Source organism: Vidua macroura, chromosome 11 (genome assembly GCF_024509145.1).
Source record: "Vidua macroura isolate BioBank_ID:100142 chromosome 11, ASM2450914v1, whole genome shotgun sequence".
NCBI classification, from domain to species: Eukaryota; Metazoa; Chordata; class Aves; order Passeriformes; family Viduidae; genus Vidua; species Vidua macroura.
The window spans coordinates 13,993,351-14,119,356 of record NC_071581.1 but is presented as its reverse complement, the minus strand read 5'-3'; the positions used below and the strand labels follow the sequence as shown (position 1 = coordinate 14,119,356).

The following is a 126,006-nucleotide window of genomic DNA, read 5'->3' as shown; positions in this document are numbered from 1 at the left end:
CCGGCCATCCACAGGGATAACAGTTACCAAAGCTGCTCCTGTTTCCTCTGAGCAGCAGCTTCAGCTTTAGCAAAGTGAAAGGAATATCATAAAGAAGCCACGAGGCAGCAAGAGCCTCCCCTACTCTGCTTTCCTGGTCACCATGATACGTCATTCTTGTGAGTAAAAATTCTTCCTTTTTTCCTAATGGTGTGATCATATTTACAGACCCACATTTTTAGATCCATTTTCCTAATGAACAGAAACCCTGCAGCTGCTGATGAGGTCTGTGAATTTCACTTTTCAAAACTGCACTTTTAAGATGCTTAACTTTAGTCTGTCATCTCTTTCAGACTTTTCTGGAATATATAGGTTGCTGTTCATGAAACAATTGTTTTAGTTTTGATACATGGCCTAACCCACAGAAAGTATGGTAGCAAATCTGATATGTGCTGTACATAATGCAGTTGTAAAGGGAACAGTAATATGGCCAAGCCTTTAAAATAGTAGAGCCTTGGCCCTTTATGTTTTTTTAAAAAGGCACAGGCACAGTTGTGCAAGGCTGAAAAAGGCTGGTATTGTACAGCTGCTCTTCTCCTGCCTGTGTCCTGTAACTCCTTTGTCTGGCCTGACACAGAAGGCATGAGCTGCTGTTCTTGTTCTGCAATAGGAATAGCTTCTGAAAAGGCATTTAACTGCACAAGTCATTCTGGATCCAGCAAAAGAGTACAGTGTTCCATCAGGAACACAAAACTAATAGCAATATATTGGAATTTATATGTTTAAAAAAATAAGATAGGAAAAAGCCACAACCAAATTCACAGTATTTTATTGTGTAGTATTAATGTTCTCAAAGATAACTATATGGATGTGCCCGAGTTGTACTTCCTAATTAAAAATAAAACATAAATTTGTTAAAATGCCAAAGGGAAGAAATCCACACTGATGGGAATTTGTATTTTGTTATTAGTGTTACATACATGTTGAAATTACATGGTCCCTGCAGTGGATATTAGGGATGGTGACTGAGGGGCATTCTTGTTAAACCCTTTTTGTTTTATGAGACCTGGGGTAGAGGTACTCAGGGGTGGCTGCAGTGAAAGGGAAGGGCAGAGGCTGGATGCAGTAGCAGCCATCTGCAGAACTGTGTTCCCAGGGCTGTGCATATAAGGAAGAACATCATAAATTTCAGTGCACCTGGAGCAGAAATTGCACTGCTGCTATCCAAAAAAACCCACCACTGGAAGGATGGAATGTTGAACATATTTTAGCACCTGTGGGTTTTTTAGAAGAGCAAAATCTGATGCATATGCTCAAGAAACCTTGTGCATGTTCTAATTCACTGTGAATGTTACCAACATCACTAATGCTTGCTGGTTTGGCTTGTGCATTTAGACAGGCACTGCAAGTGCTTCAAGGATTTAAAATTAAAATTGTTAAAATTGCTGGGGGCTGTTGACGCAAACCCTTACCACAAGTGAGTGTAGTGAGGACTATTTATTGTACTTATCAGTCTTTCTTGACTTAGGTGAATTCTTCAGGTTGGGCTTAAAAACTTAATGTGATCTGTAAATTGTGTGGAAAACAGCTGCTTACAGAGGGACACTGGCCATTTCTTATATATATGTGCAAGAACAAAATACGAGACTGCTTCTATCTCTGTCCTCTTCCATGGGGCATTTTACTACAGGCATGCACTTGGGGGAGGAAAGCCACTTTATCAAACAAGCACATTACCCAGGAGCAGCAGTCAGCCTCCCATTTGTTCCCAGAGCTGACAGAAGCATTGCAGTGATGTTCAGAGCTGGAAGAGCTGCTGGTTATGGGCATCTTAATAAGCAGAGCAAGAATCCTGTTTTCTCTTGGAAGGAATTTATTTGGTGCTGCCACCACAGGCAATTTTTTTTCTAAATGACAATGGCTTTGATCCTGACTAGGCCTGCAGGCAGAGATGCACGTTCTAACAGAAACAGGGTCTTCTGCTAGCACTGAAGTGACAGTATTACAGTTCAGATATTGCAGTAGAGCCACTGTATAGCTGGGCAGCTTTTTGAATGCTGACACAGGTTTTAGTCTGGTGTTACAAGTCATAATAAACCACCAAGTGTTGCCATTCACATTTAACTTCCCAGTTTTGGCTTTACTGCAGAAGTAACTGTTCTGTAGTTCTGAATTGCAATGAAATTTTACTAAGGTGTGGTGGTTACCACAGCACAGCTCCACGAGAGGGTGCTGAGAACCCACTTCTAAATTTCTAGCACATTATAAATCAGGAAAATGCAGCTGTCTCATGCAAATCACAATTGTGGTGTTATGAGATACACTGTACATACATGCATGGAAATAGAAAACTAATGCAAAAAGTGGCAGATGGTATTAAATCTAACCCAGACCTGCATCTACTGTTAAGGCAGGCAGGCAACAAACTGTTTCATGCTGAATACAGAGTGAATAGTACTTCTTGGACAGTGAGGTTGTCATGGCTCTAATGAAGGACAAGTCTTGCATTTTAAAGGATGTTTTCTAAATCATAGCAGGTGCAAGATTTGTTCCTTTATTTGCAGAACTGGTACCTTTTGTCTGAAAGCTGGGCAGTTCAAGGATTGAGATCCTGGAGCTTGCTTTTCTCCTTCATTAGTCCCTTTGAAAGTGCTCTGTGTGGGCTTCCTGCATTTAACAAGATAGAGGATGCAGTTCAGGACTTAATTCATTTAGTCACTCATCTTTTGTATTCTATTTGTAGTTACAGATGGTTGTTAGGGAGGGAAGAGACTAATAGAGCTTCCTAGAGTTGGATTTTTCCAGTGATGATTGTGAGCTGAATACAATGGGTGCTTGTGTTGTCATTCTACCTTATTGACTCTGATAGCATTGCAAAATGTTAATTTGGCTTGGTACTTAATAATTGTAATAATTCACATTTCCAAGCATTTAATGCATATTAGTGATTAAGATGCTTCTCAGAGAGGTATGTGTTGTCATCTCTATTTTTTGGATGAGAAAAAAACTAAGTGTGGTTTGTGTGGGTGTGTGTTTCATCTGCCCCAGGCTCACTATAAGATTAGAGCCTCAGAGCTAAAAATGACTTGCTCAAGGCCATGCAGAATAGACTAATCCCCTGACTCCCTAGCTCTGCTTTAATCATTTGTTTTCTTAGCGCAGTGTGATTTCAGATGCAGCCTTACGAGGTTTGACCGAGATGCAGCAGATAAAGACTCAGAGGCAGTAAATCCTTGGATAGCTCAGTAATTAAAACCACCTGGGTTTTAACGCACTTGTAAAATATATTTATATTATATAGAAGTTACATATTTAATATAAATATATGTATGTATAATATATATATTTACAAAGCTATAGAACATTGGTTTTATTTTCAAAAGCTGTCATAAAGATGACCCACTTTTTCCCACAGCAGGATTCTATCTAGGATTTGAGAGCCCCGAAGATGCCTCTTTTGTGGACAAGGGCACTAATGAATGAATGAGAGCTGATGATCTTCCTGTGTGCCAAGGGAAAGCCCTGCAGTTGCAGGTCTGGCTGCTCTGCACAGAGGTGTGGGTGCAGTCCCAGGGTATCTTGGCCTTAAGTTGCACAAGACTGGCTGTGTACCCTCTGGTGCTTCCTCAGGGTTTTGCTGAATTGCAGCTGCACGATGAGCTGCAGCAGCCCCTTTGCTGTGGACTGCCTCTCACCCCTGTCATTTTCCACAGCCTGTGCTCTCTCTTGCCTTGCACACCACTCCCTTGGGGAAGTGATGAACTTGGGCTTTGGGAGGAGTGGGTGCTGCGTGTTGCTGAGTGTGCTGCTGCTTCTGCAGGGTGGTGGATCCTGCTGTGTCTGTCCTCACATAAGGCACCTTCTGGCTTCCTGTTAGGGTATCTAAGAAACCAATTACTCACACTCCTGACAATCAGCAAATAAGCTGCGGTGATGAATGAGGTGGGAGGGAGAGACAAGCAGCCTTCGCTGCAGCACTCCAAGATGCCCTATCCCTGCTGCTGCACTGTTTCTAGGAATGCTGGAGGCACTGTGCAATACATCTGCGTGTCTCATCTCGTGTCTGCCTGACAGGCAGCAGCAAAGTCACTTGTGCCCAGGGGCTGATGATAGAGGATGAGGCACCCTCATGTGGGGTGGAAAGGCTGGGAGTGCATCCAAACTGGGAATGAAGGATCTGTACCCGGGGCACGCTGGGCCAGGGATGTCCCCGAGCTTCCATCGTGCCCTTCCCGCCGGGCTCCTGTGGGGCTGAGCTGCAGGGGGGGATGGACACGCTCTCCTTACCCTCCCTGTGCATCCCAGTGCCCTGGGCTGTCTCCTACCCAAAATAAGATGTGTCAGCTCCTGCTGCCAGCCCACAGGGAGAGAGCAGCTGGCCAAGAGGCTTGCTGTGTTTTGTGAGCAACTGTGGGACTTGAGAAACCAAAGTTCATGTGTTAAGTATGTATCTGTGTGACTTCCAGCCTGAGGGAACCAAGAACACACAGGGGTAATGAACTGGTGTGAAGAGAATATTCAGACCATGTAATTTTGCTGGCTGTTTTGCCACGTGTGTGTCCTGGCATGCTGGGACATGGTACTGAGGGCCAAGGCAGTGGCTTTAATATTGGCTGCTCATGTTCCTGCTGATTTAAATCAGCACTGGTCTTTTGTGTCTCTTACCTCCTGAGTTGATGCTGTTTAAGGGTTTCCCATAATGCTTCTCATTGCCTGTTTCTATTGAGTAGCAATCGTCTTTGGACTCCAGCTCAAGTAGTTTCATTCTGTCAGTGGAGTTTAGGTGATGGGCTCATGAATGGCCTTGCTGGCATTGCTTCTTCTTGAGCCTTGGCCTTGCTTGAAATCAGTGCCCACCTCTCCTTCCTGCAACTCCTGTGTCCCTGTTGGCCAGGCTGGTCCTCAGAGCAGAGCTGTCAGAGGCCAGTGGGAAAACAAACCAGGAAGTCTCCCAGAATTAGGGACTTGAACCTCTCATGAGCAAAAGCTCTTTCTGCCCAGAAGTACATTTCATCTAAAGTTCATGCTTCTGGAACTGATGCACAAACTCAAAGCTTTATCTGAATGCACTGAAGAGGCCTTAGCTGTGGGAAGGTGTGGTACAGCAGTTGCAGCAGTTCTCTCATGCAGCCTGTGTATCACTGGAGTGTGCTAATGCTGAGTGTCCAGGACTGCTGCGTGCCACAGGAGGGAGGGTTTGCTGGAGGCAGTGTGTTAATACCTTATGGCCCTGTGATGAAAACTGTGCTGGCATACTGCATGATGGTTTAGTATGTGTTTCTCTTTTGTATGAAACTGTCAGGGAAGCTGCATCTCTTCTCCTTCATGCATGAAATAAATTTCTTTTTAGATTTCAGGGGCTTAGATTCCTGCCTTGCCTTAGCCCTTCATTTTTTTTGCTAATACTGACTAGTGCTCAACAAAAACTAGCAGTTCCTTCTGTGTTGCACTGCAGAATAAATGAACTATGAAGTCAACTTCTGTGTTAAATGTTAGGTTTTTACCTTTTCTTGCATTATCTTGACATGTACCCTGCAATATGCATGAAAAAAAGTCTTCAAAAAGGGAAGAAGGAAGAGAAATAGCTAGGAAATACTGTGTCTTCTTATTTCAATACAAAACAGTCTTTATGTCTGTTGTAGCAGGGTGCTCTGTCTGTGGAGACAGGTTTCATGGGTCTGTAGTGACAAAACATTTAAATTTTGTGTTTTCTTTTGTGCTTGTCACAGACACGAGGCACTTCAAGGCCAGTCTCATCCGTGTGTGGGGTTGCGAGGCTGAGGGGTTTGTTTCATGCTCACAGCTGACATAAATGTAGCAGCAGAGTAGAGGCATAAGCAGCATTTCCTTTCCAAGAGAGCACCTCAGACCATCCCAGCAGTGCTTCCCAATCCAGGTTAGTGCCCAGGCTGGGGTCCTGGTGCCCCATTGTGGATGTGTTAATGTACAGAAATGGTTGGCAGTGTTTTCCTTGTTCCAGAGCAGCAGTGGGAGGTTTTGGTGAGGATGTGATGTGGCCCTTTCAGGTGCTGTTTATCCCACTCTCTTTGAGGGCACCCTCGATGGCAGATGTGTCCCCATTTAGAATGGTGCCATTTTTGTTGTGTCCCTGTGCCAGTCAGGCAGGCCCTGAATAAATACTGGGATTTTCTCACAGGAGATCATCTGTTCAGATCGATGCAGTGCCTTACATCCAGTGCCAGCTTCCTGCTGCTTTCTTGGATGCTGCTGCCCATATCCTTTTGCTTGCAGGGAGAATATTCCACTTGTGTCCCTGCCTCTAGCTGGGAATGAGATACACTGCTCCATTGTTTACCTCCCCTAGAAGCTGAGAGCTGTGACTCTCTTTTTGAGACAGTCTGTATTTGCATTCCCTGGGTTGGCTGGGCAACAGCTAATCAAATAATTATATATAAAATAAGATTTAACAAAAAAAAGCATGTCTAAAAATAAAGGCAAGGTGTAGTCATGCTTGTCACCAACAGAACTAGTCAGCAGTGTGTGTTCTGGGGAATGTTTCCTGAGCAATTAAGGGCCATTTAATCTTTCTTAATGTACTTAACTTTATTTGTTGCATTTTAAAAATATTTTTAGATGTTCTCCTATCTTTGCAGTATGTCTGCAGATCCAGTATCATCTCCCATTCCTTGTCCTTCCATTCCCCCCTGCTCCCTTTGCTTTCAGTACAGTCTTCTCACACAGAGCCTTGACAGGCAGCTATTCATACTTCAAGAGTTTCTGCTTGTAAGCTCCGGTTCTGTCCACGTTTAAAACATGAGTAAAAATAGCAATTTTGGTTTTTTTTGAATAATAAACTGACGGTCCCATACAGATAATTATGCTTCCCTTATAAATAAGCATAACCCAGAAGCAGAAGAAATACTGTACTTTCCCCCTGTCCTCAAACCAAAGCTGGGACTGAGTGGGACCTTCTGGGTTGTTCTGTATCACCCTTTCCTGCAGCTCAGATCAAGCACAGACTGTCTGTAAATATACATTCAGCTCTGTTTTAAAAGCATTGGGGTTTCAGAGAGGATTTTTTTTAGTTTATTACATTCCACTGTGGTCATTTGGAAGCTAGTTTTGAACTTTTCCTGGTCGTGTGGTCAGAAACCTTCTAATTGTCAGCCCAGGAATCCAGGCCTGGACAAGGACCTGTTATACTGGGTGTGGAGCCCCTGCCCAGCCCTTGACCAGACCCAGTGTTTCTTTCTGCCAGTGTATGATAAATGCTGCATTTACAGCTTCTAATTTGCTCTGACTTTGGAACAGAGCTGCAGCATGGTGAGGTTTCTGCAGCGAGGTGAAAGGACACTCGAGGTCAGCTGTGGGCAAAAGGATCTCACTGTGAGTTCAAAAGTGGCACAGAGTTTCAGGAATACTTATAATGAAGTGGCTGCAGCATGAAGTCCTTCTTATGTGTTTATTGTGGCACACAAGACAAGTTTGGTTAAAAGTCTTGAGTTTGCTGTGGCTATAAAAAACTCCGTTAGCAAATGTGGAGGAGAGGAATTAAATGTAACCAAGGAATAACAGAAAATAGAGTTTAAAATACCTGTTTCATAACAGTCTGATTTTGGGGCTGAGATAATGGACCAGGTTACATACAGAGAATTACTTTGTCTTGTGTGATACACCTTTCATTAGAAATATATTTAGGATAATGCTTAGCACCATGCTAGGCCCAGGATTTTTGTTTGGTTGGTGCCCTGCAGACCTTGCAGCTGCCTTCTGTTCCTTGATACCCTGATGTCCTTACTAAGCAATATAAAACATTCTGTGTTGGCTTTGCTGGAGCTGGTGGTAGTGTGGCAGTTGACCTCTGGAGAAGTGTTTTAAATATAAGGATCCAGCTGGATTTTGCTGGGTATTCAAAATTATGAATTGGCATTTAGAAGGTATTTAAGAACCTGTTACAAAGAATGTAGGTCTGAAAAGGTAGTTGAGGACATTACCCAAAGTGTAGTGGGGCTGGGTATTCAAACTCAGAATCCTCTGCTCATTTAGAAGTTCACAAACCTCTTTAATGAGAAGAAAGGGACCTCGTTACTTTTGATGTGGGAAGATGTCATCTGAATGCTGTGTGAATCATCCTGCTCAGCATCTGGGGGTCCCAGGTCCCCAGACTCTGTCCCCCCTGCCCTGCAGACTCTGTCCTGTGCACACAGCTCTGGCTCCCTGGTCTGACACCGCAGTGTCTTGGCCACCATCCTGTTTGGTCTCATTAAGGCAGAAGGATTTCTCAGTGAGTGGCTAATACAGTGTTTAATGTGTGTATCTGTGAGGCAAATTCCATTCCAGGCGGGTGGAGGCGGGCAGGGATATCAATATTCCGGGGCCTGATGGCAGCCCAGCCTTCGGGAGCACATCGAGGTCCCTACTGAGCTCAGCGTGCTGACGCATCTTCTTGCTGGGATTTGGAAGGGTCAAATCATTTGCAAATAGGAATGGGACTTTTGAGGCTTTTGGTTGCTTTGGACACAAACTGCTGTGGCTTGAGGAGCTTCAGCAGAACTTTGCACAAACCCAGGTGTATCAGCTGTAGTGTAACAGTGAAAGCTGTATGGAGCTTTAGGCTTTTGTTACAGTATTTACAGAGGATATTCTGACACACCTGGCTACCAAATACTGTGGTATTGGTAGCACTTTGAAGTTATTCTGCTTGGTTTGGCTTTGGAGACATCAAAGGTTTACTTACAGAAGGGGAAAAGAGGGTTTGGCAGTGGTGGGAACTCTGAATTGGTGAGATGCTCCCACAGGAGCATCAGAAGGTGAAGCATCAGCTTACAGACACTTCCAGAGAGGCAGAGTAAGCTGGTGCCATTTTCTAGGAATTCCGCCATTTACAGACAGGGGAGCCAGCTTAAAGCTGGTGTGTTAATAGGAGCATGTGGAAAATGCCCCTTTATTTTGTGGTTATATTCAATTATCTCATCCTTTAAAGCACACAGGAAAGATGTAGCATTTTTCTACTCTAGTTCATCTCCTTTTCTGATTAGTTGTCCATTCAGATGTGATTCTTGTTACCACAGGGGAGGTATCAGTGGCTGAGCACAACCTCAGGAGCTCATGTGATCTACAATAGTATGAAATGTTTATCAGACTCAGGAAGGAGTTTTGAGGGTGTTTGGGAAGGAGGCATATACAGCCTGAGTTGAATGTTGATGGAGATTCCATCTTTTTGTGTAACTATTCTCAGATTTTTTTTTCTCCTCCCATTTTCTTCTAATCTTTCCTTCAATTAATGTATATTTCTTCCTGTCCACATTTAATGGTTGTAAGGAGCAGTGGTTAAATCTACCATTATGTAAAATGTGAGAAATGGGATTGTTGTTCTTCTGCCAGTCTTTCTAGCAAGCCCCACACACTGATTTCAAAAGTGGCTTCTTGGAGGCTTCCCTAAATGTCAGGGGAAGTATGGAAGAAAATGGGCATACAAGTTTAGTAGTAGTAGATGGGAAATCTGGAATAATCTTCTGAAAGGTCACGAAAATGTAGATGAGCTACTTCAATCAGATGCAACAAGGAGAATTGCCACACCAAAGTATTAAAAATAGTCAAAGAAAAGGGCTACAAGAATAATGGTTTTAGCAGCATTCTGAGCATGAATTTCAGTGGGATAGGGAGGTTTGTGTTTCAGTAATTGTGCTTGGCCAAGAGAGTCTGTAAAATAGCCAAGGAGGCAGATGGCAGTGCTGTTCCAGTGCTGACACGCAGGCAGCTGTGGGCAGGAGTTCATCACTGCAACTCCTGCCACAGGGAGCAGGAAGGAGCTGCAGTTTTCTGTACTTGTTCTTGTAACTATCTGCAATATGCAAATATCCAAGAAATTACTGTGTTTTTAACTTGTAGTTCCTTAGCACTTCATAGAAGGGAACCCACTCATGAGCTGCTCACATAATAACCAACTGCAGCAATAGGAAAATAGGTCAGGTATTGCAGGAGAGGCAGTCTAGGAATCTACCACTAGAAAATCAAGTCTGTCAAAGTATAATGCAGTGGTAGCATCAGAATGCAGACATAAATCGTCTGTGCAGCAGTGGAGAAAGCTGCAGAAACCATCTCTAATGTCCTGTCTCACAGGATGGGGTGGTGCCTTCCTGAGGCAATGACAAGAAACTTGTGCACTGTCCTTTTTCTTACTCATTTGCATGAAATCCACTGATTCCATCCTTTTTGCTTGAGGACAAAATAAATTCTTCAAGGAGGGGTTCCCTACTGGCTTTTATGGCACTGTTTGGGAAGACTAAACCAGTTAAGTGGATTCTTTTCTCTTGACATTGTTTTGTTAAATCAACAACTGCACATGGGGTGTGATGTGTGGTTTTTATCTTCGACTGGGCAGCACAGAGATGAAAACCTGCTCTCCCTGAGCTCAGGGGCCAGATCACTGTTGTGGTGCCCAGCTGTGCTCCTGCAGCCTGCCCTGTTCAGCAGGGACATGGTGTGAGATGCACAGGGAATGCTCTGCAGGAAGGCTGCACCCCTGAAAACTGCTCAGGGTGTCTGTGCAGGGGCTGTTGGGGCAGTGGAGGGGGAGTTAAAAGGACTCATTTCTTTCATCCTGTGTTTTCTGCAAGTTCACTACAACAGGTGTACCACAGTGAGCTGTACTTGACCCACCCACCAGACTGTGATTTGGAGTCAGATCTGTGTTGGTGACATCAGACTCCACATCATAAAATCAGAGAAAGTGACAGCACAGAATCTTTTGAGCCTTGAAATTTTATTATCTTGTTTGCATCAACCAGTTATTCCTTTCAGCACCAATAAAAGACAAAAACCCCTCCATATTGTTTAAAATACCTTGTTTTTATCAGGTCTGTGATTGTGGTTTTCTTGCAGGTAAAGAAACCAATGAAAATATTTAATTTTTTCCTTTTTTTAAATACATTTATAACAAAATGTCAGAAGGTGTGTGCTTACCATATAAAAACATTAGGTTCCAGAAGGATACAATACCGAAAAATCATTGAAATAAAAAAAGGTTATTCTTATTACAGGACTTCTAAACCTCAGCAATAATACAAGTCTTTAAAAGCATCAAGATTATATTTAAAACAAAATGGCATGGAAAAGTGAGACCTTCAGTAACAATTTGACCCTTGTAATGGATAAAATTGGGAGGTTTTCAAAGTGCTTGAATTGTATTTCTGTCCTCATCCTGTAGTGCCAGGAGGAGGCAAAACTGTTTATTTCTGAGCTGATGATATGTGCTGACACTGCTGTGCTGCTGTGTGATCCAGGGTAGGTCACACACCAAACTGGGGACAGTCAGATTGGCTTCATCTGACCACCAAACAAAGGCCATTAAAAAAAAAGTAAATCCTTATTGGATTTGTATGTTCCTTAAATCTTACTGTCTTACCCAACAAGTAGGCCTGAGGGTCTAGCCAGACTAACTGAGAGTGTTTCTGGGATAAAACTTTGTCATGATTCTGGCACAAGGCAGCAGGACACACCTTCTCGGGCTGCAGGCTTCTCCCGGAGCCAGGCTCTGGTAGTTTTTGTTTGGGTGCTTTAGGCAGCTTCTGTCAAGTGTCCAGGCTGGGATGGAGTAAAACTGAGCACCACTAGAAAGAGCCAAGTGCCTTTTCCCCCAGCATGAAGCTGGGTGTACCTCCCTGGGCTCAGTTGCTCCAGCTCTAGGGTGCGTTTTTGAAGTGATCTAAAATTACCAACTTTGTCAGGACCTGACATCTTCAAAACTCCTGGAAATGCTTTGTTTTCAACTGCCCTCTTTGGGCCTTTGGTTCACTTGTTCTAGAAGTGCTGTTGTAAAATGCAAACTGAACATGAGAAACAGAAGATGTTATCTAGCTTTTATAAAAAGATGACACTTATCTGTAGTATCCCTGGTGAGGGGCAGGTAATAAACCAAGCATAGTCTTACCAGTCACTTCTTGAAGCTGCCTGAAATCCCAGAACAAAGTGGAATAAACATAGTAGAGTAAGTTTAACTTGATTTCTTATAATATTCTACTTACAAATTGGGTCATGCTATCCATAAGCAAAGTAGGATTGACATCTGAAAAAGCTTTCCAGGGTTTGTTCTCCTGGCATGGTCTCTTTACCCCCAGCCCTGCCCCCTTTTTTTTTTTAAATGCAAATATTTTATTCTATAGTGTCTGCCTAAGGCCTGTGATGAGTGATATTGTGCCAGTACAGGCATTGTCTGAGTGGATTCTCTGTGGGGTGTTGGGTGGAACTGTGGTGGCTGGAGTGGTGTAGGCAAAACTCATTTTTCTCCTGGAGGTCACTGTCATGGAAGGGGAAGCCTGTTCATTCCAGCTCACTGCTACAGACACTCTCTGACCCCTGCAAGCTTTGCGAGGCAGCAGAAGGCACAGGATCAATGCAAAAACCAAGGAGCATCTGTACAGTGGTGCCACAATGCTGAAGCTCCCAGCATCACTCCCTTGCAAAGCCACATCCCTAAAACAGTAAATTAGAACTACTTACACTGGTTAAATGTGTGTGTATTGTATAAGAGAACATTTTACAAGTAGCCAGTTCTTGAGCACTGAGGAACTAGGAACATCAAAATCTAAAACAGTTTACTTCAAATTTGAAAAAACATTTCTCAGCATATCTCAAAAAGTTGATGAAAGTGGCTGATTTTTTAGTCAGCACAGAGCCACAGAACAAATTTTAAAGTAATTTAGACCATGGTACTTTTACTGTAAATAATGTAACATTGTTTGGCAGTAGTTTTATGTCTGTATCCCACACAGTGTCAAATTCAGCTCCTGAAACTGATACTTGGTGAAGTTGATATCAAATTTTAATTTACATTGTTAGGAAAACTATTAAAAATACCGTACCTTGTAGTTAGTTTTACTACTGAGAAATATCTGCTGGACAGCACACAAATTGCTACTGGTACTGTTTGGGTTTTTTAAAAAAGATTAATAAAATACAAGCAAGGTAGAAAACAGGATTAAAAAGCATTGGTTTGGGTACAAGTTTTTCTGAATTGACTGGAGCAATAAGAAACCCGAAAAACACATTGCACATATGTGCACCCTCTGTATAAAGACAGACATACAAAGTGGGAAACTGGTGGTGCACTGGGGTAGTACACTAAAGTCTCTGATTCTGTAAACTTGAATTCCTAATTTTATAAAAAGGGAAACTGAGTCTGGTTCCATTTTTGAGTCCGCATGGGTTACACTTCAGACTACCCCACGGTTTGGCACAGTACACTTTTAAGAGGCAGTCTCTGCTGAAGGAACCCCAGGACTGGAAAACGAGGCATAAAATGTGTCAAGACCAGGTGCAGAGGGAGAGTGTGAGCAGTGGCCTTGCTGCCTCCTTGGAATTAGCCAATACTGTTAGTCCTGCACTCTCATGACTATTACCAGTTTCACTATTTGCAAAATCAGACCTAAGTACAAGTTCTGTTGTTTACTGTAGCTAACTAAGCAAGTACCAGAAGCTGTGCAGACTGAGATTTCTAATTTTGATCTATTCTGATTTAGCTCAAGCTGATTCACAGCAAGTGTAAACTAAACCAAAACAAGAGCATCCTCAGGAGTTTGTGGGCAGCATAACTAAAACAGGTTACTTAATGGAGTACATCTAATACTGGGTTAACTCTTCTTAACACAGGGAATTTGTAATGCAAGAGGAAATAAAACTAAACTAGAACAGGAAATAGGCAGAAGAAACTATGTGAGGGTTAAAACAGAAGGGGTCTCATTGTTCTCCCAACAACAGAAACCCTGTGAAATTAAATCCCAAAAAAAATGGCAAGTCTCATTATGGACCTGATTCTCAGGTTTTCATTATTTTTGTTAAGGTTACAGAGGCTGGGTCATGGGGACAAGATGGCAGAGGGGAGCCCCACAATTGAAGAGTTTTAATAGAAAGAACTATGATTCAGATGGCAAGACCCCCATTCAAGTCTGTGGGTGGATAACAAATGAAGAATCGTGTCTCACAGACATGAAAACAGCCTCTGTTCCTGGGAAGCAGTTACCTAAGGCCAAGAGTCACAGTTCTATTCTCTACTCTCCTTCTGGCCACATTCCACTTCCCCTTTAAGTGTACTGATTCCTTTAGAAAATTGTCAGGTTATTCTGCCTTATCAATCATAATCTGTTCTACACCTTTTTCCCCCCAAATGTCACTTATGTTTATTTTTACTCTATATCTAGCATGCATTTTACAATTCATTTCCCACTTACCCTTTCTAGCTAAGGCAGAATGTTGGCTCTGGTGTTACCAATGGTACTACAGGAATCTATTCACTCTACAGTAACATACATATCCCATACCATAATTCAGAACTGTCCCACACATGGGAAAGAAAAAAACTTTACAGGGAAACTATTTCTTCTTAAGGGAATAAGTTGCATTTAGAAAGCTGAAGGCCTGATTCTGGAGTCATCATTCAGACAAAACAGTTCATAATTTCAGTGGGAACACAGCTGGAATGAGGGTGGGACTGTGTTCTTGAAGTCTCAATTCCAAATCTTTTAATTATCCTTAAATCGGACAGGAAGATACTGGTCTGCAAATTGAAGAGAGTTGTTTGGTTTAAGGTCTACCTGTACTGACAGAAGGGTTTCCAGTCCCAGGAGGCTTTGGCTGGGGCTGGTTTGTGCCCTCCCTTCCCTGCTGCCAGGTTTCTCTGCCCGGTTTCTCTCCGGTGCATGCAGTGCGGGCGCATGCGGCTGCTGCAAGCACGAACTACAACTGTCACAGGCTAAAGAAAGAGAAAAAGCTGCGGCTTCGTAGTTAGACAAAGAAATGATGCAAAAAACCATTGAGCGGCACTAACTCACGGACTAAGTACAAACTAAATTGTGCTATATATTAGTATAAAAACATGTTTTAGTAAGAATGGCACTGGTTCAGAAGGAATTAGGACTTCCATCTTTGTTCCGTTCAGTCCACAGTGAAAGCATTGTAGTACAGGCCTGCCCTGTTGCCTGAGCCACTTGTGACAGTGGCTTTTGGCCACAGCCCCTTCCATTTCTTCCCTTTTTAGATCCACATTGTTGGTACTTTCTGGGAGTAGCCCAGGTCAGGTCTGGTCATCTTTCCTAACGTGGCACCAGAATAGTTCATTCTTATCCTCTGATATTTTTGAAATATCATTTATGTTTCCCTCTTTTAATCTCTCAGAGCTGGTCAGTTTTAGGGGTCATCCTCTCCCGTAGACACCATGAGACGCATTGCTACTGGAAGGTGATCTGTCAGGCCTGCCAGCTGGGTAATAAAGCTGAACTCTTCCACTTCCTGCAGAAGGAGAACAAAAGTAAGATAAGGAGCTGAAAAATCAGTCTGTCATTCCACACATCAGAACTCAGCCTCGTTGAACTACCTTAGTGTATTGTAGAGGTGTGGGCCAGCCTGGTTTGGCTGGGCTAATGGAGAACTGCCACTCTGGGCATGGCAGTGTGCTGCAGAGGATGAGGTGAGCCACTGGTAGCATGCAGCTGAGTTGGTCTGGAGGAAATCTGTTGCACCTTCTCTTTCCATTTACAGTAACATCTCTGTTGTTCCAGACAGACTCATCTGCAGTGCTGCAGCAGGTGATCCATGTGCAGGGTATGGCAAATAGAGATGTGAATGAGCTCCTTGTTTTCATCATGGAGCTCTGTACAAGGCAAGGCCCTACATTAGGAAGCAGACTGCACCCTATAAATTTTCTCTCTGGGTACTCCCTCATGTTAGTTTCTGCCTACATACAGCAGAGTTGTAACTTATGTAGGTTTATATAGCATAAAAGAACATCCAGACACTTGGAAACATTAAAAAATATTCAGACTGCAGGCACAGGAAAAGCATCAGGCAAAACAGCTAGGCAAATGTTTAAAAGGAGTGAAATCAAGGTTGGTTGGTTGTTTTAGAAGAGCAGTACGTCTATCAGTGCTGCTGCTGGAATCCTTAAACTCAACTTTGTTATGTAGTGGCTTTACAAACATAGTACCTGCACACAGAAGTGGAAAATTGCAAAGCAGCAGGTCCTCCCAGAGTATGGGTGTTAATCCAAGCAGAACAGACTGCAGTGCCATTCAGAGAAGTGTGTTGTGTAAGTTACAGCTTTTTGGCAACTCTGAAACTCACCACTTTCCATTCCAGGTAGAGACCTTCTTCTGTATAGAGCATATAGTCAATCCTCCTCCCATTTCCTTTCAGTGATGCCTTCCTCCCCTTCTGACTGGAACCATGGTTCTTGCTGGTGGGATAGACTAAGTATCCTTTCCTTCCTTCTTCACTTTCCAGCACCCTATTTCATTAAAAAAACAAACAAAGCAAGTTTTAATGTTTAAATGTTTGCTCATCCTGGCAATTTACACATTACCCAGGGTTCTCTCCAAATCGCTGGTAAGAATAATCCCAGTCCCAAAGGACTGTTAAACCTGTAAAGCACATCTTTTCCCAAATGTGATTTCCAGTGTGAGGCTGCTCTAACTGCTGACAATGCTCTTAAAGCCTCATGGCAGGCTTGGTATCACCAGTGCTGTCCTAGAGCTCCCTTGAAGCAGGAGAACAAACCTGAGAGGGGAACCTGCTGTCAGTGCTGTAAGGCAGCTCAGAGCCCTTCTGCTGATTTCCAGTGTTGCTGAAACTGGCAGAGGAGGAAGTTGTTTCCTGGATTGTATTAGTACAAACCTGAGCATTTTGATACAAACCTCTCCTGATTAGACCAACTCCTGAAATTACAACATCCAGCCTTACAGACAGGGTATGGGTGAGCAGTGGTTTGCAGGAACACACATCTGGGCACATGGTGGGTGGTTTTGAGCAGGTTTCAGCATCAGATTACTGTGTCTTAGACCCCAAGCCCTTTCTTCACTAGAAATGACAGCCTAATTTACTTGATTCCTGTCTGTGACACTGCAAACTCCTCCACATGGAGAAGTTACTCAGCAAGTGTGTTAGCACTGCCCCCACCTTGCAAGGAGATTACCCAGCCCAAGGCCACAAACAGAAGCACTCAAAACTGAGAATTTGTTTTCTAGGTACCAATCGTGTTCAAGGAAATAAGATGCTGCTCTCCCATTAAAATACTTATTTTGGGTGCTTAAACATTACCTGTAGGTTTTAAGCAGAAGACTGTTAAGGCCCTGAGCAACTCAATCTAACTTTGAACTGAGCCCAGCTTCGAATATGACCTTGGACCAGGTACCCCACAAGGGTCCCTGTCACTCTGTTCTTACAGTAATCCTGTGCTGTTCTGTCCTGTTTTGCTGTTGTGTTGGATTTTGGGGGAAACTTGTTTTACCCCGCTGTGTTCTATTTAAAAGCTCTGCCAAAGGAGCACCGAGGGGAGCAGCCCCAGCCGTGTGAGCCAAAGCTGGACTGGGAGCCGCCCGTGCTGGGTTTGTGCCCAGGGTGACATCAAGTCCAGCACAGGTGAGTGGCACAGCCCACACAGACAGGGGCTGCTCAGGCTGTGGTTTTGCTGTATCTGCCTTAAAACACTAACTTTCAAAACCACCTCCTAAAAAATCTCCTTCCTTTACTCACCTGTCAAAACCTGAGCCCACGGTTCTGTGATTTCCCTTGCAAAAGTTGATTATCCCATTAAGCTGCATCAACTGTTACAGGAGGAACACTGAGCCATGAACTTGGGTCCTAGCAGGCACTAAGCCTTTAATTTTACCTTGGAAAAAAATAAGATCTTTTTGATCACCCAGTTTTTAAGACTAGACTTGGGTGGGTTTTATGGGGCTGGGTTCAGGAATTTTTTTAATGTATACATGTGAGAATACAGAAAGGAGGAAAAACAAGGGACAAGCACTCGTGATATGCTTTAATGTGTGAGACTCAGATGGTTGCTTTGTCAGATTTTGGGATTTTGGAGGGACCTGAATGGTGGCAGAGGGGACTCAGCATTGGCTACAGCTGATTAGGTCTCAGTAGTGTTACAATCTCTACGTTTGGGTCAATTGGTATGTTTGAGGTGCACTTGATGTTCTGCAGCAGATAACAATGACAAAACTGACCGTGTAGTCATTTGATCTGAACTTTTCTTAACCCCCCCTTTGGACTTAGGGAGGTATTGAAGGTTCTTAGAGCTTATTGTAATCAGTTTATGAAAGTAAACTTTCTTTTATGTGTTGCTTTGTTTTAATAATAACTCGTATTAAATTAACTTATTGTCTGCACCCCATTTTGATTCTCCAAAGAGCTCTTGCAAATGATTCACTTCCTTAGATTGTTTTTCTAGGTTCAAGGAAGCAAGTCCTTTGATGGTACTGACCTCTTTCAAAAATTGTAGTTATATTTGGCAAAGATAATTAAGTAACAAAATAGAAGAAACTGCTGATTAGCTCTGCAGCACTACTGCAAAAAATATCTTATTTGCATTCATTTAAGACATGAATTTGTTTCAACTTCAGTTATGTCTTTTAAAAAGTCTGTGAGTGCTGGGTCTTAACTGCACAAGTGCTGATTGAAGGGAAATATTAATTTCAAATACATGAGGGAAGCAAATTGTAAATGTGCATGCATGTGCTGCTGCTGAGAACTTGCACCTCTCTGTGCACAGGGGTTTGCTGTTTGTCTCTCCAGGAAGTCGACACAAGATCAGGACAGGTGGCTCAGCCGTGCTGGCAGTTAAACCCTGACAATTTGAGGGAACATTTCTAATCATGACTGAGCACAACTAAACCAATTTTATCAGAATAACTGTCTTGATTCATAGGATACAAAGAAAAGGAGAACGAAATAATTGGAACTTTGTTTTTCCCTGACAGGGTTTCAGTCCCAAATGCCCCAGAGCTGGAGTGTGAAAGCCCCATCCCTGTGTTGGTTGCTTCTGTGCTGCCGACCCAGCTGCAGTGAAGGAGCACCAAGAGCACTGACTGCAAGGGAGCCATAAAGCAAAACTCCCTCATCCCAAACCTCAAGGGACCAGCTCTCATTCCAGCCAGGAGCACCAGAGCTAAGGAAGACTTTTCTCACTGGTATTGAAGCTTTTAGAAGTGCGAGCCCCTGTCCAGCGGAAGAGACTGGGGAAAATTGCATTTAAATTTTTTCTCTAGCTGTGCTGGAACGTGCTCTCCTAGGCCTGCCTCTGGTCAGGGTTCAGAGATAAAACTGGCTTATTCCATGGCTTAACTCAAAGATGACAATCATCTCTGTGAGATGGGATTATTTGTGTGCATTTCTTGAAGCCTTTCTGAGCAGAAGCTTGTGTGGCTTCCAGGACTGTGTGGCAGGGCCCAGGTTGCTACATCTAGCTAATTAATTGTTTGATAATTGTAAATGACTTGCTCATTATTTGTACCAAGTCTGTTGTTCTAGTTTGATGTTTTAAGTACACTGTGCTTAACACAAAAGACATAGTTAAGAACGAGTTGTTCTAGTGCTTTTATGGCCTATTTATTTTAGTAATGTGAAATACTTAATTTTATTTATAAACCAGAGAAGAGTGCTGATGAAGAAATAATTCTCAGGATAGCTGACATTGCCAATTTAAATGTCTGTAAAGCTTTATCAAGGTTTATTACCAAAAAAATTGAGAATGGATCAATTCTAGGCGGTACTCTGCTTTGCTGCGTATATGAACAATATTTGTTAGATAGACAGTGCCCCACAGCCACTGTGCTATTTAACATTTAAAGGTCTTTAAAGCCCAGATTCTATTAATTGCTTTAAATTTCCTGGAATTTCCTTGCAAATTCCCTCTTTGCCAGTCCTTTGCAGAGACAGCAGGACAGGCTCCCTCGGCCTCTCATGGAAACCATGGCTCTCCAATACATGAGACCTCCACAGAATGCACACATGCAGAGCCCTGTCTGCCTGCAGAGCTGCAGAAAGAGCCTGGGGAAATTACATTCTCAGAGAGGGTTATTTCATCAGTGCAAAAGAACTATAACACATTGCAGAAATTGAAAGCCACCTTAGCAGGCAAGAGCTTTATGTATATTCTGTTCCCAGCACTCAAGGCTATTTTTCAGTTGTCACAGCCAGAGGTGCTGTGCATGCCCAGAGGTAGCAGAAGTAATATTCTTAATTTGTTATTGATTATTTGATGGCTCCCTATTTAATCAGTCATGTATTTGTCAGTGGAACGTAATTGCTGAACACAAGTAACTCTTCAGGGAATAAAACATAATACCCCAAAAGGAATTTTGTGACATATTGTTTGAAGAGGCCACTTTAAAACACAGGGTTTGTTTGGGTTTTGGTTTGGTTTGGTTTGGTTTGGTTTTCTTAGGGGATGAAGGGAGTTAGGTTTTGTTCTGGTGTTTTGGGTTTTTTTAAATGCTCCAATCCTGCTCTTGGAGGCATAAAATATAATGTTACACCCACATACAGATTTGCATTAGCAAACTTGATTGTAGAGCCAAATTACCTTATTTTTGCTTTCCAGAAATCCCTTTCACATGTACTGAAGTTATGTTTTTAATGTATGAATAGAAATGTCTGCAAAATTTATAATCTCTGAAATGTGCAAAGCAGGATTCGCTATAAAAAAATTTTATTTTGGATGTAAACTAAAGCCAAACCTGATGCCTAGAATTCAATTTCTTTGTTCAAAACTGAAAGAAAACTTCAGGGTGTGGCCTCACTTAATACATTCAACCACGTGTCCATCTATGCCATGAAGTATACTGTGCTTGGTGAGTAATTACATCAACTTCCTACAATGCACCACTTCCATTATGTGTGTCAACAGAAACATCTGGACTGACTTCTTAATTTAAATACCTTTACCTCTGTAGTATATTTTGGTAATGCATAGTTAGAGCATCTTTTATAGTTAGTCATGATGCTGAGGTATTTCTTTAGCACAGCAAACTTGCCTTCATGGTAGAGAAGGTGACAAAAGGATTGCCACATTCATTAAGTGCTGCTCTAAAATGTACAAAGCTTATTAATTTCTCTCCACTGGCATATTATTTAACAAATATTTATTCAAGAAATTTATCTTAAGACTTCTGCTAATTAAGATTTTTTTGCATTTCTCATAACTCCCCTAGCTCAAACCACAGCCACCTGTTTCTCAATATAAACACTCTTTAGAGGTGATGCTGAGGCATATTTTTAGTTCTGTCTGCTGTGCAGTTTAGTTCCTCTCTGTATTTGTCAGCTGGTGTTCTCAGGTGTATTGAACTCTGCAGTGAATGGGTAACTCAGTAGTTGTTGGACTGGGGGTGGTGTTTTAAACTTTGTGGGGTTTTTATTTGAGGAGAACTACATTTCCCTTTTGCTGTTCTTTGCAGTGCTGTGACCTCAGAACTGGCTGCCTGCAGAGACTTTCAGACAAGCTGTCCATGTGCTCTTTCTGGGAGTGCTTGGAGTTTCTTGTGCTATGGGGCTGTCCAGGTAGGACCAGCTCTGGAGACAAAGCAACACTGCCTGCAGCTCTCTCATCTTCCCACCCACTGAAGCCAACCCTATTTGACTTAGAAAAAGCCTCTTTTCCTGCCCCTTTTATCCTCTTCCCCAAACACCCCTGGGTAAAAATTTGATTATTTGTTTTGTTTTCAGTCCATAAAATACCTGTCAGTCTGAACATCTGAAATGTTAAACAGCAAGCAATGAACTTGCTTTTTACAGAACTGTCTAAAACGTGTGGAAAGGTTAGGAATTGCATACTTCTGTAGGTTATCTGGGGTGCACACTTCTTCATCATATAATCCTTCAGGATCCAACAGGGTACCTGTGAACAGAAAGGGAGATGTGAATGTCCCAGCATAGCTCCTGGGATGTGCCTCTTGGGAAGCTTCAGAGGCACAGGTGTGTGGGAGAGAGGGGTCTGCTCTGAGAGCAGTGTGTTCACTTCTCTCTCCAGACCTCTCTACTGCCTGACACCTTGCAAATGTCTCCACACTGCCACTTTCTCAGCCCCCATGACTCTAATTTGTTTTTCTCCTACCACAGAGTAAAGCCTCATTATTAAAAAGTTCTACTTAACTTTAGTATCTTCAGTTATTAAAGCTCCTCTGGAGAAAGTATTAATTCCTGTTCTAAAACTTCAGTGCGTTCAGCTGAGTCTTAACAGGTATTAATATCTCAGAGTTCCAGGTAATCTTTTATAACACAAACCTTACCAATTCATGGAGTTGATTTGCTTTGTTACATTCTCACTGGGAGTATTTATTGAGCACCAAATGGAACACTCTGAGCAGAAGCTGCAGGCTTTCACTGCATGCACAAAGTATAGAAACAATAAATTGCCTACCTTCCCCTCCAAGTAATCTAGAGATGATTTTAAAAGTAGAATATTTGGGGAAGGCATTCAAGTAGTTTGATGCATGACTTCTAGAATGTGGAATGCAGTTCAAGGTCTCTGTTTGGTTCTTAATTATCATTCTACAAGATATTGGTAAAGTCTATAAAATTTATGGTATAGAAATACCCCTTATAAATATTTGTCCTCCACCAAACTCTCCCTGCTGGTCAGCTGAAGCAGCTGCTGCTTAGAGCAGGCTGTGGGTGACAGGAGGGAGGTGTTCCCACACTGAGAGCTGGAGAAGTCTTACCGATTGCCCAAGGCTTATCCTCCCCAGGACCAACTCGACACGGGTCTTTGTAGTGTGTAAACAGAGAGTGCTGTTGCTCCAGCTTGTCCTCTGCAGGGAAAGAACAACCCCAAGAAAAGGCACATCAGCTCCTGGTTGTGAACAAGTGCAAGCTCTGTGTTGTGCCACAAGAGCAACACCAAGCCCTCTTTTTTCTTCAGTAGGAGAATCCTAAATGCATAGGTTAGATTTGAGTCACTTCAGCCACAGCTTTACTGCACAGCAGGATCTTGCCCCTGTTAGAAATTCCAGCAAATGCTTGCTATTAACAGGGCTTTCCTATGCTTTCTTAAAGTCTTCAGTGGAAGATATTTTTGGTAGTTTTCAGCTCTAAGCTGAAGTGAAAGTTTTTCAGTGTACCTCCTCCCTCTGCCAGTGCCATTGTTTGCTTACACAGTACAAAACTCTTGTTGAGATAGAACACCCAGAGGAGAGCTGGGCTGGCTTCCCAATGGCAAAGGAAATGCCTGCTTGTGGGCTTATTTACACATCTCACTTAGTTTGAAGATAAAACCTTAGGCTTTCTTTGCTCCAGAAGAATTCACTGACTGAATGTTTTCCAAGTTATGACAGATCAGAGAAAGGACAGGCAATTGATCATTTGCTTGGGATGTTATCTACAGCATTAAAAGCATTCTAAACATAATCAGCATGACTATCAAACTTTAAATTGAATTCTTTCTAGTTGCTACAGTGCTCCTTGCATTGAAAGCATACATCAAGCTCCTAGGATCACTTGGTAAGAAATCCCACAAAACTGCATACACCTGAGCAAACCAGCAGGTTCCAGTTCTGTGTGTGCTGCTTATCAACACAATCACCATAGCTGGGAAAGAAACTGGAACCTGAAAGTGCCCATGGCTACATTTGCCTTTGTTAAATGGCAAAGAAACTGCAAACAGCTCCTGAAAACTTCCTCACAGCACTTACAGCTTTTACAAGGCTAAAACATCTTAGCAACACTTGAAGGCTCTCTCTTGGGAGAATATTCACCTCATTTTGGAGCTGCTGCTGCTGCTGTTGTATTTGTCCCTGTCTATTCCAAGAGCATGTGTGAAAATGAGAAATAAAGTCCAAAACAAAACTCTGAACTGTGAGCTGTGTCTCTTAGACAGAGCCCAGCTCACACATCAAGGATCACATCAAATCTCCTTGTGTAAAATGCTGGTCTTGCCAAGGAAGGAGCTGCTGATCTCCCTGCTGAACAAAAAGCTGGAGTGAAGCAGTGCTGTGCTCACAGCTGTCAGCTCGTTTGCCATTTTGTTATTCAGAGTCTTTAGTACAGCTGACTGGCAGTTCATCTGTCTCATTACATCTTTCCAGCTAGCTCTCAGTCTTGAGAACATGCCCAGAACTGCAAGGAGATTGAAAAACTATTTTTTCAGGGAATCCTGGAGTTGTAGCAGATGATTGGAAGACTGACCCTCCCTAAGTTCTGCCACGTGGGCAACACAGAGAATTGCTCTTTCTGTCTGAGCAGCCAGTCGGTTTGTTTACGGAAAAGCAGAAGATTAAATCTTTGCCATTTTTCATTTCTCCAAGTTTTCCCTTGTTGTATCATACGTCTACAGAATCTCCTTCAAAACCAAGATAGATTAAAAAATATTAATTTACAACAGTGGGACCATGACAAGTCACAGCTGATGACACAAAACTTTGCCCATCTGATTGGAAGGCTTTTTTTCTTATGCTAAAAGGTTTAAAAACGTAATAGACTTTTACATAAGTCAGTCCAAAGCAACATGACAGTAAGGAACTTTCTGATAACATTCCCACTAAGTGTGAATTCCCTGTACAAATGTTGCCATAATGTTCTGTAAAGCTGGAGGGGAAAACTGAGTTCCAGAAAATCTGTCATAAGCATAAGGTCATTCATGGACCTAAAGATCTTTGAAAACTGTACTGTCACTATAACTAAGAATAGAAGCTTGATATTCACTGAAACATTAATTAGCTGTTGCATCAGTTTGTGGAGTGGGAAAGGATACAGAAAATCACAAAGAGAATTACAGGAAGCTGATTATTGCTTTAAAAAAACTTAACATACTCATTTAACTATAATGCTAGCAAATGTCCCTAAAACAATGAGTAATGTGAAAAGGGAGGAGAGGACTTTAAAACATTGCATTAATCTTGCTTAGTACATATGGAAAGAAAGCAATCTGAAAATAAAGAAAAATAAATAGCCAGCTTAATTCCAGTTTCCAGGCTGGGTACATTTTAAAGGGGAGGGTGATGTAAATAAGTGTCAGAGATAGCAAAGATGAAAATTAATTTTTATAACCCCTTTTTCAATTCTCTTTAGCAGTAGTTGCAACGTTTACAACTATTATTTCCAAAAGCAAATTGTTATTTTTGCTTTTTCATTAAAAAGACAGCTCAGAATTGCATTAATTATGGTCTGTGCTTCTTGTGAAAGATCTTGGGTAGAGTGCCAACACTTCTCAGGTGGAGAGTCCTGACCATATGTTCTGCCTCACAGCTTCACTCCCATCTCTCTCTCCTCGTGCTGCAGAGCCCATTCACTCTCCATTTGTGCTCTGACTGGGCAGTCTCCCATTCAGTTTGCAGCAGCTTGTTTATTTCCTTGATGGACACCTTTGCCTCCAGGCCACTCCATCCAGCCAACAACAGAGCAAGAGAATGGTCAGATCACAGCAGATGTGTCTGGCTGCATCCCCAGCCTGCCTTGCCTGGCACTGCTGCAGCTCCCCGGCCTGTGTGGCAGCTTGGGCAGATTCAGAGCTCTTCTTGACCATTTCCTTCCTCTATTCCCTCAAAACCTCACTACCACTGCTGCATTATTCTTCACCCTAAGAAGTGTCTGACTCCAGCATTCTGTAGCCATTGCCACTCACTGCTCCCCTCACCAGTGAGAGCACGGGCCAGCACTGGGACCATTCCGAGTTTACTGTGGAGCCTAAGTTGTGATGGATTTACTGTTTGTACATAAGAGCTGGAAACGAGTGACAGAAGGGCTGGGGTTTGAGCTGGTGGTCTTTTCTACCAAACTTTGCTAAAATACTCCATTTCAAGTGTCTGATACAAGTAATGAGATTACAGTCTGGGGGGGGGGTTAGCTCAGACAATGCTTTTTGTTAAAATTGCTTCTGGTACAGTTGTTGCTCTCTATCTCAGTTACCTGAGACTTATAAAAGCTACAGAATCCCCTGGGTGCTGTTGCCCAATTCACCTGTTCATCCACAAACCCTGATCTGAATTGCTGGATCCCACCTTGGGTGCTGCAGCCTGAGCTGCCCTGGGCAGTGTCCCTGGGATGAGCCCCTCCCTGTGCCTGCCCTGTGCTCTCTGTGTGCAGCATTTCAGTGGTGGCCCCTCAGCCCCAGCCTCTGAGCCATGTGCCAGGACAGAGCAGGGAGGCACAAGGGATACACAGACACAACACTCTGCACTCCACACTGGTAATTTAACTGTTACACTGCATAATATTTATGTTTGGAAAAAGCTTCCATCTCTGTGAGCTCACCACCCATTAATTATGGTTTTGTGGATTTCTTTTTCTAGTACCATCAGCATCCAATTAAAAGAAAAGAACAAATTTCTTTAAAAAAATTCAAAAGTACATAGCACCAGTTAATTTTTTTCCAAGACTGATTCAGCAAAGTTGAATTCTCTCTGTAGTCTTCTATGTCTGTATATATGTACTACCATATTATTTTTAACTGCATTAATTTACTACTTTTTCTCCACAAAAATCCCATACATGTCTCTCATCAGTAACTAAAACTGTTGAACAGTACCTAATTCAAGTAAAGCTAAACCACTGGATCTGTCCTCATTATTGCTACTGCAAGTCACAAATTATTGCTCTTTGTGCCTTAAAACCCATCATGCTTAATAATTCCACAGAGCTCATGGGATGAGCCAAAGGGAGTAGCTCACACTCAAAGCTCATACCTATTTTAGAAGTGTCTGCAGCAATTAAGTTTTTCCTAGCAAAAGCCAGTCACAATTTAGTATACAGTCATATACTGCTATAACCCACAGGGATCAAGAACATTCCTATTCCTTTTGAGGACTGGTAGACACCAGGAAAATGCAAACCTTGTCTTACCAGAGGAGCAGTTATCAAAGTTGAGATCTCCACAGAGTACATCAAAAGCCACCAGCTCCTCTGGATTGGCTGTACTGGAGGAGGAGGTAGATTTTCTGAATTCAGACAGCCAATCTTGAAGCATATCCAGTTGCTCACATCGAACAGTTGTGTCTCCTGTAGCAAACAAACAACCAACCAAAACAAGGAGTAAGACCTCCTGTTAGAATGTTACTCAGCCACATATGAGTTGCTGAGCTATTGGCAGACATCCTGAGAAAAAGGCTGCAAGATAAGAAATGGTGTGGCCAGAAGTGCACTCGTCGTGCTGAGCCTGTTAGGACTCACACTTTTTGGTGATTTTAAGTATCTCCTTCTGGAACCAGGCACGTCTGAAGAAATGAGAGGACAAGTTCCCTGTGCTGCAGACAACCACCCAAAACAATGATGTTTCTTGTCGTAGGAGAATCTGCTGCACTACATCTATAATCAGGAATTCAGAGTTAAAATCCTACTTCAGACAGAACTAGACAGTATGATCTCTGGTAAATCACTTGATCTTGCTTTGCTTTCTAATTTTTAAAAAGGAATAGCTTCCAAGTGTAAATAGTAAATACACATCAATGGTACATTCATCTTACTTATACTGTAGTAGTCCATCTGAGGAAGGGTTCTATTTATGATCAAGAGAAGGATGCCTAAACTGGAAGTTTTTTCATATTTTTAAAGGTACATGTTGGAAACAGGTTTAGGTAGGCGGAAATCCAGAAATGAAGAACAGGATTCTTTTCACCAGTTCCGGGGAGTTACACCACCAGCATGTGCCTTGTTCTGCATGGAAGGGTTGAGATTGATTGGTTGCCAAATGGAACCATCTGACACACAAACCAGCTCTTTAATTACAGCAACTAACCACACTTAACTTCAAGCACATCAAGTGACATGAAGTCTAACAAGAAATTATTATTGTCTCTCTCTTACAATGATTACAGCAAATCATTTTGATGTGGACAAAGGAGCAGAAAGATACATTCTAGAAACAATTCTTTACCATATTGTCTTTCCTTTTGTTTTTTTTTTCACTGTCCCTAGAGTTAATAGCTACAATTTTGCTTGTTTCAGACTTTTAAGGATATATCAAGTCAGAACAACATTACTTTTCTTCAAAATAAAAATTTGTTTTCAAATACCAGAATCAGAAGGAAAAGCAGCAAGCCCAAAATTACTTAGTCTGAGTAGAATTTTACTTTGACATCATTTACTACTTTGTAAAACCTGTTTAGTTGTATATGTCCAAACCTTCTTTCAGAGGCCACTGTGGAGATGGTGAATATTTAAGTCTGTACCCTCACAATTTATTAATCACTCATCTCAACTACAGCTGTCACCAGGACTCTTTAGAGACTCTTAAAAAGTGAGCTCTGCAAAATTAGCACTGTCACTGCATCAGCACACACAGGCTCCAGCCACTAGGGCTTCACCTTCCTGCCACTATTACCCTGTGAAAAGTTGGAATCACAACACCATCTTGAGGCAGGGGTGAGCAGGAAGGTGTTAAAGCAACAATTAAATATAAACAGAATCAGAAATGTTCAACCAAGGATTATTTGATACGATGCTAAATAATTAAAAGATATATTGAAAAAAACATGACTAGGTAAAGAAGGTTTTAAGTAGGTTCTGACACTGACTCATCTCTTCAGGCTGGTAATTCCAACAGCAAAGAAACTGATTTATTTCTTCTGTTTATGTTACTGCTAACAAACCTTTACTAGCTGGGCTGTAATATAAAAGCAGATGTGTTTCCCAGATCTATTCCCTAACCTACAGTTTCTAATTACTTGTACCTCAGGTTCCCATTGTACCCTACTCTCATAGCTTGGGAAAGCCCCTGCAATGACAGCACAAGAAAGCCCCACAGTGAAGATGGAGCTAAACAAAAGCACAGGAAATAGGTCATGTGGAATAAATGGAGCCTGGAGCAGGTGACACTCACTACAAAAGGTGTGCGTGACTAACAGATCCTTCCTGCTTAGCTAAAGATAGGGGAGAAATGACAGATTCATGGAATGTGTGAGCTTGTGAAAGGGTCCTCATCCAGTCCAACCCTTCTGCCCAGCAGGGATTGCCTACAGCAGGTTGTTCAGGACCATGTCCAGTCAGGTTTTGAAAATCTCTATAGTTGGAGGCTCTATAACCTCTGGATAGCCTGTTGTGGAGCTTTGTCATCCTTGCAATAAAATCCATTTTCCTGTGTTTAAATGGCATTTCAGTTTATGCCCAGTGCCTCTTGTCCCAGTGAGGAGAGGCTGCCTCCATGCTCCTTGCACCCTCCCATCAGGTATTTACACTTGGACAAGAGCTTTCTCCTCCTGAAGCTGTCCCAGCTTTCTCTTTCCTGGTGAAGCTCATTCAAATTCATGGACTGTCCTCCTTTTGCAGCATCTGAATCTTCCTCTCCTGTCTCCTTTCCCTAGGCTGTACTTTTTCTGACCTGTCACTGTTTCCCCATAAGGAACGTTTAAGCATGGTGCTTGTTGACAAGAATGCAGTAAAATCTCATTCCCCACAAAGTTCCAATTACATAAATTGCTTCATTTTTTAAGATGTGCTTTTACATTCCTGAATGGCCAGGAATGTTTCACTCATTTTCTGTGAATTATCCATCTGGCATGGCTTCACCAAATGAGAAATAAAATAACAGGCCCATTACCACATGGGCATAGAACTCAGGCAGCAACCCGTCCCAGATCAGCATGAAAAATACAGCAAACCCACTTAACTGAAACACAAAAAGGTAAAATTTTCCAATAGAAAAATCTTGAGAATGACAAGAGACACACAGGCAAAATGATGTTGTGTCTGATAAGATGCATTGTTGTTACTAGAAAAACACTACCTGCGTAGTGACATACACGTCTCTCTGAGGATGCTGAGCCTTTGTAACAGCCCTGGACAGCTTTTAACCTCAGGGCTCACAGATAAACCTTGGAGCTCTGGGAACATGACTTCCATCTGTCTTTAGCCAGGTGTGGACTTGTGACAGCCCAGCATCCCTGACTATCCCCACTAGAGGTCACAGAAGTAATTGCTCTTCAGGGCACAGCTGGGAGCAGGGGCATATAGTCAGCTACACTTCCAGGACACAAGATGGGATCTCTCTAATGAATCCCTCTAATGAATGACTTGAATGTAATTGTTTTCTGAGATTTATATCTCACTGCAGCTCTCAGCAGGTACTGCATGTATCCACATGCAAAAGTCACTACTCAGACCCCAGTCTCAGCAGCTCCCAATGATCAATAACTTTGGAGATGAAGATAAGTGAACTCACCAGACACCCAAGTAGAAGAGAAGCCAAAGTTGCATCCAGCACACTCATGGAAACAGACAGTTCAGTAAATACTAACAGAAGAGAACTAGGTAATAACTCCCAGCAAAGGTTCAACTTCTTAAACATTCAGATAGAATCAGTGGTCTGACTGCCACCAGGGATTAGCCAAAGAATACAGATTTCTGCTAATTGCTCTGCACTCTTTTCTTCAGTAACTGGCCTAGAAAAATGTAAATGTAAAAAACGTAATTGTGTCGTGACGAGTTCCTGCAGCCAGCATTTCTGAATTCTCTGAAAGCTCCTTTCAGCTTCAAATTTTGTAGAAGGATGAAAGGGTAATATGGGGAAACTTCAGCCAGCATAAATAAATACTTCACCTTTGTTCATTGTAGAATAATCATACTTGCCCTTTCCATTCACTTTGGAAACACTTGAGTGAAACCCTGGCTTCAGTTAGAACTCAGGCAAGAATTATACACTGACTGTTCTATCCTACTCTGAAAGACATTGGAAGGAGCATTATGGTTGTGGGACAAAGCACATACAGGCCTAGTCACTGGAAATTAAAAGATCTAGTGAGGCAGTGCAGTATGGCACATATTGGCAGGGAACCTGGGGAAGAAGAGCAAAAAAAAATTGCAAAGTGTAGGATGTAAAGCCGAATCACAAGGAAAAATAGTTTCCAAGTCACAAACCAAAGGCTTCAGCTCACTGTGAGACAGGCTGTGTCACACCTGACTGTGTGCAGACCCCTGCACTTGTAACACTTAATCCAGGGTAGACTGAGGAAATAAAATAAACCAAGGTAAGAACAAAACCCAAAGTCCCCTTTTATTCTGCTGGGCTCCTTCTCAGCTGGGTCAGGTCCCCAGGCAAGTACAGCACAGCCTATGACAGCTGGGGCAGCACAGCTGAAAGGAGGGGAAGGACAGGCTGCCCTGCTGGGGACACAAAGGTCTGCTACTTCAGCAACAGCTGTGGAATCACTGCCTAAGGATGCTCAGCACAGGAGCTACTCCTAATTGTACCACCACAGTTTCAAACACTGAGAGCTTTCTCAGTTCTGCTTCAGCTCTGTGTAGGCTTGGGAGCCTGAAACAGGCTAGAGAAGTGTGGGCTCCCAGCAGCTGGGCTGCCAGTGGCTACATTCACACTAAATGCAGAACAGGGATGTGAGCAGGTTATGAGCCAGCATCCAGCAGGCTACATCACTTCAGGTGGGGCTGGAGTAGCTTGAGGCTAACTCTGTACTGATGGCTTGGTGGGGTGTCTGAGAGCTGTGACTCAACGGGACTCGGGATGTGGGTGGATTCAAAGCAGCAAAACCTGTCCAGAACATTAATCACTGACTAATCAACAGACATAAAAGAACCATGTAAAATTAAGAGCCCTGCAAAATAATTACATGAAATCTCATTAAAGGATCCTTTCATTTGTCACTGAAATGCAGCTATTTCCACAATGGAAATAAAGAGCTTCTTCATAGCAGCAACCAGTACCAGGCAAAGACTTGAGAGGAAAAGCTACATCTAATTCTAATTCTTGAAAAAGTTGAGGGTCAGGTCTGAACAAATATTAATTGCTCAGAGCAGAGTTGAGCCAGCACATACCTTGAGAAAAGCATTAGTAGCTGGTCTCTGATCATAAGCAGTTGGATCATTTCACTTTATACTTATGTAAGTATCAGAACTGTCAAGTGTAAGTTTACGTATCCTAGAAGGGAAACCAGGTTGCACTCAGCCACGTGTGACAAGATGATTTAAATGGCTGACCTTTTAAACACTGCTTGTTTTCATAGATACTCATCTTTACATCGTTAAACTGGAGTTTTGGATAATTTGTTTAATGCATGAATGTTGTGAATCAAATGATGCAAATCAGAAAGCACAGCTCTGCCGAACTTATGAACTTTAGTTTTCCATTTCATTACATAAACAAATACGATATATCTAGGGACAGACTCTTAAATCATTGTCTGCTCTAGTTGACTGTAGTTTGCCTAAAAATACAAAGCAGGAAAATAAAAGGTTGTGTTGTACCCTTGAACAAACTTTAGGTTGACTTTGAAAATAGAACATTATTTCCCCTTTCTTCTTCCCCCCCCCCTCTTCCCCTTTAATATTTTAGGGATTTCACAATGTTGTTATCAAGGACTAACTGAGAATACAGGACTAGGTAGTAAAAAGGAACAGGACTGAAAACTAGAAACAAAACCCAAAAAACTAAACTAAACTGGAACAGCAATAAATCTCAGCAATCTCACAGTACATTACTGTAAGTTAAAAATAGAAAAGCAGAGAAGGATGTTACATTGTTAAAAAGTAGCTGAAAAATTCATTAATCTTTTTTAGAACCATCCAGTGTCTCTAATGGACTTGAGGGACCGGCAGGTTTGTTCCCAGGGCCGTGTGTGGCTGAGGCAGGGATGGAGGCAGAGCAGCCCCACGCGCTCAGCACGCGGGTTCGCAGCTCCGGCAGCGCCTGCAGCCCTGGCTCGCCTCGGTCCCAGCACGTGGGCTGGCAGCAGCCACTCTGACAGGGCTGTCCTGCTCCCAGCAGCACAAGAATCACAGCCACATTAAATGAAAGAAGGGTATCCAACACTCTGGCTAAACAAAGTAAAGGTCTGCAGACTTGTTTTTTATAACTACACCTACTCTAAGTTCAGAGCTGCTTTTAAACGTAAGACCAAGAGAATTTTCCAGTGAGTATATTAACTTGGTAGTCATTTATGGATGAAGTTGCAGGTCAAAAGCCAGAGAATGTTGGCTTTTTCCACCAGAAATCAGCAGCTAGAATTACTGTCCCAACATGTAACTTCTGATTATCCCCCAGTTATGTACAAAGAAATTTTTGTTTATATGCTGATACTCACAGTATGGGTTGTTAAATGCTGTTGAGTAACAATGATAGAAATGTATTTCTAAAATACCAGTATTTGGTTAAGAGGGAGCAAAGAGAAGTTTCCAAGGGATAGTTTTTGTTTGTGCCCCATGATAATTACTCTGAGACTGAAGATGTGATAGGCTGGGGATACTTGTCTGCCCTTCTTTGCACTGTTGCTCTTGTGCACAAAATTACTATCACAGGCCTGAAAATAGTGACAAAGATATGAATCTTAGGACAGTACCTGCAATAGCTTGCAAGTGAGTGCAGGAAATGTATCCCACAATTCTTTGGTCCTGAGGTGTACTTCCCACTTGCACCTGGAAGGAAAGAAATAAAAAGGTGATTAATGGAAGAGCTCATACAACTCTACTTCCAAGCCCATTTGTGCAGCCTTTTTTACCATTCTTTCCAGACAACTCTAATTTGAAACCAGAAAAACTACCAGAGACACACACTGAGGCTTACTGATCTTACTGGGGCTTGTGGCCAGCACACTGACCCTTTGCAGTGTTTTGATTTTGATCTGCAACACATTAAAAAATGTTACTTTCTCCTGTTTTTGCAGTCCCACTGGTTTCCTGTCCCAGCTTTCATTCCTGTGCACAATTCAGGCCCACCACTCAGTATTACCAGCAGCCTGGTTCCTGCTGCCTGTGTATGACTAGAATGTAAAAGCAAATATACCAAGGAAAAGGATGAAATATTAAATAAATATTGGGTTTGATCATGTTTTCTCCATTCCACAGTAAGTTTTGGATTTTGATGGATTTTTTACACTCTTCTGCAAAGGTGCTGGGGGCCTTTGTGTGCCTCAGCAGTGTTTGCATCCTCCAGCTCACAGCAGCAGCCCCCATGCCTGTCAAGCAGATAAAAAACACTGCATGGAATCCTGTTCTTACACACAGAAGAAGAAGGGCTTCCAGGGAAGCTGGAATGTAATATAATTCCTCATCTATATCTTAAGCTACAATCCTTTAAAAATGTACTTGCAGGTAGACACACAAGCAACTTAAAATCAAGTTCTGGTTTAGGTTTTCAACTATATTGAGAATTTTGGCAGTTCAGGACTTAGCTGCAAATCAGAATTCCCAGTGATAAGTGGATAAGTTTTGGATTGTAGCAAGAAACTAGTTTGAGTCTATGGTTTTCTTGTTGACAGTTTATGTGGCAACACTGCATGAATAAAAGAAAATGCCCACAAAGGAAAGTTGTACCCAGGGCTCTGAAAGCACCACCACAGATGACTTTACTTCACAAGGCTAGGCTCAAATTTTATCTGACACCTCTAAATAACAAGCAGCGCTCCATTTCATAGGGACACAATTTTGTCAGCTTGGTTGGTTTTCTTGCTTTTCAGCTATTCAGGAACCAGCTGATATATTTTATAACTGAAAAGGCAGCTTTGCAGTAAGTGAATTTAGAAGTCATTTGTACTTAACAATGCCTTGTTAACTTTGAGGGTTTGTGCCAGCCAGGGGAGTAGGTAATAAACAACTGGCATTATTCTGTCCTCAGTCTGTTTTTTAGACAGTTTTACAAATGGATATTGATGGTGTTCTTATTGCTGTTCCCATTCAGCATAGCTGCTTCAGGGAGGCAGAGGCAGCCAAGGCAAACACAGGCAATCACTGGTGCCTCCACCCCAGAGGAGGAGATTCTCCTGAACTCCCAAGATTGCTCAGTCCCAGAGGATGGGCAGCTGTGCTGGATGGCTGTCAGGGCCTGCTGCAGGAGCTGCACTGCACACACCTCTCCCTCCTGCCTGAGCATCTCAGTCTCACTGCTGAATCATAAGGAGCTTTCTCCCCAGCTTTCTATGCAACATAAGCCATTCCAGAAGAAAACTGGAAAACAGTTTATTTCCTCTGCTGTCTAGGACAGGCATGTGAATGAACCATATCTTCCAAACTTAGTAATTCAAAATCAGGGTTTCTCTTCAACACTATTAAAACCCCCCTAAACTATAATAAGTCTCCACTTGTTTGCAAATGTGCAGTGTTTTCCTGCAGCAGAGAACAAGTGTAGATGTCACACAACTTTCAACATCAAGGAGAATACTGCACAAAAGTGCTCTGCCTTAGAGCAGGAATGTGCTCCTTATAATCAAGCTCCTTATTGACTAAATAAGATGGAATCATTCCAGTGTTTCTATTCAAAAAGCAGAAAAGATTTAATTGTAAAAGCTGGACATCCAAACATAAATTATATCCCAGCTGAGATAAAGAGTCAGCTCAAACTGGCTTTAGAATTTCCTGTGCAGCCTTAGTGGAGTGCCTGACAAGGCCCTGTACTCCTCAACCAACTTGTGCATAGGATCGTCCTAATTTCCATTAATCTTGAATAAATGTGCATTGTTCAGTGTGCCTGTGTGCACAGATCTGTGCTGAGATGGACTCAGGATCTTCTGCTCTCAAAGAATTGTAAGAAATGGCCCAGGATGAAGCCTGGCTGTGCTGTGTGGAGGGGCTGAGCACGGCAATGCCCACGGGGACGGTGCCCCAGGGCTCTGCTGGCACACACAGTCCCACAGGGAAGGGAGAGGGGCTTCCATAAACCCTCTGCTAATTAAAAATACAGCTCAAAAAGAGCTGACGACATTGACATAATTAGGATTTCCTTGGAAAGTGCCAGCATGGAAGTGCATCCAAAGCAGTTTGTCTCCCAGATATCACATTTCCTCCAGCTTTTTTGACTTTTAAGGGCTTGTAGTTTCTTTTGAGAGGCAGTACTGATGGCAACCACTAAACTGAGTATATTTGGTGTATAATCATAATGGAGGCAAATATTTGTGACAACTACTAGAAGAGTAAATAAATACCCTTGCATCCTCCTGGTCAGTTCCCTGATACAGTAGAGGCATTACTGTATTAAATACAATCTGAAGTAAAATAGTAAGAAAAGTCTTTTTATTCAGTCTAATTTGGTATTTCACAGATGGAAATGGACTGTGGGCTGTGCAGACAGGAAACCTACTTGACCTCTGAAATACTACAAGCCCTATAATTCTACATGAAAACATTCTTTTGTGTGGCCAAGGAGCTATTTCAGATGTTGCATTTTCCAGGCTGTATTGGATGGTGCTGACTGGGCTGGGGCAGCGACGTGGCAGGAGGACAACGCTGAGCCTTCAGCCCAGCCTCCAACGTGGACCTTGGCAGGAAGGCTCTGCTTCCACCACACCGAGTCAGCACTTCACAAATATCATTTTAGCTGCTTAACACAGAAGAAACAGCCACAGTCACACTTACAACGAAAATATATGCAGACAAATAAGCCAGAGTGGCTCTGTCACCATAAGCCTGACTTTAGCTCACCTCAGCTGCTCTACATTGGTAGCTGTGTGTCAATAACACATTTATTTAATTGTCCTTCTGCAGGGACCTACTTCAGGCTCTGCTTTCTGAAAACCATCATACAGTCTTGGTTGTGCCATGAACCATTCCTCTTTGTGTATGGAAATGTACAGGAAGAAAATATCTAAATATAAGGTCCCAATGTTTTAAAATATTTATTTTAAAATTATCACAGGAGAAAATAAGGTATATGATAACCTGTTAAACTCTAGAGGTAAAATTAAAACTGACAGAACCTATTTGTGATTTAATAAAGTGTCCAGTTATATAATTTTCACATAAAAAATTACCCTTTTTCACAATTATGCTGATATATGCAAAATTTATTCTAATTCTCACTAGATTTGCAATAATCTAATTAGTCAAACATTGAGAAGCTAAGAGTGGATTCAGATCCCTATTACACCACTGACCATTACATTTTGCATGCTCTTCAGAGGGGGGCATAAAAAGCTCATTATAGATGGGAAAGAGAATTTTTCCCTTAAGGGGGAAATCCTACTAAGGGTGTGTTTGGAATCCAAAATGCCATTTTCTGCTGCTGCATAATTATATTTGTCCCCTACCTGCAAATGAAATAAGTAAGTGCAAAACTGACCAATCTGAATTTTTGTTTTCCAAGTACTGGCTGTGTCAAGCACACAAAAGTACTTGACATCAAGTACATTTTATTAAAATATTTCATCTCAATGCCACAGCACATTAGTACAATCTGTTGGAGACACCACGCTGGGACTGTGCTGTGCTGTGCAAGACTGGGGATATTCCTAGAATTGTTTTGCAAAACCTTGTCCTACATGACTGAGGAGTGGTCTGTCCTCCACTGAGACTGGTATCAGGTAATGAATGGCTCATGAAAGAAATCAAGGCAGCAAGGTTATGGCAGAAAGATTCTTGTTGACAGGGAAAAAACCTAATGGGTAGCAAGAACTGAAATTTTAGAGCTACAGCAAGGGAAAATAACTTGAAATCTAATCACACTGCTTACTATCATGGGAATTTCCTGGGCTAACTGGAAAATCTTGCACATCTCATGTTTCCCATATGCTAGCACAGTAAGTATACAAAGCTGCAAACTTGACAAATACCTTGTCTCTTAAGAGTTTATATTTACACACATCTGTTCCAGCAGTGCAAAACAATTCTATCACATCTGGATGTCAAGAAAAGCATCAACAGTTACTTAAACAAAACCCATGAGAATGTTACTTCAGTACTGGGGCATTTCTTTACCACCTTGAAAAACAGCTTCAGACAGGTCATTGCTGTGTTAGTAAATCATCAAATGTTTTGAAGGAAATGCTATTTAATGATTAAAAATTTGAATTGTGCATGTGAAATCTCACTTGATTAAAGAACCAACCTCGAGTCTCAAATACTGACCAATAATATGTACATGAACCCAAAACATTTGTTATGAGGAGAACTGAATCTTTAGTGACATTTTCTAGAAGCTTCACATTGCCAGGAGGGAGCCATTCAAAAATAAAATAGTTTCTTAAATGTGTACCCTCCAAAACAAAGGAGTTATTTACATACAAGTCCAAGCATATGTGATTGCCTCTCCCTTCAGGGGGAGCAAATCCTGGTATGCAAACCAGACAAGAGCTAAAATTTTGGCATACTCATGGAAAAAGTTCTTCACAATATCTGTCAGCCCAGAATCTCCATGAGGCCAATAAAGCCAGAGCTGGGAAAGGTAAATAACCTGCCAGTAACACTGAGACTTCTTCAGGTAAATTGGGATCTCCACAGCCCAGCTCCAGCCTCAACCAGTGTAGTTTAATCACATCTTGGGCTGGAAATGAGCAAAACCTTCCATTTCATCCACTTAGGTGACCATGGAGGTGTCAATTTTGCCACTGAAATAAATGTAACCATAGTACTGCTCCCTGCATTGCTCTTCTGAAGAGGATAAGTCACCAAAGTACAGAACTCTACAGGAAATGAATTCACAGTCATGGCAGGAACCACACTAATGATGGACATATTATGAAAAAAAAACTAACCAGGCTGAAAGAACCTCTGCATGCTCTGGGGAGGAAAAAAAACCTCTCTCCCTAAAAACACAAGTACGAACATGGCATTTGTAAAGAACATCATCTGCACAGGGGCCTGGAGTATCTCTTTGTGTTGGACATAAAACACCTCAGACAGAGAGTAAGTGCAGGGCATAGAAACAGAATTTACAGTCGATGTGACAGTGACTTACTCCCACAGAAATATTCATTTCACCATATGTAGCCAATATTGTGTGGGTTCAAGGGAAACTCCTTTAAAAAGAGCCTGAGATTCAACAGAATTGCTGTGGATAAAGCAGGTGTACATGCACAAGGAGTGGCATTTCCACACACACTGAGGGGTTGGTGCCCTGAGATGTGCTCTGTGCCTCCCTATTCCACTGCAGTGGGGATGTCATTATGTAATCCAATGCAATTAGAATGAGCTAACAGTGAGGAAGGGAAAAGAAAGAAAACACAATTTGTTTTCTTTCCAGTACAACATTTCTGTAATCTTCCAAATCGTATCAACCACTCCTGGACTTTTTTCCCATTTCAGCAAATTTCCAATACAAGCAGGAGAGGCAGCATTAAGAACCTAACTGGAACAGCAAAACTGTCCCAGTCCTCATTCCTGTTACTGTTAAGAGAAGATGCCAAGGAGAAATTGCAGCTACTCCCATTCCCACTTCAAACATCCCTGTCCCACAGAGATGACTTAGATTAGTCATAGCTCCCAAGAAAGATGTATTTTTGGTTGGCTTAGACATGGTGCAAAAATATCTGTCTTATTTTCCGTCCTTTAACAGCTCTGCCTTTTGCCTTCAGAAATATGTAGCAGCTTCTAAAGAAGAAAAATTAGTTAAATCCCTAATTTATTGTAATAAATGTGTTTTAAAGTATATTAAAGAAATTTAAAATATTATAGAAGTCAGCTCAAAATTGTGTGGTGCTCTGCAATTCTTTCTAGCTACATTTGCACTTGATTATTTCAGAATCCTATTTTTGCCACCTGCCATGTGCAACAATTACTGTTCCATGGACTCAGAGAATTTGTTATTTGGCAAAGCTTCATTAAGCATATATATGAGGGAAAGTGGCTGTAAATTGGTGTCACAAATGAAGGGCTCTTCCTCTTCTGAAGAGGACAAAGCCCACAACTCACATTTTCTCAGATCTGTATTTCATTCTGCACAACAGTTGTTATTTATCCCCATTAATGAAGGGGGAAAAGACCATGATTAATAACATTAATTATATCAAAGTAAAGGAACATGGTACAGTACCATGGTAAAGTCTTTTTTTTTTTTTTGTTCTTTTTTTTAAAAAGTCTCAGTTTATTGGGCTCCATCCAATTCCTGCATTAACATTTTACAGCAGAAACTCAGCATGTGGAAAATGTTTAGGTTACCCTCCTGCCTTAAATGGCACAGCTTTAGAGTCATCTAAACAAATTCATGAGCAGCACTACACATTTCTTTTATACATCTTGGGATAACTATAGGTACTGGACAACTGATCAAGGACAAGAAAATCTAACCACTGGAAACTCTAGGTGTTCTTTTACTGGGGTCAGAAAGGAGCCATTCCCCTTTCCTGTGCAATCCTGAGGTCCAAAATCTTCCCCTTAACCCAGCGTGGAACTGCAGCAGCTGCCCCTTCACTCCAGGCACAGCTCACATGGGCTGGCTTGGGACAGCAAGGGCAGCTTAAATGACCCAAGTGAAATGAATCTGCATCAGAAATATCAAAAAGGAGAATCACAGAGGTGAATTCAGGGAACCCTCATTTTCTCACACAAAGCAGGCTCCTTGAGAGGAGAAAACAGTAAAAAATGTACTTCAAAACAGTTTTGCAATCAGAGCTGCTGCTCCTTCTACCATCTGTTACCACCATATCAGCTCTTTGGAAAACAAGTTGAGCTTTGCACACAGAGCAAAGGTTGCTAGGTTTCCTTTAAGCAATGAATAATAACATGCTCTCTGCACAATTACTGTACTCCCTGAGAACAGCCTTCATTTTCAGAGAATTTGAAAAGTAAATCTGTTAATAACCTTAGGAATTAATATTAATTGAACACAACTTCTTCCAGAAATCTAGAAAAATCCACAAGGCATTCTTTTTCCTTTTGATTTTGAAGAATACCATTAACTGTTCAAACTTCCCACATCCGACTGCAGTTTTACATTATGCTCACATACTCTGCTTTAACTTACAATTCTTATTTTTGCTAAAATTGACTCTTTTGGCAGATGCCAAAACCCAGAATAGTTTCCTACTAGGAGCAGTAGGAAGCACAGCCTTCTACACCCCATACTTCTGTATCTCCCAGTCCCACTGGGAGGAAGAAGCCTCCAAAGCCTCTCTCTCAGTCAAGAGCCATTTTGAGAATGATGCCCCTTTCACTCACCTCTCTGCTCTGACTGGGCATCTACATCTCTTGGATAGCTTAGATTTACATTACTCTTCCAACTATTACAATTTAAGGATAAGAGAGGTGAAATTTGTCAGCAAAAGTGAGTTTTTATTAGATTGCTACACTGGAAAAATATGGTCAAACTCACCAGGTCAAGTCAAGGATGCTTTCCAGTTTTGTTTTCCACTACTGTCCAAAACTTACACAGCATCCCTGGGACAGGGAAACCAAGGCCCCACACTAGATCCTCTGTCTAAAGAGGGATGTTGACATTTTTAAACCATCTAGTAAATTACAGATAGGTGATGCATTACACAATTTCCACTCAGCACTCATTGACACCTTTTAAACTGGATTTGACAATGCTGATTTGTAAAATCAACATCCAGTTTCTGAAAAGGATGGGCATTTTATAACTCCCTTTAAATCCATCAAAACTGCAGTGCATTAACATCATGTGTGTGCCAAAGCTGCAGCTGCAGAGGAGCTGAGACCACTGCAGTCTGCACCACGCTCCAGACAGACCTGTCCAAGCCACCTTTCCCAAGCCACCAGCCACCTGTCCAAGCCTTTTCAGCGCCAGTCACCAGCACAGGGGCTGTGCCAGGCCCACTTCCCACCTCTGTCTGCAGCTGAGCAGCAGCAGAGACAATGGAAGTTATAAAACCTACAAAGTGACTCCAGGGCTCTTCTCTTTGGCATTTTAAATTAATGTGAAATGCCACGCTAGAACAGAGAGTCTCGGCAGAGTCTCCCAAGGGCCCAGACTGTCAAAGTATGAAAATGGATTGGCTGATTTATGTATTTACTAACTTCTCCTCCGAGTCTTTAGTGGCAACTAGGAACAATGGTTTAACACTTCAAACATGAAACTGTGACTTGAATGTGACATTTCCCCCCTTCATATATGCTATTTTTTTCTGTGATCGTGTTTTTCTTACATCCCAATAAAACCCTCAGATTGGAGACAGAAAGCACTGATAGAGTTTGAAGAGTTCCAAGTGCCAAATGCAAATTATTCCTCTTTGCAGAAAATGGACTTCACACAATGGCTCCTCACAAGTACATCATCCTCATGTTTTCATCTGACCTGGAAAGAACCAGCCTCTGCAAATGGAGAAACCAGTCTGATCTCTGTCAGGAAAATGCCAGCAGTAGCACCTTTTGTGGCAGACATCCTTAGGAGGAGAACAGAGGCAGACTTCCTTTGCATGAGTCTCCAGATAGCTGTTAGGTAGCATGAAACTGTGGTAAAAGCCTCTGTAATTTACTTCCAACTTGGCTCCTTTGTTGTGACACCCTAGGTGTTAAGCCACAATCAAATCACTTTACCTTCCTGTACTTTAGTTTCTCCTTCTATTAAGCAGATATTGACCTTTCTTCATTATGCACTCTGAGACGTAGGAATGAAAAGCAGTAGGTAAGACCTGATTGTTATTACAGCTACTAATAATAATCCTTGAGCTCTGTAAGTCTCTCAGGTAAAATAATTTTGTATGACTAAGCAAATCTCTCAAATCCTTCCAAATCACTACCTGAACTTTACAATCTAGATAGTGAAGACAGGGCAGGGAAGACAAGGGCAATGGAAAATCATTTCTTATTCACTGGAAGCAGAACCCATTCTAAAATGAAAAATGTGCAAAACACTTGTACCAGGGCAGCAGGGATCTGTTTTGTGTCAGAGTCCCCCAAAGCAGTTTTGTAATTTTCAAATTATTTCAACTTTCTTTAAATATTTAGTTCTGAGATCTTTATCTCCCTAACAGTTCTATTTGTAGTAAGGAGACAATCGTACTTACTAAAAAATAATTAGATCCTTTCTCTGAATGTTCTTCTGAATTTAGATGTTGGGTGTTTCTTAAGGTTTAGAATAATTGGAATAAAGGCTTCATCCTCCCCATGAGTGGAAACGTTAACTGGCTTTATCCATATTTTCAAAACATATGAGCCTTCTCCCCTCAATTGCTTTGCACAACTTTTGGCTTTTAACCAGCACAGAGGGCAACTGTTCCTTTACTCAGAGATGGAAGCTGTGCAAGGGGAACAGTATTCACAAGTATCTTTCCAAAACAAAACTCAATTGATGCCTTTTCTACTTCAGAAATGGGAACACTGCATTCCACAGGAGTCAGGAACTTAAAACCCCAGGGTTTGCATAGGACAGAGGCTCAACTCCATGCCCCTATGGAGTGGGCAGCAGTTGGGACACTCCTGTTCTGCAAGGCTCTCTTACTTTCTTTAGAACCAGAGAAACTCTGTGTAGGACTAGCTGGTATTATGGACATTCAAAATTCTGTAAGGGCCAGTAAAAGGCCCTTACACCTGGAAGCAGGGAGATAAGCTGTCCCTTGGGATGGCAGAGTGCTGGCCAGAACAACACCTGCCACCCAGAGCTCTGACACCCTCTTCCTGCTGCTTCCTGCTGCCCCAGTGGAACAGCTCGAGGCTTCTGAAGCTACTGCACTGATTCCTGCTGACTTCAAAAACAACCAGGCTTTTACTTACTGCATGCAGTTTTTGTCTCTGGAGCCCACACCCACCCAGTTGCTGACTAAACACCACATCAAGAAGAACAGCCTCTAAACCTACTTTATTTCAAAGACAAAATTAAATAATTATTCCTACGCTATGTTGTTGCTGTCATCAAAGAAATTACCTATGCACAATTGGTCATTTAATGTACAATTAAGAGAGAAAGCAAATTCATGTTAAGATAGACTTAACTTAGAATGAAAAATATTTTAGGTATGAAAAAACATATATCAGAATGACACAGACAGGAGGAAAAACAGTCTTATGGCTGGGCAGAACTCTGTTACATTTAAAAGAATGGAGTCATCTTTGGAACTTTATCATAATTGGCCTCTATTCCCTGCTCAACTATAACATTATTTAACAACTTGGATCCATAATTAAGTTCATCTTCCCAGTGGAATCTTGAAAAGAGGCTTAATTTTCTGCAAGAGAAATGGAGACATTGCAGCCTGCCTAGCAGGGTGGTAAATCAATGACTCAGCAATGGGCAGTTAAAAACAGATTGGTTTTAATCTCTTAATCCCCAATATATGCATATGTTCAAGGGTAGTCTTTGTAACCCCAGAAATATCTATACTGCACAAGATCTATATTTATTTTTTGTTTGCAGCAATTTGTGATAAAAAATAAATTGTTCCTGTTTATAAACACATAGGAGTGCAACATAGAGAGCTTGGACCCAGTTTTTGGAAACATGTATTCAGATAGGGATTGGCTTTTGTTTATGTCAATGTACATGAAATACTGAACTATTATCAGAACCAAAATTCTAATATTTGGGGGTTTTCTTACACAAGTCATAGTACCAAAAGTTTTTGCTTTGGTTAAAAACTAGAAATGGAGTACAAAACCTCCCACTGATCCTTTTTCACAATCCATATCCTTAATGGCTGTTAATAACTTCTGTTCAGGACTTGTGACTAGAAAATAATTTGAGCATCTGATGTACTTTGCCAGTGTTAGAAAAGAAGCTCAGGATTTACTTAGTGAAACCCATTCCAAATCACAAAATCTAAAATTCAGTATTCCAGACATTTTCAGATCTTTCTAGGTTTGAGTCTACAGACTTGAATCTCTGGCAAAAATTTTTGTTTCTTGATTAATCACAAATTAGAAAAGCCCGCTTTCCAGCTTAGAAACAGCACAGCCAGATACTCCCAAGAGTTAAGCATGAACAGCCATTAGGTCTTGGAAAAGCAAATGCAGACTTTCTGCTTTTCATGATTTACAGTCATACAACCCCAGGCTTCCTGCTCTCTCTACCATTAGTTAATTTATGTAAACTGTGTTAATAACGCAAAAAAGCCCTGTGTTCCCCAGTGTCCCAGGCACGTTTGTCTTGTTTATTCTTCATATCTCTCCTTACTAATTCTTTTGCAAGCAAGAGAGCAGAGTAGCCATACATTTCACTGCAATTCTTTCAGCTTTATTATACTGACATTTAGACATTTGATTGTCTTTTGATTGCCAGACAAACACACAACGAGCACAAGCTGGTTTCCAACAGTGATGCTCATTGCACTGTACTCATGTTATGAGGCTTAGAATTTATGCATTTTCTTGCAGAGATTTCTGTAAAGAAAGAAATTAAAACATCATGAAAATCACTTCAAATTTTGAGTCTTGAAATTATACTTGAGTTCTTCCCTCAAAAGTCCCTCATTGTTTCACACACATCCATCATTTTAACACAGAATTCAGGCTACAAATCCCATAAAAATGGTATCTATAGCCCATTCGGTTATACCAGGAAATCTAAATCTTAATATTGCCTCTGTTGAGGTCTAAAGAAATGAGAAAATAATGTAATTTTACCACTTTGCCACATATACAGAGTCAATACTTACAGCTTCAAAAAGGCTCTTACCTTGAGAAACAAGGCTCCCTTGGAAGCCAAGGAGTCCATTCCTCTTCCATTGGGGTAACAGTGATAGGCAGCATCCATAACAGGATAGCGGCTGGCAAAAAGTAGACCACTGTTCACAAACTTAAAGCTACAGCAGCCATGGCAGCTGTAGACCCCAACATCATAGACGATGTATTCAAAATAGTGATGGAGCTGCTCTTTCAATTTCTCCGCAGCTCTTTTGTCAAACACTTCCTGCAAGCACAGAAAGTCCAGGTTGGCAGGGAAGAAAGCAGAGATCTCATGATCAAAGGTCTCATCTGTGTGTTTCTTTTTCCGCACTGAAGTCTTCTTCATGATTGAAGCTTTGTAGAGGAGCTTGTTGTTGACAGTGCTTTGGTCCACTGTACCATCTCCAACACGGACTTTGACTAGGGACTCTCGTGAGGCAGAGCAGCTGTCTAAACTCCCAGAATCTCCTTCCTTCTGTTTGTGGTTTGGTGTTTTTGACACCTCTGCATCACCTTCCAGTGAGGGCTCTGCTGGGCCACTGGCACGAGCCTGGCCATTGACGGTGTCTGTTTCTGTGTCTGACATGTGGCCGTTCTCCTCTCCATTGATACGGACAATGCAAGTGTTTTCTTCTCCCTCGTGTGGCTCTCCGCTTCCACCTTTATCTTCTCTGTTCTCCTCGCCGTTGTTTGAGCCACAATTGTCTCCTTTGTACTCCATGGATGTTGTCCTTTTGATGCCAGCATTGACAGTACGGTTATCTCCAGCCTGGGGGGAGACCAGGCTGCTGAAACTGGCTGCACTGATGGATGTGTTGGTAGGAGAATCTATGTATATTTTAATCTGTGGCCTGCTCGCCCCATTTCGGATCCTCCTGCCAATCTCTTTAGCCCTGGCCTGTGTATTGAAAACGTTATTGAATCTTGCCAGAGAATCGGGCAGCAGGCAAACATTGGCACTGCCAAAGCAGAAGCTTTTCCCACTCCCTGCAGCCTTCCATTCAGTGAGCAGTGTGGCTCCATTGGTGTGGTTCTTGTCTTTCAGCCTGGAGTAGATATAGGGCCTTCTGGCTGACTGCAGCGGGGACCAGAGCAAGAAGCCAATCAGAGCGAAAGGAAGAGAGGCCACCAAGAGTGCCAGGTAGATGGGAGTGGTAATAATGATGCAGAGTGCATGAAAATAGCATGGGTCATCTGCTCTTTGACGTTTTTCATAGGTGGTTGGAACAAAAGAGCCCACGAGCCTGTCTGCTAGCCAGTAACATGGGAAAATCAGGCCCCAGGAAAAAGAATGCAGAACTGACAGAAAGCTGTTGGGAAATGGAGAAGTGTATAAAACCATTGCAACTCAGTTATGACAACGCTTCAGGGCCTACTACATGATGTCACTGTGTCAAGCATCCATAAGAACATGGGAGAGGGCTGGGGGAAAAAAGGTCCGGTCAGGAGATCGGGGTTTTTTTCCAGTGAGAGTCAATAATAAAACTTTAAGAGCACCATTTCACTGTGTTGGAGTAAAAATGAAACAAGGCCACTGTTTTCGTCTGGCTTTTTGGCATCTGTATTTGTCGAAGGATGTCATTGTTCACTGGGGGCTGCCATAATGAAACTCTCCAGAGGCAAAACAGAAACCTGCAGAAACAAAAGACAAAATATATTGGAAGTTTAAGTAACATTTATTGGAAGTTTAAAGCAGATTGATTTTTTCTCACAACAATTAAAGACTTATTACATATAGTGCATTTAGATGGAAATTGGAAAGGTTGGATCAGGGAAGGATTTGGGGGGTTTTTGTTTTGTTTCAATTATTACCTCAGCATAACTTCACCAATTTTATGCAACATGTTTGAGTTCAAAGAAATAAGGGACAAGTCAAGTGCCAAATAACAAATGCTTGGCATTTACTCAGTGCCAAAGGCATTTTGGGATGTTGATAATAGGGGGAAGCCTGGCAGATTTGTTTTCCTGGATGATTTTTAGGATCCTTCAGTAAAAATGCTCAAAAAGTGACTCTGGCATCTACACATCAGATAGGAAAAAATAACCTAAAACCTATCCAATTATGTAATTACCATTAGAAAAGAAAAAACTCTAAAGAAGTTATTCTGTTCTACTGGGTGCTTAAAATGCTTTATAAAAGCCCTATTTACATAATCACTCAGCAGACCAGAAAGATTTTTGTTTACAGCAGTGCCAAGGGTAAACAGAACGTGTTTGGATCTGTGAACTGAGGACAGACTGCAAGCCTTATATTCCAACTTCCAGGCTGACAGCCTTCCTGGTGAAAGGTGCAGCAGTGTTGCAGAATATAAGGGCAATTTGACTTCTCCTATTTTAAAATAAAAGACCAGAAGAAAATGCAAAAGCTCCATGGATCCATAAAAAAATTGCCTAATTAGGTCTTCAATAGGTGTTTCCTTGAGCATACGATGACAGGATGTTACAGCTCCCTGGGGAACATGAAACCAAGGGACAGTTTTGTAGATAGAGCAGTCAGTGCCTGCTTAGTGATGTGCTGAAGAAAAAAAAAAAAAAAAAAAAAAGAAAAAATCCATTCAATACAACTCTTGCCAGTTCTATTATGGACTGCAGTATCAATAATCTATCTACAAGATAAATCTACAAGATAAAGCTGTCCAGCAAACCATAAAACACCCAACTAAAACAGCTGCACAAAAGCAATTATCCAGGTTGTGGAGACATACTATGTAAAAGGAATTCATGCTTACTGTACATCCAACATACTATTGTGTATTTGTAAAAATGGAAGAAAAATGAATGGAATCACCCATCTTTCCATGGGATAAGATTGCACAGCACATGTCATGAAGCAAATTCGTTTGGACTGAGGTTTGTTTTAACAACTTTTAGCAAGAACGTGGTTCTTTGTAAACACTAAAGGCTCTATGGTGGTTCAAGGCCACATTGGTGACTCCTACACTTCCTCTGCCTTAAAAAGGGAGAGTATCTTTCAAAATCAGAAGGGTTTTTGACCAGGTGCCGGCTGCATTTCTCACTACCAACCTGCTGAAGTGAGGAGGCAATAACTGTATTCCGTGCATTTTATTCCATGAATTCTAATAGAATTCCCACAACCCATGACACAGAAGTACAAAAGCCCTGGTACCAAAAATATAATGGCTGGAAAAAAAGGGAAGAGGCTATCATTAGTTGGATGTCCTTTAAATTTTTGCATATTGCAGACAGAAGACATGGACACGTCAAGGTCCTCATTAAAAACCCTCTTCTTGGAAGGAAATTATTATCGTGACTTACTAAACTTACAGATGAAAGCAATCACGAAGCTTGCCAAAGCTCTGGCACAGACTCACTGGCACACACACAAACAGGAACTAAGTTTCCTACTCCTTGCTAGAAAATCCTACGCACGCTAGTGCCTCAAAGCCACCCCAAAAAAAGAGAATTAAGAGGGTCATGAGAGACAGATTTTATCTCAACAAGATCCTAAGGGGTGAGGGAAGACACCATGTGAGTCAACGGGAACTTGGAAAACATGACGTCAGTCACATCGCTCCTAATGCAACGGTTTAGATGGAGCCTAAAGCTAAAGTGCCTAATTCCTTGTGATGAAGGGTATTACTTGGTAATCCAATGCTTTATTCATAGGGGTTTGGGAGATTAAGGGAGAGTTTAAGATATTGCAATGAAACAGATATTTTTGTATGCTACAAAGACGTAAACGGCAGCGTTGTTTGGTGGGTTTTATTACTTTGTGAGTGTTTGAAGGCTAAAAATAGACTTTATTTAATTTTTTTTATGGTGGCAGTATAGAACATCTCAACTTCAGTGATAACAAGACATCAGGCAGAAAGGTTTCAAAGATTTTTATGATTATAATTATGCCCAGAAGTATGATGGAGACATCATAGATCAAAAGAGATGTTTCTACCTCCAGTATTGCTTGCAAACTAAATAAAGGACAATACAAGTCAACAAGTGATAGGAGAAACAGAAGAAAAACAACAAATCTTGCAATAATAGTGTTATGAGAACAGTCTAGAAATGGTTAGAAAAGTTCTAACTTCCTTTTGCTTAGAAACTAAAATACACTTTCAAATTCAGACAACTAAAACTTCTTCAAAGGTGATAGTAATATCAACTGTATTTTTAAAACTATAAGTAAAGCACTGGCAGAACAGTTATTTATTTAAAAACAGGATAAAAATGCTGATCAGTGTCTAACTGATTTGGAAAGTTACCCTATGGGTAACTTCACATCATAATTTACATATATTAATTAAAACTAGTGTGTCTTGAATCCTGACAGCTGGTTTCCAGTGAAAATTGTAGCAATATTTACCTAAAAATTAATTCTAGAAAAGCAGTTTATTTAGGCTGTGGTTTTTTGTTACCTTGATTTATCGTCATTGGAATTTGAATCAGAGAAAACAATCTTACAAAAATGGTCCCACTACACCATGTGAAACAGCAAAAATCGGTGTTTGTAACTGAGCACAGGTGAAATGAAGATCTGAGGTAACTGAGGGAATTCTCACTCAGGCTCTCACATCATTCAGGCTTATTAGACAAACCACAACTTAATTTTTGCTTTCCTCATTGTTCTCGTCTGGTTTTCCTCCCAGACACACTTCATAAAATCTTCCTTCCTTTATTCAGTGTTGTTCCCCTGATTATTCTTATACATGCTTTTAATTAGAGTCTAGTTCAACAGCTAGCTAACCTTCTGGAAAAAAACCTACTCCAAAAGGCCAAAACCACGTGAACTGCTTTCCATGCTTGATTACATGACTGTAATTACAGAGATGCAGCCATCTCAAGGGGTCAGTGGCTCTAATGAAGATGTTTTCTTGTTCCCCTGTGACCACTTCACAGCCTGATGTTTTAACTGAAATCCTGTCATCCTGGCTGGGACTCATTCCATGAAGGAGTTCACAAAGCAGGCTAAGGGAATTTAAGTAGAACTTACTGGCTCACCTTAACTGCCACTTAAATCAGTACCAATTTACAGCTTAGGAAAATCTTTGTAAAAACTTAGTAAAAACATGGATTCTCTTGGTATGAGAAGCTGAATTTGGTGAATCACTGGTACTGATGAATAAAGCAGAATCCATTCAAACTAAGGATTTGGCAGGATGAGAAGGGAAGGAGGACAGTGTTTTTGCAGACTTGCCATTGCAATGTTCATTTACCAGTTTCTGCCTAAACTCTCTCCCTCCTTTCTAAAGAAGGTCATCAAACACTGCCAGGCTGCTCTGCAGCTTTTCTATTTGTCCATAGGCAGGCAACAGGCAAGAATCAGTATAAACAAGATGTCTAACTTAATTGAGCTAACCTGTAAAAACTAAAAGACTAAGAAGTGTGAATTTACAAGTCTCCCTGAATAGCAGAGATGTCAGCAGTTGAGCACATGTCTGCAGAAAACAACCCCAAGCACCCCTACAAGTCCAGGGAGCTGCTCAGGTCTCTGGCATATTGAGGGAGGAGACTTGTGATGGTGCAATCTGTGTTCTACACAAGGAGGGATCAAGCACTTGGGCTAAATTTTCTTAAGGAACCCTTGGAATGTCAGTGATGCCCCTCTCTGAATGGCTCTAAAAGCTGTACATTGAAGGAGATTTGGTGCTGTTATTAACCACAGGTTAAGGGAGCTGAACCTAGGCCAAAAACAATACCCACACACCTTCTGCTACCTAAATAAATTGCATTATGCTTTAAACTTAATTTTAAAAAAAGTATAAATTCAATTATCCTAATGTGTGGAAACACAGGTTAAAAAAAGATCTTAACAATTATAACCCATTGAAAAGTGTTAAAACATGTCAGTTTTGTCCCTTTTTTCATTCAACATGGATGAAAAATTGAATCTGAATGCATTATTGCAGAAAACAATCAGCTTTCAAATTCCTGCAAGCAACACTGGGTCTACCCTGACACAACAGATTATACCTGCTCAAAACTTACATCCAGAGTCATAAATGCAGAAGGGCCACATCACATCTCTCAAGCCTAGGAGAGGTTTATTCTTTACTCCACAAATATAAATTGCACTCCCAGCAGTGAATGCTGTGTTTACACACCAGCTGTACTAATTGCTCCCTGGAGACCCGACCCAAACCCAGGAAACTTCACCAGCACAGCTCCAAATTCTGAAATACACCTCCAAAGCTTTGTGCATTCTGTGAGTGCACCAGTGCCAGCCTGTGAACATCAGCTAACTAATCAAACACAAGCCATGTGGGAACTTTTTACAAGGGCATTTAGTTCTACTTCACTGGAGGGCATGAAGACTCATCTAAAAATCTGGACTCCATAAACTTTCTTCAATTATTTTTATTTCAGTGGAAATAGAAGCAGGCTGACAGTTTCTGTTGTATTTTAGAGGGGCCAATGCCACGAATGCCTCTAAAAATATCATGGTTATGCAAACTAAGTAACAGCAACCAATGTCAGTTCTGATCTGCAAGGACATTACTTTAAAATATAAATTTGAGTGCATTGTTAAAGTAACTACTTCAGAATTCATACGAAAAATTCCTAGTCAGCAGAACTGTCTCTTCTTGTACAGGGGACAGTCACATATTTCCAAATTATCAATTCTTATTTATGGCCTTGGGAACTGGTCAGAAGTAGAATCAATAGCATATTGATAGATGAAAATAACTGCAAATACAGAGGGCTCTAAGTTTTCAGAAAAGCTTTGCTATCAGGCAAGATATAGACAAAAAAAGTTCATCTGACCACTTGGTGATCTCACTCAGCACCTGGAAAGCTAAACACTCTGTTTTGAGACCTTATTTGGTGAACTTCAGTAGTGAGACAACTGCAGCCTACAAAAATATGAATCTGTGACACTAAGCTCTGTTTATACAATAGAAACAGAATGGGCTCTATTTACAAAATCACCTTTCAGTGTGCTTTAACCTTGTATTTTACAGGAGCTGGAGTAATTCAATAATGGCTAAATAAATCTGATCCTTGTAGATGGTTTGTTTAACAAAACCCAGTGAGATGGAACAATACTGGCTTTAGGTGCACAAGACAGAAGTGGAGATAAAATTTTCCCTACTCATCTTTCACCATCTAAATCCTACAGAGGTCTGACTACAGCCATGCCTTGCCCATAAATTATCAGGGGCACAGACTCCCTGTAAAATGAAAAGCTGTACTTTCTCAAGCTGCACTTTGAGCCTCCAGGCTTCTGGTTACTCCATGACAGCCCAATAGAAGTATAAAGTAATCATTTTTCCCCAGAGTGGATATTTTTATACTGTTGAAATTGTTCTTAAAGGTGCCAAAGAAAAGTTACCTTAACCTACAGTAAATCCAAGACAAATTCCTGCCAATAAATGTCTGTTCCTCTATAAAAAATGCTTACCTACAATTCTCAAAATACTTTACAAAGGAAATTAAAATACAATGTGCCTGAATTAAAACACAGGTACCCTTATAAAGAAAATTAAAGTACATTTATTCATGTTTTACTTATGGAAAATTGGAAAAGCAGAACCTTTGTAACTTGGATAAGTTTTCATGGAAACCCCAAAAGTAGACTCCTTAACTCACATTTTCCAGCTCTACTGACAAAGGCGTATTTCCCCAGGACCCAGAGATCTAATTGTATGGTGGTAATCATAAAAAACCCAGCATTGCTCAAAACTCAACACATAAATACCAAGCCCTTCCCCCAAAACTTGCTTCTATGTCAAGCCACTCTGACAAAAATGCAAGAATTCAAACTCAAGCTTTTTACAATCAAATTGCCCCAAGATAGGCTGAGTACTTTTGTTGCATATTTTCATACAGCCAAACACACATCTATTAAAATTCTCATTACAAAAAAAGAAAACCCACCAACATAAAAACCAACCCAGAGCACTTGACACTTGCAGCTTTTCAAATGTGATAGGAAATTCAAGCAAAAATATTTTACTTATTTATAAATTCATGTCACTGCAATACACTGGTAGACTAAAGTGTGCCAATCCTCTCATATTTTCTTCTTACAGAGTGACACATAAAAGACAGAAAGCAATATGTGATTTTTTTTTTAATTATCCCATCCAATCACTTAGCACTCTAAAAGAACACTTGTTGCCATCTTCACATAAAGCATGGCTAAATTTAGCTCAGATATTACAAAGCTACTAATCTCTCAAATACTCAAGAATGAATTATTTAAAACCACAAGATCTATGGGGTGACTTGTCTTAAAACCACGCCTAAGAAAGCAGAGAGAAGATTTTTTCCAGGTTTATTCCAGGAAGCTTCATGGCTTGTTCTAACTATGAGGCTTCGCTGGCTACTCCACAGTAACACACTCCTCCTTGTTAGGCTGGGCAGCTCTGGCAGAACAGGGACACCTAAAAAGACCCATGTCAAAAATCTAGTGCCTCACCACACATTCTGCTGCTACACATCTGTACAGACAGCCCTGCAGAAGGCTGGGGACGAGGGGCTGACTGCAGGTCTCAAACACCGGCAGCCACGGAGCCAACAAGGATCGCTGGCAAGGACATGCTGAGAGAAACAACGGGATGGGGCTGCAGAAGGGGCCACAAGGGAGGTAGGGCAGTACTTTTCTGGGACAAATGTCCTTGTTCTGGGTCCTGGGAATAAGCACAGCGTAGCACAGCCATGGGATTGAGGTCAAGAAACAGACATGGACCAAAGGCTGGTTCAGTAGGGGGAAACAAGACCGCCCCTGACCCCCAAGGGGCTCTGACCCATTTCCAGACACGCCAAGGAGAATGAACTGCACATTGTAACAGCTTGCACAGACAGAGAGAAAGTTACCTCCAGGGTAGGGAAACATAGCTATAAAAACCTACCTCCACAGAGCCCTGGTGTGCACATCCCAGGGTGCTGGATCAATGCTGGAGCCAGCACTGGTGATCTTTCTGTCTCTCCCTCTCTCTTTCACTCTACCCTTTATTCAAAATCCACCCCTGTGTTTACACGAGAAGATAAGGGACTAACATACCAATTTCCATGCCAAATGTATAATTTACCAATAAAACTGTCTTTTTAAAAGCCTCTGACATTTGTGGTTCCATTTCAGCCACGGGCATATACAAATCTTGGGTGCTTCCCTTCCCTTCAGGGTGGAACGCCACAACCCTGCAATGTTTTTTTGAAATGCCAAAATGGCATTCTTGAAAAAAATCTTTTGGACTCTCACAAGAACGCAAAACAGAAAGACTGCAATATGTTTCCCACATGTCCTAAAATTTCCTTCACTTTTTATTAACCATTGCATTACGCAGAAAATGCTGATCCTTCCTCTTCACCTTCCAAGACATCCTGACAAACTGAGAATATGCTCAGTGTGTTCTGGATGCCTCACTGTTACAGCACAGGGAGCAATGTTCAGCCACAAAGCAACCTTTGAAGTCTTCTGACATTGCCTGATAAGAACCAGGTTTCTGGCATTCTACATTAAATTGCCCAAGAGTCTCCCATATTTTCTGCTGGCAGAGCAGATCCTGGCTCATGCCTCGACACTTTCAACATTTCAGGTTCCAGGTTTCAGAGATTGCTGCTCTTCAGACATCACTGCTTTTTTGCATGAGTTGGGAAAGGACTTGCTAGAAAAAAGTGAACACAAAATTTGAGGTGGGATAGGGAGAGGGGAATCTTAGTTCTGAGCCAGAAGCTTTTATATCTCTGTGGAAAAACAAGAATAAAGGGTAATCTTGTTTTTTGTAGTATACAAATGTATGTTTAATCCATAACACACCTGAAATATCAAAATTGTACTGCTGTTAATCAAAGTGGTCCATATTTAGAAAAGAAACAAGAGAAGCTAGGCTAAACAGCCAAAATTCTACCACTTCTAAATCAAGAGAGTAGCATAACCCAGTAACAGAATCTGGCAAAAATATAAAAGAATAAAAACAAGGAATGAATGCAAATGAGCAGCTACTTTAGTGGGGTATGCATATAGGGATACAAAGTTCACCTCACTATCCTGTGGACTTTTATTTCCTTAAAAATACAGCAAATGTTTGTAGTTTTTTCTGTTATTAAATGCGTTTTAAAGATCAGAGCAATATACAGATATTTCATTTCACACCCCATTTTTTATTTACTCTTGGAACTAGAATGAAATCAGAAAGTTTCCTATATCCAGAAGAGGGACAGAGTGTTAGCTTACATCTAAAAATACCTTCTGCAGTGTTCTTATGTGATCACCAAAAAATGAAGTAACTAGACGCTTCTCTAAGCCATCAGCAGAAAAAAAAATGTTTAAATATTTAATATGCTTTTAAAAATGTCAACTGAGTCAAACTATTACTAGTTTTTTATTGTGACCAAAAGTAAAATGTTTAATTGAAACAGCTGATCCTTAATAAATAACCAGAAGCTGTGTGCACAAATGCGTGGTATTTCCAGATTAGATTTTCATGCATGGCATTCCATGCATGATCTTTTCATACACTTGAATATAAGACAAGTTAAATAAGATCTCAGTCCAAATAACAAAACTGTAGAGGATCAGAAGTGATGATTCCAAAATAGACCTGGGCCTACCTCCAGTATAAACAACTTGATCTCAGTATTAGTTTTAGGATGCAAAGCAAACATCCTAGATCTTATTGCTTCTTTCACTCACTCAGGTAAGCTTTACTGTTGCAATGGTTCAGAAAAAAATTACTATGGATAGATACTGCTATTCCAGGGGGGTAAAAAATGAAGTGCATTAAAATTTGGTCCAAATATGGTCAGAAAATGTTTTAAACTGCCCCCCGCCTTTTTTTTTTTAACCATACCTCTGATGCATATTCACAGTACAAGCAACAAACTATTTTTAAAAGGTTGGTTTTAGTAAACTCTTCACAACCAATTTAACCATAGTGAGTTAAACAGGGGTTTGGTTTTACAAGACCTGCATTGATGTATTTGTCAAGTCTGTTTCATTCTTTGGACTAACTCTGCAGTCCATTATTTACAAAGAGCATCCTCAGGCATGTAAAATATCTGTGTAAATTATCAGGTTCATGCAACTGCTAAACAGTACAGAACCCACACAGAAGAACTGTCAATAGCAATGCCTAAACTGTAGAGACCTTTGCTACATTTTCCAAACCAACATAGTCTTGTCCTGCTATTAAATAAACTCATTTTGCCCTATGATTCACTTCAGAATTCAATTTTTAAGAGTCATTTTGCAGAGCAGAAATACATTTCTAAAAATTCAATTGTCTTTAATAGAAAAACAGGCTTTCATATATTGAATGCTGTGTTCTTGGAAGTGAAGCTCTTCAGCACTGAAATGAAAATCATATTTCAGTCTAAGTTTGCATTATCTCCTGCATGTCACAGAACAATTGCCAAAGAAATGCCAAGGAAAAAGGTGTAAATTGTGAAAAGTAACATTTCTGACAGTGGTAATCTCTGTGGCTTTGGTTTAACTGATCCCCACTACACAGCTGAAGTTGTCACATACCAGAAGCCAAGAGTCCGTGTCTTGAATGGTACAGCTTCACTGATAAAACACAAATGTTTGGGGTTTGAGGTTTTTGTAATTATCCTTATTAGCTATTAGTTGCATTTCTATTTCTCCTGGCTGCCCATAGCCTGTGCTACACTTTTCAAGACATACATTTACTTGAGTATTGCAGGCAGAGATATCCTTTGTTTATTAGCCATGGCTTTTACTCCTATACTGCCTTTAGTAGGACTGCTCCCAGAGATAAATTTGCATTAGTGAAGCAAATGCATACTGGGAAAGTGTCAGAGAACTGTTAGACAGAATAATATTATTTGTATAATTCTGATTATTATGCACCCCAAATTTTGAAAGATTTGAAGTGATGCAGAAGGAACATACTTTTAATATCTTACATAATTCATCCTGATCATTTAAATAGTTTCTTAAAACAGCATCCCCTGGATGCCAGCTTTTGAAGTGTTTAACAAGGTATACATAAAGAGGGTAATAATTATAATGGGGGTGTAATGAGCTTCACTATCAATGGGAGTCAAAGTACGGTAGATTTTTATCTCAGATAATTATTGTTATGTGCAGTAAATGCACCAGCAAAACTGAAGAAATAAAGCCTTTGGATTACCTCTAGTGAAGAGAATTCACAAAAGAGAACATTAATTTTTATTCTGACTTTGTTCTATGAATCTGACAGGTGTTAAGCTGCTAAATCAGGAGACCTGAGGCCTTGTGTAAGTGACATAAAACTATTTTGTACAGCAAGCACAGCAGAACTTCAAATTCCGCTGTGCCTTGGCTACAGGTGACAAGAAATCACTTATGTCTATGTAATTAAACAGCAAACCTCTCACACAAAAGGACAACAACTTGCAACCTGATCAGCAGACATAGCTGCCCTAGCTGTGAATAGCAGAGTGCTATCACAGAGACACCTGGGGAACAGCACACTCCACACAGCCACTCTAAAATGAATCACCTTCTCCTAGGGAGCAGAAGGCTTTCATTTACAGGCCACATTCATTCACCCTACAGCCAAAACCACCACAAAGTCCTTAAATATTGCTGCTGCATTTTGTAGTAAGGGTTATCAGGCTGGTCAGGGCCTGGGCTGAGGTCACTGAGCTGGCACAGAACACTGGCACTGCCAGCTGGTTACTCTGTTCACTCTGCTTAAAAGGATTATTGATCTGTTGGGATGGACTGGACTACTGGCCAAAAGCTGTAAGGCCATTACCTGCAAGATCCAGTCATTTCAATCTTCAAAGACAAAAATCTCTTCTACTAAATTGAAAAATGTTTGTGTTCTGGGTTTTTTTTTTTTTTTTCTATGTATGAATAATTTTTCCTTTGTATCTCCAACTGTCTTAAGCATTTAAACAAGTAATTTTGTAGCTGAGATCAAAATTGCTCTCTGAATTTATTATCCTTAAACTAATTGAAAATTATGACAGGCTCACTAAGGCAAAGAAGCCCAACTGGTAAGCACTGAAGATGGTAACACTTTGCTGCTCCCTCAGCTGACAACAACTTGATTTTCAGCATTATGAGAGACTGAGTAAACAACTCACATCAGGCAGTCAGAGAGCTCCAGCCTAATCTTGTAAAACCAGTGTTGGTAAACCACAAACCTGTGAAGGTGCCTTCATGTGCTGCTTGGCATATTAATTATGTCATTAACATACCATGTTTTTATATACACCGCTGGTACATACATCAACGAAATTATAAGCAACTAACAGAAGAAAGGAAGGTGTAAATAGAAGTAAATTCAAAGCAAATTCACTTCCATTCCAAACCCACTCCTCCAGATCAGAGGTGTTCTTTGAAAGCAACTGTAACTTAAATGCAGGTTTAAGTAATTTTCCATTTTCTACATAAAATAAAATCTTAAATGATTTTCCACTTTCTACAACCCAGTATTTTCAGTCCTGCAGCATTATCTGAAAACAAAGCAGAACAACAACAAATAAAAGCACTAATTCTATGTTTGTGAATATTTCTTGGAAACCAAATAGCTGCCTTGTTTTATCACATTCATCCCTCTTTTCAATTGCAAGAACTCTGACAAACAAATTTTGGGGAAACAACTGCTTTTGTAATTGACACTGATCTCTCCAGGCAGGCTGTGGGCGCTGCCTGTCCTAGGCCCCTCAGAAGCTCCATCACAGCTGCTTGCTGTGGTTATGTAACACATATTTATACATGACTTTTTATGTAAAATACTTCGCAGTTCCCAGTGTATGTTAAGTTAGGAGCCTATTTTCTTCACCAAAGTTCTTCACCAAGTCCACCTACAATGGCTCATACCCACCAATCCACACAACAGATTTGCAACAAACCCTTTCTCAGATTGTAGCTGTGGCTTTTCAAGAATGCCAAAATCAGCTACAATCAGTGTCAGTCTCTGAAGAAACTCATACTATCTATTTGTGGCAACAGCCATGGGAAAGAAGTACTACAAAGGAAAACTTGACTTGGTAGAGGAAAAAAGATCAGGATCTTCAAACTCCAAAATACTCCAGGCAGCACAGACAGTGATTATTTTGCAGGACAGAGCTCAACCCAAGCCATTTCTCTACTATGTTGGGCTTAGTATAATATTTGAAAAGTTGAAATAACTCAAAGGTTTATTGGCTTTCTGAGGGGAAATTTCTAAAAGTAATTTTTAATTTTTCTATTTTTTTTCTTTTTTCTACCCCTGCATGGACCTTACGAGCAACCTCCCCACTGGGGCACAGAAGAAAACCTTCTTTTGTAATCTTGGGATATGTTTTGAAAAATATTTGAAAAAGCAGATTAACACTCATCAGTACCATTACTATATTTTAAGATAAATCTCAGAGTAAAGGACTCAAGTAATACTGAATGAGGAACAGTTGAGGATTATTTGATACTGTGCCTCATACAAGGAGGCTGGAAGCTGATGAGGGTTATCTACTGCCATTTCAGTTTCATATGGTGAGACTAGGACAGACGTTACAGACATTTTTTACAATGAAAAAACTCTTATTTATAAATAGATAATCTAGGAAACTTTCCCATCAAATACTAAAAGTAATCACAACACAAGATGTGTGACTCAGCTGTTTTGTTTTATGATACAAACCTATTGGCCCTAGTTTTTAGTGATGTACTAAGTATTGAACATATTTGTCCCATTTCTTTTTCCCTATGGGCTATATGACCACATCTTTTTTCATTATAAAAATCCTTTGAATTATTTATATTTCTTCATATTTTGGGAGTATAACTGAATTATTATTATTATTATTATTATTACTATTATTTTAGGGAAATTCCCCCAACAGGAACAGGTCAGGTATAACTACACAAGTAAAAACTAATCACCAACAAAATACTTTGCCATTCACACAGAAGGAAGCCCATATATTACAACATGCCTTTCTTTTTAACTCTGCCTAACATTTTCTGTTTCACGGTTTTCTTTTAATGCACACAAACATGAGTGCTGCTAATACACCTTGTTTCCACTTGTTTGTCTTTATACAGCATATGTCTGCTTTCAACATAGCACTCCTACCTGCTTTTAGGCTTAAAACCCTACCTTCAAGATATGCTAAATTAAAGAGAAATATTACAAGAACGAATCAGAGATGTGTCTCATCACTAGCTTTCATCTCGAAGAGACAGTTAATTCCATCACTGCTATTAATTGGACTGCCAGGCCAGAACAAAGGGTGACCTCTCCACAGAAACCCAACACTGTAAATTTACAGAATTTGCATTATTTTCTTCTATTGTATCAGGAGGATAAACATCATGGCCAGAGTAATGACCAGGTTATGGCAGGCAGCACAGGACAAAGCAGTGATTCAGAAACCTTGAGGTGTGCTTCACCATTTCTGACATCTGTGTCAGCCACGCTCCCAGCTCAGCCCCTGCCTTTGCCTCCTTGCCCAGTGCACACCACAGGCACACACAATGATCCAGAAACCTCCCAGCAGCAGGAGCAAAGGCCCAGAGCAGAGTGAAGTTCTGCTCCTGCACCTGCCACCTGCCCCTACAGGAGCTTTTGAGCCTCTGGGTGCCCTTGCTGGTTCACTGCGCGTCTGCCAGTCCTGCCTGAGCTCTGTGCTGCCATGCACCTCGGGCTGAGGCACAGTCTGCTTGGGAGGCACCTCCCTGCTCAGGACCCATGAGCTGTGAAGCTCAGCTAGTCAGCATATCCGAAGAGAAGCTGTCCTCTGAAAATAGGCAGTTTTATTTCATGAGGCAACAATCAGCTGTGCAGTGCTACTCAAGCAACTCTCCCCACTGAGATCAGTCAATTTCTTGCCCTGTGTCTCACCCCTTCACTATAGCCTTTTATGAGTGCAGTAACTGTCTATTTTGGTGCCTTTGATGAAAAAATTATTATTCATTGTATAAGATTTCCCACCATATATATAAAATCATATATTTCATACTCATCATATTAAAAATGGATGCATTTTCATCAACATAATTAATGTTTGTTGTATTATCACTCAAATAATTGCATACAGTTGTAGCTGGAGAACACCATAGCTCTGAAATAGCACTCTTCATCTGTAGATCAATGCAAGTGCAGCTGGTAATTCAGCTTTTGTGAACAGGTCATCAGCATGACTAGCATATTAACATCTCAGCCAAGGAGCAGCACTTAGAGGCATTCTTTTAGAGGTTAATGAAAGGGCTTAATATGTACTTCAGCAGTGATTATTTCCAAGAAATTCGTTAAAGGCAAATGGCTATCACTTGAATTTTAATTCAAATTCTAATTTTAATCTGAACAGTTATTGTAGGTGTTGCCTGACTGTTAAGAATATATTCTTGCTCCTGATCCCATTGTACCCTGCTGAGATTTGTTCAAATTAATTGTGTATGGTGTTACTGATTAAATTCCCTGGGAAAAAACACAGTACTCATATATAATGACTAATTCTCTCAGCTTATTGATCCTAAGTTCAGAATCATTTTGTCAGTGCAAATGCAGAATACAGCGAAGACAGATGCTATGCTTGGATCACAGAGAAGGCTCATACTAGGAGCAGCAGCTCACAGCAGCCATAACTATTTCACATTAAAGACATCTACTGTTATCTACTCTCAGCTTCCCACTCCCACCCCCTAAAACAAATTCTGACAAAGTAAATAAATACACATACCCCAAAGAACCATTTGGAAGCGTTCAGCATATTCATATTTTTTCTCTGTAAAGACCCACACTGGACTCCTCCAGTGAATTGTCATCAGAAACAGATTGAAGAGCATCACTTGCAATGACCTAAGGGCTAAGGGAAAAACAGATTCATGCAGCAGCTACCTGCTGCTGTGTTAGGGCTACAATTATTTCTCATATTCCTTCAGCTAGGCTTTGTCTCTTGTAGGGCAATCTTCACCTTTCAGGACTTCTGAGGACTTCTTAGAAATGCATTCCCAGAAAGATCAGACTCTTGAGGTAGAATTGCATCATCCCTTGATTCATAATGCCCCTGGTAACTGAACCTGCACTCACCAGCTTCTCAGCAAAGTCAGCCAGCTGACAGTTCAGCTACCAAAAGAGCAGAGACCATTGTGCAAATGCAGAGATCCAGAATGACTCTTTCAAAATTAATTCTATCTAATTGCACGTGGGAATACAGTAAATAGAAGAAGGAATTAAAAGAAATTAATTCTTCCAAATTCTTTCTCTATCTTACTGAGGGAAAACATAAATGTTAGAGTCAACTTATCCCAGCCTCGTTATCTCTCGTTGTTATCTCCTAGGGGCAGGGCTCTGTCTGCTCAAAGGTGCTTCTCAGTCACTTCTGGGGTTTTCAGTTTTAACCAGAGAAGGTTTGTTCAGTCTGAGTGTGCTGAAACTCTTCAGCTCATATTTAGTATTGCACCCTGAGATACTGAAGATAAAATTTAAAACACCATTAGCAGTCAGCACAATCTACTAAATTATGTCAAAGTGATTCTTGAAAGCTGCTCCTTGTCTCCTGCAGACAGAAGAGGGGAACTTAGCAATAGGTAACCCTTTGCATGCAAATAGCAAAGCAACAGAAACAATGAGAAACAACAAAAAAGAAGCAAGCAATATTATATTCATAAAAATCAAGAAGCTCCCAACAAAGCAGTAATGCTGCTTATTTAACCAGCAGGATATTGCTGCCTTTCACAGGAACAATGCTGCTGCAATATCACTCAGAAATTTATCACACAGAAATTCTGTGTTAAATGCTCTTCAGCATTTTTTTAAATGTTCAGGAGTGTGCATTGTTTATCAGATTTTTTGTTTTATGTGCTTGCACTGGAAATGCTAACCAGAATTTTTTCTCCAACAGGGCAGTTTTTAAACCAGATGTAGATAGTAACAGGCAAAAAATCCCTACTCAGTATTGAAGTTACACAGTGCATGAGAGATGAAACAGAATCTGAATCTATTTCTTTGCATGGGTTTGGAAAGAATCTGCCTTGACAGAAACATTTTGCATTAAGAAGAAAAAAAATCTGAACTCCACAAACACTGGAGACATACACAGGGATATTTTAATTTTTTTTTAATTTACTTTTGTTATTTATTCTGCTTTATTTTTTTTTTTTAATTTCTACCTCTTAACATTCTGGAATGTATTATCTAGTGTTCTGTACTTCCTATATTGTGCACTGGCTTTATGGAAACATGAGGTAACCCTCATTATTTTAAATAAAATTTCTGTTTCCATCTACAAAGTTATTAAGTAACTTTCCTTCCTGCTGTTCTAATTGTATAGTAGTATGTTTAATGGGATTTTTTTACATTTTTAGGTAATTTATTAATATTGTAAATTGAATAAGTATTGGTACTATATAAATTAATCATGACACTTAGAAACAAATCTTTGAATCTCTGCTAGGCAAAATCAAATCAGTAAAGTTTTACCTAAACTAAATCTAAATAAGAGCTAGAGGAGTTGGTCACAGGCAGGAGCTGGGACACGTGACAGAAACCAACCAGGAGCACTGGAAAACTCATCCTCAGGAGGGAACTTACCCTGCACCATGCTGACCACACTCCTGACTTTGCTCACCCAAGACTTCTTCTCTAAGAACTGATGAGCATGTAGGTCTGCACCAACATCCCTGGATGTATTTGCATATATAAATACTGATAAGCAGAACTGTTAAGCTATTTTTTCATTACTCACGTAAAAGCTGCAGTAAAGAACTGGTGGATTCACTGTGGTGTATATTTAACACTCCCAGTTCACACTTCTTCATAGTATTAAATTATTTTTATTTTATGATACAAAACCTTCCTAAAAGCAGCAAAAATTAATTTAAAGTAAGCACAGATAATATGCAAAGAAAAAAAAAATACTTAATCCTTAATATCTCTCTCGAGAAGGAAAAAGGGCCAGGGAAGAGGAATTTCCCTTGTGTAATTCTCTTCTGGGGATTAATTCAATATAGTACATGCCCCTATGGATTAAGAAACTCCAGATACATTAAGTATACATACACCTGTTCACTGTCTCACAGATATGGAAAAAGGATATAACTTCCAAGAGACACTAAGACAGAAAAAAGAATTGCACTCAAGAAGGAACTAAACAACTGCCTGTCCCCCTCACAGCAGGAAAACCTCCTCCTATTAAAATAAATGCTACTGTAATGGCAGCTGATCTGCATAATGTTATGGTAACATGCAGTTCCTTTCTCTGAACAAAAGATGCTGTTTTTCAAAATTAACTTTAAATCAAACCACTAAAAATTGCTACAATGAATAGCTGCATTACTAGACTATCTATTCATAATTGCTAGTTTATATTTCTCTTAAAGATGAAGGTAAAGATAATTTTTCCCATCAAATGAAATGTTCCTTCTATCTCAGAATCATAGTTCGCTGTGCTTTGGACAAACATGCTTCAGTAGGCTTTGGTGTCCCTTCCAAATTGGTAGGAGATTTATACACAACCTGTGTGCCAAGTAGTGCTCATTTTTGCTTTTAGAAATGCACTTGGCAATAAGTAAACCGGAAGAATTTGCAACTCTTCTGAATCCTGTTCTCTGTTAATTGTAAGTGCTCTTTCTTTTCTCCCAACTTGTATGCAATTCATTACACTTCAGCTTTTCTTTTTGGCCTTGATAAAACCTGACATGGTAGTTTTCTTTCTTCTTAATTAAAAATATTTTTTACTTTGTTGTAAGGGTTTGGGAATGACTTTATTGTATTTGGCAAGGGAGGATGCTTGAAAGAAAACTACTCTGTGGGCCATTCTGCACCAGGTCTGTTTCTCCCTGCCTGAAATTGTGAGGCTTTGTATTTGATAACCCAGATGGTCCCTTCTAGTCTTGCATTCCTTAAAAAGGACACTGAGTACTGTAAACTGATGCCACATGGCACACAAAAATCACAAAATTCTTTAAAATGTCATGCAGCTACCAAGCAAGTTTTAGCCCCATTAGCACTGTTTCACTAAAGGAAAATTACCATTTTCAAATGCAGTTTGTGTTAACAAGCTCTGAAATCAGAAGATTAAGCTAGTTTTATCATTAAGCAAAGGTATAAATGCAGCATCTCTCCCCCAGATCTGCAGCAGCAGAAGTAGGATTATTGAAAATAAATGAAATACACAAAACCCTGACATTTTATTGGACGTGATGATTCTAAAAATAGTCACCAAGATGTATTTTTGTGTGGAGATGGGTATTTGATGAGCACATGAAGAGCACTTCCCATCACTGTTTTATGATCTACATCTTGTCTTCAAAGGCTTTACACCTTTTTGCAGCAACAACTCTCTTACTGCCCCATCAGGGTGGCAGCCAGGGACTGGCCTCACAAGGATCCCCATGGATCCAGTATTATAAGGGAACAACACAGCTGATTTTATACTAGGAAACCCAGTTTGTACCCCAGGAGCAGCAATTGTTCCTGTGCATATTCCATGGAATGACTTTCATGGAGTTATGTGGTGATGTGGAGCTCAAGACTGATAAGAACTTTCAACCTGATAGGCAACCCTGACTACACAAACCTCCACTAAAATGTGATGCCAAGGAAACAAATGACTTCAGCAAGGATCCAAAGCAGCATGGTTTAGAAGGTAGGAATAAGCTTGGAAGGAAACATGAAGGAAAGCACCAGCAGCAAATCCAGTTTGGAATAAATATGGAGATGAATTCTGGAAGATTTAATACACATTTGTGTAACAGTCAAGAAGGCTCTGAAGCACTGCTCTTTGTCAGGCACCTCTTTCAGGGTGCACTGCTCACAACTCATCCTTTTCAGGGATCTACATCAGGTATGCAAACATTCACTGTGGCCTTCTCTTTACTAAGAATGCATTTGAGAGAGCAGGAGTGAGTTTGTAAGCAGGTTGCTATTAAGAATTAATTAAGATTGTTTGTTCTGAAATTGTGAAATCCGTATGAGGTGTTATCAAAGGTTTTCCAAATGATAAGCCTTTCTAAATCACGCTTGATTTCACACAAGGGATTTTTCAAAGGCACAAAGAACAGTTTGGCGCTCAAATGCCTTTAAAAATGTTTTTGCTAGAAAGCCACCAGGGAAGTGAGTTAGTGTTACACCTCTGACTTTTCCAACACTACAAGCTGGTCCTTTGTTTCTCCTCTACAGAAAGAGCAACAAGTTTCTTGTAATTAAGAATTCCCCCCACACAAAGCATTGAAAGTGGGATTTTCTCATCTCCTTAGAAGTCAGTAGCTTAAATAAGTCTCCATCTTTGCTTTGCAGGGTTCACAGAGCTTCCATCATTGTCTTTTCAAAGAATCTCTAAGCATCTCTTATTGAAATCCTCTCGTATCAGCTCACAACAGTAACTTATTTAATGATTTGTTTGCTTTCCCTACTTCCCCCACTGATCTATCAACATGGTTAGTTAGCTTTTTGTCCTTTATAGGATCAAGGAAATTCTAACCCAAACTTCTCCAGTATACAGCACTGCCCAGAGAATATTAGTCTAGACAATTTCAAAATGCAGCAGAAGACAGTAAAATCACTCAGAGAAATAGGCAAGGAGGAAGCAAAATCCCCCATTTTGGATAGAGGTGAGAGTTTACTAAAGCAGTGGCACAGAGAGATGGGAGGTCCCTGCTTCCTATCCCCAAACTATAGAAAACTGAACAAAGGTGTAACAACAGGGTTCTCCAAAATACACATGCCACAGCTTTTCTCTATTTTTTTTTCTTTGTTCATATTTGGGCTGATTCTTATTTAAGGCTGCTAGCAGGCTTTTGCTGTCATTTACCCAACTACTCTTACCCTATTAGGCTGGGATAGGATAAAGATCAGAGAACTAGCAAGCTCACAGTTCTCCTTAAAAGGATTGCAAAGTAATGACTCCAACTGCAAAGGGTCTTTGTTAAGGCATATATAAACTAAATAACACTTGAATTGTTAGAGTGTGTGTTACTGAAGTCCAAGCTTTGCTCTGTCAGACACACAGATAAGCACCAGCTGCAAAATTTGGAACTGTCACGTTGCAACTCTAGATTTGAACTAGGATATCACACTAATAGCCTTTCACATTTTGGAAATTTCAAAAATTCACTGGCTTTTCCTATCATATTTGTTCTCCTTTTCAATATTTTATATTATGGTGATGCTATAAGTAGAATTAGGCACATGGTTATATATGAAAAAAATGTGCTATAACACACGCATTTAAAATACACACTGTTAAAATAAAAAGAAATAAACAACCTGTGACTTGCATAGTACAAGCCTCCTACCCATGCACAAGTTTAAAAATTGAGTAAGTGCAGGGCATACAGTACAGGAAGTTCTCCAGAAAGTAAAAAAATATACTTTTAGTTTCTGACTGCAAGGACAGCACCCAGTGTCCTATTGAGATCCTTGTATTATTCATCTAATTTTACAAACAAATATTGCAGAAAGAGGAAAGTTCTCTTACGTATATATTCCTGATTCTCTAGTTCAATAAAAATCATTAAACATTTATTGATTCATTCACCTCTACTTACAGATTGAATCAAACTGCTAAAAATTTCACTTGATGACAGCTAAGTATGAAAGACTTTGGGAAAAGCTCAACACTTTCCAAGATCACTTGAACAAATACTTTTAGAATCCAGCAGGAAAAACCAGGAATCTTGACAAGAGCACTGCAGAGTGCTAATGGAATACATGTTGCTATCACAGTACAGACAAAAGAGGTCAAATGCTATTATTATTTGTTATTACTGAACCCTGCATGCCTGGCTGCCCATCTGTGCAAACACTTGCATGGCATAAGCTTCAAGGAAAATAAAACAAGAATATGAGAAAAAATCTGTAACATAAAGGAGAAAAACCCCACAGCAGAAGCTCTCCTTGGAAGTTCACACCATAACAGACACTGATACAAAACCTTCTGAGAAGAGTTTTCAGATCAAATATTGTTGCTCCTTTTTTTTTTGCTAAGGTGACTTCCACTTTCTGTGCATTCATTATGAAGTGTTTTAGAAAATCTCTAAACAGAGCAGAGAACATCTAATAACATCTCTTGTGTATTTGTTATTCTTTTTATGGCAGAGACACTGTATGTGATTGTACTTGAGCTGCTCCTCTCCTTACATGATCACTTTGTGTTCTGCATTCTTTTAATTCATCACCTCTTCCATTCAAATTTAACATTGCTTTGACTGTCACTATTTTTTCATTATTTATTTTCTTCTCTCTTTCTCCCCTACAATAATTCATATTTAATTTAGCTATCAATGTGTATTTTGATAGATTGCTATATAAAGCTCCAGTTTAATAAATGTACATTATAAACAATTCTATCACTATCAAACACACTGAAATACTTTTATGCTAGGACCAAACCTACCCAGTGTGTCAATGGGTTATGTTGAGACTGTTGTATATCACCTTTTTTCAGGATGAGCTGCATTACCATTATTTTAATTTTTAATACAGTCACTACGCTCTTCACACCTAAACATGTTCAACAGCATTAAAGAGTGACAATTATAAAAAATTTCCAAGTACTCTGACAACCAACATTAACAAAATGAAATTTTAAGCACTGGCATTAAGATAATTCCTCTCAAAAGGAAACAATAAATAATTTGAAGAATTTGTTGCTCCATTAAGTACAGCTACCTCCTTACCAGTATATCAACATCAACATAAGATATTCAGTTTGGGGATTTTTAATTTCTGTCAAGATCTGCTAGGAGGGATCACCCAACCAGCTTTCCTAATATCAAAAGCAAGGAAGCAGCACTGAGCCCTGTCAGGCAGCATCATAGCAAAACTCAGAATCACTTTCCCATGATATCAGAATTACAAGTATATTATAGAGGTCTTAATTAATATTTTTTTCCTCAGATATACAGTTCAACTCTAGCTTTTTTGCTTGGGCAGTAATTAAGCAAGGCCAATTTTATTCTTGGATTTTAGAATTGCATGGGGATACTCAACAGACTTCACTACCATCTTGGGAAGTCCTAATCACACAATTCTGCTGCACTGACCAAATACTCAAAGAGATTCCTGGGAGAGACCCCCACTGCCAGTGTCATAGAGCTGGTAATATCTGTACTATAATCCCTGCTGCCAGCCCTGGATTAGGATCAGCTGTGCCCAGCTCCTTTTTAGCCCAGTCTTTGACTGTGATTTTCCCTTTCGCTCTGCAAATCAAGGCTTATTTGGGAGCACACAGTCTCCATTTTAAGTCCCTCTTTCAGGACTGAAGCCTGCAGAAAGCTGCTCAGCAGACGAAGATTAGCACATGAGCACACACCACAACCAAGCTGCAAACCCCAGGCTTCTGCTCTTTGTGTGACAAACTAATCCACTACAGGAGAAGTCAAGTGCCAATCTTGTGAAAACATTCCTAAAAAAACGGGAGTGGATAAGGGGTAACGCATGCTAAAGAGAAGGCATCTGTTTATTAACTAGATGTTGTAATCTGCTCTGTATTTTCCCAGTGCAGTGGGAGTTAACATTCATGAGGCACACTTTCAGTCAGGTGGGTAACTTCCTCAGTCAGACAGGCTGATGGGTTTAATCCAGAGGCATGGCCTCACTTCTGCATCAGCATACCAAGCTCATCTCCTGTGCAGTGCAAGGTAGGTAGATGCCATACTTAGAATTAGCACTTAAATCATGTTTCCAGATGCTCTGCCTGACAATGCATGATTAAAGTATCCTCTGTGAGCTGATTTTCTGTGATTCACAATCAAAACCCTTTGCTTTAACCACTAGTTAGGGCTAAAAATTTCATTTAAATTTCAGGACTCACGTAGCTGCCATGTTCTGGCTCTTCCTATTAACATAGCTGCAAAGTGGCATTACTCTCTACAGAAAGTAAATTTATCAATATTGTTTTACAAATGTGTTACATTTGAGGCCTTCTTAGTTCATTAGCTAATATGAGCAAATGAAAGTTTTTTTGAAAAACAGTTTTCCTCCAAGCTGGGTCACAAACATCATAACAGTTATTTCTAATACGGTATCAGTAGGCATTTAAGAATAATGTCAAATGGTCATTCTGTGTGGCAACAGGAGTTTCACTCCAGTTCCAGCTGGAGAATTTGGCATTATGCAATTCAGTTGCTAAAAGACCAAGAGAAATCCAAAACTGAGGATGTAAGACTAGAGATAAAGGCTTTTTTGCTTACAAGAAAAAATCTGCTAAGTTGATACATGATTATGGATATTTTCAAGGGAAAAATTCATCACTTTTATACATTGATCAATACACAACCCCTACAGGCTACAACCTAATAAATATAACCTGTTCAAGGGAATTTTTTAAAAACATGAAAAGAGTGAATTTTAGTAACTTATAACTCCAGACCCTTCTCCTCAGCTTAATTAACTCATAAGGTTTTACAGGAAAGGATTGAGGCTATGAAAATCTTTGTTAAGTCAGAATTACAACTCCCATGGCTTTCACAGTCAAATTTTGTAGACAAATAAGGAGCTAGCCTCAATTGCTCAAGGAATTCCTTCTTCATATGGAGTCACAGGGAAGCAGTTTACTGTGCAAATGAGGCAACCCAAGACAGACTGTAGACATATATCCAAGACAGGCTATTATGTGCATCACACACAAAATATACATTTATCATACAAAATCAGTGTCCCTCATCTGCGTATTTTCCCTGTATCTGCGCTATGTTTTGATGTAACAGCTGTTATGCAGCAGCTCCTAATTAGATTTTCTGCTCTCATCCACCTTTCTATACTTCAGCCTCATGAACATGAAGCTTGCAGATGTCCAGAACAGCTTCATTGAGCCTGGTTCAATAGAAAGGTTTCAATATGTGATGCTTTAGCTGCCACTTCAAAAAAACCCTCCAAGAAGGAACCACTGGTTGACAGGACTCAGATGCATTAATATCTCAGTTATTTTTTAGTTTTAATTTCTAAGTCCCCAGTATACATAGCTGCACCCAGTAGATCCAAACCACAAACCACATATTTTGGTTTGGTAAGTTTCCATCCAGCAGACCAGCTTTTAAAATGTCATTGCAACATATATTAATCCCTTTTATACTTCCACATAACTAAGAGTAATAGATTTAGTTACCTTTCTGGCTGAGTTCTTGTTTCAGCTGCTTTTTGAATGTTAATTATTAACACTGACAAAGTGCACTTGCAGCTGTGCTGAGCATTTCTTGTGTAGCTGTGGCCTGGAAGGAAGGAAACCTCATTGGGACATTATATAAGTGCAGTTACCATGAATATCACTTTGTTGCTTTGTGACCTCAGCAAAAATCAGTATGCAAAAACATTGCAATTTAAATATTTTTAATTAGCTGCTATCAAGTTAAAGACTGTTATCTTTAATATGACCCACAAAAAATCTAAACAGACTTTAAATTTAGGAGCTGATGAGCTTTCTGCTGCTTTTGGTCTCAGTCTTCAAGACTGGCATTTCTAGTGCACAAAGTAACCTCTCAGAGACTTGAAAAAGTGTCAGTAAAATATCCCACAGAATTTCTACTTACATAACCAATCCACAGTCTTCAAAAAAACTTCAAGTAAACTAACCTGGCAAGCTCACCATGTTATAAACAGCTCTGCCTCTGCTTTGCCTGTATTTGTGAGTGGAGGATTGAGAAACAAATAAAGCAGCAGGAAAAAAAAGAAAACAAATTGAGGTGTGTAACTCAGAGAGGTTTTGCTTCAAGAACTGTAGTGTGAAGGTATTAAAAAAGGGCTTTTCAAAGCAGTCACTGAATCAAAACATTCAAATGGGACAATATTGTAGAATTGTAACATACAATTCAAATTAAAGTCCTATTGATTTATGACCATCTTAAATATTGACTAAGAATTATACTCCCTAATCCCTTGTCATCCCATCAACCTACAAAGCACAGAATGGGAGAGAGAATGTGGATCAGAGCCCTTTTCTTGAATCTAAGGAAGGAGTATTTATGCAGTGAGGAATAAGCTGTAACTTCATAGAATCATGCAGCCTTAGGTAAACACATCAAGTACATTAAGAAAAAGGAGGTTTGTCTTTGATATTTAACAAATACCTGAAGATCAGCTGTAAGCAAATATGGAAAAATCACATATAAGCAGAGAAATACAAAGTAAATTTTGTCTTGCACCAGTCTCATGTGTGAGTTTTGTTAGTGGATCTCTTGTGAAGCATTTTGCTTATCCCCATATTGCCCCCACAAACAGACTGTGCATGTGTGAGGTGAGAGTATAGTAGCACTCCAACTGCTTTACAGAAACAATTAAATTCTAGATAGAATTCAAGCCAGAAGCCATTCTTTCTTCATCAAATCTTACCGATTTTATTTTTCATTTTTCATTACTCTTACTATATACACTATATGTTTTGAAACACCAAATTCTCTCATTCCACAAAAATAGGAAACTGCAATGTGCACACAGAGAGTGAAGGGAACAACATAAAGACCAGATTAGTGCATACCATTAAAAATACAAATGGTAAAATACAATGTACATGAAAGCTCCAAGTAGTGAACAGTCACATGCACAGGTACCTCCTACCTATCACACAGATCTTAATTTCACAGCATCCATCTCTGTGTTGCTGCACCCCAGGGAACAGTGTTGGCATGGTAACTGCAGGCTCTATGTCTTTCTTTTTTTTCCTATTAGCAGTCATATGAGTTTTTTGTTAGCTTCAGGATCAGGTAAATTTAGACTGATAGCACTAGTGATTTGGGGGAAAAAAAAAAAAAAGAGGGGGTTTGTCTGAAAATACAACAATCCTACATGGGGAAAGAGCAGAAGCACAACTTGGATTGAAAACGAACAAACAACAACAACAACAAAAACCAACAAAAACTACAACAAACAAACAAACAAAGAAACCCAAAAGCCATATAAAGAAGTTATACATGTCTATACTCCTCAAAACAATGTCATGAAAAAATATACATCAACAACCTGTTCAATCTGATTAGAGTCATGTTAAGGACTAGATGCAATTTTCACTCTGATATCTTCATTATCATTTTCAGTAGAAAAGCAGAATGGTCAGAATTGGAAAAAGTCTTTAAAAAGTCATCATAATAACAGTCATGATCTTAGTAGATCAAATTTTATATACAGGAAAAATGGCAGTCTAAAATTTAAAACAAAGAAAAGAGCGCCTCATACTTCCATTTTTTTTAATCTCAGAAGAATAACTTGCAGAGTAACAAAACACTAACTATTGGAAGACTATCAGAAAAAAGTCAAAATCACAATGCATGCAGATTAACCTTGTCTGTAAGTGTCTCCAGGATTGCCTTAATGACCAAGTGAATGATTTCCTATTAGTGCAGCTCTTTTCTCTATTCCATTGCACAATATAGACTGACAGTCAAAGGCACGTGGTGCATAACAAATAACTTATGAATTCATTAGACACTGCTTGTAGTGGACATGCTAAGGGGATGCCCAGGGCCTGTGATATATCCCATGACAAATACTGAGTGAATTAAGTACTCTTGTCAATCTAAAGGTTTATGTAACTTTCTCTTTTATACATGCAGGAGTTTACTCAGTGCTTAGGAAATGTTTATTTTTGAACAGAACAACACTCCAGGCACTGCATGCACCTATAATACGCAATGCCTCTCTACACATGTAGGAGTGGTGTGATCTCTTCTTGCAGAAACAAACAGGGAACGTGATTCTGATGCCTTCTGGAAGTTTCTGTGAATGTGAGTTAGTTATGCTGTCACATTGGTATCTCAGCTATGTTTTGTTCTTTCAAAGTGTATCTCATTTGCCAGACGATGATGTAAGAAATAGAGCAATAACAGATTATCTTTCTTTTTGAAAAGTCAAATCTATTTCCAAAGTACTCTATCCATTTCTTTCAAACTGCAGTCTAGGCAACCATTAATCAAATCTCAAGTTCATTCTTTTCCAGTTCCTTAGAGCTTTTAGAAAAAAAAAAAATTAAAAAGCAATATAATTAACAGAAGTGTCTTGGCTGCTTGTAAGATCCCTCCCACGTCTCAGTTCTTCCACTTCACCTCCCCTAACATTAGATCTCTAAAACCACTGCCCTTTCTTTCTTCCCACCAACAAAGCTCACCTTTCACAAAAGCATTCAAAATGCTTTGACCATCATCAGTGGGACTGCTGGATGTGGAAATCCTTCTGTATTCATGTTCACATAACCTAACAACTGGTACCTGACGAAAGAAGCCAGGAAGCCTTGTCCCTCACAGAGCTGTGTGCCTGGTGTTTGCAGAACTGGCATTTCTAATGGCCACAGGTGTGAGAGGGGGTGATCTGGACTCTTCATGTTACACTGTTACTTTACCATTCCGTTCTGTAGAATCCAAAGTGCAACCAACTGCAAGTCAATTCTACAGCCCAGCATTACAGAGCCTCTCTGTTAGAAAGGTAAATACTTTAAATCAGGCATCTCTTTCCCTCTCAAAGAAAATCCCTTTATTAAAACAAGCTAGAAGAGAGAGGAGTTATCTATGTTTCAAAGAAATGTTTACAAGATGAAGAACTGAAGCAGCTTGGTTCATTAACATTTTTACTATTAGAAAAAAAAAAAATGCAAACCTGCTCTGATTAGTACCTACAATCCCTACTTTTCTGGAGAGCCCAGTTTTCACTAGTAAAGGTTATTGGCAGCAAAATGATTAAGCAGGTATGGCCAAAAAACAATCAGGAACTCAGATAAGTATTTAAGAGCTTTTCCTCTTGATTGAACAATAGAGCATCTCACCTCCACTTGAGCTCAGTTCAGCTTCATAAGCTTCCCTCTGCAGGGCTCTGTTATTTCTTGTAGTGTGAGAATCCAGGCTTGACAGCCTGGGCTAACCAGCATTTCTGGCTGACTGACACAGAGTTCTGTACAGCAGCTTTGGAATGGACTTGCCATCTAAACTTAACATTTCTTATATGGACAGTGAGAGTTTAAAAAAATTAGAATTTTTTTTCCCATAAAGTTTAAGTGTTACCACTCATTTCCATAATGTTCCCCTTGGCCAAGAAACACCTTTAAATTTTTATTTTATTTTATTAAATTTTATTTAAATTAAATTCATAGGATCACCTACTTCCTTTTGTAACTTAGCATTTTTAAGGATTCTCCCACCCCTCTGTGTGTGAGAGAGAGGACACCTTTAGTGCCCAAAACAGAAGTGCAAGATTAATTTCAAAACACCTAATAGTGAAAGGGCTGCTCATTTGCAACAATAATAACTTTACTAATTTTTAAGACAAAACAACCATGAACAATTTTAAAACTGAATGCTAAAACAGCTAATATTTAAACAGCACCAAAATGACAGAAAACCAGATATATAGAATATACTGAAGAGAAGACCTAGTTATGTCTGGAAATTCTCATCCAATTTACTGTTAGATCAGATTGGCACCCTGAGATGTAACTGCAGATGAGTGCACATAATTATATAATGCTCCAAGCTATTTGTTCTGGGTCTCATATGTAAAGATTTCTTTTCAAATACATTCCAGTCATCACTGCTCAAATTATTATGACCAAAGTCATTCAATAGAACCCTTTACAACATGTTATTTCATAGCATGGCCTAATCATATGCTATATCAAAATAAGATTTGGTAAAGGCAGTACAGGAAATAAAGGAAATAGGATTACACTAATTCAGACACCAAATAAAGAATGGAATGACTGTCTTAATTCAGGCAATTTGAATTATTAATGAACTGTTTGCATCTGTAAAGATTCTGTAAAGACTTATTCTATTTCCTCAATCATCTGGATCAGGAAATTGGAATCTCAGCTTCTGAAAGGTCGGGTACAAGATGCTGGAAAGGGCTTCTCTTTTCCAGAATTTACTTCACTGACTCAAATAGAATTCCCAGGAAGTCCATCCCCGAAAATGGACAACAAAGTGCCACAGTAAATACAGGGGGATCCTGAGATAGCAAGGCAAACACATGGCTCCAAAATTATTCTCAAACACTTCTAGAAGGTGTTTCTACCATTGAAATACCACAGCAGGAGAGCAACAGGTGCAATGGCACTTTTGTATCTGAGTTTCTGTGTCTGTCATCATTCATTACTTAACCGTCACAGCAAGAAGAGAACCCTATTTTCTCCTGCACCTGGTGTTTTCTCCTTTTTGCTCCAAAGAAGAATATTTGTTGTGAGAGTTGATAGCCCATACCAGTTTAATCAGCCCATCAGCCACTTGGAGAACAGAGAGAGTGATTTTCACTCAGGAACAAATGCTGACTTTATTTGTTCATTCTTCACACTGGAGAATTCTAACACTTCACAGAATTGTAGATGTGAAATCACTCAGAATATGTATAGTGATTTACATATTAGTAAACCTCTAAGCTTACAGAAATAATCTAATTTATTCTCTGTACCCGGCAAATTCTGTCTAAAGAACAGCAGTATATGTCAATGTCTAAAACTGACCAAGACTTCCCATGAGATATTTGTTATTACTGCCAACATGACTAAAAGAAATCACCAGTCCTTTGCATTAGATATTTTATTGCTTTAATCTTGTTTAATTACATATTTTATTAAGTCTGTTATTTATTATTTTTGACCTCTCTGCCTGCCATTCTTTTAGAAATCCAACAGTCTTTTTACAGACAGTTATTTAGACTTCAAAAATTCCCTCTTCCCTTCTATTATTGCTCTTCCCTTTTAAACTGAAACCAATATACAAACCTTAATGTATTTTAGAACTGCAATGAGAGAATTCCCTCCTAGGAAACCAACAAAAAATACATAGGTTTAAGTAAAGAAAAAGAGGTGACCTTTTAGGGGTGGCTGTTAGTATTTGGGCTCCTGAGCAGCATCTTCATAACAGTGTATCAGATGCTATTAGAAAAAACACAGGTAACTGCCATGCACACTATAGAGTGTGCTGTAAATAAGAACAAGCAACAATGTTTGAAAAAAATCTAGTACCAAGCCTCAGAATTTTCCTTACAAAAGTTAATAAATATCCCCTGCATGTATGTCTCACCAGTTGGTCAAGCATTACATGCCTTGGAATTGTGCAGCCTTCAGAAGGGATGCATATAAGCAGAGAATTCTGTCATTGATTTAGGCATACCAGTTGGTAAATATATATCAAATGTTCCACAAGCCAGTTCTACTACTATCTGCACTAAAAAAAAATAGTAAAAATCACATTTTGTCATGCTGTACAGTCAGGTGACAAATGGTACATGAATAATTTCCCCACCCATATTGTAAAACACTGTTATAGCTACAAGATCCTGCACATTCAAGCACTAAAACTACACAAACAGAAATCTTGCAAATAAGACAATCAGAAGACAAAGGGGCAGATGGTATTAGCAGTCTAGCATCACTGGGGTTTTCAGTAACCACTTCCTTAACAGAGATCCCTCACATCTCAGCCAAGCTCACTGCATCTTTTAAGCATCTATTAAATGACAAAGCAATTTTCATTATGCTCTTGGCAAACCTTGCCCAACAAATCAAGTACAGTATTCCCTGTAGTAATCAAAAGCTATGTTTCCAAGCCTGGCTTCACCAGCACATTTGTCACACATAATAGACGCCTCATATTTTCCTGAGAAGTGCAAGTCACCAAAGCCAAATAAATTGCATTACATTTGTTTTGTACTTCCAACTGCATCACTCAGCCCTACCACTAATTTCTGCCACAATGGAGAAGTTCCACACTTCAGCATTTTCCACTTACAATAGACTTAAAACTAGCATATAAAATAACAATAATGAAAAACCTCATCCAAAAAATACATTTTTACCACCAGTATGCTTGCCTTGATATCATTCACAGGAGACATATTTACTATTCTCTCATAAATTTCAGCAATACCTGTTGAAGAGGAAACTTCAAGGGAAACACAGCAGATTTTTGCTGAAAAAGAATTGTGTAACAATGGCATTTTCAGAGTTGTACATATTTATCTTTGCTAAGCAAAGCATGAGAAGGATATGTGCCAAAACATGGTCATTAGAGCTGGTTTTGGTAATCAGGTAATGAAAGGTTTTACTTTATATCAGTGCCTCATTCCTGACATTTAGCTCTATGGTTTTGTTCTACCATCAGGTTCCACAAAACCCATTTGGAATTACTGAGAACCTCATGCACCGCAGTAATCAAGGCTTTACAATCAACATTTCTGAAGCAAAATATGCTCCAATCATTTTGGAAATTTCTTGCAAAAAAGTCACAAAAGCAACATGAAGTGTATAACCGAGTTCCAAGTTCAACCGTTGCTACAAACACCTGTCAGAAACCCTTTACACAGTTCCAGACAATCCTGTAGAGAAGACTGGATATTCTTATCCAGTCACCATTTCAGCTGAGTAAATGAACATATGGCACAAAAGTGATAAGACAAAACAATGACTGCTTTTCATTGTGCTTCTGAACTACTTCATTCTGAATCAGCCAGACAGAAAGACATATTCTCCACATCAGTTTTCAGAGGCACTTACTGATTCAACATTTTGTGAAACACAGAAAAAAGTTAACAGCAGATGTGTTTTAAATCCACAGATATCTGAACACGTTGACTTCCCAAAGGCTTAAAATCTTCATTTTTTACAATATTTGTATCTCACAAATAAACAAAGCCTATTCAATATGCATATTCCTAAACAATGTTTAATATCAGAAGTTTCAGGATTTTTTTTTTTTTAAACTCCATGCATGTCTCTTTCCCCCATTCAGCAGCCAGATATGGGTATTTCTAGCACTGTGCTCAGCACCCTCCTCTCTCAGCAGCAGACTGCAGCACATCCCCTCATCCTGGTGACAGAGAATTACTGCAGTTTTGCAGAGACCCTGACTGCAGCCACATCCTGCTGTCCTCGTGGAGAGAGTCCCTGCAACTCCACCAGTGCTGGCCACATCAGAAGGCAGCACCCTCCTAGACCTGTCTGTCAGGAGCACATATTCCTCACTTCCCTGGACTGAAAATCTGGGTCCTAAAAAAGTTTGCTCTGTTACTCTGTTAACATCAACAGGAATCACACAGGTGAATATTCACACCAGGTCCTGGTGTGCAATACCAGCACAACAAATGTGAGAATAGTTCTGTACTCAGCTGTTAATGGAAGAAAGATTAAATATAAATGATTATGAACACACAATAGTAACGTGACTATATAAGACTTTAAGAAAGGAAAAACTTCTGCAATGCTACTAACACACATTTTATCCTATAAATAACCATCTCTGCTTACACAAGTCAATTTTTATGCACCAATCTTTCTAGACTCAAGAGCTATAAACAGCTTTCTTGAAAAGAAAAAACATCCTCCCAGCAACATACTTTTATCAAGATTACACAGCTACTTGGTGTAAACATTCCAGAATGCATTCCATTACCGAATTCTTGAGATTTGTAAAATAAAATAAAACCAAGTGACTTTCTCAACCCCAATAGTTTAGTGTTTCCTCACAAAACATGAGTAAGCTAATGGTCCCTGAACATAATTTCTGCCTGAAGACTACTGCAGCATGACAAACTAATGCTCCACAAAAATATTTCTAGTACAAACCTTTCAAATATTAGAAGAAGAACAAGAAAAACTTTGTATAATTTCCCAATAAAAATATTGCTTTCTAATTTCAAAGAACTATTTGGAAATCATTATGCAGCAACCTTTTCTCCTCAGTGGGATTCAGCAACAGATTAGCAGCAGTTAAAAACCTGAGATTTGTACCCTGTGGTTAAGCAAAGGAAAAAGCCATACTGGTAGCTAATATTTTGGTCAAATCTGACTTTAAAGAGAGTAGGAAACTTGGGACTACCAGCCATGATTTAAGGACTTTTCTACATGGGACAAGTTCAACCTTTGCAATAATGGGACAAACTTTTGCTGACAGGTTCTGGAACCATTCTAAGACTTTCTGCAGGGGAGCAGTTGGACATACAGGAGTCCTGCTGCTCATCACTGCAGGCAGTTTGAACTTGGTACATGCACAAGTGAATTCCATTTCCTGCTGACTTCTCTAGTAATTACATTTGGCTTTATGCAAGCAACACCTGCAAATACAATTTTAACATTTTACTGTGAGTATGGCTGAGCTGAGTATTGATAACCCAGGCCCACAATGTCTGTGAACTTTCAAAAGGTGAAAAGATCCCCTATACACAAATATTATGGTTTCCAAACACAAAAAATACTTTAAAATTGTGAGCCTATTGTAAAGATCTTTGGAAAGCTTCAACAGCAAAATTATGACCAAAACAAACAGGAAGAAAATAAATTAGGCCAAAATACAACAAAAAAAAAAGGAAAAGTACCCAATACAGAAAGAAGAAAGCTGTAGGAGAAATTAAATGCAAAAAATAATTAAAAATTTGTAAAAAGACAGCATTTCTTAAAGAAAGCAAACACACATATCCTTCCCCCCAAAAGACCCCACCCTGCTGTAGATTTCAGAAGACAGCATGAAGTGAAAAAAGCACCAAGAAAGTGATTCAACAATTCTGGCCAAAATTATTACAGTCTATAAGATCTAATTACTAATAAATTGATCACAATCAGAATTTACATATGTTCAGCAGATATTGATCTCACCTTTGTCATGGCTACACAGTCATCTGGAAATACATTTGAGTGTAGGTTTTAAAAGAAGTCCAAAATATGCAAGATTCTATTCTGTGACCTCCTGTGAAAATCTCTCTATGGAATTATTTTCTCAGGACAGCCAAAGGTCTAAAATACTGAAATATTTCCTTAGAAGTAGAAAATTTTCAAATCTCTGTCCCTTCTATCTCAATTTGATTTCAAAGTCAGTAATTTTGAATAATTGTGTTTTGATTTTAGAACTTTTCTTCAGAAAATAACTGAAAAAAAAATGTTTAATGAATGCCCTAAATATTTAATTCTGAAAATATTAAAGTATATAAAGTTTCAATCATTTTGGCTCAAAATTGGTTTTTCTTAAAGCAGGAGAAAAACAGGAAAAAAATCCTATTCAGCAAATGATTTTGCTTTCAGTTAATCCATATTTTCTACATAACCCATGTATGTAAAAAATCATCAAGAAGGTCGATTTCCTTTCCTACAAGATTCTTCAGCAGGAACTGGATTGAGGTGGGAAATGGCAACTGCTGCTTTTCTCAGCTGTGCAGAGGCTGGGGAGACATGGCCACAAAGCACCTGCTCACCATCAGCTGGTGAACAGTCAAACATTTGGAGCAGTAGACTTTGCTTTAATTTATACTTCCCATGTGCAATCAGGCACACAATTGCGTTCTCCTGCTGCATGGAATTAGTGACATTGTTACAAATGTAATCCTACAGTTTGTTTTACTGCATACGAGCTCCCTGCACATTACATTTCCTAAGCAGTGGCAAATTTCTGGTCCCCAACTAGGAAACATGGATAGAACTTGGGTGTTTGCAACTCTTCCTTTAAATATTAGCTAGGCCTGATGTGCTAATCCATTTTTTCACATTTATGAATAAAACAAAAGTACAGTTTCCTCAGGAAAAAGACTCAGTTAACTCAGCCTGTTTCTTGGGCCTGGTTCTTCATGCACTGTTACACAAGACCTTGAAAAGGAGTGAAAAAACCCTTGCTTGAACAGGATGTAAGATTGGTGCTTGATGTTTCAAGTTTTCTTTCAGTCCTCTCTTGTTTCTGCATAAGTAAGACTATTGTTTCTTAACCAGAAATTAGATTTATATAACTCAAAGTTACTGAGGCATAAGTCAACATAATTTTAATCAAATAGAAGTTATTGCAAGAATTACAACAATCTAGTACTTAAAACATTTTTAGAACAGACTGTGTGTAAAATATTTAAGTGTATAACTTTTTTCTCCCAACAAGTAAAAAGAAATTAAATTTCCTAATATCTAATTTCAGAAGTAAAATTTTGATGTGTAGAGTAACAAATAATGATTATGTTGATAATCAATAGCACATACAAGATTTTGCTGGTAGAGAAAAAATTCAAATGCTAAAGTTGCAGCAGAGGCAGAGTGGAGACATCTTCAACTTTCTTTTTGCAGTTCTAAAGATCAAAATTTAAACAACCCAAAGTGAGAATGAGCAAACTTTTTATTCAGATATTTCTGGCTGTTCAAATTTAGTCTCCTGTTAAAGCTCTATTAAGGACCTTTCAGAAGCAAACAATGGGCTTTTCAAAAATGAGACAGCAAATCTCTAATAAAAAGAGCCACCTCTGAGTCAAACAAATGAAGATTATTAAACTTCTTTTTTAATAAATGAAAGCGTGAAAGAATTTTTTCCCCTTAAAAATATAAGTATTCAAACATAGCTATCAGTCAATAAATATCAACAGACTTAATGAAAAGTACTTATTAGTTTTCTATTTTAAATTGGTTCAAATGTGTCTGAAATAATCCAATTGTGTATTTCATAGTTAAAATAACAAAATGCCTTTGTATGCAATTTTTAAGGTGACTGCCAGCTTTGGGAAATGATTGCATTTCACATAGATAGAAAACTTATTTTATAAGTTACAAAATGAAACAGCTTCTCTTTATAGAGAAGGTCCTTCCTGCTTGTATTAAGTCTGAACAAAGCTTCCAGCTAATACAGTACAATAAGAGAATACACCAACCTTGGGCTCAGAAACTACAGCTAAGGAACTGCTCCAGTGCAGCTACTTCATCCTACTGGCTGGAAAATGACCAAGCTTCTGAGCCTTCCCTGCAGCATTGTAAAGCCAGGGGCAGAAGAGGAAAGAAACAGCAAAGATTCAGAGCATCAGCTGCCCAACAGGGACTTCAATTTTGGATTAATTTTTAGAGGAAATATCTCTACACATGCTGTCACTACAAGCTAAAAGGTTGTTACCAGAATGTAGTAGTTGATCTCTTTTAGATGGAAGGGAACTGTGAACAGCTTCCATCAGTGTTGAGGGCCACAGGGACAGCAGCTGCTGCTGTATCTCAGTTCTCAGACTGCTCCTTAGAAAGAACCACAGAAGAAAATGATGCAGTTCCTGCTCAGATTCAGTGCCACACTGGCTTCTAACCAATTACCAACCAGACAAGTACAAGTTAGATATTTGGGGCCTATGAACAGTTTTCCGTGGTTGTGACCCATTTTCCCCATTTGCCAGGTGCAGTCTAAGGGAAGAGAATGTCATCCATGAAAGGGTCACATAAGTTGATTTTAAAAATCAACACTTGGTCTGCAACACATATATAAACATGGGAAAATGATAGGGAGGAATGAAGATGGAACAAATATCCAAGTATTAGTCCTATTTTTTTGTAAGGAAAAGCCTTTGTGATTAGATTGCAAAATAGCAGTATTTTCAATACAGTAACATGGCTCACAACCATTTTTTAATTTACTTTTCTGTAGTCAATATGATCACTTTATATCAAGAAGGTAGATACTCTGCAAGAAAAAATGTCAGCAGGTATATAGTATACACAGACATGCCTGTAGAGCACGTGCTATATGATCTTACAAACTAAGCAAGAAACTGAAAAAATTTCAGTCTGAGTAACCAAACTTCTGACACTTCCCAGGTCCTTCAGCAGGATGTGTGCCAGACAATAATATTAAGCTTTGTATATTCTAGGAGAAATTGTTCCACCCCAACAGAGACCTTCACGTAAAACAGTATATTATACACATGAAGTTAAGTAGTGGAAGATGTGCTGTATTTTCCATGAAGAAAACCTTAAATATCCTCTTTACGTGCAACTTCAAATGTAGTTTTCTATATGCAGTTAATTTTTAACTGTAGATATTTTTTCCTATGCTTAGAAACATTAATACTAAAATCACTTTCTTTAGCATACAAAAATGCCCTCAATTCCCCACTCAGTTTCTTTGAATTCTAATATATATAAAAAATTAATGAAAAAAACCCCATGTATAGAATGCAAATTTTGAAATAAAGTAACTTTGAACAAAACCTGTATTTAACTGTACTCTCCCAGGTCTAAGTGCACCAGGTGAAATTAGCCTATAATTAGAAATGAAGAGAGTGAAAACAGTCTGGAACTACAGACCCCATCCTCTCCCAGCAGCATTTTCAGATGCAGCTCACAGAAGGGGTGAGGTCATGTTGCAAGCACAGGGCAGAAGAAGCACAGCCTCTGTAATGGAGGCATTCCTGTCCCTGTGGTTCCATTTTGTCACTAATTTTGTGGATTCTTTATGAGGCCATGTCCCTCCCACAGTCAAGCAATGGAGGAGTATTAGTTGAAGTATCAACTGAATATGCAATTAAGAGTCACGGGAAAATGGCTACTCTATATCCTCAAGTTAATTCCCTGTAGTTCAGCAAGACCAAGTTCTGCACCAGCTTGCATATAACTATTATTATTACTATTTATTGTATTAGTTCATCAAATCACATATACACACAACATCCATTGTTCAGACTCCAATTATTCTGACTCTACAGAAATCAAGTCTACCACAGGCACTTATTACTGTGCTGTGACTAAAAGATTTCAAGTGCTGTAAGCTTATATAAAATGGTCAAAACCACTCAAATCATCCCACAAACAAAAAGAAGCACAGATTTTCTGGAAGATGGCAACAATCACACAAAATGTTTGCATTTCACTTGTAGAAATGGAAAGTAAAGAAGGAGCTCTCTCAGTAACCAGAATCACAGATTCTTTAGATGCAATTAGTTGCAGAATTTGCTCCATTCAAAACAAGCCTGTAAAATCTTAAAACCTAATACAAAATTTGCTCAACCCACAAAAAGCCTTTGAAGTTTTAAAACCTAAGACAAATCTTTGTATTCTGTGTTTTATCCTCCTGAAAATGCTACATGAACACCAATTGGGACTGGAGTCTCAATTATAAGGCACAATAAACATTAAAAGACAGCTGTCTCTGCAATAGAAGAGGTATATTTTTGCTAAGTAACTTACTGAACTGTACTAAAAAAAATATTTACAGCACTGAGGAGAGGACTTTTGAATTCACAATAGACTTTGGAAGAGAAGAGTTTCTGCTAAATAGCTTACTAGTGCTGATGAAATCCTACAATACAAAATCTTTTCAAGGTCATGCATTTGGTACCCACGAAAACTGATTAAACTCAAACTGTTTATTACCAACTTAATTCCAAACCACTCCAATTTTATATCTGAAAACTCAAACTTAGGCTTAAAAAATATTTAAAGGAAAATAAATGTACCTCCAACTACTAAGTGAATTGCTAATGCTGAGAGTCTGATTTTTCTTAAAATCAACTCCAGATTTGATTATTCATACTCTAATAGCTGAACTACAATAGCAGAATGAAAAACAGACACTACCAAATCCACAAAAAAATGTAGGCTAGATTTCAATAAAATCAAAAATACCATAAAATCACACTGAAGGCTTTGGAAATCTCAGGTACCATGGGTCAATAACAGAAGTTAAATGATGTTACAGCCTTTTAAATGAGACAGAACATTAAAAACCTTCTCTGCAGCTTGGTCGTCTGCAAAAGGCTCTCCATATTTCAGCCAAATAAAATATTCTTGAAAACACAGCCAGTCCTACAATGATAGAAAATCAATGTAAAACATTGCAGTAAAGTATTTTTTTCTTGACATAGACTCATGCTGGAAATCAGAGAGAGCTACAGAGGTGAGTGGCTGAGCTGCAGGAGGATTCTTAGAGTCTTGCATTGCTGTAAAACCTGCAGGACAGTTCCTGCACGTGTTATTCCAGAAGGTTCTTTGTGCAGCACCCTAGTTAGCATTGCTCCCTATCAAGTATCCTCAGGGTACCTCAAAGACAAAAAATCCCCAGAAATACTCTGGCCAGTGTGAACAATTGTCTTACTAGCTGACATGGCTCAAACCACATAGATAACTTAGGAAAAAATTAATTAATGACCTAAAGTCTTTCCCATGGAAAATACAACCAGGGAGAGAGCATCACCAGGAACAAAAACACAGGAGATGTCTGTATGTGTCCAGCAGTGCCTGTAAAAAAATATTCTGCTAAAGAAAATGTCTTTTCCATTGTGCTGCCTGGCAACTTGCCTAATTACTGTGGTAAAAAAGAAAAAATGGATGAAAAATGATCCTGCACAGCTTGTAACTCTCTATAAGCTCTTTCTAACTTGAAATTTTATTTGCTCTAAACAAATGTTAATTTCACTGCTTAAAAATGTCTGGGATTGCTGAGAGGTTAACAAGATATACTTTAAGCAATATTTTAATATATTTTATTATAGCAAGACAGTAATTACATTATTAAAAAAGCAGTAAATCTAAAGTTTTTATGGACTTATTCCCCTATAGATCCACAGTAATTTTGTAATAATTATCTCAAACTCTCTACCCAAATAAAATTCCAAGTGGAAATTGCTTCATACCCATCTCCCACAGTGTTTGGTTCTGGTGCCAAAAAAATTGATTTAGTGGTAAGCTCACTAACGTGAGCTGATTTAATTTTCCACTCTCCCTATTATGGTTTTTGGGAGGAAGTTTTTTAATTAAAAGACAGATTCTCAAAAGCCTCTAACTCTCTACTGCGCTTCTTCCTTCTTGGTCTGAATATGCTCCTATATCATTCAAAATATTATCTGCTGATTTGAGCATCCAGTCAGTTCCAAAATTTAATATTAAATCTATTTAACAGATGGTTCAAACTAGGGTCTTAAATGTTTTAACCATCATAGAGCAAAGCAGTGAGCAGAAGAAAAATGAGGGTATAACCCTGCAAGCACCTCCACAGAATTTAACAGCCCTTTAAAGTTCCCAGTTACATTTAACAGCAGGCAGGCAACCAAGTATGCAAGTCCCTGAAGTGGAACAGGTAATTGTGACATCAATCCAGCAACTCTGCCATCAGACTCTTTTTCCTTTCCTTCTCCTTAAAGTGAGAGAATAGATAACAGAAGCTACGTATATTTCCATTAGAACTTCTGATATTAATTTGAGATGTAATGATGAAATTGACAGCTTTACTTAAAGGAATTCACCTTGAGAGCTGTTGAAGGATATCAAGTTAAACTTGTCTCTTCCATTGCTGGGGAAGAAAAATGCATAACAGCAGTGCTGGTTTTAGAAATTACACTTGCTCTGTATCCTGTCTGCTTCTATTTTATTAATTCTGTCAATGAGAAACAGATGCTGTGTTTGATTTTCTCCTGACAGCAGATCAGTGGGGGAAAGCAACAAGCTTGAAGACAGTTCAAGAAATGTTTTACAAAACGGGACACTAAAGGACTCAACCTGAGCACACAGTTGCAGATAAACAAAATATCCGTCAATTTCAATAAGTTTAGGGCTGTTCCCTAAATCATATTCCTATTACAGTGCACAGTAACAATACAGTGACACACAACAGACATGAGAAGCATTACTGCCACTGTGCCCACCTCCCAAATGCCAGTTATAAAATCAGCAAGGTACCTGCTGAGTTATCCACTGACTGCGACGTGCTGACATTGGCAAATACCATCCATACTTAATTAACAATCAGGTGGATTTCTCCTTGCTCCCAGGTTTCAGGAGCATGCCTTCCCCCCCATTTTTAGTTGCTGTCTATAATAGGTTTACACAGATTAGCTGCATTAGTGTTGTGTCCCTGATAAGATGTGATGCTGGCTGGGTAATCATCTTCTCTCTCCTTTCCATGACCCTTCTTCAATATGAGTTGTTCCTGGGTTTGTCTGGTTTTTTTAAACTGCCCCACTCCCTGACCCTTTGCAGGCCTATTGATCTCTTCACATTTCAGGAGACAGCTGGAGAATGTGTAGCAGGCCATTAGTTGTCTTGTTGCATCTTGAGAAATTGATGAGTCTGTTACTGACTAAATCAAGGCTAATCAAGTATATACTTCTCATCTTGTAGCTTTCAGTGACCGTTACCAGATTTTAAAGGCTACACATCACTTGCTCTGTTTATCATATCCAGAACTGGTGTTGAATTAGAAGAAAACAACAAAATAGAATGACTATGGGTAGATTTCCTTACCTTGCTCTTCCCCAGTATTCAAGTCAAACCTGGTTTAACTAGTCAGTACAAGTCAATTTGAGGAAATGAACAGATGACATCAAAAACTTTCCCACCATTCATAACTGTAAATTGCTAAGGAAAACAGTATTGGCTTGTGGAGTAATTACCTTCTATATAGCCAGATAATGGCTGTGAATTTTAGAAAGCCCAACAGCAGGACAGAAAGCAGAATCAAGCAGGCTGTTCTTCCTATCTTATCAGTAATTTCTAAGGTGAAGAACACAAAGAACCAACTACTGAAAGGAGCTTCCTCACTACTACAAACCATAGTGAAAGAACCCTAGTGTGAACTACAGACATTTCATTGCAGAGATAAAATTATTCTGTATGGCTGTTGGGAGGGTTCAGTGTCATCTAGGAGATATGAGCACTCTCTGTTCTTGCTGAATATCATTTTGTACAAAATAGCAATGGAAAGGATTTTCCTCAGTAATGAGCCATGATGGGGGGAAGAATGAAACTTAAGCCAGCTAATTTTTCCAGGATCATAATGTTCTTCATTTTTAGGTCATTTGAGTTCCATATTAGTTTTAGAAAGATGGAGACTTTGCAATCCCCCTGCTCCCTCTCTCATTACATATGTAATTGTAAAAGCTACCCTGCTGTAATAAAACATTAATCTCTGTACTTCTTATTATGGGATAATCACTCATAGTGATGGATGACCATGTGTCAGAGCACATTTCCACAGTACAGCAAAGTATCACTGTGTCATCATTTGGAATATGAAAGCACAAGTCCAAGCCCTTAGCTAGACTACACATTTTTGTTTGTTTTTAACCTACATTGAAGTAGCTTCTGAGCCATATCATTGACAGAAATACCTGACACTTTATTTAGGCTTAGTCATACCTAATTGAGTAATTCTGCATATATACAGTAACTGCCTTCTGAAATGTGCCTTCCTTACAATGCTAAAGACAAAATTTATAATATCCAGGAACAGTAGTACAAGACATGGGCATAAACACTGTGGAGACTTAAACAAAAAAGACTGGAGAGATACTAGTTCATTGCAGTAGATATGACAGTACTTGCTTTGTAAGGCAGTAATAACAGAAATTAGTAAACTACTCTGAAAATTTATCAGTGCAGTTCATTTCAACTGCAGGCCTGCTGAAAAGAAATTGACACTTATCTTCCGATGATGTTTAAAATATAAATTTCTAATGTGGATTTTTACTTCTTTTTCATGTTTTGCTGCACAGGGTAGCCACAGTCTACCAATACATCTGGAAGATGCATTTATCTATTGATAAGAGCTACTTACAACTGGTTTTAGATTAAAACAAAAAAATAAAAAGCCAAACAAAAGCTCTAAAATCTATGTTATGCATTTAATTGCATATGCCCAATCCATATAACTATGCATAAATCAGTCTTTCACACACACTAGGACAAAATGTGCAAATCTCCCACAACTCTGAAAAGAGAAAACAAATTGCAAAGTCACAGCATCTTACTTATTGATTATTATAAAAAGGATGGTTTACAGAGGGAAATCCCCAACTTTACATCAAAACAGTCACAATCAACACCACATTAGTATCAATGGGCTGGTGCTGCTTTGCCAGTCCATGTAACTAGATTATACATGGATACCCTTTACAGTTTATTTTCCCTTCATCTTATCCAATGTGAAACGTTGCATTTCACTTACCCTTCAGTGTGTCCTCTGTTATAGACCAACACCAATGTTAGTTAAATTTTTTTTTTAAGTATTGGAATTTCTAAGTATCTAACATTTTCAGTGCCCATCCAGACTGGGTTATATATGAAGTTGCTTTACTTTCTCTTGGATTAAGGCTAAAGAAATACATAGTAAGACATTTACCACAGACTTATAAGCAGGACACAGGAATGGCAAACTAATTATTCCTTACCATAATTCCACAAAAGCTTGGCATTCATAATTCTAATGGTCTTTAAGGATTGAACAAACATTGATTTCTATAATATTCCACACTTCCTATTACAGTTCACTTGAGCAAATAAGACAGAAGGCAGGAGTATCCTTTTGTAAACTGCAACTTTTATTCTTATCAGATGTGCTTTAGTTTTTAAGTAACACTACAATGCTGTCTTTCCCTAATTATGTTGTTTCTTCCTATTTTGAGTTATGATTATTTACACTAATTGTTGTCTTTAGCACAAGCATCAGAGTTAACAACACATCAACATCCACCTGACGTCAAGAATTAGTAAATATAAACAGTAAATATAGACTGCTCCACTTTTCAAAGGAAAGTAATATAAAGTGCATGTGATAAATTCAGCATGTCTTTCTGGTGCCTCAAGTCCCTGTAAGGAGCTGGCAGTCTGTGGAGCTGCGCTGTGAATTAGCAACTGCCTCTCTTATAAGCAACTAGGTGTGGACAAAACCTATTCCAAACAAAACTGTTCTATGTTTGAGCATACCGAGTTCAAACATTATCTGAAGTGATAAAAGACACAGCCAAAGTGTTGTGCTCTTCTTTGCTTTCAAATATATCCAAGAAATGTTCTAGGCATAGCAGGGCAGACTGCTCTGACCTCTGTAAAGCAGCTATTTTTACTCAGACTTACAAAGTTGAAATACACTTCTCACAGAAGTGCCCACATCTGAAAAAAAAAAAAAAAAAAACCAAACAAAAAAGTGCAGAGGATTAGCTGAGATGCTGTGCACACAACAGTTTTATGCTGTAGTTGCATAAAGTTACACAAGCTGACTACTCCTCACAGAAATGTAACCTTAATGTTTCCCTTGGCCTTTGAAACTACTTTGAATTATTCTGTTTTGAACTTTCTGCCACAACACCTGTTTCTTCATCCTTGTTCTCCTGAAGATACCAGCAGAAAAGGTCACTTGTACTGATAAATCCACGCCAGTTTAAAAATTCAGCTCTAATTAAACTGTAGAAAAACACAATCATGAACAGAAAAACACCTGGTATCTAAAGAATGTCTTTATATTTTCAGAAAGTACTGGCAGTTAAGAATATTCAAAGACAACAGTTTTCCTATAGGGGGACAGCACAAGGCCTCACAGAACTCAAACACCTAAACCCGAAGTTAAACATTCTGTGCACTGTCTATCGTCTATAAATCAGCACAATTTTCAGGCATAATTTGTAAGCATTTCTAAAGGCAGAAGGAAGCAAGATTTCAACTTGACACACAGAGAAAACATGAAGGAACATCAGGGAAAGAATCCAGATCTCCCAGTCCCTAAATCTTACAATCAGTACATAGACCTCTTTGGTGCTTTTGAAGAACCACAGTTTAACACAAAGGCAGCCTAAATTAAATAAATTTCACTCCCCTAAAACTTAATTAAAATCAAATTTCACCATTTTTATAAGAAGGAGTAATAGTATGAATGAAGTTCCATGCACAAAATTTTTTTTAAAAATACATTATTTTGCCTTTGTCTGAAAAACAACAGATTTTTTTCAGAAGTCAGATTTACAGCAAAGGAAAATGAAGAATTGTGAAGTTAACAATGGAGCAGAATTAATTTCTGAAACCAGCCAAATCTTTTAAACAGGATTTACTAAGGAAAAGAAAGCATGCTACACAGAATGCTATCTCAAATAGGGATTAGAAATAGGAAACTCGTGTAAATTCTACTTTTCTGTAGAGATTGAACAGTAACTATAAATCTGTCAGTTCTATGAGATGTCACTATTAAAGTGAGAAAAGGTATAACATGTTAAGGAAAAATGTTCCTCTGGTGATGTGACAAATGAAAACCCTTGCATTTCTGACTCTAAAACAAAACACTGAAGATATTAGAATCAATAAGGACTGTTGTAATGTTGTCTATATATATATTTTCAGTGTCTAGCAGTAAAGAATTAAGAATAAATTGGTGATTATTAGTAGGCAAAAATTCAGGACTGTGAAATATTGGTAGATTTTGATACAGTTATAAGTGGTTTTCTAACACTCAGGAACAAAAAAAAATCCCTACTACAAACTGAACATGTGTTATTTTCCCATGTATTCTCTTCCCCATCTCTAGAGTGTTTGCTTTTCTCTCACATTGTTTCTAAGAAAAACATAAAAGATTTGTCATACAAAGAGCAGTTCCACGGGTATTTCAAAGAACACCAAAATCTTTAGAGTCCACCTATACAGTCTAGCAACAAACACTTTTATATTTGCAACCTTTAACCTTTTGCAAATTCCTCTGGTTCTGAAAGCTGGAGTACAATACCAGCTTATTTGCAGGTTTTTACTGGCTGACTACTTGACTTCAAAAGCAAAAGGCAGATTTAGGTCAGACATTAATTTATTGTTTTCTTTATTTAAAACTTTTTATTAAAAAATCATCAAAATAGTCCAGGAGAGAAAAACCTAGTTGAAAGAAACTATTTTGGAATCCAGATCTGTAATAAACAAGTTGCATATGGCAAAGCAAATAATGCCTTCACACTCAAGTAACTCAGAACCAGATGTTCATCTTATCCACCAGGTGCACTTCCTCCAGTTTCAGACATGCATTAAACCTTGAAATCAGAGTCTTCGTAGTTCTAAATCAGTACTATCATCCCAAAGGATTCTATACTATTTTTGTAGCCAGTAACCAGATACTGCTGACAGCCAAACTCTAGCAAAATAAGCACTGACCAGCACAAGCCACATCATAACTGGCTCTGTCTTCAGGCAAAAATATTTGCAGTCCCCACTGGAGCCCAGCTATGTCAGGAAAAAAGAATCACTGCATACAAGCCTTAGAAACTTGCAGCCATCACTACAGTACTTCCTAATAGCAAAGAAAAACATAACACAGTAAGCAATTAGGGTTTGTCATTTGAGTTTCAAAGTTGCAAGAAGTGCCAGGGACTCCTGAGTAACTTAAATTTTACAAGTTTCTTTCCAGTGAAAAACTGTAACTGGCAAAAATACCTATTATGCACAATGCAACCAGGTCACAGTTACACCCAAGAAGAAATGAAACCACTTGTCAATATTTTCCAGAACCACAGAAAAGTACTTATTGACATTATGTCCACTTATTAGGACTTAAATCCCCTTTGTTTTATCATAACTTATTCAGGCAACACCACTGGCAAACAATGACAAGACAATGGGATAAAGTCTCTATTTGCTAAATAGACTGGATTGCTGCTTCTACCAAAGTCTTAATGGAACATAGATTTTTCCAGTCAGATCATTCTGTAATAGTCATTCCCTGGAGATATTCTTTGCAAGGAGGAGGAACTACAACAAACAAGAACACCCAAATGCAGCCAACCATTTATTCCTGCTTTACTAAAAAGTATTAAGAATAGCATTTTGCAACAGCCGAATTTGGAAAAACTTGTACAAACACTAAAATATTTTCTTGGTCCAAAAACTTCAGAATTCAGCTTATATATGTGCTTATGAAATTTCCAAGAAGTGTCAAAACTTGTTTCAGTCACATGTGGCAGTGGAATCTCAGCACAGTTGCATTTTCCTGATCACACATTCTGTGGGCAGAGTTTGGGATGGATGTGGCATGAAGATGGACAATTAAAACAGTGATCAATTTCCCGTGCAATACAGGAAAAAAGTCTAACATTCTTTTTAATTTAATGTTGATCTAATTGACTTTCAATTAACAACTCCTAACATACTTGGAGCTAGGATTTTTTTTTCTTGTAAAGTTCCAGCAAATTACAGGGATCTTAATTCTCTTAAAATAAAATATAGTCAGGGAGTTTACTCCTCATTGTTAAAGAGATGAGCTGTAAATCTGTGCTGTGTAAGACCTAAAAATAATCACAAATGATACAAAGAGAAAAATTAAGAGAAAAATTTTCAAAATCTAAGTGACTTACTTGGGGCTTTAAAGTATTACTTTGTTTTAAAAAATTCATTAGGTCAACAATGCTGGAGAAATATATTTCCTTACAAATTTTAATCTACTTACCTGTAGTACTCCTCTCTAGGAGATAAGTAGGAATTGCTCTCTGCTAATCACCATTTATCCAAGTCACCCATTAGCAACTTAAGCTTTTGAAGTTATGAATAATATTTCTGAACAGTCTCAAAGAGTTAGGACTAATTTTGGCCAAAAGAGTATTTAATATTTTATAAGGAACATAACACAAATAAAAATATATAGCACCTTCCGTGTGTTGAATTACTAACAGCTACAAGGATTCACATGGTATTTTTCAAAATAATAGAGCAAAAGACTGATTCTTATCGTTCCATTAGAAACATTTATATGCAAAACACTGCTTTTTCTGATCATGAATTTCTTTTAAGATTCATTATTGCCCTGTAGCACATTTGTCTGAAAAGAGACTCTAGGGAGATGACACTTTCTTTGGTTAGCATTGTTGTAGCTGACAGAAGGCATAAAAGGCAAACTGCTTTTTCTCCAGCTTTCAGCCTGAGCCCATCAAGTGCAGAAATTCTCAGCCTCTTCTCATCTTGAATTCTCAATTTTAAAGTTTACAGAATAATTGTAGGTTTCCAGCAGAATAATTTTTGGCACATAGACCATTCGAGCTCACAGAAATGCTACTGGTGCCCTAAATACCATTAATAAAAAAAACCCTTGATCTTTCCATTGTAGATATGTCAGCCTGACTAAAAATCATTACATATTCTTAGAATTAATGCACATTTCCTTATGAAGAAATGATCCCTGAAGGTACCCCACACTTACCTTCCTATGAAAAAATAATTCATACCTGGAAACATTTTTTTTCTTCTCTCTTGAGGTGGTATTATAGACCCTTGCCTGGATTTCTGGGCCCTGCTGTGTTAAAGGCTTGTACAAAATACCAGTCTCTGTTCTGAAGAGCTTACAGAATATTTCATTTTATTTTTAGACAACTGAACAGAGTCACTGGAAAATCCAAGTGAACATCACAATAAGCACTGTTTAACCACTGTAAAGTCTTTACAGCTTTCACAGCAAATAAGAGTTTCAAAGGACTTCAAAGGAAGAAAGGTGACCCCAAGAGATATTTAGAAGCAGCTTCTTCTAAACACAAGGAAAGGTAAAACAAAAGAGACTTGTTAGAAAGCTGGAAAAGTAAACCACCAAGACTCTTTGCTCATCTGTACTTTGGAATAAAAACTAAAAGCAAGTGACACAATAGATAAGCCAGTTAATCAGCTGGCAAGGTCCCATCACTCATGTGCTGAAGAGGCAAGCAGGAGAACCACACAGCGTGGCTGACCCCAGAGCCAAGCCAATGACCTCAGCAGCAGAGTCCTACACTGATGTCAACTGCACAAAATTGGATTCAAGGTTCACAGAGGAGGAAGTTCTTCTCAGAGTGTGGGAGAAGTCTGGAATTTTGAAAGCTTTTTTGGTGGTACTGTTTCTGGTTTTGCTCCAGTTAAATGCAAGATACTGTGCTAAGTTTTTTAAGGCAACAGCATTTAACATTACCCAAAAGTTCAACACTTTTAAAAACCCAAGAATTTATTTCATTAACAGAGGCACTTCTATACTGTCTCTTCACCTCTGGGTCATCAGGTCTTATAAAAGCCCTATGAGTTGTGAAGTCACCTAGAAAATAAAGGTCTATAAAGGTCTGCACAACATAAGTACCAGAAATACATCATTTCCTGGGACATAAAAAAACCCAGAGTTGAACAAGCAGTGTAATCTGGCCCAGACCTGCAAATGAGAGGCACCTGAGCTGGCATGAATTGAAGGCAGTGCAGCCATGTGGTGTGGCCGTGCTCGTGGGGACACCATGGGGCACAACGTGACTGCAGCACCAGGGGAAAGCTCCCAGCCTCTGCAGGCTCTCCCACCTTGCTGCCAGTGTGACTCACCATCCAGAGCCAGCTCAGCAATTCTGCACTGCACTCCACTGCTCGGTTATGCACCAACAGCCAGCCATGCTCACCAGCAACTGCAGCCATCTGCTTCCCTTTTCCAGGCCCCCACTGAAAACATTTCTGACATCAGCAATGTCTCCATAGCACCTAGAAAACTTCAGTGATTTTTTCCAGAAAGCAAACCAGAGCAGAAAGCTGAACAAATTTAAATGCAAGATGACATTTCATAATTTAATAATATTCTAAATGGCAAGAAGTAACTAAACTATGTGCAAGACCATTTTTCATCTGTTCACAGAACTTTTGACTTGGCCACTGTGAACCTTTACCAGAAAGGATTGGTTTGCACTTTTGCTATATGTGTTTTTATGGTATTTTTTGTCACTGGCACCTCATGCAGCCCTGCACAGTTAACTAAACCAAGGCATTGATGCAGCTAAAAACTATGTAGCAGCACTGATTTTAATAATCTTGAAACTGAGCATGGGTCTGCATCCCCGAAATACTACACAGCACCACAGCACAGCACAGTGCAGCTGACTACTTTGGTATCTTTATGTGACTACTTGTAGATAAACTGGTAAAAGGAAAAGAAGAGAATCTAAATGAAACTCACTATTACTTGCTGCTCTGCCAGTTGACAGCTTTACTATTTATATTCCACTGGATCCCTTCCTCTGTCAGAAGACCTCAACTTTCAGATACATACTATGAAAAGAATGTGCAGCTTTTGTCTCTGCTTTTATCAGTTTTCTTAGAATTCACTTTTTGCTGTACCAGAAGTAGTTTCCCTGCTGCTCAAGTTTATTCCATTTTCTCTGGCCACCACTCCTCTGTGGGTCTGTTCTTCTTCGAGAATGAAAATACACATCCCTGTGAAGTAGTATGAAACTAATCAATACAATGTAACTTAGATGGACTCTGCCTCCTATTGACACTTACTATCCTGCTGCTTCCTCTCCAGCCTTCAGTTCACTGCAGCATATTCAGAACAGTCCCAATAAAGTGATCCTGCAGCAGGCGCAGTTTCTCTAAAAATGTATCCTGTAATATCTCATAACAGTTACTGTCACAAACTTCTACTCACACAAGAGAAAGGACATTTTGGAAAGGCAGACAAAGTTCTTTTTAATATCTTAAACCACAGAATACAACTAAATTGATTAAATAACAATGCTAATACATATCTGTGTTTTCTAGAGTACATTTGACACAAAGCATTTTTTTTTTTCAAAACTGAAAGAACATTAAGCACTAAAGCAGAATATTTCAGTCAATATTATTTTAAACTGTAGCTTAGACATTACTCTAACAAGTTAAATACGTATTAAAGTCCCAAACTGCTTGACCTTGTTTCTGTACAAGTACTATGCAGTACACAGAACTATAGAAATTGTAGATATCTGCACCCGAGACACATCCCAGCAAGAGCACAGTAATGCTTAGCACAAGCCCTTCTGGGGACTCTTTCAAAGTAGTCACTTATGACAAGCAGCCTTTTGAAAGATATCTTTGTAGTAGATTTTTTTCCCTTTTGCCTCATGTAAAATTCTCACCACACCATTCTGGGTGTGTACCCTTCATTACTAGGTCACTTCTCACCTTCATGCCTGTAATTGGAGAGTAATGATGCCATAATGGGCTCACACTGTCAGTGAGGAGCAAGCTGAATCAAATTCAGTGTACTAACCTCACCAAATCAAATTTTCATTTGCAGGAGGACATTCAAGGGATACAGATGTAAAACATACCTAAGTTATCCACCTACTCCAAAAGTGTGAGAAAGGATGCTTAATCTTATCATAAGCACATCAAATAGTCTTTGTCCAAAATGAGGTTTGTGAGTGTTGTGAGACTTCTTTAGCCTTGAGATTTTTTTCAACACAGACTAAACACACTAAATAATTAGCAAAAAATTTTTTTTTAAATATACCCTTTCCCAAGCTGTTTATTTACACTGTGACCACGATGTACATGCCATAAGGGACTGACAGAAAGCACAGTGACCAAGTCATGTGCCTGGGAAAATAGCTTTGGGAACTGCAGAGTAGGACAGGCTGTGCTTTGCCATTTCAGTGTACAAGTTCTACTTCTAAAAACTATACCAACCACGAGATGAAATATTAGCAACTGCTATGTGGAATTGATATCAGTAAATATAGACTCTATATAGCACACTGACTTCAGAAGACCCATTACATGTGTTTATTGGTGTGTACATATGCAACAGTACAGGGACAACAAACTCCAGAACTTTGTGGCCATGGCTAACAAGGAACACAAGAACACTTCTCAAAGTCTGGACAAAATCTTTAACATTAAACTTACTTGCAATTGACACCAAAGCAGAATAATGACACAACATGACAGTTAAGTAACAAGTAAAATACAAACTCCATTCAACCACCCAGACAAAATGGAAGCAAAATAGGATTGTACATGGAACTCAGAGCAGAGACTGTTTAAGGGCAGTTCCCTTCATGCAAGTTTTCTCAATCTCTACAATCACCATCTTATTCTAATTTATTAATGTTTTTAAAGTCTAGAATTCACTCCAGCTAGCATTGGCAAGCTAGAAATAGCATTATGCCTCAATCTCCAGTTCAAAGGTCTGTAAAGCAGGCATCTCAACAACAGCTCATCTCTTTTCCCTTCTCACCTCTATGTGAATGTCTCTGAATCTTACTGCTCTGAGAGTTATCTACTCAAATGTAGTAATTTTCAGTTTATTTTCATTTGTTTGTCAGAGGTTCACTCAACTATTCTATAAATGCAATCCCAGCATGTAGACAGGGATCCCATACTTCCTACATGAAAATTACAGTATTATTGTTTGCTTATCCTGGATTATTGAAGATCCTTATTTCAACTGTGCAAGTACAGAATAAAAGTAGTACAGTGTGTGCAAAAATAAATATCTGATTTGGTTTTTTTTGTCTTTTCCCCTCAAAAGGACACAGAAAATTATTGGTTTGTTTCTTCAGCTGCAACAATTAATAATTCATTCCTCAGACAGTGATTAAGAGACCAAAGACAAGGCCAAAACATTGCAGAAATGGACATTAAATTAATTTCAAATAAAAGGTATTATTTGAAAACAGAAATAGAAATCTTCTGCAGTAATCTGCAATAGTAAGTGACATAACTAGCCAGAAAGACCACATAAATCAATATTATCACCTTGTAACAGCTCTGCCAGTAAAAAAGATGGTCCATGGCTGATTTAAATAACAATTTAAATAACATTTTTTCAACACAAAACATTCATTTTGTCCATGCTGCTACTATTTTAACATAGGACTCAACAGTGTTAAATCAAATTCAGTAGGATTTGCACCACTGATTACAGTGGTGGACAATCAAAATGTTTATCCCAGGCCCCAGGTCAGAAGGCAGCACAACTCTAGAAGCAGTGCTGTTATCTCAGAACTCACAAAATTATTAACAGCTACAGTACATTTTAATTAAAGCATTTTCCTCTTGTGGCTTCCCAAACACATAGGACATTTTTGCACTCTTATAACTAGCATTTATAGCTTCTTTTTACAGCAGCTTTTACTTTAAATAAACACATCCAGAACAGAAGTAGCAAAACCACACTTGTTTTCACTGTGAAATCCTAGAGAACTGTTTGGCAACACATACCAACTTACAACCCTGCCTAACTCATACTCTGGGCTCTGGGTGGCAGTTTTGGGGTACTGAACTGAGTGGGGGGTGCTGTACAGCTTTTTTTTTTTCTTGGAAGTGTTATTACTGCTCTCACAGCATTCTAAGAATGTCATGCTTAGCTAGAGACCAGATTTTCAACAAATCAGTTCAGTTAGGCACAAAATCCAAATGGACAAATCTTCACAAGAGCTGAGAACAGGCAGTGCTTACCTCTTTTGAAAATCTGCCCCAATTATAGATGCCAAGTACTTGAAAACCTGGCTCCCAGCTCTTAAAAATCCATTTTCATATATTCTAAACCAACACTGCAGTCACTAAAGGGAGTCCTGACTGTTTTTCTACCAGGGGAGGAACAAAGTAAGAGGCAACCTAGAACACGCAGAGTAAATCTACTGAATAAGTCTATTTGTAATCACAAAGCTTACTATTACATTTACTGGCACCATCCACTTTTGGATTTAGCCTCTATTATTTATATATTAGTCTTTCTGAGCCAGCACTGAGCATATCTTCCTTTTACCAATTCCTCACTGATATCAGCCTGAGGTGTTGCTAAAGACAGTAGATAGCAGCCAGAACAATGAGCTGGCCTGAAGGAAAATGTAGTCCCTCACACCTTACTTTTCCTGTAACCAAATCAGGTTCAATGTCTGTAAACTATCCCAGTTTACACACCGTGGAAAAAAAAAAAAAAAAAAAAAAAAAAAAAAGACAAAACCAGAATATTCATCCAACTGTAAAGTTGTACAGTTGTGAAAGAGAACGTAACCATTTGCTATTTACGTGGGCTAGAATGGTATCACTTAGCTTTAACATACACCCCAGAATTTATGTCCTAAAATAAAGTGTTGTGCAAAATGAGCCTGAATTACACATTTAAAATGTTTCCCAGCTTTGAACTTTGATATAAAATATGGAATACCAAGGCAAAAACTCTGCCATCAGCACAATGCTTTGTCCCAAAGACACAAATAAAAGTTGTTCTGTTACTGGAGTTTATTTGAGGATATTGGAATTTAGCACTATAGTAGTTGTTTATGCTTCTGTGTTCAAATGTAAAACTGAAATGACAGGTTTGACCAATTCACATAGTTGTTACACTAGAAAGTCACTTTCCATTAATTCTCTGAACTGCCAATATAGAAAAAGAACCATGATTTTTCTGCTGTGATCAGAGCTATAAGGAGAAGTCTCCATGCATCTGTTAAGGAACTCTTGCCTTTAAAACATATGCATGAAGTGCTTGGCTTTTTACTTCTGCCACCTGCCCTGATAATTTAAACATGTTATTTTCCTAACAAAAACTATTTTTACTGTCATCACAAATACAGACTTTTCAAAGATGCAATGTTAATTCTAACTTATCTAAACATAGATGATTCTTAAGAGAAAACAAAAACATATGGGATTAAATGTAAAACCCTTCTAATACCCGTGTGTATAATTACATTATTCATTAGCAAGTAACCTCAGGTGGGTGTAATTTAATGTTTCCTTCCTGTCCCTTGAGCAAACACAACACAGAATAGCTAATCAATTTGATCCCAAGATCCTAAAGCCTCAATAAAACCTGATGGAGGCTTACAGAAGAGCCACGCCAGGCTAGCCTCGAGGATTTAGAGTGCTTACCCAACTTACAGGTTCACTCACTTAAGAGGGAGAGGATGGCAGATCCATGTGCTTCCATAATTTCTCAGTAATTTTAGAGGGAAGACATTGTCCTGCAAGACTTTCTTATCATTTGGTGCTGTTTTTGTCTAACTCCCTGTTTTGTGTGCTGGGCTGGTCCCTCGTGAGATGCCCTGAAAATGGGCACATCTGCCCTGAGCCTCACCTCACGTTCCCCTTGAAGAGAAACTGTAACCAGGCTTTGATTTCAGCTCGGTACAGTCTGGGCGAGGATGTGCACACCGACAGAAAAAAAAAAAATCTAGTAAAAGAATGCTTATTTAATAACAAATTCATTAATAAAATATTTAATTACTTAATAAAATTATTGCCATTGAAACACTTTTTTGCTTCATACTGCCTAGCAGCGTTTATTTCCACAACGACAACGCTGAAGAAAGCGAACCAAGAACTTTATGAGCAGAAGTCGCGCTCCGAGGAGACGACCCACGACATCCGGACGCGGCGGCCGCGCGTCCCGCTAACCGGCCTCTCTCAGCTGCTGCTGCTGCTGTTCCTGCGCTCCCCCAGGCTTTTCCCTCATTCTCCCTCCTTCTGCAAGGCTGCCGCGACGCGCCCGAGCAGAGGAGCGGCGCCGCGGCCGGCGCGGGCTCCTGAGGCGCCGCGCCCGCCCCGAGGGAGCCGCTGACCGCGCGCTCGCCCGTCCGCACGCGCTGCCGCGCGGATCCCGCTTTCCCGCCGCGCGCGCTCTCATTGGCTGCCCGGCGGCGCGGACGGAGGTGAGCGCGCTCTGATTGGCTATTCGCGGCGGGGGCGGGACCTCGCTGTGAGGGCGGGGACGCTCGGGGCGCTGAGGCGGCGGTGCGTGAGGGGGGCTGCTCGCAGATTCTCCGGTTCCCGGGAGCCGGGTGCTCTGGTGGAGGGTGAAATGTCCGCTGCTGTTCTCCTCTAGATCAAGTGTGATCTGTATGTTCTTCATCTCAATGTTGTATTTGTTCGAGGTTAATGCTGGCCTCAGAATAAAGTGTCAGTGCCCTCTTGAGGAATAGCCTCCTTTACCTTACCTGTATCTTTCTAAAGCTATGCAAAAACTTTCAGCAACACAGTTCTTAAACCAGGGAAAAGGTGCCTTTACTGATAATAATGAATAAGCCCTACTACCTTTATTGATGCCTGACTTGAGTTCTTCATAATTATATTGGCTTTTTGCATTAATGTGTGATCTATAATGTTTTGGAGCCGTCCCATACTGTTTATTTAATTAGTTTGCCTGGCCTCTATATTAAAATCTTTCTGCATCTTGAAAAGTAATCTAATTTCCCAAATACCAGAAAGATAATCACATTCCATATGAAATTTGGCATGCTTATTAATACTTATTAATATTCTACTTGTCTATGCTATAGTCATTTTTCTACTATAGTAGTGGTAATAGACTCATCAGTGCTTAAAGAATTTCTGGAGATCTGTCTTCAGAGCTGTTTTTCTTGAACTGTACAGCTTAAACACTTATTATACAGTGCACGACTAATGAAAACAGCGTGTACTTCAGTGTGTGTCTGTGTGGTAATGCTAAATACAGAAACACCACCACAGAACTCAAAAGAAGGATGCACTTTTCTTCTTGTTCTCAATGATTGGCAGCAGTAATGGGCTGGGAAGTAATAAAGAAAAGTAATAAGAAAGGGCAACTTGGCTAACTGAAAGTTAACGTAGAAATTTTTTTTTAATAAAGTGCTCATCTGGGAAGTTTAGAAAACCTCCTTTTTTGTCAGAATTATTTCTCCTCATGATGGTATCAAAATTCAAGGTCAGTTTTCCTGAGACCTCACAACACCTCCTTGTGCATGCAAAGCTGTTCAGTTCTCAAACTTGTTCTTCCTACAACCCCTAAAGCCTGTGCATTGAATTCACTCAATTTTCAACAATATGTTATGGGCAGATTTTTCAGGTTTTTTGGTTTTGTTGTGGTTTTTGTTGTTGTCGTTTTTGTTTGTTTGTTTGTTTTTTGTTTTTTTTTTTTTAATCAGTGTAAAGAGAAGTGGATTGTACTAAAAATATTTGAAAGTATGTGGAAACTTGACTGCAAATATTCAGTGGGTTTCAAGATGCAGGTGTTGGAGTTGACTGTTATGAATGTCTGGAATGTCACTAATAGTAAATCTGTAGCTGTGAGAAATGCTAGCTTTGTGGAAGCTATTTTATTTGTAGTAGATAAATTTAAACTGGTGAGGAGGGTGAGGTGATGTCATAATCCTTAGTTTCTGACACTGTTTTTCATATTGAGTACAAGAGGTAGTTCTTGCAAATGAATGCTAGGTGATATATTTATCTCTTAAATGTTTATGCTTATTGAGCATTTCCTCACTTGTAAAATCTCTTTTTACTCACTTGTGTAGTTTCACATCTCTGAGCTATTTGCTGCTGTTTTTTCAGGTAATGACCTTTTAATTCTTCCTTTGTCTATTTGCTTCTGTGCTGATGCAGAACTGTCAGCTTGGGGCCCTATACATTTCCTGCAGTTCAGCACATCATCGACATTTTTATAGAAACTGTTGAAATTGTGTGATTCTGCTCACTTCACTTACGTGCTTGGCAGCAGTCCCTTCATGGGTATAGCTGTTGTTTTTCCTCCCTACTGAATGTTCCAGCTCTTGCAGTGTCAGTTCCTTCACCAGCCATCTGTCATACTGGCTCACTCACTATCTTAACAGCTCTCCTTCTCAGACTAGATGTAAGTCCTAGTGAGTATGCCATCAGCTCTTAATTTTTTATTCAGAAACTTTTAAAACAATTGTTGCTGCACATGAATATCCTACATTTCAATCCTCTGGATCCCATCCTTGGCTCTTAATGGTTGCTTTCTTCTGCATCCTCCTTTTTACAGGTTCCTTTGCAAGTTGTTTGTCTATCACTCCACTTTTTTTCCTGAAAGTTTTAGAGTAATTTTGTTCAATTTGACAACTTGTCCCTGAATTCTGTCTGGGGGATTGAATGTCTGAATGCAAGGAAGGCCTAATCCAGTTCTGTTTGTTGTGGCACAGTAAATCTACAATCACTGCAAGAAGCATCTAAGTACTTTCAGATATTACACGAGTCAGGTAATAGCTCCTGAGAAGTGTAAGATTGTTACCTTTTGTCAATAAGTTAGATAATAACTTCTCTGCGCTGCATCAGTGTTACAAGGAGGATAGATTTTCTTGTAGCTCAAGGGCTGGCATATTGCTAAACAATCTAGCAATCTTTTTGATGAGAAGTTCCATTTGTTTGTAAGCCAGTCAGGTCTGGATGCAAAATTACTTTATGAAGCCCTGAGAGTATAGTATTCCTTATTATAGTAGCAGTTTATTTTTGTACACTATACTTGCTTTATAATCTTCCAATAGCTAAGATTCAGTTAGATAGTGTTGAGAGCTTTATAAACAACTACTTGGGTTTAGTGCAATTTTCAGATAATAATTCAATAGAGACATAGCAGCTTTTCTTCTTTTTAATGTATATTGATAAGCCTTTCTCAGACCTTCTGCTCCTTTCCTGGACAAACTCAAATATTGTTTATTGCTAGTGCCAATTAGTCAGCCAAGCATCTGCAGCTGGCAGCTGTCCACAACAAAGAAGCCCCAGAAAATTAAAACTCCCAGTTGATTTGCATGTTAGATGTCATTGTTTGTAATCTTCTAGATTTCTTCCACACTTAATGTTTCTCAACAATAAAGAAATGTGAGTGTGCTTACAGTAGTAACTAATAATTAGTGAGATGGATTTTATTTCCCCACTGTACCTACAACCTCCAGGATAAATTTAGACCTGTCATTTAATGCCTCTCATGAGGGGCTGTCCATCTGAAAAAGATCTGCTTCCAAACTAAACATTGCCACTGAGACAGGTCTTCTCATAGTGTGATGCTCTTATGCTGGTAGAAGTGTGTTTATAATACATTCATCTCTTCTGGGCTTAACAGAAAGTCAAAGCTGTATTACTACACTGATAACAGAATTTATGGCAGTGTAATAAGTAATTCCAGTGGTACAGAAAAGTTTTACTGAGTTACGCAATGTTTTTCTGCCATTGCTCAGGCCTTTTTTTCCTTTGTGCACAGAAAGCGAAAACATTCAAGACAGCAACATACAAGACAGTGAGAGTAAATGAATTTCTTTTCTGTCTTTGTCCCAGGCATATCAACTCCCTAACTCCAGAGCGTGACTTCCAGTAGGAAGGTGACAGCAGAGATTGTCTCCAAAACCCTTTTAAGTGAGGTACTCAGGTGTGATCATGGCAAGTCATATGATTAAATATAACCAGCAGAGACAAAGAAATTTGCAACTGTCCAGAAATCTTCAACAGTGAACTGGTAACTAATACACTTTTTCTCTCATTATGTGAAGCTACAGATGTCTTAGGCTAAGAAAAGCAAGTATCCAAATCCAAGAAAGCTGCAGAGGAAACTGGTGAGCTACAACTTATCTTCACTTCTTGTTACCAGGATATGCTCTGTAGTCTGGGTTCAAACCATGAACATTAAGGAATGTCATGTTGTTAGGTGAACACACTGCCTATGATAATTTACTCTGCTTGAAATAAGTTGTAAACTGGCTTCAGAAGAATAAAACTATTCACCAGAATGTGATTGGAAGGGTATTTTAAGAGCAAACAAAATCTACTTACATGCTAGGCTAGAAGGAGCTAGCTACTACTTAGCATGCTATTAACTAAAAGGAATCTCAATTAATTCCCTCTTAAAAAAAAAGTTAGGCCTCACAAGATTCCAAGATTTCATGCTTTAAATAATCTCAGTTACCAAAGAGAATTCCTAACACACCAGCTAACACACCAGCTGGAATTTCCACCACTATAGTTAAAGAAGTGTGAAGTGAATAAAAACTCAATTTTTATATTAGGCTAATAAAATCTCTCTATCGTGGCTTTAGTTTTATCATAGTTTTTACACTGTATTATAATTAAATAAATTTACATTTTATCAAAACTATGTGAGCAAGTCACACCCAGTTGTCAAGAAATGCTCATTGCAACATCCTAAAGTAATAGGAACATCACTGTGTAGAGGTTACTATTCTTTTTCATACATTTTAAAACAGGGCATGGCATGCTGTTCCATTCACCTATAATGTAAGTAAGAAGCTTTGGTAAGAAGCTAAATTAAGTGACTTTATATATTCTGTAAAAACAGCTGTGGCACAGATCTAAAGACTCTATAGGTAAGTTCTGAGTGGAGAAATCTGGAGCTGGGCCTTGCAGTGTTGTCAGAAGTGGCTCTTCAGAGGCAGATTATGAAATTAGAGCTGTAATCTCTGCCTGACATAGAGTTAATATGAAGCCATTCCAGGACTGAAGCTGTTTACTGGTTCTTCCATCTGTCAGGATTTTCCTAGCTTCCTAGCTTCTATGGGAAGTATACATTCATTTGAAACTGGGATTGCATGGAGGAAAACTTTGTGGCTGTTTTGTGGAGCCCTTTTGAAGAATTGTAGGTAGCTGCTGGCAGACCACCAGGTGAAGGAGTGAATGGGCATAATGGATGTATTTATTTACAATAACTAAACAAACTAAAAATCCTTTTCCTCCTCTTAGGTGTGACATTTGAAACTTGTTTGTGCAAGAAAAAACAGTGTGAGAAGTCATAGTTAAAAGCATTAAGTCATGAGGAGAATGAGAGACCTGAATGAAAAGGGGGTGGTAGGTGCATCCTCTGGGACCAGCAAGGATCCCCATCTCCAGCCTGTGCCAGCAGTGTCTGTATCCACCTGCTCAGGAATTCATATTGTCAGGGTCTCTTCTTCCCTCTCTCTCTCTCTCAAAGAGGCACTAAGGAATTCCAAGAGGGATTTTATCCTTTTCTCTCACTCATGGCAACAAGAGAACACCAACTGCTCTCTATCCTCTGACTAGATCTGCTACACTAGATCCGCTTCACAGATCTTTTCTTCTAGTCTGTGAGATTTGAAGTGCTTCAGGGCACACTTATAATTCTGATGTATTTTCACTTTTCATTTCTCATTGAGACAGAATTTCTCATTGTTTTCAATGACAGTTCTGCTTAGCAAGATGGGAGGGATGGAGTAGCCTGTACAGAAAAGTACAGCCCCTCAACAGATAGCTGCTTACTTTCCTTAGGTATTATCTCTTCCCAGAAAGGGTTAAACTCTACTTTTTCTCCAGGCAGTAATTCCTTAGTAAAGTAAGAAAACAAAGTTTCACAGCTTGCTGATCATGAATTTTCCTGCTAGCCTCTTTGCAGAGGAATCTGTGGAATTTTACCCCTTTTTCCACCATGGCTGTACCAATGTTTGGAGTAAGTGAAAGGAATAAAATGACTACTTAACTCTTTTTTTGGCAGAGAAAAGATTGAAGCATCCTGCTTAAAACTGAAAAGCTTCTACTGTGCTTGGAGCACAGTATAGGTGGAAAAGAGCTAAAAAAATCACCAAAACCCTGTGTTAAAGCAAAACTGTTAATCAATGTTAACTCATTTAGAAATAGTCAAGAGGGACAGATGGAATCCAGTTATTATCTCTCTTTTACTTGAGTCAGTTTTAAAATATATTGAAGCTTGTGTACTTTTGAGTGGCAGATATGGCTTGTCACTTTAAAGGTATTTTTGCTATTGTTAATACTGAAATAGATTGAGGAACAGTAGTTAACAGAAGTCTTAAGTACCTCAGAGAAAACACTTGTCTTGCATTTATTAACTCAGCTTTCAGAGTTAAGCAGATATATGTGGTTAAACTTTGAAATTATGTAACAGTAATAGAATGCTGTTCAAGTTGATGCCTTTTAGAAGACAAGGGAGTGGAGGTGGGGGTGTGATTGTACAGTAAACCCACGTTAAACTTTTTTCCTTAACTGTACTCCTTGAGACAGCAATCAGCTACCCAGAACAGAGCCCAGAACATCTCTCTGCAGTTTGCTCTGAACTCATTGTGTATCTTGTGGTTTTTTCCCCATAAGACAGTGATAGAAGTCTAAGCACTGATGTAGTTAATTTTTAAATCTGAATTTTTCAGCCTATGTTGTTTAATTGTAACCTGTTCCCTGGTAACATATTTCTAGAGTAAACATCCTCTTATTATATGAAGAACATGCATTTTTAATTATCTCAAAACTGAACTGAATTGTTAAATCTTGTTTTTATTCTGTAGTTGAGCTGTGTCATAGGTCACGCACTACTTTCCAAAGTGCAAGTTTCAACAGATGCTGTGTGAATCATGTTAACAAAGGGCATCTTTAAAAATAATTTCCCATACTTTTAGGATGCCATTTTAATGTTTTTCTGCTTTGTATTAGTGATGCTGAAGTTTTAATGCACTTCCAAAGCAAAGATAGCAAACCATGTCACCAGAGCAACTCTCTATTGCAAATGTAGCAAGAATAATCCTTTTATGCTGGCACAAAGGTAAGTGGACAGGAAGAGGATAAACTTCTTGTGGGTGGAATATTGGTTGTATATAGATTACTCTTCTTTTATAATTTCTGAGACATCTTGGTTCTAAACTTAAAGAAGACTGTCTAACCATCTTAAATGGAAACTAATGGAAATTCTGTTTGTTTCAGAAATTTTCAATAATTGGGTCCTGTATGTTTCATGTGGAATACCTCAGATGTCTGTATTTGCAAATTTTGTCAAGTTGCATTTTTTGAGGACAAGCAGCATGAGATCTAAAAAAACCCCAAGTGTAATTCTTTGATAGCAGACACAGCCTCAGACACATCCCAAAAAAAGCAAAAGAAGAAATTTGAAAAATAACAGAACAAAATGTTTTGTGCAGTTCTTGCAAACAGGTGCTAGTCCAGGCCTATCACCTCTGCTCTGTAAAATAACGGGTGAGTGAAGAATGCAATCAAGTATTAGGCCAGAGAGAATAATCATCTCTGACAGAGAAGCAGGCATTCTGCCAGGCACTTACTCCCACTGAGGAGACTGGGGTCAGCTCACACAGAGTGAGCTTTCTGTTCTTTAAATATGCTTGTTAAACCTCAAACTTGCAGCATAAGATTCAAGACTGAGAGATTTCTCAGTTTCCCTCATATTCACTGAAATTTTCTACAATCATAAAATTGCTTATGCCTTCTTTGACTCAAGAGGATGTTTGCTGGTCACTTCTTTAAGGTATGCCAGCATTCTGCCTCCTTTTAGAGTAAAACTGAGTGGCTAACAGCAGAGCCCTCAAAGGGCAGTATGTGCATGACCAACTCAGGAATCACCAAAATCTGGTGACTTCCCAGTGGATAAGTACAACTGCATGTGCAGGGCTTGCCCTCTGTCCCATAGTTTTCCTCTTCTTGCCCCCATCCCAAGCACTAGAAACAAAGCTGAGTAGAACTTACACAAGGAGGAAAATCTTGTATTCATTGCAATTCTACGTAAATACTGTCTCCAAACTGCCCATTCCTCAGAAACTACTTGTTCAAGACAAAATAAAATGGAAGTGAGTATTTCTGCAAATCTTGTCAGCATTGTGCTGTCAGCTCAAATTATGGATTGTCCCTTTTTACAACAATGTCACAATTCAATCATAGTCTAACATTTCCCCAGATTTTAGAGTGGCTTTGACCTATGAGACATAAAAGTACATGATTATAGCAATAATGCCTAGAGTGCAGCTACAATTTTCTTCTGTTACGGACTGTTGTGTAGAACTTAAAACAAATGCTTAGACACTACAAATACTTACAAGCTATACCTTCAAAAATCACTGAAAACATTACTTGATACTTGAAGCAGGTCACTGGGATTGCTCCTTTTTAGTTAGCAGGCCCTTTCTTCTAAAATGAAGCAGTACATAATTGCTTATTGCAATGTGCATTTAAATGCCTTTTTTAAAGAGTAGACTTGGGAGTATCATACAACAATTTACAGGCATTTATGGGGATAAATAAAATCTAGTTATGTTTAATGCCAAGAATTGCTAAAATTCAAGTAGAAAATTGGCACTACACAATACATAAAATTATTTTTTCTGTTTTTAGAATTGTAGAAAATACATAAGCCATCTCAGCCATACCTAGGGGACAATATTAAAAAGATATTTTGGTAATACAGAGTACTTTGATTCTCCATACCATATAAAGGTATGTGTCCTGTCATTCTCTCTCAGACAGCAGTTAAAAAGTCTCTGGTTTTCTATAGCACATGTTGATTATTAACTATAGCATTTTTATACAGATTGTCCTTATAAGAATTTTTTTAATCCTTAAAAAACCCTTACCCTTAATGTGTTGCTGTGTAGTGTGATCATAACAGTGGCTCTGACAGTAAAAATACATCCAGGTCAGGTTTCTGTGCAAGTCTTTTTGAAAAACCGACTTTTACTGAAGTGTAATGGAAACATTTCCATGACTTCAGCAGTCCCCTTTGGAAGTTAAAATAAACATTTCCACAAAGAAATTGCAACTTGAGATTTAATTTATTGTGCTGAATGCATGATAACTGGACACAGAAAGTTGCAGTGGATCCTACATCAGTAAAATATTGATTGTTTATTGCCCAAGCTGACATACAAGTAATTAGCAGAAATATTCTATTTGCAATAGCCTTTAGCATAAACAATGTTGGGAAACACAAGAGTCCTTTTTAATATATTTTGGGAAGCCCAGATTGTTTGCTCTATTAAAAGCATGCTGCACTGGCTTCATTAGGACAAAGCAGCTTTGTCTTTGTCCTAACTGACCAGGTAGAAATATGAATGTGGCAGCAAGCACAGAGTCTCGGTTTATGAATTATGGCAATGTAGGGGTGTGGTCAGAGCATGCTGTTTAGCTTTTCTCATATTTTAGTGGCTTCTTGAGGGCTGTTGCAGGCAGCAGCAACTGCAAACATAGAGCTGAAATGTCTACAACATCCTTCTGTTATAAAGCCACTTATTCCTACCCAAAAATGAGAACCTATATTAAGGTTTAACAGTGTCCTTTTAAATTAGAAGCAAACTGCTATGGTGAGAAAATCAGACTGGGTTAAGCAGAGTATGCTATGGTTACCATCACTAAACAGAGCTGGATCTGTTAAGATCAAAATGGTTGACTTGTCACTCTATAGTAATTGTTCCCTGTGGAAAAAATTCAATAGCATCGCTTAAATCACACATAGTGATCACGTGCTCTGAGGCTTCGATGGCTCTTAGACTAAAAGGCAGAGGTAGGGAGGAGCTGTGTCAGGAAATCTAATTCTGCTGGTGTGAGGAGAAGCTTGCCTTGCACACAGTCATGTGCACAAATTGATTTTTAATTTTACAGTAAAGCACTATTTTAATTATTAACTCAATTGATCCCTAAAAGGCTACTGTTAAAAGCCAGATGTTATGTCCCTGCATGTCCAAGGTGCATATTGGAAGGAGAGCTTTTGGATGTGAGATGACTGTCAGACTGCATTCAATCTATTCAACTTCTTTTTATTACAGTAAAGCACAAAAGCTGTCAATCTGCAGCCGCTATAAGACAAATTGAATGCACACTATCTTAGAAATCAATTACATACCTGAATCCTAATAATTAGTACCAAAAATTAAAAAAAGAAAAAGAAGAAAGCCAAGTCAATGAAAATAAGAAGGACTATATTTCTGTCCAGACTGGAGAACCTTTAATATTATGGGAATTTATGTGAGTCCCACGATTTTGCTTTTACTTACCTTACTGCTGCCTGCAATTGTTTTTCTGGCTCTTTTCTTCGGACAATGATACAGTAACATGGGGAGCATGAGATGCTTAATACACAAAGAAATTCTAGATACAGGGCAGAAGTAAGTTAAGGCAAAGTGCTAAGAATATCCTAATTAGACTGCATTTGATTTTCTAAAGGAAGCAATTTTTTAATATTAGTTTGGTTCTTCAGTTTCGTTTGAAAATCAGCACAGAAACTGTAGGAGTTCCTGCTCTGACTCCATGCAGTCTCCTGGGTTAAACTTTTCTCACCATCTACACCTGAGAAAAGTGCTGAGTTTCTGTTTTGCCAGGATTCCCCTTCTCATGCAACTCTCAGAAGGGTAAGTTAACCTGTCTTTCCAACAACACAAAAAGGGTGCAGCTGCATCCTACTCAGTTTAGGGTGAAACAGTCTTTTATAGCTCAGGAATACTCAATGATCCTGTGACAGAAGGTACTACGCATACAAGAAGTGAAGAACACTTGCTGCTTGATTATGCATGGTTAATATGCTTGCTCAATTCCCTATTCATCACCCAGTGCTAAGAGGAAGCCTGAAGCATCAGGCATAACAGCACAATGCTTGGCTCTAAATGACTTCATGTAGGATGCAACTTGCCATTTGGCCTTAAATACAGCGGAAATTTTTCCTCTCTTTTTCTGACACCTTGTCACAGAAACACTGTGGCTGCTACTCTGACCTTCTGCTGCTTGTCCTAGCTCTTCAGTGGGGCTGGTAATCCACACAGAAAGAAGTAAGAAATCATTGCAGTGCAAAATCTACAAGCATGACAGTTAAGGAGGGTACTCAAGGAAACCATTTTGCAGTCTTGACTATAGCACTATCTTACCTGTATGACAAACACATTTTTTTCCCCCTGCTGAACCATAAGAATAGGAATGTGATTCCATGAGCAAATTAATATACGTAGGGGTATTTTCCCCCTACATCTAAGTAAGTACATATATTTGCAGTTAATCAGTCATCCCGCTCTTCCCTTCCCCACTCCTCGGAAACTAAAATAACGAAACTACTCAAAGGCATCTGGACCGCACCGCTTTGTTCCCCGCGGTCCGCCTCGCGGAGCTCGCTCCCTGCACACAACTCGCGCCTCCGGCAGCCTCTCGGCTCGGCAAGAGCCCCCCGAGCCGGCAGCTCCGAGCGGAGGGCGGGCGGAGATGTAATGCGGATGGGCGGGGAGGGAAAAGCTTTACCTGCCGCCTTCCCCCGCGGAGCCAGGGGCGCCTGGAGCTGCTGCATCCACGCCGGGGCGCGGCGGGCGGGCGGGCGCTCAGAAGGCCTGGCGGAGGCGGCTGAGCGCCGGGGCCATGGCCGCGCCGGGGAGCGGTGAGAAGGGAACGCCGCCGGAGCCTCCGTAAGCCGCGGGGAGACTCAGCACCTGGGCGCTGAACAGCTCCACGGAGCGCCACGGGCGGGGCCGGCGCCGCGCTCCCGCCCCTGGGCGCGGGGGGGGCCGCGCTCCGCCCGCCGCGCTGCGGCCGCCCCGCCCCGCCCCGCCGCGCTCCGCGGGGCCCCGGCCCGGGCGGCGCCCGAGCGGAATGGGCGGCAGTGACCACGCTTCCCAGCCGCCCCGCGGAGAGAGGCGGCTTCGCTCCGGGGACAGCCGGGAGGTGTAGTCCTGGCGCTTGTGGAGCGCGGAGAGCGCCGGCTCGCTTGGGCGGTGCCGGGGGCCGCGCGGCAGCTGATCCGGGCGGCCGCAGCGCCGCTGCCCGGACGGGAGCCCCGCCGGGAGAGCGCCTGGAGCCGCCGCCCCCCGAGCGGCGAGCTCCGCCCGCCCGGAGCCCGCGGGGCCGCGGCTGCCGCGCGCCGGGGTGTTGGCACTGCGGCGCTGCGCTTTGTGCGGGGACTTTCCAAAATGTTTGATTCTGTCCTTTTTTGGGTTTTTTTGGTGGGGGCAGAAAAAAACTTTTTATTACAGGAAAGCACAAAATCTGCTACTCTGCAGCCTATATAAGACAAATTGAATGTATGCTGTCTTGGAAATGAATTACATATCTGAACCTTAAGCATTAGTTAAAAAAAAAAAAGAAGAATAAAAGCCAAGTTGCTGAATATAAGAAGTACAATATTTCTGTTCAGACTGGAGAATCTCTAATAACATCAGAACTGATACAAGTCATATTAACTTGATTTTTAAGCTTGCCTTACTGCTCCCAGCAATTGTCTTTCTGGATCTTCTTTAATAAAGGGAGCATTTCCATAAGGTTAGACTGCCCTTTTTTTGTCAGGTTTTTTTGGGGACGAAAAAAATGTGATAGTATAGTTCTTATGGTCTTTGAGGGAGTCCTGAAAGCTGTACTGCCTCCCTTCCTCCCACCAAGATTCGTAAGATATAAGATACATGTTGTATGTTGTGTGATACATGTGTAGCTGTTTAGAGCAGCCAAACAGAGTCAGGACTCTGCCTCCAGAAGCAAAACACTGCAGAAAATGTAGCAAGAAAGCTTGTAATCCAATTGCAGATGACTCTTAGAAAGGTATCTCTGATATCTATGTTTATACAGGGCTTTTCATGTAGTTATTAAGCATTTTCTGAAGCAGGATGTGTTATTAGTTAACTTACAACTTAAATGGTACAGTATTTCCAAGCATTTTCTATTTACTTGGTCATCAAAAGAAAAAGCCATTATTTAGTGTAGTTTTAAATTAGACGTTCTTTTGCCAATGACTACAATAAAAGAATCTTTCAAGTATTATTTTAAAAATAGTTAACTAATGAATGTAGAAGTTTGGGCTCCCATCTCACCCTGAATTATGTGGCGCTGAAAGATGCTGAAGGCTTGTGGAGGATCCACTATGTTTGAGATGCATGAAGGTCCCTGCTTTTGATGCTGTGAAATCCTGTTTTCCGAGCAATGCCCTCATCTAGGAGAAGGTTTTAGCTACTGTACTGCCAACTTTCAAGAAATATGACAGAAATCCGGGGCAGTCAAATAAACTGAGCAATATGTTTTATTTATACTGTCTTGTCTTCATCCCTATGTTGTTTATTCTAAATCAGTGATGCAGGAGTTAGGTTTACTTCTTTTTTTTTATTCAATGGGTATATATTATAATGATTTCTTGCCCACCTTTGGATGCTTTCTTGGATAGTTCTTAAATGTAATAGATTTCCCAGACAGCAACTGGATCACACAGTCACACCCTACTGAGCAAGATCTCTTCTGCAGCCATCCTGAAAGGCTGAGAAGTTGGCACTGATGTTGCATTTTGCACAGTGGTTCATGGATTTAAAGTACTGCCAGATCTGTTGTAATAGATGCCTGATATGATACGACATTCTATGCCACCAGCATGCTAACTTGATCACAGCATAAGTCTTTGGAATATATACAGCTGTTTGATAATTATTCTCATCTTTGCTACATGCTGACTGCTAAATTGCTTCCTGAAGTACCTTCCCCAGTGTTTCCACAAGATTCACTCTGCTCAGAATTACGTATTCTGTTCCCTACCTTACTGAACTTTTCAGCATTAGAAAGTTGTAGCAAAGTATAGTAGACAAGTTTTAAGCAGCATTTACTTTATTACAACTTTTGTTTGACTGAAACACAGTTGTAAATGTGTAAAGTATTTATGAAAATATTATGGCAAATGCTTCACTTTGAATAATGACTCTTGAGATTATTCAAGATGTGGGTTTGATATAGTAAAGAACAAATTACAGAAAACAATTTCTTCCACTTGGCATCTTCTTCACACTCATATAGCAATAGAATGTACTTCCTCCAGGCTGGGGCTTTAGTGTGCAACTGGGGTTCCCTCTCCCGAAGGCTGCCTGAGATGGAGGCAGTAGAAACCTGCCCTGCCCTGCCAAAGACCCTGGCTGAGGCAAACATGAGGCCTGAGGAAAACCTTCAAGCGTGTAAGCAGCTATAGGGCACGCCCAAATTACAAGACCACAAGTAAGCAAACCTTGTATTGCTAATGTGGAGGACAGCTACCACTACTCCCTGCTCTTTATTTCCCCACCCCATTAATCTTAATGATGCCAAGTTTGTTCTTTTGTTAGCTGAAAGGGTCCTGCTAAGCTACTAACCATGTTCTGCTTCTGTAAAGAAGAAAAATAGAAATATAGACACATTAAAACCACTTTTTAAAATAGTTGTGAATAATCTAAATCCATTAGTTCAAACCATAACACAGTTCAAATTATCTTTAATCAAAGGATTTAGTGCCTCAAAGAATTTAATACAAGTTACTTTAATACACATAACTTAGTTAATCAAAAGCTCATATCATTCCTACTCTCCTCTTTCATACCCCCTGTTTTGAACTGTAAGTTTCTGAGCACCAAAATAGAGGAACAAACATTGCTTTGCTGCCAAGCTCTCATAGAAATTCCTGAGAACTACCTTCAAATCTGGCTAGGTTAAGGTTTTTACACTTACACTTGATTCCAGATGGAAGTAAAATTGGAATATCTTCATCAAATCAAATATGAAAAGTTCTTTGAGATCTTACACAAGGAGCCATCAGCCATTCAAGTACAGCTGAATCACTGGATTCATGGATTCTGGTTTCTGCTAACAGCAGCTGTAGTGTGCTGTTGTCAGCAGCAACCAAGCTGCTTACCCTGGAGACAGTGACTCCCATTTTCCTGCACACATAAGATAGATTCAGGGAAACCCAGATAAAAGATTAAATTTCTTCCCAATTTCAATGAAATCCCTGCATTTATCTCAGTAGGTCATCTATCTTATGAAGGAAAGCAAGAAAAAATTACTGTTATTTTCAACAGATGCCACAATGTGTTTCTTCTTTTAAGGTTTTGTACATCCAAATTCTTATTGATGGGCTTAGTAAACATTTAATTAGACATACTGAAGGATCACTGATCATTCTGTCTAAGGACTGCCCAATTATGCTTTCGAAGGTTTGTTCTTATTAAATAAAAGTACAGCAGATGTGATGATTCACCCTCACTACCTACATTTTCTCATTCTCAGTAAATTATAACCATACAGGGCCAGCATTTTCTTTGCCTTGCAAAGAAATAAACTGACAGAATAAAGTAAGAATATTTCTCTTAAGTTGTTAACAGAATACAAAAGCTGAGATTATGCCAAATGGTATAGCTAAAATAAATGGCACAGCCATATACAGTTAGAGTCTCATAAAATTGAAAGGACATATAAAAGAAGAAATTCAAGGTATTTGCTAAAAAATACAACTGTTTTTAAAAATTCATAGATACAGCCTTGATCAGGCCTTAAATAGTCACTTCCTAAATAGGGCTTTGAAATTATTTTTAGACCTTCCAATTCACATAGAGAATACTGCAAAGTGGTTTGATGTGTCTTGCATAAGTCTCTCATTATTTTGCCATTGGAGATTCAATGTTATACAAGTAAGAGATACCAAGGCACAGGATTCTACGTATGGAGTTGTAAGGGTTTGTTTACCACTGATTGAGCGTAGATGTCAAATGCACAGACAGAACAGATTAAACTGAGAAAGCAGTTGATTTCAGACCATCAATTAACAAACCAGGAGGAAAAAAAGTTGTGAATGTGTAAGACTTCAGAATTATGACAGGGAACTGTCAGACAATAATGCTAAAAGGCTATAATTAGACAGTCCAATGTTTTGCTGTAGTTCTCCAAGATTTGGAGAATCCAAGATGGTGATCAAGTGGGCTTCACAGAAGGTGACAACTGTTGTCATGTTTGCAGAAATGAAATGGAGCACAATGCAGTATCTCTAATTGAGCTGTGTTGTTAGGAAGCAAGTCAGGTAAAGGAGTCAAAGTAGAGAATGAAAAAAGCAGAGAAAGCAAGGTATAGTGAACAGTAAGGTACTGGGGTAGGTATTGGAATTGTTGCCAGCAAATTTTATTCTGTTACTGCTATGAAGAGGCATTTTTTAGATATTTAATTGTATACTTCCATTTATTAGTATCCACAGTGGGAAATTAATTTTTCCAGTCTGACTTTATGCTGTAGCTTCTGACACCCTCACTGTGAAGGCTACATGAACAGAAAGAAACTTGAAGCAGGAATATTTTTTCTATGAGGAAAAAATCTGTGTCTTGTTCTCTTGTTCATCATAAGGCAACTGTTCTTTGTGTAAAGAAAAGAGAATGGATTATATTGACTGTCCTGCTGTCACCAAGGAAGGATAAGGGGTCTCATAATGACTAAACCATATCTGAAGGTAGTAGAAGGTAAAACTTGATCCAGAGAGTAAAGTTAGGTAGGTTTTTCATTAATAGTGTTGTACTGATAATGAAAAATATTTTACTGACATGGTCTCCCAAAAGCAAGTTTGCTTTATCTCCTGCTGCACTTTTAGTTTAACTTCTTTAGCAGAGTAGCATTTCAAGTGTCAGTTTCCAAAAGGCAGGCAAACATTTCATGTTCCTACAACTGAGTTTAGTAAAACAAGTGTGCTAATTAAACACTGAATCCTTAAAAGTAAAATTATTTCATTCATCTTCCTAAATACCATGAGAATAATGCTCATAAACCCTGGCTTTCAAAATTACTTGGATTTGCTTGACACGAGAGTAGCAATTATTTCTAAATTCAGCTTACCATCAAGAACTGAAGGCCTGCAGTGTACAAAACCACTATTGCAGCCTTACAAAATCTATTTTAATTCACCTGTTGGACCACACAACCAGAAGGCAAGTTACTATAGATTAAGACATGAAGACATCTGGTAGTTGACAGTGAGTATTCTCTTTTGGTATTTATGGTACTATAGCTTCAGGCTGCCTATAATTTATGGATGGAATTTTTTATGGGTATGGGTGAGAATTATCTTCCTCTAACAGGAAATAAAATGCAATACTTTTGATCTGAGATAATTTTTAACCATGACAGGTTGTTTCTCTTTCTGTGTAGGGGGGAAAAAAGCACCACAACCCCTCTCAGTTACTGGGTGCAACCCAACAAAGCTTTTTTCAGACCACCACCACAACCTTCATTTTAATCAGTGTTGTCCTCATAGCTACAAGCTTTTTATTGCAAAGCAGTGTGCTCTTGAAATGTATCATTAATATAAATTGTAGTCAAATCAACTCCATAGAGCAGATTGCATTTAGAAAATGTTGAGAGTTAAAAATAGCATAATTAAAGCACCTTTCTTGTACTTTTTTCACTTCATATTTCTTTCAACTTTCAGAGTTTAAATTCAAGACAGCAATATTACACTTACCTTAGTTAGCTATCATTAGATATCTGGTGCCAAAAAAACATACTGAGTTCAAAATTGTAAGAGGTTTTGTTACTTCTTATAAGGTAATGAGGGTGAATGATTTATCCAGTATCTGGATATCTTCAGGGAACAAGATGTTCTGAAGTTTGTAGGTAAGTTGTTTTTACCTCATCAGGACTGGAAAGCACTCTGAAATTTTTCCTTTTTTTCTCTCTCTTGACCTGTATTTCTCTTATTTTTACATTATAAGTCTAAGAAATCTCATCTTAAAGCCCATCTGACAGATATCTTGAAATCTAGAAAGATCCTAGTGGAAGAAAATATAAAAGTGAATTTAGACAGCCACTCAGAGAAGCACATAAGCTTAGGTTGAAGGCACACACTCCATTCTTATGTTCCTAGGTAGAATGTACAAAAGACAGCAAAGCAGGAGCCAAATGTTTATTTCCAGCTTCAGATCTTTTTGTTGCTCAGCAAATTGAATAATTAGGGTTGGATCTGCAATTTAAGCAGTGTAATTATCCAGACTAGTAGACTATGCTTCAGATTTCTGGGAGAATGGGTATCTTTTTTCAAGTCCTACTGGCCAGGATAATTGTAGCTTCCAAGTGAGCAATAGAGGATGATGATTGCTTTTAGTCTTGTCTTAATAACCAGAAACATCAGGGCATCTCAAGCTCTTGTCCTGTGAACAGTTTTAATGACATTTAATAGACATTACAGACCTGGTTTCTCTGGGCAAATAAAAATGTCTCTGATTTCTGATCATTCTGTTTGAAGCTGTACACCCATCTGTATTCCTGCTTGTTCACTGCCCATCCTTCGGAATGCAGACACATGCCTTCATTACTGGAGTTATATAACATATATATCCCCAGTAAAAAGGAGCCTTGATTTAAAAAACAGAAGCAAGCCAGAATCAGCACAGTCCACAAAATACTCTTACCTCTCAGTTACTAAATTCAAGGATTTTTCTGATTAGTTCTTTGTACTTTGAGTGGTTACTAGTTTATGTTGATTTTTTTGAAATGCTTGTCCTTTCTTGATTTTTGGGCTTGTCACTTAATCAGAATTGAAAATAATACCAAGTAGTATGTGCAATCTCCTAACTTGATTTTTGGCAGTTCTCTCCCCTTGCAAAGCATTACCAAGTTTTGAGGATTACAGACATTTCAACTACCTACTAAGGAGACTACCTTCTCCTTAAAACTCACATTGTATTGATTATTTGCCTTCAGTTCTTAGTGTCCAAATTTCCCTTATGGAGACAAGGGGTTTGCAGAGCTTTTGTTCAAAGATTGAAAAAATAACATTAAAGCAATAATTTTTCAGTGAATCTAAGAATTTTGACTTGAAAGCTCTCCAAATCCTGCTTAATATTTGCTTTTCTGGATGGCCCAGTGGTGGGAAAACTTAAATGTGCCTACAGATCTATCACTCAACACTTGGGATGAATATTTTAATAACTTAGACGTTTAAGTGACTCCAGAGGAAGTGGATAATTCTTTTGAATGCTTTTGAATGCTTCATTCCTTGGGAGTGCCTGATGCAGCTATTTAATGGTGGACCATTCTAATAATTCTCTGAAAATGTTATCATTTTAATGAGTGAGGCTGGATCACTTCTGGAAGATTAGCTCTCTAGGCTTGACTTCAGGAGCACAAACTGGAAAATACTGCTGACACTATAGTTAAATTCAGAGGTTCAGTTAAGTTGCTTTGCATAACTGGATTTTTTCATGTTGGCCTGAAATGGATTCTCTCCCCCAGTGTGCAAGAGGCCAATCCACACAGAGCATTGGGGTTTTTGATATTGTCAGAGAACAGCATTAGTTAAAATGTGCAGCCTCTTGTACATCTGATTCTACTTGCTTCTGCTTCTTGCTGTCCCTAGGAAAATGTGTGTGCCTCTCATCAGATGTAATCTTTTATTGGAATTCCACTTTCTAATGCAACCAGATAATTTCTTCCCCCACAAAGTGACTCAGCCTTCTTCAGGGCCCAAGGTATGTTTAATAGCAGTAAAGACTGACAAGCTGAATTTGCCCTCTGTGTTGTAACCAACATTTCACAGTTATCATGAAATACAAAATGTTTTGTTGCTTTTTCTCTAAGTTCAAATTGTGTTAATAAGGTCCAGCCAGTCAGACAAAGCTTTAGAAGATTTGAACATCATCCTTTGAAAAAAAGTCAGTAAGCAAAATGAGAGATGCTGGGCAATGTTTGAGATGCTTTCTCCTTAAAACAACAGCAACAGCAACAAAACTGAAATGAATTTAATTTCTGGCCGACTACTTTTGGCAATGTCTCCTGTATCTCACACTAAGCTTCTAAGAGGATTATTGATTGTGTATGGTAGCAGCTTCCAGTTTCCACATTAGCCTTAGGAGGAAATTAGATGATCTATAAGTAAATACTGTAAGCATAAAAACTGTGCTGAAGCCTTTCATTATTCATTTGAATTGGATGTTTTGGTTTTTAGAAGACAACTCCATTGATGTTATGGATGGTTTTGCTGTTTTGTTTAATGTTTTATTTATGTTGGAATAGAAAACCACTTATTATGGTACTTTTTAGTATAAAAACATTAAAATACCATTATTCATTTTGCAAGCTATTTGTGAAATGAAAAGCAAGTACTTGCCCCTTTCATAATCCTTCAAAAATACTAAGTTTGGACTAGACTTAATTAGTTAAGCCTTATTAGAGAAAAAAAAAATTGCTTAGCATGTTTGAAAAGCCAGACCATTAATTTAGATTCCTAAGCATAGATCAAGCTGCCTACATTTGGACATCCAAGTTGGGAAATTTCAGAATGCTTTGTAATTCAAATTAGTTTAATATTGAATAATTGCCATAAACAGTTTGCCTTATTAGGTTCTAGTAAAAAAATTGACTTTGATTCTCAAATTAACATTGAATAACAGATTATTTCTGGAATATTTGATCTGAATATAGATCACTAAGTAGTACTGGGAGGAGGTAAAGAATTAAGCTGATTAAAACAAGATTCATTAAGTATTAGTCCATACTGAAGGCATATACTCTCTATCTGGGGAAAAAAAATTACTGTAATAAATAGTTAGGAAAAAGTTTAATGAGCTTTATGAAATAAATTCAATGTCTGCAGAAACAGAAACCTCTGAGAAAAAATATTAGAGAGATGAAATAAAATTAACACATTGTGTAATAAATCAAAACAATCAGAACAAAGTCTAGAATTGAACAGCTTCTCTATTTCCTTCTAATTTTCTTAGTGGAAAACAAAATTTAACAAACAGAAAACCAAAGCAAAAAAATCCACAAGCAAGCATTTGAAGACATTTGTGGCTACTTGGGGTGATCTTTCTAGTTGGCTCTATTGAGTGATTCTTTCTGGACTTGAAGGAAATATTTTAGTGTTTAGAGCTACACGTTCTATGATTTTTTTATTAAAGATATTCCCACTAGGTAGTTGGTTTTAAAAACTTACTGATTATTTAAGTCCTTAATTCCTCCAAGGACAATGCAACAAGTGAATCGGGAGGGAGAGTGAACCTGAACACGTGAATTTGGTAGAAATCTCAGTGACTTACTGACTCAGAATCTGAGAGAGTTTTTTCTTTTTTTTTCTGATATGACATAGTATTCTCCTCCAGTGAAATATTTTTGGTTTCTACTATCAGAGAGATTTGTTTTTCAACTGATGGACTGCCAAGCTCCTTGCTCTTATCTCCTGCAGGCACTTGAGTGCATTTTTTGAAAGTGCTCACTGTGGTAGGTGCAGAAGTACCTCAAACTGTACAATAGGTGAAGATCATCTCACCCTCAGAACACTGCTCAGGTTGAAGGCTGAAGACTTGCTTCAGACTGGATTTCTATGCTAAATACTTCCTTTCTCCAATGCTAACTAAAATAATATGATGACACTTAACACCCTGATTTATTTCTCAGAGTTCTTTTTCTGTGTGGCTTCATCCTTGAATTTCCAGTTTTAGCATTTTAGCAGTTTCACACCCTGTGACATAAAAAATGGATTGTGTCAACAAAACATTGTAATTGGTTTCTTATGATTTTATGATACTTTCCAAAATATCTTCAGTTAACCAAAAAAAAGAATGGATTTAAACAGCAGGCAAATTGTTATTAAAAGGATTATGAATTTTTATCTATGCTGAGCATTTGCCGCAAGCCATTTAGATGTGAAATTGAGAATGAACAGAAATGTGGTTTTGTCTAAAGCCATTTAAATAACTCTTCATTTCTCCTTCTCAATGATTTTTTTGTTTTAAAAATTATATCTTCACTGAAATAGGAATCAAGAATTGAATTGAAGGGCTAAGGGGGGTGAGGGGAAAGAGGAATGGGGCACAATTTCCTCCAAGGAAAATTTTGCTCCATGCTTCACTAATGGTTTTCATAAAGATATGTGCTCCGGAAAAGTAGCAAGTTAACAGTTCAAGGGATATGATGGCAGAAGTGCCAGAATTTTTAAGCCATTTAATCACCATTGCTATTGGAATATTTCCTGCTAAAAGCAAACTTTCCAATAGTCAAGTTGTAAACTTAAAATGTAGACATTTCATTATACAATACTTCAATTTTAGAAAAAATTGTTTGCTCATAGAATAGTTTGGGTTGAAAGGGATATTTAAAGGTCATCTAGTCCAACTCCCCTGCCATGGGCAGTGACATCCAAAGTGTTGAATTTCCTCATGTTGATGAGGTGCTAAGAACCTCTTCTGCTAATTACTGTACACCATTTGGGGCTGAGCAGTTTTGTAAAAGCAATTTGTCAATTTAGTGCAACAGGCCTGCCTAATTTATGTTGTGCATCCCCCTAGAACATTGGTGTCAAAGGTTCTGTCACCTATTTTGGCAGATGAGTGAAATATCTTTCATTTTCAAATGCTTAGAGTGCCCAAGTAAACAAGGGAATTCTGCAACTTATGCAGAAATAAATAATATATACCCTTTTGATCATGCTTATGCATATTTGTTGAATGCAGGATGAAGATAATTTCTCCCGGGAGAGGGAATGAGAACTGAAAAAAGCATTAGCTCATATAATAGTGCTTTAAAACTTTTAGTGTAAAGTTTACTTTAAAAGTTTGTTCTTAATGAGAGCAGGCTCAATATTTGCCAAAAGAGGTGGACTGACCATTGGGATATTCATTGTTTATTCTTGTACATTGTGTCCAGAAGATTTTTGTCAAGATATGTAGGATTTCTTCATTAAGCTTATTTACCACCTGGCAGTTCTGCTTTTGTTAATGCTATGTGCTTTGCATCTTTGAAACTTTATTTCCCACACCTTGCAAGTTCATTCTTTCCAGGTCACTTCCTCAGGGGCTGAACAAAGCAGAAGTTCAGAGCCAAGACAGGCAGCACGAAACCTTTCCCTTCTACAAACAGACCTTTGCACAAAGCCCAGACACACCCACAGGCTTTGCTCTAGACCATCACTTCACATTTGTGCTCACTACTCACTTACCCAGGAGAGAAGCCTGGGCCCTCAAGAGCTCATCTAATCAAAAGGTTACAGTGGGGTAAATGCTCCAAGTGGATTAAGTTGTATCAGCTCTTACTGGAACAGTACATTTCAGTCTCCTCTGCATCCCAGCAAAGCTCAGCAAATAAATGACATAACATTATCTTCTGGTTTGGGAGTTCACAGGTGGGTTCTGGAGCAGAAGATTCTCATCTGTTTGCTGTGAAGCTCCTGTGAGCAAGTGCTGGGGAGGGGAAATGCAATTTCTAATTATGAGAATCTTAACTTTGAATTATCTGACTTTCATTTCAAACCTAAACTAGCTTCACGTTATCAATTCTCCTTTCCACATTTATTTCCTCATTAAAAAAAAACCCCAAACATTTCTTTGTACCTGATTCTCTTCCTTCTGGTATGAGCTGTGCTATTCTGAGGTAAGTTACCATCCAAGAGAGTGACAGTGGTTCTTGTAAGTCAGCTGGGACACTGAATGCAACCTTAACCATTTCTCTATTTTCTGAATCTGGTAAAAAGTGTTTGTTCATTTGTTTTTTTTAACTGTTCATTATAATAATCACCATTACCAAAAGCTGTATGCTGTGGCACTGGAACATTATTTGCTTAGTTGGTTAACATTTGTTGGATTTATTTATGCACAATCCAGTGTCACTTGAAATGAAAACTCGCCAAGAAATATACTTACTTACCATTTAATCTAATGGTAATATAGAAGAGGTGCAGAACCAATCATAGGTCATAAAATAAGATAGCTGTTCTTTTTGTTGTTATTAAAACACCAGAATGTTGTCATTAGGCATCATCTGCTAAGACTGATATAAGAGGCCCAAAAGGAATTTAATTTTCAGTCAGGAGACTAAAATAAAAAGTGTTGAAATACACTTGGAGTCCTCTGGAAACACTTCTTAGTCGCAGGTAGTGAACAACATTAAAGTTTGGTGGTGGTTTTCTTTTTTTCTTTCACTCTCTTTTAAAACAATTGGGTAAGGAATGTATTTAAGAATGAACTAGCAAGCACAAGGACTTGGTATTTGGTACCTTTTTCAGACAGAAAATTTAAAAATCACATGTGTTTTTGTGTGCTCTCCACATATGTAAAGGAGCCCTGCACAGCTGTCAAGTCCTTTTATTTGTATTTATTAACAAAGGAAATGTGAAGGAGACACATAGCTTGTCCTGCAAATTGGAGAACAAATATCTTTCTGCCAAATATCCTTCTTTTCATTCCTTCTTACTGTGTGAATCTTGACAACATTGTATTTTCACAGCTTCTGGGTGCAGAAGATGTGCTGGAACACAACAAATTCTCATTATTTCTTGAAAATTACTACCTGTGAGCCAAAAATTAATAACAACCATTGTCAACAGCACATCGAGAAATATAATCTCTTTCCTGAACTTGCTAGTTTGCATTTGAGCTCTGATCTCTAAATGGTTTGCTTTCAGGGTGCAGCTCTTAGTATTTGTTTCTTTGTTGATCTGTTCAGGTATGAAATCCCATAGGATCCCAAGGAAGTGCTGAGGCAAACCTAGTGTCTGGATGGATGGGCAGTAGCTAGGATGTTAGCAGCAGGTTTGAATTAACTAAGACAAGGATTTGGATCTGAATTTAACAGTGAGTACCTGAGACAAGAGTTCCCTCTTATACTTCCATGAACATATACAAAGCCTTGATTTCATTGAGATCTGCAATGGATTTGTTTTTCATGTCAGAGCACTGATGAATAGGAAAAACAATACTCTGCCAGCTTCACTTTTGATAGCAACTCCTCTTTTTACCCTGACTAATACATAGTGTTCCTGCTGTCAATAGATCTTCATGTGATTGCTTTAGAATTATGTATATGCTTTGTTAAATAAAAATTACTTTGGTATTTGAAGTATGCTGG

The 126,006-nt window shown here is 39.2% G+C and overlaps 1 protein-coding gene and 1 long non-coding RNA gene across 4 annotated transcripts; one reads left to right on the top strand and one right to left on the bottom strand.

Moving 5' to 3' along the window:
* Nucleotides 1-10,685: 10,685 nt before the first annotated feature.
* On the bottom strand, nucleotides 10,686-112,729 carry SMPD3 (sphingomyelin phosphodiesterase 3). 3 transcript variants are annotated; one of them, XM_053987214.1, is made up of 9 exons: nucleotides 86,067-86,143; nucleotides 82,568-82,680; nucleotides 44,924-46,545; nucleotides 32,991-33,066; nucleotides 26,548-26,703; nucleotides 22,434-22,523; nucleotides 21,547-21,610; nucleotides 16,057-16,219; nucleotides 10,686-15,225 (listed from the first exon to the last, which is right to left on the bottom strand). In XM_053987214.1, exons 3-9 carry the CDS (start codon nucleotides 46,253-46,255, stop codon nucleotides 15,124-15,126), a joined length of 1,983 nt encoding a protein of 660 aa, XP_053843189.1. In that variant the 5' UTR covers nucleotides 46,256-46,545; nucleotides 82,568-82,680; nucleotides 86,067-86,143; the 3' UTR covers nucleotides 10,686-15,123. The 3 variants fall into 3 exon arrangements, with proteins under 3 accessions (XP_053843189.1, XP_053843188.1, XP_053843190.1); XM_053987213.1 differs by lacking the exons at nucleotides 82,568-82,680; nucleotides 86,067-86,143 and adding an exon at nucleotides 112,663-112,729; XM_053987215.1 differs by lacking the exons at nucleotides 82,568-82,680; nucleotides 86,067-86,143 and adding an exon at nucleotides 53,724-53,775.
* On the top strand, nucleotides 101,643-106,550 carry LOC128812682 (uncharacterized). Its single transcript, XR_008438789.1, has 4 exons — nucleotides 101,643-101,751; nucleotides 104,968-105,050; nucleotides 105,180-105,242; nucleotides 106,384-106,550. It is a non-coding gene; the product is annotated as an uncharacterized LOC128812682 (long non-coding RNA).
* Nucleotides 112,730-126,006: the final 13,277 nt, after the last annotated feature.

What these genes read in the sequence shown, in the direction of transcription:
- SMPD3 (XM_053987213.1), bottom strand. Translation starts at nt 46,255, where the DNA reads ATGGTTTTATACACTTCTCCATTTCCCAACAGCTTTCTGTCAGTTCTG. An exon ending in ACCCCAGATAACCTACAGAA is followed by an intron (nt 16,220 to 21,546) that starts GTATGCAATTCC and finishes TTAATGAAATAG; the next exon opens with GGTGCTGGAAAGTGAAGAAG. An exon ending in TCTACCTGGAATGGAAAGTG is followed by an intron (nt 15,226 to 16,056) that starts GTGAGTTTCAGA and finishes CTCCTTCTGCAG; the next exon opens with GAAGTGGAAGAGTTCAGCTT.